Source organism: Ambystoma mexicanum, chromosome 10 (assembly GCF_040938575.1).
Source record: "Ambystoma mexicanum isolate Mex_15411 chromosome 10, UKY_AmexF1_1, whole genome shotgun sequence".
In the NCBI taxonomy this organism is placed as follows: domain Eukaryota; kingdom Metazoa; phylum Chordata; class Amphibia; order Caudata; family Ambystomatidae; genus Ambystoma; species Ambystoma mexicanum.
In genome coordinates this window covers 1,428,316,911-1,428,461,089 of record NC_090932.1, presented here as the reverse complement: position 1 = coordinate 1,428,461,089, position 144,179 = coordinate 1,428,316,911, and the positions used below count along the sequence as shown (strand labels likewise).

General features: G+C 43.5%; 1 long non-coding RNA gene across 2 annotated transcripts; it reads right to left on the bottom strand.

Annotated features, from left to right (window-relative positions):
• Positions 1–34,164: 34,164 nt before the first annotated feature.
• Positions 34,165–104,070, bottom strand: LOC138492381 (uncharacterized). 2 transcript variants are annotated; one of them, XR_011276194.1, is made up of 4 exons: positions 103,940–104,070; positions 99,631–99,719; positions 39,748–39,802; positions 34,165–35,500 (listed from the first exon to the last, which is right to left on the bottom strand). It is a non-coding gene; the product is annotated as an uncharacterized lncRNA (long non-coding RNA). The 2 variants fall into 2 exon arrangements; XR_011276193.1 differs by lacking the exon at positions 34,165–35,500 and having other exon boundaries at positions 39,290–39,802.
• Between the last annotated feature and the right edge of the window lie 40,109 nt (positions 104,071–144,179).

The following is a 144,179-nucleotide window of genomic DNA, read 5'->3' as shown; positions in this document are numbered from 1 at the left end:
CCAGTAAGACTGAGATCCTTCTCATTGGAACCCCTGCTCCGCTTTCCCTCTCTCACTTTGGCCGCCCTCCTAGGGCCCTCTACCTGCACCTTCCTGCAAGGCAAAAAACTTTGGTGTCATCTTCAACTTCACCCTCTCCTTCTTTCTTCACACCACAGACGTCTCTAAGAGGTCCCACTACCAGCTGCACCTCCCAAGAGGTATTCTTCATTTTCTCTCTTTCCCTCAGATGCTCGCTGTCTCCAGACCCCTGGTTCTCTCTAGGCTGGACTAGTGCAACAGCCACTTTCTAAATCCTCCTGCCTCTACTCTTCGCCCCTGAAACTAATCCAGAACAGGACTGCAAGACTTGTCTCTTAGCCTCAAGCCCAGGGATCGTATCTCTCCAATTCCGAAATCTCTCTCGCTTCTGGGGGCTGCAAGAAAATTCAAGACCTTCTGCATTGTCCACAAGGCTTTCTGGGACCCAGGACCACACTCATCCAACTCTCTCTTCCTAAGCACTTTCCTTCTCGAGCCCTCCGCTCATCCACCTTCAACACTCTGCGGGTCAGACGCTTCTCTGGGCAGAGGGTAAGGGGTAGATCTCTCCCCTAGGCTGGTGCCTCCCACTGGAACAGTCTCCCTGCCTCTCTCAAACTTGAGCAGGACCACCTCAGGTTCCGGAAGCAACTCAAGACCTTCCTTTTTGCTTCCGCTTTTTCTCTCTCTCCCCTGCTGATGTTCTTGTCTGCTAAACTAACTGGTTACCTGGCCACCCTCTGAACCTTATGGGGTCCGGGCTCCTTCAGGAACAGTAGCCCCATGCACTGGCTCCGGGCCTACCATGCACCAAGGACTGTATTTGCAACCCTACAGTCCCCTGCCTCCTTGCACTTAATTGAACCGGGCCCCTCAGAGGCACTTACTTGGGCTTTGTTTATTGCACTCTGTTTTCCTCCCCCTTGCACTTCTCCTCCCCCTGGCACTTCTCCTCTCCCTTGCACTTGCACGATCTGAAAGACAATAGGCCTAAGGTTGTTTGTTTTGTCCCATTAACTTACCCTTCCTTGTCTTGACACGCCTAGAAACACTTGTGTACAGGAACGTTATAAATTAATTATAGCAATAGTACTTGATTAGCTATCCAATTTGACGGCAGAGGGATGAGGTGAGGGTGGTTTGATTGAGGAATTAGTGTGGCACAAGTAGAATGGTAGGTCCAGGAGCAGGCTTCAAATGTAGTGAAGATAACTGAGAACAAGGGAAGAAATCAAGCTTTGGTGGAGTGGGAGGTAAGGTATGGATGGATTTTCCAGATGTTGAAGAGGTTCAACATAGCAACTGTGGCCGTGTGGATGGGTTGCTGGAGCCTGGGGTCCCTGTCAAAGAGGACAGCTGGCTTGCCATCCTGGGGGCAGAGGCAGAAGGCAGTTATGCAATGCAAAGTGGATACACACCTTGTTGCTTTAATTAGACTTGCTAAGTGTACAACCCAATGTGGAAACCAGAATGGGTGGCAAGGGCGACATCAGGATCTGGGTCTACATGTGTTTGTCTCAGTCCCAGCTCAGCAGGGTCCCGTTCGCCTTATGGTCGAGATCAACATGCGATTGACCTTTCCCCATCCCGCCCTTCTTTTCAGAGGCACAGGCTTGCTAAGAAATCAGCCTAGGAAAAAAAAGAAAACCATGAGCCACTGGGCAATTAAATAACTACTGCTAAGGGCACCTTTGTCACCGAGTCCGAGTCAGTGAAATTGGAATTCTTATCACCTTCCGCAATATTGAACAGACAAAGCAATGACGTCCTCATTTGGGCTGCAATGCTGTCCATTTACACATCCAAGCATTGCACGGGAACAAAATAAAGGCCTGGAATACCTGCGCAGAATAAGGAAACCCATTACGCAGGAACCCTTGAAGTGCGGCACACTGAATGCTGTCCATTATTTCAGCCGAGCTGGAAAGAAGACGTTTTGCCTACACTGACAGGTTATGGGGCGCTCTCCGCTAAGAACAATAACCTCCATTATAGGCCTGTTGATGAAAAGGGCTGCGGGGATTATTTCAGATAAAGCACAGCTGTAGAGGCTGATCGGGAACAACAGCCTGCGGATAGTCCGGTCTTAAATTAGCTGCCCACAATTTCAGAAGTACTGGAACAAAACCGTATTGCTTCCTTCCAAGGGCTTAGGCCGTGATGTCCCTTGCGCTTCTGAACTGGGGAAGAAGAGGACGGCTCTCCTGCACTATGACACAGCTTCAGAATGTTTATAAGCTGCTGGCCTTGAAAACCTGAAACATGAAGTCTAAAGATGTGCCTTCCAATGTCCCAGATTAAGCAGGGTGAAACATGCACAAGTTTGGTATAGAACAACACAATGAAATCTGCCCGAGGAGTGCATTTTAGTTTTGTGTAACCATCAAGGATAAATGATTTTCCCTATTGTGTTTATCACCTCTCCTTGCCTGATAACCATCCCTCCCATCCGTGGCCTCGCTATACACTTTGTAGCGTGTGTAATGCCCTGGACTTAACCATATGTGTGCCTGAAATTAAGGCGAAAGCGGCGGCACCTGAAATTCAAGGCAAAGCCAAGTATTCGGCAGCACAGACATTTTTTTCTCCTTCCAGCCCTCACCACTGATCCCTTCTTGCTGTGCGCTTTGCCCTGACTCTACTATCCACGAAAAACATTGCAAAACTCCAACAAGCAAATACAAAAATGATGTCCTTTTTCTCTCAAAGACGCTCCATATTCCAATGTACTGTTCTTGAAGCCAACCCTCTATGCGGGTCTTAGCTGAAGGAGAAAAAGGCTCACCTGTTATTGAAGCCAAAGCCTGGTTTCCTTCAGTACAGCACACCCCCTGGCTTCAGCATTATAGACAAAAATACGAAACCATGAAGCAGGGACTTTACAAAGCCTCGCCTCTCGCTGCCAGGAATATGTAACCTAATCTGCTACCCAGGTATCCTTGCGTCTGGCTAATCCTTCCATCTTGCTCCAAGAGCACTGCTCCAAAACAGGTCACTGAGATTATAATAGAAAATTACTTCCCAAAAAGCCTGGCTCGTGACATGGTCCTTTCTAGCACCTGATCTCGCCACACACAGGCAGAGACATGGGCACATCACTGCGTCGGAATGGCTGGGCTCGCTGACCGACAAAGTGGCAAAATGTAGTCTGATGTTTAGAATGACAAAATAAATATGCATTTAATAGCCTCTGAAAGTCATTATATAACTGTTTCACTCGTGCACATCAATTCCTGATACAAATATGATTAGAAATTGCTATTTGTTGTGTCCTGCAGTCCAAGCCTAGAATCCTTTTTTGGATGTCAGTAGTAAGCCTGGACATCTGCTGGCGCCGCAAATCTTTTACCGCAAGTGTCCGACAGATGTTTTGATACAGCCGAATCCCAGGTCCGACTTCCATTGGGTTACCGGGTTAGGCACGGCGATTTATCATCCAATCAAAGGCCTTGGTTCTCAGGTCTAATCATAGGCTGGTTTTCAAGTTTGTTTAGCCAATCATAGCCCTTGAATGTCCTAATGAAAGTGTGACCCTCTATTAAAGTCCCAACTCATTTCCTCCTGTGAGTTTTTCTAAGCTTAGAGGGGAGGTGACAAAGAGGAAAATCACAATTGGAGTGTGTTTGTATTAGTTTTGGAGTGATTGGAGTGGAGTTTTGAGGAGTTTCAGGTGTTGGGTGTTCGGTTTTTTTGTAGTTTGTTGGTCTCAGGAGTGTTTTTGCTGTAAAATGTTGAGCTCCATTATCTTAATTTTTGTTCATTGTTTTCCTAGTCTCCCCATTTAAACAAGAAACATGTTCCACGTTGTTCTTGTCATTTTTCTCTTTTCTTTTCCCTAATCAAACTATTAAAAAAAGTTAAAACACACAGCTCCCAATTCCAAAATAAATCACAAAAAACAAACAAAACATGTTTACACTCTGGTAATTTCACATGTGGATGTTTGTTGTTGTTGCCTTGTCTCCCCACGTGGTTGGTGTTCTGTTGGTTGTTTTGGTTTCTCATAGCATCATTTTGTGTAGTGTGGTTTGTCATCTACTGAGTTGACTTGTTCTCTGGATGTTTTCACTGCAAAGGGTTGTCGGATTTTCACTGGTTGGTGTTTTCGGTGTGTTTTGGTTTTCTCTTTGTTGGAAGTTCGTTGGCTAGTTCTTTCATAAAATGCTGGGAGAGGAACTAGTAGGAAGGAGAGGAGTTGCATTTCTGCTTCCAGTGGGAGGATTCCCCGATGATGATGAATGGGGAGGGGAAGAAGCTTGCCCTGTTCATATGGTGGTGGTTCATTCAGCATCACTGGTCCTCTAAATCGATGGGGAAGCCTGCAGAAGCATTGGGGTGGCAGTTGGAGAAGGAGTGGCAGTGGGAGTGTAGCCTCGTGGGTTTACTCGCCTTTGGAGGTGCCACATGAGGTAGTGGCCGTTCTAAAAGGGAGGACGCAGGGGGTGTAGAAAAAGCCTTGCCCTGCACCTGCCATTACAGAGGAGGCAAGGAAGGCACAGGATGAGGCACAGGTAGTGTTAACCTATATCCCAACACAGCCCACATATTCCTGGGTGTGGGAGTATTTTACCTGCCACTTGTAAAATCCTTCCAGGGCAATTCTTCTGCAGGGTGGGCGGCTGCAGGGAAAAGGTTACGTGGAGGTCAAAAGGCAAGCACAAGAACTGGCCCTGGGATGAACACATTTGTAAGTCATGAAGGAAATATACCAGGCAAATGAGTCCCCAGCCGCAGCTGAGACCGCCAGTGACACAGTTGACACCACCAGCCCTTCCAGAATTGGTGAGGAAGTGAGCCCTAGTACATCCCAGAGTGCTGCATTATGATGTCATCAGAGCACCGTGTGCCAAAACCCCTGCACCCACCGAGGTTGACCAATCAGCACAAGTGGCAGTGGCAACTGCATCCATCACCAGGCACCTGTTGCTGGCATCATCCCAACACCTAGTTTGCATTGACAAACCACTGGGTGTGTCTGCGCCCTGTGAAAGAGTTTGAGAACTTTAGTGGGTGGCTATGCCCTAAGAGAGACATCCCAAGAACTTTAAGGGTTAACTGTGTTCTGTGGGGAAGTCTAAGCACTTTAGTCGGTGACAGCGCCTTGCTTAAGATACTAAGAGCAATTGTGTGTGACAAAAGTAGGTTTCCAAAGCAGTACTGGTACAGTAGGCAATGGCATGTACAAGTCAACAACTGATAGGCCTTCTCAATCAATACTACATCTATCGGTCTCCAAACCATTTGCACCATGACACAAGCTTGCTCCACCTTTTGGTGTCTGGCAAGAACCGGGTAAAGCAGTCAGTGCCATTATCCAATCAGGTTTGTCATTCCAGGCCATTAATTTTTTTTTTATGAATGCCAATTAGTCAACACGTGGAATTGCGAGTCGTACTTGCATTTCAGGACAAATGCTCTGGCTGCACTAAAAACCATCTCAGATGTACTCGGGGAGGGACAGCTTAGCAATTCAACCACAATTCACAAAAGTGCTACTGACGTTGATGGACCCTGTGCTGTACCAAAACTGTACTGGGTCATCATTCCTTCTGACGGGTGAAGTGTCCAATAGTAAAGAAGCATCTGCTGTGTGATTGGTCCTCACTCTGTTCCTCCCTACGATTTGTCAATGGGAAGGGTATCCCACAGCATCTTCTCATTGTAGGAAGCTCCTGCACTGCTCAGAAACATTTCAAAAGGGGTCAGCGATGCACTGCCCATGTGTTGCCGTCAATCTTGAGCTAGACATTCTCATTGCAGTTGGCAGCATTTTGGCTGGTAGATGTTCCCCCTGCTGCTTGTGTACTTTCTCCAGTTAATGTTGCAAGTGATGAAGCAAAGCATCCTCGCACATTTGCACGGAATCTCCTTGTTGTGGTGTTTACCCTAGCCTAACGTATGCAGATGGAAAGCACCCACTCTTACCTTGAAATTAGGATCCCTAATGGGATGCAGCAGATCCTAAATGTTGCTTTCATATCTAACTACTCGTGGATCACCATGCACGTTAGAAAGTAGGTCTTTCACCAGCAGTGCCTTATGAGCATCACCTGACAAGTTACTAGTCTTTTTCATGTTGGCCAGGTTCAGCTCAAAACATAATCTCTCTGAAACATGCATTGTGATGGCTAACCTGCTTAGTGGCTATACTGGCATTACGCTGATCATGTAATGTATTGGATATGTAACAAGTAGAGTTCTAACAGGTGGCCACTGGGTTCTTCAGGTTGTGCACTGGTAACTTGTGGCTCACCTGCAATTGGCACAATGTATTTTGGCATTGTGTGCCTGGCCGAAATGGTAGATTTTCTCCAGGGCGGCATTGCCCATTTTTTTTCATATGCTGGCAATTTCACATACAGTGTGTGACCACAAGATCAAGGACATGGGCAAGCAGGGGATGCTCATGTTGGCAATGTGTAAGGCAGCAAGGATATTTAATGCATCGTCTGGTGAAAAAAAGTCCAGTTGCAGATTATGAAGCCATAGCACTGTTCCTCCACCTCCTATAAGAAGTAAACTCCCTTAAGACTTCAGTCCTGAAACCGTTGTATGTACAACGTTGCTTGGTGCTTAATGTCTGTTCCCTGGCAGTACTCCGGGACCTGGCATGGCTGGTAGAGGAAGGAAAGGGCATCCAGTATGCTGTGATGCCATGTAGTCAATGAGCTGACCTTTTGTCCACATGTCCATGGAGAAGAGGAATGTTGGCCCATGAACTGAAGTAGCATCTAGCCCACTGTTACAATAACCTCACTGTATAATTTCAGGACTGCCTTTTGAGAGAAAGATGAATGGCTGTGAACTTTCCATCGATGGTCTCCCTTTCCCATACATGGCTGGAATCCAGAAATGTCCAAAAAAAGAGTAGGGCAGTAAGTTTATCGCTAACATTGTGGCCAGGTCAGCATAAGCAGGTGCCGTGTGTCATGTGACTTATGCTATGTTTGGCTTTGCTACAATACTTCCACAAAGCTAGACTGATGCAGAACTAGATCATGGACATGCTCGCTAGTGTACAGGGGTAGAGATGGTTGTCCATCTTCCATGCAATGACACTGCAGCATTATTTGCAGGAGTAGTTTTGCCTACTGGTGGATTCATGATAATTGTGTAATGGTATGGGGAGGGATACACTTCAGACCTTTTGACTTCCTCCCGTGTCTTTGGCTGGTGCAGCAGAATACAGCACCTCATAGGTGTGGCTACCAAGTCAGCCCCAGAAACACCCTTTTTAGGCAGTGTGCAAGTGGCTAGATTCAGTTGCTGTTTGATCATTGTGAAGTACTGCCACATTTAGAACTTTGTAGTGGGATAGCATCGCATTGGTTGGGCTTATCTGGGCGAGATAGGACTGGTTGTTGTCTGGATTACACTTAATGATGTGATATGCTTTCTGATCTGAGACGGGAAGGCTGTTTCTTCAGGAGAATGTACACAGGTGGGATGAGCTTCTATTATTGCGGTAGCCTATGCAGCTGTGGTGTCATACTCCTCATACTCCTACTCAGTATCACTGCTTTCCGGCAGCAATGTAGGTTCCCCTGTTGGATCATAATCTTTGATATCATCAGCACCGTTTTTCTCTGATGTATCAGTGAATGGGGTGGTGGAGATAAAGATGTAGTATTTTGAACTTCCTCTCGCTGTTTATCTACACCAAGGTTCTCACTGATCTTCTGTAGATAAGATGTTTACTGCTCCCCTTTCTGCCCCTGTGATGGGGGAATTAATTGAAATTGCTGTCTCCTGTGTCGCTCTCAATGGTTGTTCATCTCCGTGGTGCATGTACCGGTGCATGTAGTCCTGTGCAAGCTTTGACAGGGTTGTAGAATGTTAGTTGAATGGCACCTTCTATTGACTGTGTGCAATTCCGACATGGCCAGTGCAGACAGCAAGTTCTATTTCAGATGTAAACAGACTACAAGCAGCATGCTTCACCCTCCCTCTGGCTTGTCTGGATGTGGACATCTTGTTCCAAAGTGTTCTACACACTCTGACTGAACTATAACCCACCTCCCCGAATCACTGCTACTTCCTCTCTCAAAAAGGAAATGAGCATGACCATTGGACTAGCTGTCCATGGGACTCTCTACTGCCTCTCACCCAGGTGTCACCAGATGGTACGTGTCCCATCCACACAATGCAACAGATAAACACTGAATGGTGCATCAGAAAACTTGCTGAGTCTCTGATGCTTCCTCCCCTAGTCCAGTCTACCGCTGCAATTGGTGTCCTCTGACCCCGCCAACCTGCACTTGCCCTCTGGGCCTCTTGCTGCACAAGCCTGGCTGAGCCTGTAGCCCTCCAACCCCTTACCTCGCACTCAGCTCATGGACCTTAATTCCTCTGCACTCTCTGCTTTCCCCTGGCTCTGTCCACCTGGCCTCCCCTGTTACTTGCTTATTCTCACGGGCCCTTCCACCCTGACTGCCACTTCCCTCCCTGCCCCATCCCCTGCACTTCTTGTTACTTCACTTGCATGATCTGAATGTCACAAGGCCCAGTAGGACCTTTGTTTTTGTCCTCCCTGTTCCTCCCCTCTTGTCTTGGTGCGCCTCAAAAGACATTGTGTATAGGCACATTATAAATAAAAATGAAAATAACACAAATTGGAAAACAAAAGTCTTAATTCCCGGTTTATGCTGACCACCTGCAGACCACTGCTTCACACAGCAAACGCCTCTTTCCAGGTAACGGGCAGAGTCAGCTGGAGAAAGGCACCGCCTCCAATAGAAATGGTCACAGGACTGCAGGCAAAGTTACACTGCTGACCACTTCACTGCTCCACTTGTCAGCGTCTTCTTTATACAGCTCTGGATGATGACTGCTTTTGAGCAGCAGTTCACTTTTTTATTTATTCCTCAATTTACCTGCCAATTCGTATGGGGAGTCCCTCATTTGCTTCAGTGTTAGGACTACTACGAGGTACTGCAGCTCATTCTTTCTTAACATCATTATCTCTTATTAGGAACCCATCACATGATATGGGTCAAACAGGTTCGGAAGGCAAAGGGGATTTTGGAATTCTCATTGTCATGTTCTTTTATACTCACTTATAAAGTGCACATCCACCGGAGGGCATCTTGGCGCAAGGATCACCACAAGTATAACTGAAAAAAGAAAACCCTAACATCAAAATAACAGTTTCCAATGCCCATCTCAATTCATAATGATTATCATTACTTCTAAGAGACAGTGGCAAAGCATTCCACAGATTTGATGTTGCAACCAAAAAAGGGCATCCTCCGGTCCTAGATAGCCGAATTCGAGGAATGGCAATCAAATATGCATTGCACAAACAAAGGATCTGCCCCGGGGTATAAGGAGCACAGTAGAATGTTCGATGCACCAGACATAGAGACTTAAATTCAATCCTTTTTGCGACGGGAAGGCAGTGCAGAGAATGAAGCACCTGGGAGATATAAGCCCCATAGTCGTGCCAGTTTCAATACGAGCTGCCAGATTTCGAAGTGGCTACAGCCGGTAAATGTGTCGGCCCCTTTACAGGCCATGCAGCCAAACCTTCTGTAAAAGTTCATCCTTGATTCAGCGTTTTTAGATGATTGTTTAAGTACATTTTGTTATTTCGAGGTTCTAGCAAATATGTGCATCCAGGTCTAATCAAGAGGGAAACTGTAAGGATGGACATTTAGCTTGTAATAATCTTGAACAATATCTGTATTCATTCAAAGGCACCCAATATGAAGCATTTCTTCTTATCAACAGAACTGTGAATGTGATTTTTTTTCAGAAAGAGGAATCAATGGATTGTGCATATTTTCAAGGCTAATCTCTCTGCACCCCCATTCAGAATGCCTGTTAATGCATAAATACGAAGAGATGCTGTTTAGTGTCTCAGTTGAATACATTCGAGATCTATCTCAGCTTCTCCACTTGAACAAATGATGTGATCCTGGGGAAATGTATGTTTCTGCTTGTTGCTTAGAAGCCTAATCTAGCATCATCGGGATCCTCTTGAAAGTAACTGAAAATAGGTTCAAGTGCTATGAATATGTTTACAATGCAGGCATTTTGTTAAGTATTGATTGAAATCATGCACACTTCCAATCAGTCACAGACACGCTCTGTTACAGCAAGAACTACAAATACTGGTTAATTGCTTGCAATTCTTAAACATTTAGACGCAGCAGTTCCAAGCAGGTGCTTGCTGGTCAAGTGTTCTCATTTTAATCCTTTGAATCCTTGCCAATGCAATCAGTACATTCTTTGTTGCCTTCAAACCTGGGGAAAGAATGTGTAGGGATAGTAGCTGATTCTCCGGAGAGGCGAGAATCTATTGAATATGTATGAGCGCCATCTTTCCCAAATGGAGCATTCTTCATTTTTCATTTCTTGCTACTCTATTTTTGTAAATGTCCAGACGTTCTGCAGAGTGGAAGATCAGGTCTAACTAACCCAGCTGAGCGTCCAGACATGTTTCATTGTGACACTATACTTCTGAAACAAAGCAAAATGTAGTCAAATAGTGGTCCTCATTACAAGTTTGCCAGTCCGGAAACAAAAGGTGCCGGTAAGCGGCACCGTTGTTTCCGGACCGGCAAACTAAGAGTCTGCTGGGGTGTGCCGTTCCACCCACCAGGTCTGACGATGGCAGGCGGAACGACACCCGCCAGCAGACTTTCACAGAAGCACCGGCACCTTTAACACCGGTGCTGGTGCTTCCGTGGACCTCATTCCCGTGGAGTGCAACTCCACAGGAATGGGGAACAACATTTTACCGGCACCTGACTTACCGGACCGCTGGGGCTGTACTGCCCCGCTCATTCCGGCAAGTCAGGCGCCGGTAAATCATTACGGGTCTGGCAGCTACCTGCCAGTTTTTCCAGCACGGTTTCCGCCAGACTCATAATGAGGGCCAGTGTCTCTTAAAGAGGTATTGGAAAACACTCCAATAAAGCATGGTTTGTCAATGCACAATGCGGTATGAAATAGTAAATTAATTCAGTAGTTCAATCGAAAGAGGCAGATGATACGTCACACTTTTCGGTTACATTGAACTCCGCTCCTTGCACTAATTCATACGCCACTAACAGATCCTTCAAATACATGTCTGTATATGCCTCTGTTATTTAAACATGCCTCGCCTGATCTGCTCTACTTAACCAGCATGCCCTTTTTACTTACATTTCTTAGGTCCTCATGTTGAATTGGACAGATCTTTAGCTGCGATTACCACATGTGCTAATTACCATTACTGCATGGATTAGTAGCACCCGGCAAAGGGAAGGCATCAGGGGGCTTCCCAGCCAGTCAAGAAACTCTAAATGCATACTATACCTCAGGGTATTGCCCGTGCCGTGAACCACCTCAAAAGCCAGAGGCTGCCATCTTCCTTGCAGAGGAGTGAATGCTCGGTGTCCCAGTACCCCAAGCCCCCACCTCAATTTCACCCCACTCCCCACCCCCACTTACTTGCGGCAACCTTGTGCCTGACTGGTCCCATAACACTTGCAGTTCCAGTGCTTTCCCTTGATGCCAATGGCCGCCATGGAAAGGCAGAAGGGACTACCTGTAGCTGCCTTCTCCCTATGTCCATGGTGGGCATTTTGTTTTGTAGTTTTTTTAAGTGACGAAAAGGCAACCACACCTTTTCTCCACTTAACAAAATCACAATAAACACCCCAGAAAGCATGCTGGGTGCTAACAGCAATAGTCCCTTATGTGGAAGGACGTTACATGTCAGCTAATGACCTGGGGCACACGTTAATATGTGAGTGAACTGACCGGTAATACTTTCCCACGTAAGGGTATTGCCTAAATCTAAGGGGTTCAACACAATTAAGGCTTTACCACTGCATGCAATTATGCCACATGACTATTACCAGATGTGACATCATTTTGCTATATGTATATAAAGTGGAAAGATGGGCAGCAATCATCTTGGAAATCTTCCTGCTGCCATCTATCCTGAATGGCTATGGTACACTACCCAATTCAGGTGATAGGGAATATGACAGAGGAGGTGCTGGGCAGCTGCAGGATGTGTAATTCCCCTAGCTGAAGCTCACTGTTAGCATGAGGTCATGAGGGTGGACATCTGACGGTTTGAGAAGCACATGCCCCAAGCTTCCACCAAACGACAGGGCCAGCTATGGAACAGAATCCCAAACAAGATTGTGTCAGTATCCTCCCTTTCCCAAAGCACTGACGACATACAACTTGGATGAAATGACCTCAGGCGAAGAAGTGCAGTATCATGAAGCAGAACATGACTGGGAATCCAACTGCGCTGGAGAGAGCAGTGCCCCACCACTGGCACTTTACCTCTGGGAGGAGAAAGTTGCAGCCATCCTGGAACCAGCTGGCTTGGATGGCATTGGGAGCAGGAGCCAAGCAAATCATGTAGGTTGTCCTCTAACAATGGTATAGTTCAATGGGAAGCACTCCGCGAGTAAGCTGCAGGAGGAAAATATTTCAAAATGATCGCGCTGTCCTGAACTCTCATAGTTAGAACCAGCATTATCACATGTACATCACCCACTCGTGGACTCACAAGGGTTCTAGGTCAGAACTCAAAAGGGTTTTAGGTCAGAACTCAAAAGGGTTTTAGGTCAGAACTCAAAAGGGTTCTAGGTCAGATTGAGGGCATTAGAGTGCTGCAGGCAATCATGCTATGCTCTCTGTTTAACACATAGCTCCCCATGCACTCTCCTAATTCCTCCTAATCTATATTCGTTTCCCCTCCCCACCTGTAAAAACGTAACAACAGAATGATCGTATATGCTTTTATATTTCTGATAAGTAATGTAATGAAATATCTGATGAAATATCTGATGGGTGCGTAGTAATGATTTAATTTGAACTGATACGACTTGATTTGAATTGAAATGTAACGAAATTATAAACAATGTTTTTAGTCTTTCATTTTTTGCAAAGGTTTGTATTGAACCAAATGCAAATAAATAAGGGAGTCCCGCAACATTGTTTTTACTAGAGGCCTTCTGTTGCTTGTGATTTGACTTAACCGAATTTTCTGGCTGTCGACTCATTGGGATATTGTTTCTGCTAAATGTTATTTTCCAATTAGTCAATATTATCAGCCTCAAAGTCTACCGAAAACTCATATGTATTTAATGTGACTTCCTGGACTAAGCAGATCTTCTTCCTCCAACCACTAATTTCAGTGTGTCCCTTCTTCAGTAAGTGATGCATAGCAATAGGCTCCACCATTCAAACTTCCAAATGCCTTGCCACAGCAGATCACACTCTCACCAGGTGTTCACTACCTGTGAACAGCCATTTTCCACTGATAGCTCAGTGTGGGATGTTCCTGTGGAGCCCTTATTTATTGTACATCCTCTCTCTCCCAGCATCATGAAGTCAGGAATGCACCCAAGTGCAGGATCTCCTCAACACCAATTCTTCACCATGCTGCTCTCACCTTTGACAGCCAATTGAAAGGAATACAAGTTAAAACACAAACATGGAGCCCATGTTGTGCCCTTATTTATATGCTTACATGTACCCTTTACTTCAAGAGGGGGGTGGGGGGGTGGTCATTCTTAAATGACAAAAATATCTCAATGAGAGAACATGTGCTTCTCTCGCGTGTACATCGACTGGACATTTCCAGGCAACTGCTTGAAGAAAAGCATTGAAGTTGTTTCGAAATTGAAAACAAGTATGACACATTGTTTTCATTCATTTGAAAATAATGAAGTAATTATAAGGACGTTTGGTTGTTACGAGTTCCCATATGGTTCAATTTGGTTAGTTGTCATGTCATTCCTCTGCAACACTAAAGAAAACAAAAAATCATTGAGCGGAAAAAAAACAATTTCCAAACTACATTGCTGTTTTTAGAAAAAGTTAGCATGATCTAATAACAATAAATACTTGCAACCATGTGTGATGAGTTGCTTCAATGACTGTCCATCACTGTGCTCCCAGAATTGAGACTCTGATATAGAAATTAAAATGTATATGTGTTAGTAACAAAAATACTTAAAGCAAGGTAAGGTGCTGGGTGCTTGCAAACACAACAAAACATTGGATCAGGATAATAGCTCCAAAGATCCCGATATACGTTGAACAAGGGGGGCCAGTAGTGTTCTCAAATTTCCAAAAAGAACAGGGATTTCTCCACTCGCTTCAAAGGGGTTCTTCATCCAGTTACTCAGTGTTTCAAAGTCCAATACAAATCAAATTCTGTTGCTACCAAGACACATTTCTACACGCGTCATCCTGTGTCTCAAACCTAAAAGCAGTGTTGCTCACAGTCCTTCCTCAAGCAGGGTATCTGTTTCCATCTTAGTGTTTCTGGGAAACAGTTTATTGGAGCCCTGGATTGCCCCTTGAGATGCAGGTTTCCCCATGTGCCAGATCTAGAGTTGCCGATGGATAGATGTTTCAGAGGTCCACTTGACACTGCCTCCTAGGCCTGTTTCTGCGAGTCCTATCCTGAAAGCGTGGTAACAACTTCTCTTCAGATGTGGGTTAGGCACTGCATGCTAGGTGATTTGATATGATTTGTTGAGGGTTGATATAGAAGCATTCCCATCCTAATGTGACTTGGCATACATGATCCATGCATACCACCTGGTTGGGCGCCCTGGTAGGGTTTGGAAGTGATTCATGGCCTTACCCTGGACTTCCACCCACCTCCCATTTCAGTGCTCTTTCTAGATGTCTTCTCACTCCCATCTGAGCCTATGCTGGCACCCCTGCTCCCATGCTAGCATGGCCACCTTGTTCCTCCACCCACATCGCTGAACCCCCTAGTACAACATGGTTCTCAACAATCTCTCTTTGCTCGGCTGCATCTAGGTATTTAGCGAGCAGATAAGTGACATACCAGACTTTTTTATTCCCTAAAAAAATACAAATGCTCCCAATGTACAAAATTGTACAATGTAAAAGGTTCTCTCCCCAAGAGAGAACATATCTCCAACATTAGGAGAGCCCATAACTGGCTCAACACAACAGATAAAATCCTGCTCAAAGTAGCCTCACCAACATACAAATGCCTCAACAATGCTGCCCCCCGCTACCTAGTCGATAGAATAAGTAAACACACCTCCAACAGACATACCAGAACCTCCAACGCTAAGTTCCCAGATTCAAACGCACCAAAATGGTTTGAAACAGCTTCCAGGTGAAAGCAGCCCAACACTGGAACTCCCTACCACCTTCTCTAAGGACACCCCAAACCTACACACACTTTAGACGCAACTACATACACTGGATAAAGAACAATGACCGCTAACTCCATCCATCCCACCTCACCGCTATCCACCTTGTAAATATGTATATTTGTAAATCTGTAAAGCTTTGCCTTTTGCATGACTGCTTCAACCATCTATTATCGATTGTATTTACTGTATTGTATCTATAAAACCACTGTAATTACTGTACTGCACTATAGCATGTAACCAAGCTACGAATAACCTTGTTGCTCCTGCGGCCTCATACCCTCGGGTCCGGTGCACAATACAAATGAATAAACTAAACTAGACAGTAAAATGTCCCCAACAAAAACTTATAAGACAATGGGCTCAAAAATTGTGCTGACCCTGTTTCACAGATATGTGTGGATCAGTTGTACCAGCAACTCTTCCTAAATATCTTCCTTCTCGAGCTCTTCGCTCATGCACCTCCAACTACCTCAGGGTCAGCCGCTTCTCCAAGCAACGAGTTGGGGGTAGATCTCTCTCCGCAGCACGGGCCTCCCTCTGGAACAGCCTTCCTGCCTCCCTGAAACTTGAGGAGAACCATCTCCGGTTCCGGAAGCACCTCAAAACCTTCCTCTTTGCCTCCGCTTTCTCTCCCTATCTCCCCCGCTAAAATCACTGAACATGCACTGAATCTGCAACTGGGCCACTCACCGATCTCGGTCCTTGGCCCAGCCACTCTTCCCTGCACTACGGGACTGTCTCTGTTTCCTACAGCCCCTTCTCCCGGCACTTACCTTGCACTTGCCACCAGCTGGCCCTATTATTTATCTTGTATTCTACTAACCATGTACTGCACTTTCCCCTCTCCCCTTCCCCATGCACTTTTCCCATTCCCCTCTACCCTTGAACTTGCGCAATCTGAATGACACCTGGCCTAGTAGGATCGTTATCTATCTCCCCTTGTCCCCCCCCCCCTGCCTCGTCGCGCCTTGAAACACTTGTGTATAGGGGCGTTACAAATGCCATATCATAGCATAGGGTTGCCATAAGGAGATCTAATATTACTTTTAGTTTTCATGAACTACCAGGTCCATGGAAGTCTATATCCCAAAAAGATAACATTTTTAAAGTTAAAGCTAACTTTAACTCCTATGAAAAATAGATCCATTGTAATTTGAAAGTACCTTTTAAACCCAAATCAAAATCATTTTATGTCGAACATCAGAATTAGAGATTTAAATACTTCTGCTTTCTAGTCTTATCTTGGGTAAATGGTCGATCTTTCTCCCCCCTGCCTGCTGAAATGGGCCAGCTCTATCTCAACCCTAGAAGCCCAACTTCTCCCACTCTTTACATAGGGTGTTTTTCATCAGGGTCAACCTCCTGCCCAGTATCTTGATCCTCAGTTTGCTTCTAAATATACACTCCTGCTTGTCTCTCCCAACCAGTGTCTCTCGTGTCCTTCCTCTAGATGGAATTTCATCCCTTCCTGTCTCTAGCTGTATCCCTATGCTTAATCTCTAGTTGGGTATCTCCCTCGCCCTCCTTTAATACCACAATATTCTGTCGCTTTCCCTCTCTATACTGTTGCTCTCATGCACCAGCGTACCCAACCCCTTTCAGATGAAACCTCCTCCCTTAATGTTCCAAGGAGATAGCCCCCTTTCTACCACATCATTGTACTTCTCTGTCTACACCCAAACAGGACATCCTTCCTGGTCGGCATCCCTACTGCTCCCCACGTGGAATGTTTCATGCTCCACCTTAAAAATAATCTCCCCCTCATCGTTGTACCACTGCTCTGCTTCCTTACCATACACCAGACTCTTTTTCCAAAGGCTCCTCACACTCTGCTCACTCAGGCCCCAAGGCAGGGTCTCCAAAGATCAGCCAGCGCTTCAGAGGATGCTGCCTGGTCTCCTATGGTCTTCTGCTCTCCTCCGACAAGTTCGCTTGAGGTGCGACCTCATCATATGCTTTTATTCGACATAGTCATTAGCCACAATACATAAACAATACAGAGTATTACATACATAATTCATAGGTATACATAAGATAAAATATTTAGGATTGATGCAAGTTTAAAACTCGTGATTATAATAAATTAGTCAGTATAGGCATTGATGGCCAAGGCATATTATAAACAATGCATCCCTGCAGGGACATCATTTTTCCTCTTGAATACTTTGTATATTGGCATGGGCACAATCCTCAGTGCAGGTCGAATTATGTAAACACATTCTTGTGCAAACCAGCATAAAGTACATGTGTGCAGATCAGTATGTGTCTTATGTTCTCTCTAAAACAAACTTGGGTATATTACTATCAGAATATGGCAAACATTTAAATGGGCTATAAACAAGGCACTTAAATAAATAAATAATAGATGGCCAGCTAAGCCATCACTAGATTGGCAGTGGTTCATTGCCTGGCTCCATCACCATTCAGAAACCTGGATCTCACACGCCATGCATGAGAAAGGTAAAACACCACAAAGTATACAATGTTGATATTCTAGGAGTGACAAAACAATAACAGCGCATCCTTTGTTCGACGGATGTCACAGTTATTGCAGATTATTTTTAGATACTTGTTCCTGAAGCCGGGATATCTCTCACAAAAGAACAGGAAATGGCATAAGGTCTCTTTAGCTTGGCCTCAGGTCTGGCAAATGTCATTTTTCTCTATATCCCATTTGCATGTGCGGTAGGTCAGATTTAATTAGCCCAGCCTAAACTTTGTATACAGGATTTTAGTAAATGGGGTTGTGCCACATCCAGATAGGTTTCAAACCCAAGACACAGTTAGCATTCCAGATAGTAATCCCCCATGGTCAAATTGCCAGAAGCACAAATCATATCTACTGTTGTGGCCTCCGGCATCAGACTCTTCAATCTATTAGCAGCACCTGCTGGTATGCCTGATGGGATTCCAAATGGAAACTAGTCAAATACCCTTCGACATATGTAAACCAGGGCAAGAAACGACCACCCTCTAAGTCCAGCATGTGTAATGTGACCTCACGGTACACCCCGAGTTCCGGTGTGGTCTATACCCTAATCTAATACAGGACAGGCCTAAGGGCAACATCAGCACCTATTGAATACAGCCCCAGTTCTAAGTAGGTTGGCGTACCAGGGCAAAGGGGTGGCAAACCGAACAAGTACCTAAGGAAGCCTGTCTCCTCCGTTCAAGCTTTTTGACTGGAGCGTGGCCCCAGATCTTAACATTATACAGTTCTGCAGCCTTAGCTTGTGCACTGTATATAGTGAGGGCAGGTGTGGGAGACCCTCGTCCATGAGTGAGAACAAACCTCCAAACTGCACCACTGTATTTGTCTAAGGCTGCACATGTCCAGCCACCCCTATCCTGCAATCTTACAAGATAATCAAATCAACATACTTGCTCCAGGGCGGGTGCCATTGATTTGGAGTTGAATTTTAGTTATTTTTTAAATCTTGGCAGAAGACCATGGCCTTAGTTTTCCCAATACTGACTTCCATTTGTAAATCAATAAACCTTACAACAAATGCTCCCAGGGTGACTTCCAGTCCTTTAACGGATGTATATAATAGAACAGCATCATCCACAAAAAGGAGAATGGTGATGCTTTCTACCCCTGATTTGGGGTGATCAAGGCTCCTCCGCCTAACATGGCGCACAAACTCAATGTACAAGAGAAATAAGAGTAGGGCGAGGCCACACCCCTTCCTCACCTTCTTGTTACGGTGAAGTATTCGGCCAATTCACCACCTAAGCCCCACATGACCCTTGCTGTATTGTTTGAGTATAAATGTGCGATAATCTGAAGGTTTTCCAATATCCCACTTTTGGCCATAATGGACCATAGCTTATCTCTTGACACGCAGTCAAACGCTTTGCCGAGGTCCACGAACACTGAATACAGATTCAAGTGCCTCAGGGTCGTGTATTTCTGCATGATCAAGCTCAGATGAAATATCTGGTCTGTGGTACTTATCTAAGGGCAACATCCTGCCTGTAGGTGGTCAATGAGGCCCTCTTGGACAACCTATGCCTGAAGATGTTCCCACCCCATCTAAAAGGGATATGGGTCTAAAATTAGATGGGTCCTCCCTTCCCCCTTTTTTGTATATTGGCATTATTGTGACTTCCTGCCAGGACAGAGGTACTTTATTAGCTCTAAGGATCACATCAAACAGGTGCCACAGTGCAGGTGCCAATATGCCGTGTTCGCCCTTGACCAGATCGGTGGGCAAGAAATCTGGACCTGGCCTTGCCCCAGCGTTGCAATGTGATCGCCACACAGACCTCCTTAAGCTCTATCTGCAGGGGGCTTTTAATGCCCTTTCTACTTTCTCTCCTTACTTTTAGGGCCTGAGGCACAGAAGGACCTACTGCTCCTTACAATTTACGAAAATGTTCGCTCCATACCGATGGGGCGATATTGTCAGCCAAACCATTACCATTGGCCTCTTTGCTGCCACTGACAATCCCCCAGAACAATTTAGAGTCCCTCTGGTTCGCTGCATCCTGAAGATCCTCTCACTCCTGCCAAATTGACTTATCCTTTTTAGTTTTTATAGTTTGTTTATAGAGCACTCTACAATACTTTAACTCATCCTGATCCACACACAGACCACTCCTAAAACAAGCCAAGAGGCCTTGCTCGACTGCCCTACACTCACCGTCGTACCACCGAGGCCCCTTTAATGAAGTTTTTTTTATCTTTTTGCACGGTTTGGTTAAGAAGGGCATTATACTCAGGGTTAATCTATCATACGCATGGAGCACTTCAACATCTGGGGTATCTAGAGATAACAAGTGTTCAAGGTCAATGAGAATGTATTCATTAATCTCTGGTTTGAGGGCTGGTAAGTCAAGATCAGTACCTGGCCTTGGATTTGTATCAGATTACTGGGCCTGTGCTGGGGGGATTTCTCACGCATGCCCATGTACATCAAAGGTAGGGACAGGGGCATGTGATAATTACCCTAGATATTAACAGTTTTAAAGGTTACGGCAAATGGCGACAACCTCGCAGATAAAAGGACATAATGCTAGACGCGTGGCTCTGTCAATTCCTACATAGATGCGTCTGACCGGCTGATGCTCCACAAACCACACATTACAAGCCCTCAACCCCATTCCTATAAGCATCGTTGCAGAACCCATGACCTGGGATGCTCCCTCCTTGTCCTGTGGGATTCCAGATCGGGAATGTCCAATGCCTCATCAAAATCGTCCCATAGTCCCTCCATGTCCTTTAATGGTTCTATTTGTAAATTCAGATCCCCCCCCACCACCATGATCCTTGGGATCGTGCCCACCCTGAACTGCCGAGATTCTATAAATCTTCTTATCTCATCAATCTTATTACATGATTGTTTATTAGAGGCCCGATTGTATACATTGACCAGGCTTAGCGATTTGACAGCCGTGAGCGACACTCCAAAATCTGTAGATCAGGGGAACTAGATTCCAATTGTAGCGTTTTCCAGTCAAGATTGGTTTTAATCCATGTCGACAGCCCATCCGAAGGCCTACCTTTTTTGCCTTTAACTGCAGGAATTTCATGTATATTATATCCCTGGAATGAAAGTGTTTGTATTTCCCAGGTTTCCTGGAAACATATCACATCATAGCCCCGTATCAGGCTACACCAAGTCAGGTCTATGAGATGTTTCTTTAGACCGGCTATGTTCCAGGAAATTATGTTAAGAACATTCTCACTCAGTTGAAGCTCAGCTATGAGACTAGTACAATGTTATTCCACCCCGTCCAAGTCGGAGCTAGCCAGACTATTTCTGGTTAGTTGTCTAGGAGCCGCAGGGCCTCTAATGTCCAAGATTTGTGGTTGATTATTCCTTGTGGTTCTCTCTAGTTTTTTTGTTTATAGGTGGCCCGATTTGTATACCTGACCCTAGTGGGGGATATGACGAATACTCAATGTTCCTCCTCCTCTCCTCCTCCTCCTGTAAGAGTAGCTTTGGCACATATAAATGTATACATTATATCCCTCACAGCACTTGCTAGGGCAGGAAAACAATGTGTGTTTGGTTTTACTTGTGCCTGAGGGAAGAACATTTGTTTTTCATTCTTTAATCTCTTCTAGATTCCAAGCAATGCGTTCATGGGTACCTCGTGAACCATGCAGGACCTGCAAACTGTAACATAATCGTTATTTGGCATCATTGCCAGAGGGATACATTTAGCAGTCCATTGTCATTGTTCTCAGAATTGTGCTCCTTTGTTCCCTTAAAGGGAACAGGTTTTTATATTTCCTGGTGCCGTTTTGCATTTGCCGGAAGGTGCTTCTAGCTCTCTCCATCCGATGCAGTTTCTTGTCATGGCTACTCCTGAATCCAGTGGCTTTTGGGGTCCCCAAAGAAGACCCTAGGGCCACACTGTGACTATACCCAGCCCACAGACAGGTGGCTTGAATTTGGATGGATTTTCTGCATCCGAAATGACTAAGGAAGAAAACACAAAGTTATTTGTTCAAAAATAACATTTGTTTTTTCTTCCTGCGGCCATGTCGGACACCCCTGTCCCACGCATCACCTTACTTAGCCTTTGGTGGCACAGTCCACTGTGTGACGCTGACTCGCCGTGTTCCTGCGAAACTAGTTACTAATCACAGAAGTGATTTGGAACAGGCGTTGCGTTGCAGGGTGCCTTTTCTTTTGTGAACAGGTGTGGGGGACACCCCTGTTTACATTATGGTGAACAATGGTGCGGGGGACACCCCCACTCCCATTGTTCACCAGAATGCCACTGAATGGGGCATTTGATCGAATTTTTTCGGCCGTTCGAACATTTGGTTCGGCCGAAATTCTATCAAATGTCCCATGCAGACTTTTATATGCTGTATTTTTGGGTGTTTCCGGTGGCTTCACCACAACAACAATTCTATCTTTATAAGCTACACATAGGCTGGCAAGGTTTCACGTTGAAACAGGTGAATGATGCAAAGCATTTAAAATAAAATATTTACTTTCGCAACTTAAGTAATTTTTTCATGCGATTCCTCTCTGCATCACAAAAATGTCACTTCCCACAGAAAAGGAAAGCTCAACAGTGTGGTTAGTGATGTATAACTTGCAAACAGGATACGTGGACTGTACGTGCGGTGAGGCAGTGTGCTGAAGTCAGATTGACACATGGTAAATGCCTTGGAAGCAGAGGTTTGGGTCAAGGTAAGGGGCTGGCGTACCAGACCCTGCTGTTCCAGTATGTGTCATTCTGGCTGCAGTAGTAATGCAAGTTTATCAACCTGAAACTGGACCCGGTCTTTAAAGTGTTAAGTGTTGCGAGGAGACAGGTCAGCCTGCATATGCCCACGTGCATACACAAACACACATTGAAAACTCCTAACGCCTGCCACTATGAAACCTACAACTAACGGCAAACAAAGCGTCTATCAGGGACGTCATTTAACCAACATGCCTGGGGTAGCGGAAGTGATATCACATGACCCTTGACCTCTGATGATTTGCCCCCATCCCAAAGTGACATCACTGGAAGTGATGGAACACCGTTCACCCCTTGACAAAACAGGAAGTGTCATCACATAGCATTGTTCCTAACTACACCATGAAAAGAACTAGTTACTCTTACCTTGTAACGTTCTTTCGATGGGATGTTCCTCCGACGTATTCCTTATCTTAGATAGAAATCCTTCAGCTTTGCTGGCCTCGGAAAATTTTTTCGCCAGAGGGCGCTGCGCGTCGATGATCGCCGAGTCGATGACCCTCGACGGCCTCCGTGCCGACGTCGACGTCATCCTGCCTATAAAGGCCGCGCGCAGCGTCCGTTGCTCAGTTCCGTTTTGTAGTCCCCAGTAATGTTTTTGGATTAGACTAATCACCTTGAAGGAGCATAGGCTGCAAACCCACAGGAAGTCATACTGCGGGGATGGATGGGAGGGTCGATAAGGAATACGTCGGAGGAACATCCCATCGAAAGAACGTTACAAGGTAAGAGTAACTAGTTCTTCGAAGGGATTGTGTCCTCCGACGTATTCCTTATCTTAGATAGACTCCCATAGCAGTGGTATTGTGACTGGAGGCGGGAGTAATAAAAGTTATGTTACCCTTCCAGAATGGACAGAGTGTAACACAGCCTTGCCGAATCTAGTTTCTTGACTAGAGGAGGAATCCAGGCTATAGAATTTGGTAAATGTATGTGCGGACGACCATGTGGCAGCCGCACATATATCTCGAATTGGCACCCCTCTTTGAAGGGCTGAGGATGTTGCGATACCCCTGGTAGAATGAGCCCTTAGATTTTGAGGAGGCTCCTTTCCTGCCAATTTGTAGCACTCCAGAATGGCTAAAATAATCCATCTGGAGATGGTTTGTTTTGTTATTGGAAGGCCCAACTTATGTCCTGCATAACCTACAAAGAGTTGGTCTGCTTGTCTGATCTTAGCCAATCTGCTGATATAGAAGCTCAAGGCTCGCTTAGGGTCCAGCCTGTGCAGTCTCTCTTCCTCCTTCCCCGGATGAGGAGGAGGGTAGAAAGAAGGTAATATAATCTTCTGAGTGATGTGAAACTCCGAGACTACCTTCGGGAGGAAGTTAGGCTTCACCTGAAGAACAACTTTGTCCTTGTAAAAGATTGTATGTGGAGGTTTACACGATAAGGCTTGCAACTCGCTAACCCTTCTAGCAGATGTCAATGCTATTAGCAAAACAGTTTTGAGGGTGAGAAGCTTCAATGAACAAGAGTGTAGTGGTTCAAAAGGGGCACCCTTTAGGAAGTTTAAAATTAGGTTTAAATCCCATAAGGGAACTTGAAAAGGTTTCGGGGGATAAACATTAGTTAATCCTTTTAGGTATTGTATTACCAATGGAATTTTGAAGTATGAAGGCTCCTCTGCAGTGCGCTTAAAGATTGATAGCGCTGCGAGATAGCCCTTAATTGTGCCAACCTGTAGGCCTGAATTAGCCAGGTAAAGTAAGAATGACAACACCATAGGTGTACCACAAGAAAAGGGTTCAATATTCTTTTCTCTGCACCAGCTGCAAAATTTGTTCCAACGGCAGCGGTATAGAGTTTTAGTTGCCGGCCTTCTGGCCGAAAGCAACACCTCCATAACATCATCCGGAAGGTCCCAATCCTTGTACCTCAACCTTTCAGACACCAAGCGTGAAGGTTGAGGGTCTTGATGGCTGGATGGAGAACCTGACCTTCCTTCTGCGAGAGAAGATCCTCTCTGTATGGCAGTCGAATTGGAGGGCAGATGGACATGTCTAGAAGGTCCGGGTACCACGTTCTCCTGGCCCAATCCGGGGCAATTAGGATCATGGTCTTCCGAAATCTTCTCAACCTCCTGATCATTTGAGGAATGACAGGGACCGGAGGGAACGCGTACAGAAGTGGGAACTCCCAGTCCACTACGAACGCATCTCCTAGAGCTCCTCTCGGGGGAAATTCCCTTGAGCAAAATCTGTCGCACTTCCTGTTGATACTGGTGGCGAACAGATCCACTTGAGGGGTTCCCCAAAGGGCGAAGATCTCTTGAAGGACTTCCTGAGCTATCTCCCACTCGTGAGAGACTGTGCTCTGCCTGCTCAGAGCGTCCGCTGTCAAGTTCTTCTCTCCGGCTAGGTGAATTGCCGATAGAGAGATTCCTTCCTGAATTGCCCAAAACCAGAGCTGCATCGCCTCTCTGCACAGTGGTAGTGAGCCTACGCCTCCTCTTTTGTTGAGGTAGTGCATGGCCACTGTATTGTCCGTCATTATTAGGACGTTTCTTCCCCGTACAGACGGCAGAAAAGCCTTCAGCGCTAGTCTGATGGCTCTCAGCTCCAACAGGTTGATATGTAGTCTGGACTCCGATGGAGACCAACGACCGCTGATGGTCAAGTCGTTGGCGTGAGCTCCCCACCCCGTGAGTGAGGCATCCGTGACTACTGTTATCTCCGGCCATGGTTGCCAAAACATTTCTCCTTTCAGGATGTTCTCCCGACAGGCCCACCACTGAAGGTCTCGGGCTACTTTGACCGGGATCCGAAGGAGATCTGTCATCCTTCCTGAGAACTGTGACCACTGAGTTCTCAGTGCCCACTGGAGGGATCTCATTCTCAGGCGAGCCTCCGGCACGAGGAATATGCAGGATGCCATGAGGCCTAGCAACCTCAGAAAGTCGTAGGCTGGGAGATATTGGGCATTCTGAAATCTGATGACCATCTGCAGAATATCTCGAGCCCTCACCTCTGGTGGCAAGGCTTTTCCCAGGGAAGTGTCCAGGACTGCTCCAATGAATTGGAGTCTCTGTGATGGTATCATCTGTGACTTCTTTAAATTGAGGGAGAAGCCCAGCTTGTGAAGGAAGTGGCAAACATAATCTAGTTGTCTCTGAGCCTGTTCCGAAGATACAGCTCTGATCAACCAATCGTCTAGGTAAGGGTAGACATGAATCCCTTCCCTCCTTAGACTTGCAGCCACAACCGACATTAGCTTGGTAAAGACCCTCGGGGCGGAGGTTAGCCCAAATGGCAGAACTCGAAATTGATAATGAGAGCTGCCAATTGCGAACCTCAGGTATCTCCTGTGCCTGGGATGGATCGGCACATGGAAATAAGCGTCCTGGAGGTCTAGAGATACCAACCAGTCCTGAAGCTGGAGGGCCTGAAGGATCTGAGAGAGAGTCACCATCTTGAACTTGTCCTTTCGGAGGAATTTGTTCAATTCCCGTAAGTCTAAGATGGGTCTCAGTCCTCCGTCCTTCTTCGGTATTATGAAGTAGGGGGAGTACCAACCCTTGTTCCTTTCCGCTACAGGTACCAGTTCTATGGCACCTTTCTCTAGCAGGTCTAAAACCTCCTGCAAGAGGAGCGGATCTGGAAGCTTCAAAGGGTTGTTCCCCGGTGGATGACTCTGAGGGATATGTAGGAAGGGCAGGCAGTAACCTTGGGCTACTGTCTCCAGAGCCCAAGCATCTGACGTAATAGCCTGCCATTCCGTCAGATGGTGAGTTAACCTGCCCCCTACTGGTGTTCTGTGAGGGGAGACCTCAGAGTGGTTTTGAAGCGGCTGATGCAGTTGCCGAAGGTAAAGTGGCTCCTGCTCCTGCGGGTGCGGCTTTCTTTCCCCTACCCCGTCCACCACGGGTAAATCTTCCTTGGCCTCTTTGAGCCGGTCGTCCCCTGCCCCTTCCATATGAGGAATAGTAACGAAAGGACCGTCCTCTCCACGATGATCCCGAAGGACGAAAGGTATTCTGACGGATAGCAGCTCCCAATGACTTGGCTGCTGCCTTGGACGTTTGCAGTTTCTCCAAACTGTCATCCGCCTTCTTTCCAAAGAGGGTAGAACCGTCAAAGGGCATATTCAAAAGCCTGGTCTGCACGTCAGAGGCAAAACCAGACTTCCTCAACCACGCATGCCTGCGGATTGTGGTACTTGCCGCCATGGCCCTGCTGATACTGTCAGCAGAATCTAGGCCAGTTTGTAGGGTCTCGCACATCGCATCTTTACCATCCCTGATGATGTTTAAAAATGCGTCCCTTTCCTCTCCTTCTTGGAGGCAGTCAGCCGCTGATGAAGCGCACTCCCAAAGGGTGTGGCTGAACCTAGCGAGCGTACAGGTCGCGTTAATAGACTTTAACGCCATGCTACAGGCAGAAAAAACCTTCTTAGCCATGGCATCATATTTTTTGTCATCCCTATCCTGCGGAGCAGTGGGGTATGCAGATGTGCTGCCTGATGAGGTTGCAGCCTGTACAACCAAGCTCTCAGGAGTAGGGTGTTTTGACAAATATTCAGGGTCAGAACTAGCCACCCTGTATTTTGTTGACAGTTTTTTATTTACTGCCGGGATAATTTCTGGCGTTTCCCAGTTTGTCAAAATCCTTCTCTGTAGAGCAGAGTGAAATGGAACCACAGGATCCTCCTGTGGGCCCTTGTCCAGTATGTCAGTGAGGTCATCCTGCTGAAAGGCAGGAGAAGGTGCAGACCAACCCATAAATTCTATGATTCTAGACATCAGAGCTCTATATGGAGTCTCCGCATGTTCTCCTGGGTCTGGTTTGATAAATTCTGCTTCAGGAGAAGTGTCCAAGCCACTAGCTTCCTGAAGTGCATCCTGAAGATTTTTTAATCTTCCTTCCTCAGAGGCGAAAGTCTCTGGCTCTGGTGATGTGGTCCTCTGTAAATCAATATCTTGGTCTGAATCCTCCCTTTCCTCAAAAATCGAGGTTAAAGGGGGATACATTGGTTTTTGGAATGGTATAAACCCCATTTCCAATGCAGAAGGAGCCATCATCACAGGCCTTGAAAACGTCGATGTCGTCGACACCGACGTGAAAGTACTCGAAGGCGCCGTGAAAAGCGTCGAGAAATGTGTACTAGGCCTCGAAGAACTCGAAAGGATCGGAGTCTTGCTCGAGAACGACGTCGACGTTCTCGGCGTCGAGTCGGAGGTCTTTTGTCTAACCGTTGGCTGTGGAGTAGCCGTGGTTCTTTCCTTCACCGGCGTCGATATCGGCGTCGACGTCGGCGTCGACTCGATCGACTGATGCGCCGATGAATCCTTCGACAACGGCGTCGATGGCGCCGACCTCTGTTTCGAAGGAGTTTTCGACGATGGCGTCGATGATGCTTTATCTCCCGATGGCTCGAGGCGCTTTCGGGTTGACTTTTCCGCCGGGTACTGCGACTCGCGGCGTTTAGATTTTTTGGGTTTTTTACCCGGGGTATCACCCTCAGCTGTCTTCGAGGGGGACGAGGCCGCTTTCTCGAAGACGCTTAGCATCTTTTTCCTGAATTCCTCCCACTCAGCTTGCGAGCTGCGTTTTGTGGGGCAATGAACTCTCTCAGGAGAACTCGACGAAGATGACGAAGGGGATCTCCTACGTCTCTTCTTCGAGTGTCTCGATGTCGACGAGTGGTGGGAGCCACTTCGTGATCTAGATCGAGAGTGTTTTTTATGGTGAGGAGACGAACGTCTCGACTCTACCGAAGAAGCTTTCGAGGAAGTTAAAGTTGACCTACCTCTCTCGAGCTTCCCCCTACGCTCCTTCAAGGCTTTCGCCGTCATGGAAAGGCATTCCTCACACTCCGAACTCTGGTGCGTGATTCCCAGACACCACAAACAGACCCTGTGAGGGTCCGTCAACGACATTTTCTTCCCGCAGTCTCGGCACTTTTTGAAACCGGACCGAGGGGTCGTCGGGTCGGAGGAGGATGCCATCGATATCGAGGTAAATAGTAGTTATTATATACGTTATCTTGACGAGAACTGAGCAACGGTGTTCCGAGGCACAACGAAGCGCGGAAAAACGGAACTGAGCAACGGACGCTGCGCGCGGCCTTTATAGGCAGGATGACGTCGACGTCGGCACGGAGGCCGTCGAGGGTCATCGACTCGGCGATCATCGACGCGCAGCGCCCTCTGGCGAAAAAATTTTCCGAGGCCAGCAAAGCTGAAGGATTTCTATCTAAGATAAGGAATACGTCGGAGGACACAATCCCTTCGAAATATGGTTACGATATCACTATAATGTGATATACATTTGATACAAAAATGGATAAGCATATTTATTGTTAACATCAGTGTGTATATGCACATATTACCAAATTACTTTGATTGCAAGCAGACGTCTAAGGCCAAATGATAATGATGTGTTATTATATAGAACTTGCGCTTAAGTGCTTTATACAGAACAAATATACCTACACCTCAGAAGGATGAAAGGTTGAGTTGAGGGGTTTGAGAAGAGACTAAATCAGTGACTCACCCCCTGAAGTGTGCCTTAAATAAAATGTTCATGAGTCTAGCAGTTATTGTATACAATTCCAGAAAGACAAATTATTTGCTATTTCTATTCTTTATAAAGTGTTACATTGTGGAACCCCCTAGCCACAGCCATGAACATTTTTTTTTTTTTTTAAACACATTTTTTTTTAGGGCTACCAAGGGAGACCACAGGGGTAGCAAGGGAGACCTCAGGGATCGCGACCCCCCAAATGACATCCCTGCCGTCTATTGCATTCCATTCTATATCATTGCCTACTGGAAAGCACACTTTGTCTCTGGGGATCGTGTTCAGAGAGAGGGTGAGAGTAACCATCTGAATGCTTTGGTATAAGAGTGAAGAGGCCGGAACTAAACAACAAAAGGAGTGCCTCATTTTATGGGCATAGTTACATCTGGGAACATCCATTCATCACAAATGGGAATGTGTGGAGGCTTCTATCTGTGAAGCAAACTATAATCTGTTTCGAAATAAAGTGAGGGGCAGCATTAGACACACAGGATTGGGCAGGACACTGCATTCTGGACTGCACCCTGTGCTTAAACATCAGCCCATGCAGACCAACGAGAACACTGGTGATCTAAGTCGAGCAATAAAGGCCTCAAACAAGATGAGTTTAGTTGTAAATTCAGAGCCCCAATTTTGGGTTGAGGGTTTGGGCATTTTTTGGGGTTCCACTCGGTCTGGTCTATTACAGAGGGAAGGGATCATTGATTGCTTCTCAGGTAGGGGGAAAAAGTGTTCCCAAATATATGTATGTCAACAGTGAGAGTCAGAAAGCGATCTAGGGTCATGAGAGATATCAGGAACAAGGAAATAGGTTATGAACCAATGTGAACCAAACACTATGAGCAAGGTAGCTACAAAAACATATGAAACCTGTCAGGGGACACCTAGGCAACGGGTTTCTGGGTTTATGTAATTGAGGGTTATGATGTTCGCTACAGCCTCCTCGTTGTAGCCTGCATTGTTCCAAGGAGCAAGCACTCTTTGCGCATGGACATGATCATAAAGGCATGCTGGGCATTGTAGTGCTTGTGTCTCAGAGCACCGAAATAACAGACTACATTATTATCCCACCGAGTGGTACTCAATTTAGCAACATCGGAATGATGAAAGGCTCAGTTGACCTTGCTGGGATTCGAACCTGCCACAGAAGGCTGGCACAGATATCAGGGGCAAGCTCTGAAAGTTAAAATAGAACTTTTACAAAAAGTTAAAAAACAAGTATAAACAAAAAACCTCTGATACAGTATATTGGTGGAAATACTTTTTCCCTGACTATGGATGTCGCCAATTACCAGACAATCCACTTCCTCCCACTCTGACGCCAATCCAAGTTCAAAATCCTGCGAGGCCCCCGAAATCCTCCCTTACCATATTCTGCCAGGATTTACAGGAGGGCCTATTGAACCCTTTCCAGAGATCAATGTTTGTGTTTTGTTTTTTTCTTTCCTTTTTTGGACATACCAGGAATTGCACGCAGACCGGGCTCAACACACACACCCTTAATTCCTCGAACCCCACTCCCTGTTCCACACTGGTTTTTAAAGAATCCTGATTTCCAGTATTTCTTGTGACTGGGGTATTTTCCTTAGAATCTCTGGAAACATCCAAATGGTCCTCCCGTGTTATTCCATCATCAGTCCTGTTCTCAATATTTTTTTTTATTGCAGGGGCACCGGCAAGGTCTCCCACCCCCTGCGTTCTGAAAATTCATCAAGAGTATGATAATTGCTCTTAAACGGTTTGTTTGCTCAGTTATTCATTCCAAATTGAATCATGTAATCACCCGCCCCCCTAACATCCTCTTCCTCCTCCTCCTCCCTCTGTCCCTGAGATTGTTCAAACAAGGCCATTAGGGACACCTCTCCTGCCAAAAAGATGGGATGTGTATCCAAGAAGGAGGTGTCAATCTTTGTAACCCGCTGTTCGGGTGGTGGGACACTGTCAGTATTACCACTACTGGCTCGTCTCGGCTCGAGCGGTGAACTTCCAGACCCAATAAGAAACAGGAGGTGCTCACCTCTCCCCAACTCCAGCATGGGTATGTCGGTAACTGGGGGGTGGGGGAGAGAGGTAAAGCCGTAGCCATTCTCGTGTTTTTAACTAGAGTGAACACGAGTGGTGCAGACAGAGTGTCCTCGTACATCCGCGGCCCGATGGATTTCCCTTTCCTTGTCCAGGGATATGGTTTCATGCTCACTTCCAATCTGCAATGCTATGCTACTCAATGAGAGCACAAAGAACAGATCAAAGCAATGAGGGGCGAGACCAAAAAGCCAGGGCTTGCCGCTCCCTTTATGCCCACCAGTCGGCGAAAAAAAGGCACCCAGAAGGCACTTGTGGTTGCGCGTGTCCCTGTGTCTTTGTAGAGGGAGGAACACCAAAGTGGGTGTGGCTTTGTGCTGATACAGTAAATTCAAAGCTATCTATAAAAATATAGAAAGAACATGTCAATTACACAGAAACTAAGGAGACAGATCTTCAGTATGGGTAGATGTAAAAGTCCACATACTTATAATTTCACAATAAAGTATGTTCTGTTTATGGTCCACAGGCAACCCGAGCAGCATGTCTAGGCTAACAGGCACTCAGGAGGCACTCTGGGTTGCGTGCGCGCAGTAGCGTGCAGCCCTGTGCCTTTGTAGAGGAAGGAACTCCAAAGTGGCCGTGGCTTCATGCAGATAAAGTAAATTCAAAGATATTTATAAGTCCACAATAAAGTATGTTCTGTATACGGTCCACAGGCTGTGGGATGTTTTACCCATGCAACCGAGCCCTACCACAAAAAAACTGTGCATTACTGGCATTGAAAACATCATGATGGCCAGATCTCCCCAGAAAATGCACAGGGAAAGCATGAAGAATACCACCCATGTTTGCCTATGTTGTGAGCATAGGAGGGCACTGCCTAAAACCACCATTGGGCTACACACACAGTAGCCTGAAATCATTGGGAATGGCAAGGCCGATTGCCAAAAGCAACCCAGAGCTGTTGGGAATTCATTTTCTTGATGTCAAAAAGTTGCTAAAATCATGGGGCTTCAGTACCAGCTTTGTCCACAAGCCGGCGCTAGCGGTCTAAACTCTGACAGGAGAACTGCTACTTCAGAAGCTAATCAGCCTTCTGAGACAGCTGGAAACTTCAAAGGCCTGCTGGTTAATTAAAACTCTTAACCACCTGCTGTTCCCAGAGACAATCTGATTGCATTAACAGGCCAAGAGGCTGGGAAACCTTATCACCTCAGAGACCCACACAACAGCCCAGGAAATCACAGGTTTCTATTAATCAAATGCAGAGTGGCCCCCTGGTCTGTTGACCTCAGCCTGCTGGACCCAACACAACAGACCCTTGCAATTGAATGGGGTATGTTGATTTTCAGTGTGGACTGTAAACAGAGCCCTGCCTGGAAGGAGAGACATGTGTTTCCTGACTCCCAAGTTTCTGGGGGCGGACCCAGACACTTTTGTGGAATCATATTGCAGCAAATATATATTTAAGTTAAATGCTTCTAAAATATTGTATTAGGCTCACAAAAAGGTGCAATTTGGAGAACCTTAATCTAAGAAATGTACCCACAATTCAAGCCTTGATTCAACTTTGTACCATGTTCTGAGGCAAAACCCCGCTATTTATTGTTATTACAGACACTGGGTTTATGCTAGAGACCTAGTAAATTACTGGAATGTGTGTAGAAGGAGGGTGTACATGTGTGCCATTTTTACTAAAAATCCGATATTGGTAAATCAACTAAAAACGAAAATAAGTTGTCATTTTTGAATGCAAGCCCCCAGGAAGATCCGAGTTGGGCCAGAATGTACCTTAAGTAATCTGTAATATGTACATGTAATGTCAAACAACTGTGTATCTGGAAAATATGTGTAGTTATGAAAAAATATTTCTAAAGCAAAAGTAAAGGGGCGTTCTTCAATAGATCATAAATGGCTGACATCACTCTGACACTCCATTTCCTTCCCCCAATCAAGGAAGAGAGGAGGAACTGGCCAATGATAAGTTGAGAGGGTTGGGCATGCAGAATTAGCCGACCCACCCACTTTCCAAACACATAAAAAGAGCCACTGGAAGCCAGATAGGACTTTCTTTTTCACTTTCTGTGGAGCATTTTGACAGACAACTCCACATCCTGATTTCAGACTTCACATCCAGAAACTCCAAGAACTCTAGAACCCAACAGCTGAACTCCTATCAGCAGGCCTTCAAAACCTAGCAACCAAACCAGACTATTCAGACAGCCGGGCTGAGCTGTCTGATTCTGGCTAAAACCCTGTGCCAGAAACACCCAGAAAGCAGAGCTGTACCCGGAACCAGAGACCAGACCGCCGTGCAGTGCCAAGAACTTTTGTCAGAACCAGAGATCCAGACCGATGTGCAGTGCTGCTAGCAGAGCTGACCCAGATCGCTGTGAGCAGAACCAGGCAGAGATCGTCTGTGGCGAGGGAACCGCCAGGATTCCAGTCCAACCGGTTGACCCGATCCGTGACGAAGTCGCATTCCTGTCCAAAATCTAGTGTGAGTACCCAGCTAGCACTGTGCCAAAACCAATCTCTTAGTTTAAAATATTCTAATCCAAACTATTTTAACCTATCAGAACTGCCTCCTAGAATCGTGTCATTCTGTCATCTTTAAAACTGAAAACTGTCATCTGTCATTCTGAAACTGTGTTTTCATTTCTGAAAAACGACCTTCACAAAATCGTCCCTATCTCCGGAACCGTTTGTGCTATGAGCGAGTTTTAACTGTCATCTTAAAGCTAAGATTCTAAGCTTTCCAAAGAACCGCGATTTGGCTAAATTTCTTCACGTGTCAAAATAGCAGCTCCTTGCTTTCCTTTGCTGAAATTTGTTTGCCATCTGACAATCATTCCTAGAGCATTGCTAAAGTGATCCTGAACTCATACAAAGTAGCTGTCACCCACCCTGAACCTCCTATAGGGAATTAAAAGCAATTTTAGCACATTTCCCACTTCATTGTCATCACATTCAAAGCATTTTGGGCCTGTGTTTAAAACGTCTACCCGTTTTCCTCTAAGCTTGCTAGGGGGGAAGTGAATTATAATTGATTGCATTCCTGAGAACTGTGTGCTTTCCTTCCATCTCTGTACATTGCATAGAAGGGGGGGGGGTGAATTGCTACCAGGGGGAAAAGTGATTACATTGTTTTGTTGAAATCATATCAAGTTTATTTTCTGTACTGCATTTCATTCATCATTGCATTGTCTTTGAAGCCATATGAGCATTCTCAGCTACTGTATCCTCTCTATATCAACTTCTAAGCCATTAAAAAGAGTGTACCACTATAACATTATCCATTGTTGATCAACATCATATTCTCAAGTGTGATATCAAATATTAATTTATTATAAAAGTGTGATATATATATATTGTTTAATTTTCAAATAAACCTTTTAATTTGCAAAACAAACCTACTTCTTGGCTCAGTGGGGTCAGGGGGATTCTAAGAGAGGGGTGTTATATAAGGGTTGTCATCCAGAGTACACGAACTGGACATAAAAATATATAAATAAGGGCTTCCCTTGAGCAATCCCAGACAAGGCACTGACTTAGTGGGACTGCTTGATTGGAGTCTTTAACAAGGCAATCAGAGAAGCATGTCCAGGCTAAAAGGCACACAGGAGGAATAACCTCGCTAGGACGCAATAGAGCACTGTACATGTCTTTGATGAGTACATATGAGGTAAAGAGAGGGGGTGCATTATATGAATGGACAGTTACGGTCATTGGATGGGATGCGAGACTGCAAGACACCTAGGTGCCACCTAGGTATTGACTGAAGAGTAAACTCCAAGATTATTGGCATAAGATTTGATTTCCCTTGTATGGTGTTCCAGAAGGCAGGGTCACAGCTAGAAAAGGCCTGTCGTTTTCCTTGCACACCCTCATCACCTTGAGCATAGCATAGCACGGATACTGGAGGAGCACAACTACCATAGCTACATAATTGTGCAGCTAGATAGGCAGGTGTGCAAGTGGTGGTTTTCGTATAGGTTATCAACAAAAGAATATGCTGATTGGCATAGGATGCCAGTGCAGCTCTCCAAGGATGGGCAAAATGAGCTTGAATGTCATTTTTTCTATTACGAGTCATGCTCGGACATGTTGGGATGCACTAAGTAGGGCCAGTTTAATCACCTAGTTGAAGATTAGCTGGTATAGGAGGTATGTGTCTTCTTTTTACTATATTGTGGAACGGAGAGAGTGCGGTCTACAGTGCACTCGAGTGGTTTGGCTGTCGGGACTAGGTGAGGTGTGAAGCCAATAAGGTACATGTAATTTAGCTGCTTTTAAATGGTATCCAGTTTAGATGCACAACCAACTAAAATGAATTACATCTTTGTACGATTGACCTTCATGTATGTGCTTGTCATCCAAGCTTGGATGGAGCCGAGGTAATTACTGGAATGAGATATTCTGGGTTACACTGACAGCCGGTCAAAGCGCTCGCTTTGACATCCGTGCAGAGCCTGCTAACGCAGGTTCGAATCCCGGCGGGGCCAAACTCAGCCTTTCATTCTTCCAAGGTCGATAAATGAAGCTGCTTTGACAGCACATTCTCTGGAAAAAAATAGGTAAAAAGCCATATTGTTTACAATCAATATTGTAACACAAACAAGTCCAATAGATGTCAAGTCACTAACAGTGTAAAGGATCATAATCCAATGCATTTTCTTCATGATGACCTCATGATGCCTTTCCTAACTGTATATGCCCTTTTTCTGCAAATGTATACAACATTGTCATGATTGTTGCTGTGCCCATACATTTCCATACTGGTTGCACCAATATATGCCAGCATTCCCACATAAGAACATGTTTGCTTTGCCAATAAAACCATTCAAAATGAAATGCCACTTAAGAAAACATGTCCGCCCTGGCTACATTAATGTAGGCCACTCTATTGTTACGTACAAATACGTATTGTTTTGATTTTGCCCATAAAGCCAGTAAAGAATGCCATGCCACTGTAAGAAGTCATACCATGTCAGTCCCCCATGTAGCCCCACTTATGTGGGGTAGTGTCATATTCTGGGCCGGGACATGCTCAGCTCTCTTATTGAATGTGTGCATACTAAACAATTTCACAGTAAAAAGACAGTTGCAAGAGAAAGAGCATGAATGGTCATAAGCTACGAAGCAATACAGGCATGTGCAGTGTTTTGGGTGCATAGATGGGAGGAAGATCAAAGGAGAGGGGGTGTTCTAAAACTGTGAAAGGGCACTGAAAGGGCAAGCACAGTGTGGATTGAAGAGTGCTTGTATTGATGGTCAAAGCTGAAAAGATTGAAAACAGGTCTGTGTTGTGGATTATTGTCTCCCTTGAATGCCATATTGCAATGGTTTACAGAGGCAATTGGCATCCATGTATCTGGCAGTAAGGTTAAAGACCACCCATTCAAAGACAAAGAAGATGGGATGATCATTTGAAGGGTTGTCAGGGTTCATGGATGTTTTTTTGAGGATGTGTGGCACTTCTATTTTAAAGAAACCAGGAGCGGACCGATCCCCGTTTCCAGAGAGAGGTTATAGAAATAGGAGACTTAGAAGCAGCTGAGGTGGCATTAGTACCTTGATTGTTTCAGGGTTAAAATGATCCCCGAGGCCCAGTACGGGATGGCAATTGGGAGCTAGGGGTTTGAAGAGAAGGATGCGAGGTGTAGAGGTGAAGGTTGGAGAGGGAGGACTTTGCTAACGTTATCCTATGCAGTTTGGTTGAGAGGGAGAGGCAGCCTCCAATAGCAGGTGGATGGAATAGGGGAATATGACGATTAGGAAGCCTGGCCTAAAGAGTAGTGGAGAGTTTGCAGGTCGTGGGATCAGAGTGAGGAATAAGGTTGGTGAAGTAGCTGGACTTCAAAGCATTTCCAGAGTGATCTTGCAAGAGAGCAGAAGTGTGGGGGGCAGTCTTTGCAACAACACCAAATATGCATCAAAATATTGAGACAGTGAATATGCAAGGATAGCAAAAGCTGGAGAGCAGAGTTTCTTAAGAAGTCGATAAAAGGATAAGAGGGGAAAATAACCTGCATACTTATTGTGCACCAGTAATACCCATCTCGAGACATTATAAAACAAACATGATCAAAAAGCTATTTACATGGACTCTTGGTTCAGATCTAGGCATTGCTAGAAATTAAGGTGCTTTTGTTGATAGGGTAACTGACTACTTTCACATTCATTTGTAGGAGCCACATTGAAGTTAAGGAGTTTACAATATAATGTTGCTGAAATATTTGCCATGAGCCTGCCACCATTTTTCAAACCAAACTCTGCACATCCTAAACCACATTCACTCTACTCTTGCTCACTCAGATGCTGCGCATCCTCAGCCACACACCCAACACTCTCCATCAGGCACTGCATATTCACAATGGTATACCTTGCATTTCATTTTCAGTTTTAAGAAACACAAACATGGCATAAAAACATTGCAGCATTCTACAAAAAAAGCAAGTAGACAGAACTATATAATGGTGTCCTGGGATAGAGTTTTAGAAATCTTGTTCAAGAAGGTCCGGAAATTGAGGGTTATTCCCGAGTCATGGAGAAGAGCAATTTTAATGGAGAAGAGCAATTTTAATTTCAATGTGTAAAAAGGGTAAGCGTTGCGAGCCAAGGAACTGCAGGTTATTGCCCATGCTGGACATCACAGGGAAGGCATTTGCTATGTTTCTGTTAGATGAACTTCGTAAGCGGTCTGAAGCAAATCACATTTTTGATAATGATCAAAATGGGCTTCATAGCAGGCTCTTGCACTACGCATAATTTAAGACTGGGGGGCTTGATGATAGAAAGAGCTAGGACTAAAAATGCCCCTGGACAATATGCTCCTTTTGTGGACTTCCAGGCCATTTTTTAAACTTGAGGCATATGGAGTTTTTGATGACATTTTGTGAGGTTACTTCATAGGGAAACTAGTTTACAGATCGGGTTGGATAGTGGTGGAGCCTTAACTGACCCTATTCTTACCTTTAGAGGGGTGAAGCAGGTATGCGTTTTGCCACTCTGCTTTTTAATCTACGATTTGCCCTATTGTTTGAGTAGGATTTCTAACTGCCCCCTAAGGTTCATTCCTTCCATGTAGTATGTCTGTCTTATGCAGATAACCTGGTGGTACTCAACCATATTTTCTCTGGTCTTGCGAGATCTGCTAGGGAAATGTGAATGTATGCCAAGGAGAACCACAATGTCATCAATGGAAGTAAGACACAGATTAGGCTATTTTCCCATGTGTGTGTTAATAGACCCCAATGTGTGCTTCCGACTGCAGTAATCAAATACACTAGCTTCCTATAAATGTTTTGGAATAGAAATGAGTGTTCATCCTGGACATGTTGATTGCATTGCATCTCGTAAGTGTAAGGCTGATCAATTAAGGATACTGATCATCAGATTCACAAAACGGACGGTAGGTTTCAATTTGGAGGGTACCATCCGGTTATATAAATAATGCATTTGCCCAGTAATCCTCTATGACTTTGAGAGCCTGACTATGTACGATCGTACTCGGCTACGGGCCACTGAGGGTCGCTTTTGGAGGAGGATGTTAGGATCACCTCAATGTGTTTGAATGCAGATAATAAGACTAGAACTTCGTTGTATTTCTCTGGAAGCCAATGTATTGTTGAAGCAGGGCTACTTTATATTAAAACATTAAGTGCCCCGAGCTGCCCCCTGTGGTCACGTTTGGGTCTTGAAATGAAAGCACATGGATGTGATACACACGCCGAATCTGTTAAGAGTCTTTCATTTGATAGATTGAGTCCCTGGCTGGGATGTGGGCTTTTATGACCTTAAGGGATCACTAGTCCTGAAAACAGAAAAGTGGGATTGATGCCGGAATGTTGATCATCTGGTGAAATTGAACAATATACCCATGTTCATTATATGCATTACAATGTAAAAAAGAGTTCAACCCTATTTTTCATTATGGCCTTCTCCGCTATGGTGCAGATTTGTAATTTGATTGCGTATTGTCTCACTGTACTCTCAGTAATTGGTCCGGCACTCAATCTGCCATTGGAAAAGAGAGTCTGTTGTATTTGAAGTGCAAATATTTTGGAGACAGCCAAACATGTGCTGAGTGAGTGTAACCAATTGGGGACGATGTATAGGTGACATTTGGGATATTTAGTACATAATCTGGACTCCATGAAAGAACAAGCATTTCGGCACTATTATCTCTATTCTTATAGCGCTGCCACACATATTGCAATCTATAGAATGTGGTTCCCGGTGTGCAAAGTTGCCACAGTCAAAGACAACATGCAATTGATTTTTGGTAGAAGGTTTCTAGTAAATAATTGTACTAGTACTGTACTTGAACTGTATTCTATGACATCTGTGTACGTTTTAATATATTTATTGCCATTAACATGTGGCAAGTTCGTTTGAACTATATCACATTATATTGAATTATACGAACTATATAACAGACCGACATTTATTATAACAGCAGATACACACAAATATATATAGCAAAATAAACAAACACACACTCTACCATACATCTGAAATCACCCGTACATCTATGTTCGGCGCTTCTCGGCATAGCCCGAGTGGTACCCAAAAATCCATGCCCTTAGTTAACCAGATTCTGCACACCTCAGCCAGTCAGCCTACCCTAGCAATGCGATGTGCGCAAAGAGGTCACATGGAGAAGAAATCCAAAGCTTCTACTAAGCTGCTTTCGGCCAGTCTAAGTGGGCAGCTGCAGAATGCAGACTGCGTGATCCCCAGTGCGTCGTACCCTGCACACTGAAAGGGGGATACTAAAAGGATGGGTGCAGCATTCAAATCTTCACCTTCTGTCAGCCTTAGTTTTGCAACAAGCCCGTCTGGCCATCTGCAGAGGGACACCTGGAAGACAATAACATGGGAACAAGCTTAAAGAATAGATACGCAGAAGTAATGAAACACGTTTACTTGTTAGAAATCTTGGGCTAAGGTCTCAGTGGGAACATTCTGTACTACATTTCGAAAGATGAGGTTTCAAAGCGTTGTGCGACAGAGGTTAGACTTGCCATTATGTTCTGAATCTTTTTTGATGAGCAAAGTTCTTCCTTCTGAATGGTGATCGGTGCAACAGATATTTGGCGCTGTGGCTAAATCAGGTGTTATTGCCATGTCTCCGATTGAGTTCAAAGAAACAAAGCTTTATTTTTGGTTTTGGCAAATTGTTGTGGCGCTTGTGCCACAAAATGTCAGAATCCAATGTTACAGACGTGAGAGAGGGAATGGGAGGTCTGAATTTAGACGATCTGGCTGGCATGGCAACAGGCAAGGACACGGAATGAAACTGCCAAATCACTCAAATCTCTTTTTCCAAGCTCCTCTGATGCACTACCTAAGGAGAAGTTGCCTAACGCTATTTGCTCCAATCAGCAACTCTGTAAGAAGCAATATCGTGCCTGGCTTTCATTTACTAGATGCACAGTGATTTCATACTGGGCTCTTTTGAGCTATTTCATAACCAAGTGGGGTATTCTGGGCTACTTCTGATGGCAGATCTGTTATTTGTCCTCCTAAGGCTGCCTTTTTACATCAAGCCCCCACCCCAATCCCACTCTCTCTACCACCACCCACCCACCAAGGAGCGTATTTTCCCACAACACAAAATCAATGAAAAAATGGCAATAGCACAATTGCCTTAGCTCTCTCTATTAACTACAGAATATATCACCAAGGTTGAAGCTTGCAGCAGGTAGATAGCCCAATACACACTTGGGCCAACCTTTGTTTCGATTAAAGATAATTATTTAAAAACATCACAACTTGCTTCCAAAGTATGTTTATAAAAAAGTTATGATTGCATTGTTTAATTATATTATGATTCCAAACTGAATTTGCTATACATTTATTTTCCCGCCACCTGGTGATATATGAGAAAAATCGCTCCTGGTGATATATGAGACAAATCGCTCTTATCAACTTTGGCAATGAAACGCAAACCAGTGCTTACATGTGTCAATCCTAGTTATTCTATTAAACAAAGAGATACGTGGTGTCTGACCTGTATGTACTATCAATCATGTTTGCTCATGAATCTTTCTGATGTATTGCAATGCTGCTGTCTAACTTCTGTAGATTATCAAGGAAATCCTATTTGTAGCTATCATTTCTCCTAATGTGTTCACATTATCTATGTTTGGTGTCATTTACACATGGATTGTTTTCAATGGTTTATGAATAACACATGGCGAGTGCAGAATGCTCATTCTTGTAAAGTAAGTTAGACTTGAAGGAAGCCATTAATAGCTCTCTGACCTTGTTTTTCCATTCACACATTGATTTTGCTTTAAATTATTTAAATGAAATTATGTAAACATTTATTTCTGAAATTCAGTCCACCTGGAACACATCCATTTGTGTTTTCTAGTTCTCGTGTGAGTAGGGATCGCACACCTTCATGTGTTGATAATTCTGGCAGCGTTTTCACACACAATGAGAAATCTGCTTGGGGGCGGGCAGAGAAGAGAGAGAGAGAAAGAGAGAAAGGGAAATAGATAGGAAGAGAAAGAGAGAAAGAGAGAAAGAGAGGAAGAGAGAGAGAAAGAGAGAAAGAGAGAAAGAGAGAAAGAGAGAAAGAGAGAAAGAGAGAAAGAGAGAAAGAGAGAAAGAGAGAAAGAGAGAAAGAGAGAAAGAGAGAAAGAGAGAAAGAGAGAAAGAGAGAAAGAGAGAAAGAGAGAAAGAGAGAAAGAGAGAAAGAGAGAAAGAGAGAGAGAGAGAGAGAGAGAGAGAGAGAGAGAGAGAGAGAGAGAGAGAGAGAGACTCTGTAAATGGGCCGACATTTACCGGCTGTAGCCACTTCGAAATCTGGCAGCTCGTATTGAAACTGACACGACTATGGGGCTCATATCTCCCAGGTGCTTCATTCTCTGCACTGCCTTCCCGTCGCAAAAAGGATTGAATTTAAGTCTCTATGTCTGGTGCATCGAACATTCTACTGTGCTCCTTATACCCCGGGACAGATCCTTTGTTTGTGCAATGCATATTTGATTGCCATTCCTCGAATTCGGCTATCTAGGACCGGAGGATGCCCTTTTTTGGTTGCAACATCAAATCTGTGGAATGCTTTGCCACTGTCTCTTAGAAGTAATGATAATCATTATGAATTGAGATGGGCATTGGAAACTGTTATTTTGATGTTAGGGTTTTCTTTTTTCAGTTATACTTGTGGTGATCCTTGCGCCAAGATGCCCTCCGGTGGATGTGCACTTTATAAGTGAGTATAAAAGAACATGACAATGAGAATTCCAAAATCCCCTTTGCCTTCCGAACCTGTGTGACCCATATCATGTGATGGGTTCCTAATAAGAGAGAATGATGTTAAGAAAGAATGAGCTGCAGTACCTCGTAGTAGTCCTAACACTGAAGCAAATGAGGGACTCTCCATACGAATTGGCAGGTAAATTGAGGAATAAATAAAAAAAAGTGAACTGCTGCTCAAAAGCAGTCATCATCCAGAGCTGTATAAAGAAGGCGCTGACAAGTGGAGCAGTGAAGTGGTCAGCAGTGTAACTTTGCCTGCAGTCCTGTGACCATTTCTATTGGAGGCGGTGCCTTTCTCCAGCTGACTCTGCCTGTTACCTGGAAAGAGGCGTTTGCTGTGTGAAGCGCGGTGCAGACAAGTGGAGTGGTGAAGTGGTCAGCAGTGGTCTGCAGGTGGTCAGCATAAACCGGGAAGTAGGACTTTTGTTTTCCAATTTGTGTTATTTTCATTTTTATTCATTGGGTATTTATAATGTGCCTATACACAATGTGTTTTGAGGCGCACCAAGACAAGAGGGGAGGAACAGGGAGGACAAAAACAAAGGTCCTACTAGGCCTTGTGACATTCAGATCATGCAAGTGAAGTAACAAGAAGTGCAGGGGATGGGGCAGGGAGGGAAGTGGCAGTCAGGGTGGAAGGGCCCGTGAGAATAAGCAAGTAACAGGGGAGGCCAGGTGGACAGAGCCAGGGGAAAGCAGAGAGTGCAGAGGAAGGAAGGTCCATGAGCTAAGTGCGAGGTAAGGGGTTGGAGGGCTACAGGCTCAGCCAGGCTTGTGCAGCAAGAGGCCCAGAGGGCAAGTGCAGGTTGGCGGGGTCAGAGGACACCAATTGCAGCGGTAGACTGGACTAGGGGGGGCCTGGTGCCCTGTAGAGTCTGAAGGAATCAAGCAGCCAGTCATGAGGCAAATGTGAATATTAGCAGGGGAGGGGGAGAGGGAAGGAAGAAGAGAAAAGTAAGGTCTTGAGAAGCTTCTGGAACTTAAGGTAGTCCGGCTCAAGTGTGAGAGGGGCAGGGAGGCCATTCCAGAGGGAGGTACCTGCAGAGGAGATAGATCTACCCCCACTCTGCTTGACAAAACTTCTAATCTGCAGAGAGTTGGAGCTAGAAGACCGAAGGGCTCTAGCAGGAAGGTATTAGAGCGATAGAGTTAGATGTAGTGGAGTCCCAGGTGCCAGAAAGCCTTGTGGATGATGCAGAGGGTCTTGAAGTTGATCCTTGCAGCAGCCAGGAGCCAGTGAAGATATTTTAGGGCTGGAGAGATGCAGTACCATTGCTGGAGTCCAATGATTAGTCTTGAGGTCCTGTTCTGGATTAGTTGAAGGGTGCAAAGGGAGGAGTTGGGCAGATTGTGGAAGAGGCTGTTGCAGTAGTCCAGCCTAGAGAGGACCAAAGCTCTGGAGACATTGAGTTTCTGGGGGATGGTGAGCAAAGGGAGAATTCCCCTGAGGAGGGGCAGATGAAAGCGGGCCTTCTTGGCAAGGTCTTTAATGTGAGGAGAGAAGGAGAGAGAGGAGTCAAAGATGATACCAAGTGTTTTTGCCTCAAAGGATAGTAAGAGGAGGGGGTCTATGGAGGGCGGCCAGAGTGTGGAAGAGAAAGAGGAAGCAGGGGTCCCAATGAGAAGGATCTCCGTTTTACTGGCATTAAGACAGATATTGTTAGCATTGCACCATGCCTGAATAGCAGACAGGCAGTCAGGAATGAAAGAGGAAGAGGAAGATGCAGAGGAGGAAAGCTTAAAGGAGAGTTGTCTGCCATTGGAAGTTAGGAGGGAAGGTGGAGATCAAATGCACTAGGAGGGGTCAGGTAGATACTGAAAAGCCAAGGCAAGAGGATAGAGCCCTGAGGGACACCACAGGTGGAGATTGAGATAGAGGAAAGAACTTGGGAGGGTCCGTCCGAGAGGAAGGAGGTCAACCAGTCCAGAGCCAGGTCTGTGATGCCAAAGGTATCACTGAGCCGATTTATAAGGTTGGCATGATTGACCATATCAAAGGCAGAGGAGAGGTCAAGAAGGATGAGAATGGAAGGAGAGCCGGAATAAAAATTAAAGAGCAAGACTTCATGGGTTTTCAGGAGAACAGTTTCTGTGCCTCTGGCAGCTCTGAAGCCAGACTGTTGGGCATTGAGACACCCAACCAATTCTGTGTGGTGGATAAGCTGGAAGATGGCCAGCTTCTCCACGAATTTGCCCAGGAAGGGGGTAATGGAGATAGGGCTGTAGTTAGCCTGCAGGAAGGGTTGGCAGAAGGCTTTTCAAGGAGAGGCGGCACAAAGGTAAGCTTGAGGAGAGAGGGGAAGGATCCAGTGGCAAAGGAGTGATTTCAGAAATTGGCCAAGGCTGGAGCAAGGGACACAATGATGTCCTTGATAGTTCTGGAGGAGCAGGGGAGCCCCTATTTGGATGAGACTTTCATAGAGTGAACTTGTCTAGAAACCTCAGCAGGTGTTATGGAAGAGAACGAGGGGAGAAGGAGAGGAGAGGAAAGTGGGGTGTAGAGGAGCAAGTGGACACATTTTCCCTAGCTCCCACCCCTTCATCGCCATCATAATGGAAGAGCAGGAGAAGGGCCCTGTGTGAGACCCCATATGTCATGCATATACCTCATTGAGTGTATGAGAGACTACAACCGTATCAAATGTACCCTTGCACTAAAAGTGTGAAAGGATGTGTCAGGTGTCTTGACCCACGTTTGAATCATTATGCTACAACATTTGGTGCCGTGGGCTTAGAAAATCCAAGATGTCCGAAAAGCCCAAATTTGCACCAGAATCCAGGAAAACTGTTCAGTATTTGCGCACACCAAAATGGTTGCCTGACCTGCCACCCACCAGTGCGAGCGTGAGGGGCCAGAAGCGCCATGAGTGAAACGTGGTGCCAAAGGAAAAAGAGCAGTGCCAGTTAGCTCAAAAAGCGCTTTGAAATCACCTTTGTTTCTCTGAATGAAAGCTCAAAATGCCTATTTCAAACATCGCAAGCTAGTCAAAAATCTTACTGAACACCAGCAGACATCTGGCAGAATGAAGTCTTGTGTGCATACAAAATCTGGAAAGATGAAGAGCCTAAAATAATGTTCATAACAAAACTGGCTGAGCTGTGGATGTCAGCAGCTTAAGTGAAATTGGACTTAAAGCCACTAAAATCGAAATGTTTAAAATAAATGAGTGATTTACTTTGGAGTGTCACATAGGTTGCAACTGTTTAAATGTCATAGTTTTGAACTTAGAATCAGCGTTCTAGCTGCATGTGCCAAAATTGTAAGTTTGATTTGAATGAAGAAAAATGGGAACAAAAGTGACATTTGGCTGAAGCCTGGCTTAAGGAGATTGAATTCTGCCCGGCAACTACCCCCGACAGGAGTTGAAACTTGCCTAGCAACTGTATTCACAGGCCTGGCCTCTCTTCTGCTGCCCCACCAAAAGGAGATCACACCTCTCTGATTGAATCAGGGGAGGGGCACCTGGGAGTGCAGGAAAACAGAACAACGAACTTTCCTTGGCTCAGGCAAATGTTAAATCAGGGGGTCGTAAATGGCTTCCTCTCGGAAGGAACTGGGAGGAGCACTGCCTCTGTGAGCCAGCTGAGCTTGGAGGCGGGGAGAGACAGAAATCCCCCCATGTGCTTTGGAACCTAAACCACACCCATCTGGGCCAGAGCATAATTTTAAAAAGATGGTTAATTCATAGTACATAATTGTCAAAATTATATCAATAATATCATGATTCCTGTGATTTTTCTGTGCACATTTTAAGAGGTGTTAGGACTCTATGGTATGTTCTGGGGGGTAGTAGCGGAAAATAGGGTATTACTCCAAATGTATGTATGTTAAAAATCTGACACTTCATCATCTGATGCCCATATTCCTTGCGCACATTTGTGTAAATTCTGGAAAAGTTTAGAGGTTGTGTTCTGGAGGAAAAGGGCAGAATTCTGTCAGAAGTGGACACGACATCTTACAAAGACAGGGATCGGATGGTTTGGTGCTACAGAAAATATGTTAACTGGACATATAATATTAGAAAAATTGTACATAGATAAATATGCATTTAAGTCAAAAATAGATTTGTGTGCAAAGTGACAAGGGGAGTTTTCTTTCTGTTTGCCATAAAAAGGATGCCGTATGACTCACAATTCAGTTCCCCAGTCAGGCGACAGAGAATCCTATAGCCTATCAGGATCCTCAGAGGGTTGGGCAGAGAAAGTCAGCCTTCCCACCCACTTTCAAAAGACATAAAAAGACCCACTGAAACCCAAGTAGGGACTGCTCTTTCCACTTTCTTGCGAAGCACTTTGTCGGAGGACTTCAAATCCAGACAATATTCAGAGACCAGAACTTAGAAAACCAGACTCCAGAACCAGAACTTAGAATCCAGACTTTAGAACTTGTAGCAGAGAGGCCTAGTCCACAAGCTGAATCCTTCAGAGGCCTCAGAATCCAGCAACCTAACCAAACTATTCAACAGCCGGGCGAGCTGTTTGATTCTCCCCTGATTCACTCTCCCCTGCACTGCCTTCCCGGCAACCCCTGCACTGCGGGACTGTCTCTGTATCCCTACAGCCCCTCTTCCCAGCACTTGTCTGCACTTATCTTGCACTTGCCACTAGCTGGCCCTTGTTATTTATCTTGTCCGTTACTAACCGTGTACTGCACTTTCCCCTCTCCCTTTCCCCCTTGCACTTTTTCCCATCACCTTAACCTTGCACTTGCGCAATCTGAATGACACCTGGCCTAGTAGGATCGTTGTCTGTCTGCCTTGTCCCTCCCTCCCTGCCTCGTCGCGCCTTAGAACACTTGTGTATAGGCGCTTTACAAATGCCATATCATATCATTCTGGCTAGAACCCTCTGCCAGAACCCAGAAAGCAGAGCTGTATCCAGACCGCCATGCAGTGCCGATAGAAGACCAGACCCAGACCAGACCGCTGTGCAGTGCCAGAACTTTTGCCAGAACCAGAGATCCAGACCAGCAGAGCAGAGAGAACTGCAGCTAAACCTGTTGACCAGATCTGTGACAAGGCCCATTCCTTCCAAAATTAGGAGTGAGTATCCAGCCAGAACTGTGCAAACCAATCTCTTAGTTTAAAATAATCTAATTCAAACCATTTCCATCTATTTAGAACTGCATAGAAATTGTGTGTCCATTCTGTGATTTCAAACCTGTGAAAGTGTCAATTGCCATTCTGAATCATTATTTCATTTCTGAAATCTACCTCCACAAAATCGTCCGTATCTTTTGAACCATATGTGCTAGATTTAACTTTCATTTTAAAGCGAAGATCCTCAGCTTTCCAACAAGCCTTAAACCAACTTTCTACTCCTTATAGTTTTTCCGTAATCGCGCTCGACGCACTCGGAAAAAGTGCAGCGAATTGCAATTTGAATCAAATTTCTCCACCTGTCAAAATCACTGTCTTTTGCTTGCAACTGCTGAAATCCGTTTTCAACCTGATAATCCCTCATGAATCACTGATAGTGTTGACCTGAACCAATCTTAAGTAGCTATCACCTACCCTGAATCTCCTATAGGGAATTAAAATCATTTTTAGCATATTTTCACTTCTTTGCAAATCACATTTAAATTATTTTTGCCTGTGTTTTAAAATCATCCCTGTTGCTCTAAGCTTGCTAGGGGGGAACTGAATTGGTATTGCATTTGATTGTATTCCTGAAAATTGTGTGCTCCCCTTCCATCTCCTTATATTGCATAGGGGGGGAGTGAATTGTCAAAAGAAAAAGTGATCATATTATCTCTTGTGGAAACCATATCAGTTATTTCTGTGCTGCATTCTTTTCCATCATTGCATTTTCTTGAACCCATAAAGGCATTCTCAGCTACTTTATCCTCTCTACACCAACTCCTAAGTAATTAAAAAAGTGTGCTAGTGTAATATTTTCCATTGTTGATCACTGTCATATTCATAAGTTTGCTATCAAATATTAATTTATTTATAAAAGTGTGATATATATCTTGTTTAATTTTTCAGTTAAATCTTTTAATTTGCAAAACCAACCTACTTCTTGGCTCAGTGAGGTCAGGGCTCAGTGAGGTCAGGGGGATTCAAAGTGAGGGGCGTTATACAAGGGGTTATCATCCAGATCTATGAACTTGTCATAAAAATATATAATTAAGGGCTTCCCTTGGGCATCCCAGACTCGGCATTGACTTAGTTGGAGTGCTGAATTGAAGTCACATAACAGATGCCATATAGAAGGATGTCAGCACACACCATTGGACATCAGGGAGTGTTAAGTTAAATCTGACGAGGGCAGAGTGATGTCATGGAGGTGATGTACACAGCCATGCTGAAACGATATGAAAATACTTAAGAGTGATGATGTAACTGAAGCGATGGGAGTAACATTTACGAAAAGATAAAGTAATCATGAATGTAAATGAAGACAAAGTAACTTGTTGTCCAATAAGTGTAAATACGCAGTAACGCATGGTACAAAAGATACATAGAAGCTTGCTATATAGGAATATATAATGTGGCAAGGATGGCCATGGTTGGAAAATAGATGCCGAATTGTGTAAATATTCAATTCAACTACCTCAGAAGCTGATCACTGTTGCAGAGTCATGAGACGCTGGAAGAACAGCTTTGTGTGCAAAACAAAGAGGATTCAATGCTGGCTTGGGATCAAACATGCTATTTTTAAGGAATAGCTGCAAAGTACGAAGGGAGGCAGACGGGTAAGCCATGGATGGAACATATTTCTCTCAGATTGAAAGAGAAGAAAACATTTGCAAGAGCCGAGTAGTGGACAAGTTTTTATTTTTTTAATTTTGTTTTTATTTGAATCTCTACTCAGTTAAAACTAAGTTTTATCAAATGTTTTCACCACAGCTGATCACGATAAAAAGAAAACCTTCTCTGTCTACAAAACCTCCCAACAACTGGTGCGTTACGCTGGCTACTAATAGAAGGGATGCCTGAACTTGCCTCCTAAATCTACGCCCTAGGGAGAGCCACCCTCGGACGATTGGCGATTCATCTGTTCAAATGCAAGTTCAATTAGTTTGACCAGCGCTATAGGCCATCTCGTTTTCTCGCCGGAAATCAGTCTATTCCACAGATCATCGGGTTGAAAGATCCATGGGTTTACAACCAGCGGTGGTAGGTAGATGTTTCTGTTTGCGTTGATTTTTGAACAGTCAATCATAAGGTGCATTAGTGTTTAAGCAGATGATTCCTCTTTGCATAAGCAACATCTCTTGTCGGTTGTAGCTCCTCGAATTGTTATAATCTCTCGGGTTAGCAGTAGGTTTAGTCTCGCTTTCATGAAGCAAATTCTCATTTTTTTGTCCGGAAATTTTTGGCAGTAGTTCTGCGTTTTTTTCAGTTTGTTGAATGTTGGTGGCAGGTGGCTTAGGAGTGTGTTCCCCACCGCTTTCTCTATTGTCAAAATCCAGTCCATCTCTTCCATTTTTCTTTTGATTCGAACTGGATTTTCCTTCAGCTCTTTTTCTGTACATGCTATTTGTGCTAGATCGTCCTTTCTGGCCTTTACCCATTTTTTCAGAGCCTCACATTTGCCTGTTTCAATTTCTTCCCTCATGGTGTTAAAGATGGGTAGTGTATCTGACATAATTATTCTCCTGTACAGTCTCATTGCACTTTGGTCTACCATTGACGCTAATGATACTAGCCCCAGCTCTCTCCTGACGGCCGGCGTGGCAGTCGATTTCGGTAGACCTAACAGTGTTTTCCAAACATGGCCCTCTAGTTTGCTCCAGAGATGGCGTGAGATATATAACAAAGCTTCCATACCATATGCCAGCGCTGGTATAACTTTGGCCTTGTAGAAGGTTATCGCTGGTATTAAGGAAAACTTTCTAAACTTAGAGTCAACCGCTCTTGTTTGAGAGGTTAGACGTTTCACTTTTTCCCACAGTTGATTTTGCACACTCTTTATCTATTCTTGAACTGTCAATGGACAATTAAAAGTGTATAAAGTCTATACAATGTAGAGTAAGCAAGTCTCTAGAGGCCAAGAGGAGCAATGACACCCAGTATAATAAAATCAAATAGCAGTAAATAGGAAGCTGAAATTGACAAATTCATGGCCTCTTCACATGTGACTCAGAAGTCGAAAAACAAGGTCTAATCATTAAGCAATGCATGAAGATAGCGATGTGCTTTCACTCCATTGAATGTCCTATAACAGAGAACAGGCTACATGGTCAACTACATATAGGTTGGCGAGTTCCTTGCAGATTTTGTAAAACTCAGCCATGTTATTAGAGACTTCAGAGATGCAGGCTTGGATATAGGCCCACTTCTTCGAGCATTTGGAGAGTCTGTACTGCCTTTGGAGCAGGCGGCAGGCCAGTTTGTCAGAGGGTGTGCTTGAAGCCTGCCACTTCCGCTCTGCATCTTTGCAGCTCTGCACTGGCGTTTCAGAGCGGCCAGGTCTAAGTCATACCAGGAATTGTACTTGGAGGCAGGTTTCATGTGGATCCTCATGACTGGGGCATGGATGTCCAGAGTGTTGGAGATGTAGATTTGAAGGTTAGTGAGTCAGTTGCAGCAGTAGGAGGGGGAGTGTAGGTGGCAGAAAAAATGCCAACTGACGCTCGCTTCATAGGTCAAATAACGTTGGAGGCTGGCTGTGGTTCTTAGCCGGGGGACCCAAGAGGTCCAGGTGAGAGGACAGGCGAGCAGGATGAGACGAGGAAAGAGCAGTAATGAAAAGATTGTAGATGGGGAGGACTGAGGTGATGGTGGGAGTTAGAGAGAGAGCAGAAGAGACACCAAGCCTGCAGAAAAAGCATTAGAAAGAGGAGTAGGCTTGAGCAGGTATGATAATAGCAGGGACCCACCAGAAGATGATTTCCCTGGCCTATGAGTAAGTAACTAATGGTAATCCATGTCTTAATCGCTATTGCTTTTGCATATTATTGGAAACAAGAAAGTGGTACTTGCCTTTTAAATTAGAGTGCTTATTTCTCACAGTACCAGGTGGTGCCTCTGAATATACCAACAACTTCTAAGAACTATCAACTGCAGAGCACCATTCGAGCAGCTTGCAATCACGCCTTGGTGGCTAACAAACCTCTCAAGAAAAACAAAAAGCTTAATTTGCAATGCAAAGTCATAGTGTTTGCGAAAAGAGAGGCAATACGGAGGCAGTGCAGGGTAAAATCAGAGAGTTTAAGCCCCCTCCTCAAAAACATATGAATAGAAAGAATATTATGGTAGCCACTGATATAATTGTGGTCGAAACACAAACAAGGCTGAGATATCAGGGCTGGACGCTATTGAAATCAACTCTCATCTTAACCTTTGCCTTAGACTACAATGTGAGGCTGCAAAGGTGCCTCTGCTAAATTTGGCAGTGGTGACACAGACTATGGACAATAACGTTGAAGCTAAACCAAGTTCATCTACTAATTTATTTAAATCAATGGATTTGCCTCAAATTGTGGCAAGTGTTTATGCGTTCTCGCCGGTATCATCGAATTCTTTGGATGAGGAAGAACAGATGGACCGGGAATTTCTTATTATTTTCAAAGTTCTTTTTTCTTTGTATAATAATATGTTTGAAGAAATAGCAAGTTTTAGAGGAAGGCAATATTAAATGATTGAATATTGCCCTTTCAAATGGATTGACGTCCCATGATTTGATAGTAACCCATGAAAAACAAAAATGCTATTCCACTGAGCGGAGTGCATCTTCTGCTATTTTTATATTATATTCACCTTGTATTGTAAATAAAGACCCAGTCTCTCCTCTTTTATCTAATAATGGGAATCAACAACTATCGAATCAATCAAGAAAGTCTATATTCAAGAAGGACACAAGGATGAAACGTCTCAGAAATAAAAGAAACTGTGTAGAGAATGCTAGGCTCGGGAACAAGGATATCAAGCCTATTAATAAAAGCCCTCCTGTGTCAAATCATCCTTAGCAGTAATATTTCCCAAGAACTTGGTATTTCAAGAAACGCAGATTGGATTCCAACGGGTTCCTGTATGCCATTCTGAGGAACTGGATAAAGACAGGGCAGACAAAATGCAACCCAGCTCATTGGATTTACGGCAAAATAAAAAAAGCTTTATTTTCTTCAGGAGACAATGACACCAATGTATTTTTTTCTCAGCAATTGGTTCCTTGTTTTGACCAAGGCAAACCATTGATATGACCTATATTGCTGCATCACAGTCAGATAACTGACCCTGGTGTCCGTGAGCCTGTTCAAACTCTGGATTATTTAGTTGAAAACTTGAAAAACACTAAACATATATCGGGAAAAAAAATCCCCAATATGTATGCATTTATGATAGTCATGCAACATCATGTAGTCCTTTTCTAAACCCTAGTAATGTATTGGAGTTAATCCATTGCTTACCACAATTGAAAATGATTACATCTAATGACATTAATGTTGGGACCTGTGTTTTATATATGTGTAAGTGCTTCCCTTTTGATGTTGAAGTTCTGTGAAATAAAAAAAAAACATGGGAAGTCTACTTTATAATATTTAGGATGGGTTGCGTTTGAGCATCAGATGTTCACTTAACAGAAGTTCTTTCTATGTTTCTTTGTTTAGTAGTGCTTCTGTGTTGGGTGAGCAATTGTTGCAATCTCTCTCTATATATATATATATATATATATATATATATATATATATATATATATATATATATAAATATTTTCTCACTTAAAAAAAACATTGTTAAAAGGGACGTTATGGTTAAGTTGCCCTACTAAAAACCCATAAAATTTACTATAAAAAATGTGTTAAGGGGACGTTATGGTTAAGTTGCACAACTAAAAACCTGTGAAATTCACACAAAAAAAACTTTATAAATGTGACATTATGGTTGAAATTAAAACCGAAAAACCCCTGAAATTCGCCAGTTTTGGTAGGCTAAGCAACCATAACTGCCCGCACCACTGTGCACTTCTAACACGAACACCCAGGACAAAGATGACATCACAAATGTCATTGATGACATCACTGATGACATCACATGTGCATTTACTTTTCAGACGAGGGGTTGTGAATGTAATTGTAGCAAAAAAGTATCAGGGATTATCGGGACATGGGTAATAAAGTACATACTTCATCACACAATGTAGTGTTCTAAAGAACATTCCAATGCAGTGTTCTTTCTAGTACAGGAACCTACTCATACAGAAATGTAGGTATTGGCTGCAGCATACACCACAGAGGTGCTATGTTTGTACTTTCCAAAGTTGTATAATAAAAAGGTGAATGTTTCTATATCACAATTTTGTGGTCTGTGAAACATGTACTAAGTTGCTAATAATGCATCACTTACTACATATTTCTAGTAATACACACAAAACATAAATAGACTACAATGCATACAAAGATGGGGCCTATATATGGAGAGTAAAGTAAGCATACAATAGGCAGTATCATTAGCAACTGTGTATAATCTACATGATTGTATTCATGCACAAAAATGATTCCTTTGTTTCAGGCCTGCTTCTTCCCCTATATATGTTCATCATACAATGCGATTAAATTCTATGGAAAGTATTGTAAGAACATGTGAGAATAGCAATATCTATAAATGTAATACCTTTTGAAAAAAGTCAGTAAATAAACCCACCTGGCCTAGATGTGGCAGTGAACAAAAACGAAGGAGCTACACATGTGATGTCATCCGTGATGTCATCAATAACATTTGTGATGTCATCTTTGATGTCCTGGGTGTTAGTGTTAGCAGTGCACAGTGGTGCGGGCAGTTATGGTTGCTTAGCCTACCATAACTGGCGAATTTCAGGGGTTTTTCAGATTTACTTTCAACCATAATGTCACATTTATAAAGTTTTTTTTGTGAATTTTATGGGTTTTTAGTAGGGCAACTTAATCATAACGCCCCTTTAACGTTTTTTTACTGAATGTACACTTTCATCATGTGAATTTGGGAGATATGTACTATAATTCCCTTACTTTATATACATGTAACATAGAACATACTAAACCCCCTCGCTAATGATATTTGAAAGGCACGGACTGAGCGCCTGTCTGCGGACGAGCGCGGACGAGATCAACACTACCCAAACAGTCAGGGGGTATCTGAAATTGTACTATTGTGCCATATGAGAAATGCACAAGTTTAAAAAAGAACACAAACACATTGTAAGTACTAATAACTAACCAATTGAACCTACATGTCTCACACATTACCCATGCATTTAATTACCATGTAGAATGAAATGGATTATATAATAACAAAATAAGATATGCCTCCAGCGTAATTACCTCACAGAAACTGTGCAGCCAGAAGCGACAGTAGACGCACACAGCACAACGAAGACAATTTACAAGAATATAGTAAGTGAACTTCATTTTTCTTATATGTGTGTGTACTTTTTTGTATGAGGTGCAGGAAAAATAATGTATTTCTGTTGTTTTGATAAAGAAATGTGCAGTACTTTGGAGTGGTTGGAGGAGAACTTTCCACATGGGTAAATGTCTGAAGATAGCGATAAGAATGGTACACACTGCTCTGCATAAGTGAAATAATGGTCAGTATTGCAAGGGCATTTAACATATGTATCTTTTTTTAACAGACGAGGGAAAAAAAGATGAAAGGCCAACAAACGACACAGGAAGACAGGCTGAAAACGATAGAACTGAAAATGGACACATTAATTTATAATTTTAAAAGTTTAAAGGGAATTTGTGGAGGAGTTTGTGAGAGGAAAAGTACGTTATCACTGTCCCACCTGTACCTGCCCCCCTTCTCCATTCCCTAGTGAACCATCCCCAAACCTTCAGGAGGAAAATAGACATTTTGATGAAACATCCATCCCTTCTTCCCCGCACAAATCTTCCCCTCACAACTAGCCCGTATTGAACCCTAATTCCCCTATATTCGTGTCAGTATCTGCTTCCCACTGTTTTTCTGTTGATTGAAGTGTGTGTGTATTTTGAAAGTTTTTGTATATTAGTTGTTCATGAAGAGTTTGAGGGAAACATTTTATTTAAAAAGATGTACAATGTCTGCGAACAGCGCGCCTGTTCGAGCTATCCGCAAGCAATAGAGTATGGATGTTCTAAGGGCAATACACCTACCCGTAGCAATGGCAACCAAGATGGAACTGATCTTAGAACGCACCATCTGTGCAAGTTGTGCGTAAATAAACAGAATGAGGCGTCCTAAGGACATTACAGCTCTCTGTACCGCTCATAAACGAGATAAAACATGTTCTTAGAACACACCAGGTGTCTGGGATGTCGGTAAATGAGCAAAATGGGAGTGTGTTAAGGACACTATACCTGTCCGTATCGTCCGCATCCAAGATGGAAACGTCCGTAGAACAGGGGCGGTGGCCGGCATGTTCGTAGCCAAAGAAAATGGAGGTGTCCTAAGGACACTGGACCTGTTTGTACAGTCATGAGATAATGCTTGCACATGCGCAGTACACTCATAAGTACAGCGAACATTGCGCCTGTCCCTAACTGTCCGTCTCACTTGTGTCGCACTTTAAATTAGTTGCAAGACCCAAACACTTTCTGTAGGACATTTGCACCCATGCGTACATATGTAACTCGGTATTTGCTGTCCAGCGGGCTCTCATTTCCCTCGTGCATGTGTTCAGGATGTCATCATGTGACCACACCCACGCTGAGCGTGTGGACTAATTTGCGCAGTTTGTGTGCTTCCGCAACATTACAAAAGAAGTTATATACAGAAAGGGAAATTATTTCACAGTATAAAATCATTTCTTTTTTTTCTTTCTTTTTTTTTATTGATTTAGTTGAATTTTTACAACTTTTCAATAAACAAGATAAAACAAGGCATCAATAAAAATACTATACATAAATGATCTAAGTAAAAACAATCATAAAATCATTAAACATACGCTATCAAATCCAGGCAATATCATCACACTGATTATATCATTAAAGTTGTAACATGTACGATAGCAATGCACACATAAGGTTCAGTTACAGTTTGAAAGTAGAGCTTGTGGATTATTTGGTTTATCGAATTTTAACGAGGACAAGAAATTTATAGTGGCTATTTGGATGCCCAACAAAGTAGAACCAAAGATGTAATTCCAACAAACGTTGGGTTCAAACATGGCAAAACTTGAACAATACTTATGAAAGTGTAGATGTCTAAGCGAGTTTAGCTGAGTACATTGTGTGATTAAATGAGCCAAAGTTTCAGGACATTCGACCGAGTGACAAAACCGACAATTGTTATGAGTGGAGGAAATCAGTTTACGCGTGCATAAGAGATCTCTGGTTTCCCAGATATGCAAGCGAAAGCGCAGAATTAAGGATCTGTATTTTAGTGATGGTGCTTTTACAAGATATTTTTGTGGAGTTCCTCTTTTATGAGGCGGAAAGCGATGGGTAGTGGCATGCTTATATGACAAGCATTTTTGATGATTCATAATCCATGAGGACTGCAATAGTTTTAATTTGGCTTTATTAGGATCGTGTAGTAAAATATCAATACTGATTTCAGCTTCAATCAGGATCCTATAAACCGATAGCAGCCAATTTCGAACAAAAGAGTGGTCTGTAGAGAATATATAAGCAGAGATTGTCTTGAGTAGGTTATCAGACTGCGAAGAAAGCAAGCACTTCCTGAGGAAGGAGCATTGCTTCCAAGCAAGTACAGAAGCCAAAGACGTGTCCTAATTCATAGCGAAGCCACGAGATGGGTACATATGTTGGTACGTGTAAGACACTCTTCCAGAATTTGGCCTCCCATTTGTCAAGAGTAATTATAGGCAAGGGAGAACCTGCTTCAAGACCATAGAGGATAGTAGGAATTACTAATTTGCCAAAATTTGATAGCCGGGACTATGGAAAATTTACCGAATTTAGCAATGAGGATGCGTGTCTGGGAAATTGCACTGTGGAGTTTAGCATCGATCATAGTCATATGTTTTATGGGTTTTAAGGAAGATTCGAAAATGACACCCAAATATGTATATGATGGAACCATAGACAGTTTGACGTTGTTACCGATGAACCAGTGTTTTAATGTGTGGACCCCTTGATGGGGGTTAAACATTAACACTTGAGTCTTGGTAGTGTTGACTCTGAGTTCATTCTCTGCCACATAACAGTCGAGGGCTACCAGCAGTTTCTGAAGGCCACGAGGAGTTTTTGAGATTAAAACTATATCATCAGCGTAAAACAGCGCTTTGATTGCAGAGCCATTAATTTTCGGTGAGTCAGAATCGATCAGTTCAAAAGCAAATTTAATATCATGGATATAATAATTAAAAATAGCAGCAGCCAGTAAGCAGCCTTGCTTAAGACCACGTGATGTTGAAATAGGTTGCGAAAGTAATCCATTTAAAGTTAGTCTAACCTGAACAAAGGTGAAAGAGTGAAAGTGATAAATGAGGTCACAGATGGTGGGGGGACAATGGTCATGTATGAGTTTTTGCATTAATCTGACTCTTGAGACTGAATCAAAGGCAGCGTGCAGATCTACAAATGCAAAGTAGACCTGCTGTTTTAAGGCAAGGGACTGGGTTTTAATGGCGTTTAACAAAAACATGTTGACAACAGTACCCATCCCCGCAACAAACTCTGTCTGAAATGGGTTACGATGGAAATGAGAAAGTGTCCAGGCAGAAAATTCAAGTAATAGAAATTTTGCAAAGATTTTGCTAGGTGAATCAAGGAGCGCGATGGGCCGATAATTCTCAGGTACGGCACGATCCCCTTTTTTGTAAATGGGGACCAGGATGGACGAATGCCAAGATGATGGAAGTTTTTTAACATGAAGAATGTGTTGGAACAAAAGAAATAATATACGCGTCCAATGGAGTAGATTGTTTTTTAACGTTATATTACTTATACCATCGGGCCCCGCGGCTCTGGAATTTTTTGCCGATTTGATATAATGGATGATAGAATCCAGATCACATTTGAGAGTCCATTTGGAAGTAGATTGCATTTGATAGTCGAACTGGTCAAAAGCTGGATCATGATAAAGACTAGAGAAGTGCCGGACCCATTGCGCTTCTTGTACCCCATTTGCTTGTGCATCCAGCTGATGATTACAATTTTTGAAATTTAACAATTTCCAAATAGCTGCTGAGTTTTTGGTAGCCAGAGTATTAAGCATAAGATCACTATATGTTTGAAATAGGTGAGCATGATGGGCGCAAATCCAATTAGTATAACGAGTTTTTGCTAGTTTGACTGCATCAAACCGAGACGAAGAGGAGGAGGCAAGTAGAAATTTACGCTCTTTCCTATAGGAGAGCCTTCTATTATGTAAATCTTTGTCAAACGAATGTAAATGAGTCAATGGCTTCCGTTTAGCAATTATGATATTATTATGAAACGGATATAACATATCAGTATAATCAATGCTGGGATTGCCATGAGCGAGAGTTCAAGTGACTGTAATTTACCAGCGGACCATGATATACGAGTACCAGAACAGTTGATATATAGTTGAGAGAGCATCCTGGTAGAATAGGGAGGAGCAGTGACGTGTGGTCTTGAAATATGTAACGTAAGGAACTTATGGTCACTATATGCCTGAGACGTAATTGTCAAGGAGGTGATATTCTGAAATAGAAGTGTGTCTGCATAAATGAAGTCAAACGTACTGACACTTAAGTCACGTCGCCAAGTAGTGGCGGCGGGCAAGTCACCTGGAACTGCACCGTTAACTTGTTATTGTGAAATTGTTGTCAGACATAAAGGTGGACCACATGAAAACTTCATGTGTTGCAAACTCAGATTTAGGGTGAAGACAATCGAGGTTAAGGTCACCAAGTAACACAGTGGCAGTAATGTCAGATGCTTGAGAGACAACTTCGAGCAAGAATGACATCTCTTTAAGAAACAAGTTCATCGGGAGTTTTATTGGATTTCGATATATATTGAAGATGGCCATATTACCGCTAGAACCATCTATTGTATAAAAATGTCATAGGTACACCATGGCTGAATATATAGGTGTGCTGACTGCCTGGCGGCTACCAAGAGCCCAGACATTGGACGACCTTTTTCGCCTTTTGTGGCGGGAAGAAGGGCAATCGAATAATTGTCCCAGACAGGTGGTGTTAAGATCCACGTTTCTTGAAAAGCTAGGATGTCATACGAGCTATTGAGGGCACCGATTGAGTGTTGCAGATGGGTGTGCCCTCGAGTATTCCAACAACCCAAAAGAAATGATTGCCGCACAAGCTCGTCTGATGGTTATGACTGATGGAACGTCATTTTGTTGGATTGATAAACCCGTGTGGTAGCGATAGCTTGGCCAATAGTGCCAACAGCTGCGTTTGTCGGAGTGGATAGGGGTTGAGTGCGCTCGGGATCCTGCGTAATGAGAAAACCCATGTCAAACAGGGTAAGTTTGGCATTCCATAACGTTTTTGCAACACTGGCCGATGGTATCCATAGGCGCACAATGGTAAAGTCGGTGTCTCCAATGAATTCAACCAAATCGATGTCAATGGAAGAGACATGTTCAAGAGAGGCTACATCATTTAAGATGTTTAGGACGCACTGTCTATTTAAATCATAGAGTTGGTGTTTACCACCTCTGCATTTCATAATCAGTGAGTGTCCTGACGGGGGACGATATTTAACAAACTGGGGAGGTGGTTTGATAGAGAATTTGTTAGATTTCAAATTTTGTTTGGGCAAGACTGGCAGAGAATCCGAATCCAATTGATTATTAGACCTAGACAGAGCAGAGGAGGGCCAGATCTGTGAAGTAGTTGAAAGATGCTGAGGGGCTTGAGAAAGTGCAAATCATCATTTCACATTTGCCATACAAAAGCTGTACCTGTGCACGTATTGTTCAAAGTTTTTGGAACGCTTTTGAGTGATGAAGGTGGTCGTGAGCCGCACCCCTCCACCCCTATAAATGGCCAAAACCCTGAGTGCATCTTCATTGTGCCTCTGGCTATAGCACATTGAGTTGTGTTGCCTTTACTGCTGTAGTGACCAATAGGAAAGTAATCGTTATGGCATCCATGGGTACTGTTGCTTCATTAGCCTCAGCACCACCCCCAAACCCTCCACCGCCACCACCTCCCCAAGGGCCTGCACAGGGATATACAGGTGAGGATGTAGAGATCGAGGAGGAAGAAGAAGAAGAGAATGAGGTGGACAAACTCTGCACTACAAGCACTCGCCGGGAGTCGTGGGTGTGGTGGTTGTTTTCCGTTTATGGGAACGTATCAAAAGCACGCGCGACCTGGTGCGTACAGCTTTGCTACGACAACCATGAAGCGACATCTAACTTTGTCCCATAGTGCAGACATTCGCAAGGTGGTGCCATGTGAAGAACGTAGTAGGTCGAGTTCCTCCACAGCATCCTCCGTGTCCGATCCTCTCAACAAGAGACACTCCTGTGGGGGAGCGCATCCCTCAAGCTGCCTCACAAGCCATTCGCCATGCTGTTGACCCTTACCTTTCGAAGGTGACCATATTGTGTGTGAATTGTGATGCAGTACTCTGCAGGGGGAGAGTTTTTGAAGTGCTTTTGAGGCTACCGTCACGGAGCACCAGAAGAAGTGCCTCCTACCCAAGTAAAGCTCACCCTATATCTTTCTCCACCTGCCCCTTCTTATCCCCGTGGTTGGTGTCCCTTCCTTACCCTCCTTTGCCCTCCTCTCCTAGTGTGTCGTGTGCCCAAAAGCAGTGAAGTGGGAAACTACAATAAAAAATTAAAAAGGGCTCTTTTCAGAGCCACCTTTCTTAGTTAAACAATAGAACTATCAAGTGACGATTGTAGGCCTCTGCGCATTTTTGAAAAAGTCAGCGGACAGTCGTAGGACACACAAAAACGGAGGGTGCAAGTGGGGCAAAACATGGACTGTATGCTGGGAGTAAGTGGTGGCTCTGAAAAGAGCCTTTTGGTGTTTTTTTGTGTGCGTCAAAAATTGTACATTTGAAAAAACGGATTATCAAATAGGTTACAGTGAATCCAAAAAAGGTTGCAATGCGGATTGTACATTGCGAAGAAAAATCTGATTGCCAGCATATGTGAGATGGACTCCATCTCTGCGAAAAATGAAAGTGCTGTGAAACAAAATGTTTCCAATGTGGAATGAGGACATGGCAACATCTCTTAGAAAGGCACAAACAGCCTTATTTACATTGTGCCTCGCTTTCTCCATTTGTGGTCCACATGCAGAAGAACGCAGCCATATTTGTCTTTGTGCAATACGGGAAAGAAGTATTTGGCAATTTGGAAACATGTCCATGACCTTCGCAAGTCCTTCCTTCATTACAAATTGCAAAGAAATTCCAGAGACATGGCCTAAACTGTTTCCTCCACAATGAATGATAATTATATCAGGATGACACTCTTTCTGTAAAGTAGCGCAGAGAGTTATCAAGTTGAGCCACCTCATTCCACGCACACCATGCCAGTGCACTTCCACATGAGGAAATCCAGGATCTGCAGATAGACCGCAACTTTCTGCATGCACCTTCAACCAGTGTATCCAGGAGTCTCCCAAAATACAGATAATCTGTTTGCACGCACACAGAGCCATGGCTGTCTGGTCTCCTGTCAGGGAGAAGACGGTGTCATTAAATCTCTCTGTTCAGAACACACCCACTGAACTTTACTGACCAATCCCTATCTCCGCTCATTCTCATTTGCATGTGTCTCCACCCCAGAATTTCCCATGTTAACATGCGCCGCCTGCAAACCACCGCCATGTCCGCGGACACGTACAGGATCAGAGCGTGACGACTGTACATTTAAGTATTATTCCCCTTTTCCCCTTTAAGGTGGGCTCTGAAAAGAGCCTTTTTTTTGTTTTTGGGCAGATGCCTTACAGACACCGGTTGTTTTGTGTTTTTTAAAAAAAATGTTTTCTTGCTTTACTCCTACAACCATTATAGAACCTTCTCTAAAGCAAGCCTTACATTCCAAAAGAACATGTCATTTTCCAAAGAAGATAACGCAACACCATCTGCTTCAAAATAATCTGCATTACTGGGAACAATGTTATTGTGGCTGCAGAAAAACATAAGAGCTCATAACATGAATGCACGCATGCCGCGATTGATGTTACACCTCCCAAAATTTTTATTAGGACAGAAAACAGAACTGTTGTCCCATTTTCTTATAAGGAGTAAACCAGAAAAAATTGCTTTCGTAGCGGAAAGATGTTCATGACAGCTTGAACCAACTGTTCCAAATATTTCAACAAAGTACGAGATGTCATGTAGCCCAAATGGCAAGCACCGTGGTGCAAAAGTACTACATGCGGAGTGGTCATCGTACGCATGTGTCGGCAAACTTCCACAATTGCCTCAACATTGCGATTACTCTCAGCGCTCCACACCACCTCCACTCCTCTCACATAGAAATGGTGTGCCATATGCCTACTCTCGGCATAGTGCTGTAAACCATGGACAAAATTTTCTCCAAGCACCAAAACCCAGACCCTCTGCACCTCTGCCATCTTCAGTATACGCACCATCTTTCGACACAAAAGAGCAATGTGAGCATCTGATTGGCTGATGCATACAGTCCCCTTTCCATGGTGGATTTGCTGTAGAAACCCGTATGTGACACGCCCTACCCGCGGACAAGCAATGTCTACGTGCGCCACGTAACTCTTACCCAGTCCTTCTACCCTTTCCACATCAGTCGCGAATCCATTCCCCCATTGGACAGAACTAAGCAGTCACACAGCCATCCAACAATCACAATCGACATCGCTAAATCTAACTCCGTCATCAACAGTTCGCACTTCAAATGTACTATCGATGACTCTGAAGGGAAGTCGCATATCATTGCAAAGCACCTACTTCAAAAACTACTGTGCAAGTGTCGCAGATTTCTACATACCTCTCCATGCATAGGTATAAAGTACAGGTATGCATATTTTAAGCAGAGAACATGTGCAACCCTTATGATTTCATTTAAACAAATTAATGCCAATAAATCTGCATAGGCAATACATGCCAACGCTCCCCCTTTATGTGCAAGATATCCAATTTTTCATTGACAAACCGCACTACTTTTTACTGTCTCCCGCATAACCTGTACATACGTCACAACTATTCCTATTGAGCGTGAAACTCTATTGTCCATTAGAAAATGTCTGAATTTTGTAACTTGTACCGCCTACATTAATGCTACTTGCAATGCGATCGTATGAGAAAAATAAATGCTCCCGATTGCTGTGCTGACACCTCCCGCTGAGGGTCTCCCGATTTTTCAGAATCGTACTTATAATATGAAAGTAGAGGAATTTTTCCCATCTACTATAAGGTCCTATCGCTTACAAACCTCTTTGCTATAGACAATACAGCTTTAAAAAAACAAGGCATTTTCATAACCTAAAAATTGTACTCATTTCTGAAGCACGTGCAACCAAGATACTGCAAATAACATACATAGGTAGCACATAGTGAAGTGAAATGTGCACATGCACTGTGTTGAAATATGAAAGGAGAATACTCCAATAAAAGATGCAAAAGTAACGTGTATAGTAACATCACTGCTTTAAGCACATAAAGTTAAAACATTTTTTTTTTTTTTTTACAATCACAGTGAAAACTACTCTCCTGAAAATCAACAGCATCTACACTGCAAACGACATATCTGAAGAAACCTGGTCATTCCGCAAAAAAAAGTAAATACAGTACTACCTTATATTCTAACTATTACTCAAAGTGACTGTGTGGGTTATTTATTTAATTTGTGCACCAAAGCGCACATTGATTTCTGAACCATTCTACCCACAAATCTCCATTTATTAAATTAAGAATAACAGGCAGAATGGCTCACAAATCCCTGTGTGTTTGGAACGCAAATAACATACAAAATCCTTAGAATGTTAGTAGTAGAAAACAAATAGCTGTTTTAATTTTATGCCATTACGTTTACTGTTAGTGCCTCTCCTCACCACTAAGCCACTTTGTATACTACTACAATGTGCTTCAGATGAGAGTACAAACAGAGAAATAGCCTTCCCAAATCATTGTAAGTGGCCAATGCACATTGACACACGACCACAAAGAGTTTCCGATTCAAACGCATGCATGCACACATACATTGTACAACAGACCAAACCATGCCTTCTTTTTTTCAACAGACCCCAAAGAATGCCTACCAAAAAGCAAGTCCGTAAAAAGGAACGCCAGAGCAAATAAAAAGTGTCCAACCTAAGCATCCATCTGTAGCAGAGTTTGTAGAGAACGTTGGAACAAAACAGCTAATACAGTCGTTTCGGAAAACAAAGGAAGCTTCAACTACCGAAACTTTACCTCCCCCATCAAAATGTAGCATGAAACACAAAACTCTTCACAAAAAATCAGCTACCAGTACTGCTAACAATTCTCTTATTAATCCTAATATAGTAAGAAGAACCCATAGTAAAAAAAGTATTTTAGCAAAAATGTTTTGCCACAGAGTCCTTCAGAATCTATTAAGAACAGGACCGAAATCATCCTCAACCCTTAAAACCTACCGTAGAAAATTAATCCTACAAGCTCTCGTGGACAGTGTAATCCTTCTCAAAAGGAAGCTTTTCATATTAGTGTTAAATAGGATGAAACTAACAAAACTAAGTACCAAACTACAAAAGAAACTTCTCAATAAACGGAATGTGAACAAAAATAACTTCTTACATATTTGTGGAGGTGAATGGAGTCACACGACAACCACAGAACCATATTTTAATGAAGAAGCATACAAACAAAATCAAACAAACACAATTGCCATCCATAGCAGTGCACGAGGGTATGAAAAAATCAAAAATACCATCATCGAACAAAAAACAGTGCTTAGAAAAGTATCCCCTGAATACTCAGAATTACCTCTTGATTTGACTGAACCAGACCGCCAGTATACAAATGCACATCAATGTGTGCCATTCCTAACAAATCTTTCAAATTCGCACAATCCCTGATTTAGACAAAATGTGGAGTACACATTCCACCTACTCTTTAAAAGTGAACAAGCAATGCTATGTTATGGAGTTGCACACATTTTGAAATCTGGAACCCACTTTCAAAATATGTCAGCTACACAATTAATACAAAAAGTACAGGAAAAAGAGGTTTTACAATCAAGTATAAAGAAAATTTGTTTGCAAACATGCGTGGTACAAAACAGTACTGGTTTAGATGGCACGGAGATGTGCGTTGCATGATCAGAAACCTTGGACCACCAACTTGGTTTGTGACACTAAGTCATGCAGAATATGCATGGGAAGATTTACATGAGTTCCTACGCATAGCAAACAACAACAAAACCAACATAGATAGGTTAACACCTGGAGAACTTTGCTCTCTAGATCCAGTTAATGTGTCCAGATATTTCCATCATCATTTCATTGCATTGCTACAATTTATTTGCAATAAAACTGTTCCTCCCCTCGGAGAAGTGCAACACTTCTTTTGGAGAAAAGAATATCAAGCGAGAGGAGCACCACATATTCACATGCTTTTATAGATCAAAGGTGCACCTAAATTTGGTCACAACAGTGATGCCACTGTTTTGCAGTTCATCCAAAACTATGTCACTTGTGAAATCCCGTCACAACAGACACATAGTGACTTGCATGGCAGATTTTACAATTTCAAAGACACAAATGTGGCAAATATTATTGACGCAAATACAAAAACAAAGGTAAATACAACACCAAATGCCGCTTTGGTTTCCCTAGACCAGTTACAGAAACAGGTGAAGTGAATAACTTCATGTCTTCAGTTCGACATAGTGTTAAAGGTAAATCACCTAAGAACACGTATTACATAAAAAGAACAGAAGAATCAAAATAGATCAATGATTACAATGCAATCATTGCCCTCTTATGGAATGCAAACAAAGATGTGCAGTACATTGCAGACAATTCTACTGCTGTTGCACGATATGTTACAGCCTACTTAACAAAAGCAGAAAAAAAGAGAGCTTCAAGACCTCTGGGATGACCTAGCATCAGACAAAACAGAAATTGTACAGCCTAGCCATAAAAATGCTCTGTCATAGAGAATGTGGCACCTATGAAGCAGCAGATCGTTTAGCCGGTACTTCTTTGTATGGAAAATCAGACAACATAGTATGGCGAAGTCTTGGTCCTGCTAAAGCTAGAAGAAGGGTTCTGAAATCACAATTGCCAGAAATGATCCCAACAGCCAAGACATTTTTAAAAAACAATGTACTGGACACATACTATCCGAACAGGAGTAGCACTTTGGAAAGCATGTGTCTATACCACATAGCTCAAAACTTTGCATACAAAAATAGTGTAAAACCCGATGAAAGCAAAGGTAGATATGGAGTAACTGATTGTGAAGGCAGCTTAGTGAAACTTACCAAATGGAGCTTAATTAATCACGTTAAATTGTCATTAAAACTCCTCAACAAAAAGAACTATATGACATGTCTCTGCTACAACTTTTTAAACCGTGGAGAAAAGAGGAAGAGATACTAGATAACTATGACTGCTATGAAGATGCTTTCAAAGCAAATGAAAGCGCCATCACCGATGTGAACTTTACGCAGTACAAACCAATGTTACACAATGAGCAGCAACGCGAAGAAGAACATCAGGCCCAACTAGATAAGGACTCTTCCGACAGTAGTCAACCTTCTGTAACAGGAAGCCAAGAACCACTGGGACAGCCACTAATAGCAAATGAGGCAGAATTAGCTATAGCAGAAGTGGAAAACACCATGTGTCACTATCAAGAAGATACAAAAGACGTACAACAAGCAAAACTTAAAGATCAGTGCACCATTTTTGAAGACGTAACAAAACAAATTGTACATGGTGTGCAACACGAAAATAAAGAATGTACCTGCCAAAATTGCAAACCTATACTGCTGTACGTCAGTGGTGAAGCTGGGTTAGGAAAAACATTCTTAATCAAAATCATCAGCAAGATACTTCAACAATTGACAAACAACAACTATCAGCTGTTGTAACTGCCCCCATGTCACGCTCACCTGGTCTCCACGGGGGCATAGCACGTAGCCGTATGAATGATGTCTGCACTGGCGTAGCTCTGGTGGTATGATGTCTTCTCCCCTGTTATCACCGCAGGAGGCGTTTGTCTGCAATGTTGAAACAAGATATTAGCTTTTGAGTGGGGACTGGATTGGTCCCACCGCCTTCAACCTCCTGATGTCCAACTCCTCTTCTGGCTCACCTTTGAGTTTTGTGTGGTTGGCGCTCCGTCCTGCTTGACTTTCAGCAGGGGCGCAGTAAGCTCAGTCTTTCCCCAGACACAGTTACTTCACTGATCCAGAGTGGCTGTTGCTGTGTCTGGAATATCTGGATTACGCAGGTAAGTCTTTATGCCAATGGATGCTTGGTATAGATGCTCAATGTCTTTATTTCCCAAGGTTTAAACGTGTTTTGTCTTTCTTGCAGGTGCAGATTCGTACGGAGGATTGGATGAAGATTTGACTCTCCTAGGATGCTGGGCAGGTTATCTCCAGGTGAGTATTAGCGTGGGTGAAGGGCGCTGGATGGCTGAATAATTGTTCGTTTTTGTTTTGTGCGCGACTAACCTGCTGTTTTCTGTTCTTTCTATGCAGGCGCGGCGCGGCCCCAGGATGATGGATGGAAGAACCGCTCCAACGTATTCCGGAGGAATGCAGATGCGCGGGTGAGTATTGGAGGCCTGTGCGGATGCCCTGTTCCCAACAAGGACGGCGATCCGAAGATCAGCTGAAGGCGAGACCGGTGGATGAGAATTGCAGGTAAGGCCTTTGTCGCTGTAACAACACCTGCTCTTCTTTCTTTTTTCTTTCAGGCACCGATGGATGGAAATCTCAGAATGGGCGTGGCTGTAGAAGCTTGAGGACAGAGCAGACACAGTGAGCATTACGCTGCAGGAGTGCAGAATAACACGAAGCGTGTTCTGCCTGCAGGGTGTGGCTTAAATAGACTTGCAAATAGTTCCAGGCAAATAGTCCTTTTACCACACCCTGCCTTTCAGGTAAAATAGTCCCTCGGTCACGCCCTGGATATGCAGAAAGGCTCAGGCTCATTAGGCTGAGTAAGTAGTCCATATGGTTGAAACCATCTTATGAGCCAAGCGACAACGGCTCCAGGACTGAGTCCAGGAGGTTCTGGGACGCTCCTTTGGGGCTTGATAAGCCCTATTTGGTGTCAATGAATGGGGTGGGCCCATCAGTTCCAGGGGCTTTGGAGCACGCACCATGACACCCCACAGGTTTAGCTGCCTACAACATAGGCGGTGTCACTTTAAACCGATTAATACTCCTTCCAGTAAAGCACCAAAACAAATTAGACAAACTTTCTGCAGAAGCTGCAATGGAACTAAGCAGAGTATTAAAACAAATGAAAATGCTACTGATAGATGAAGTGAGTATGGTCTCCAACCTAATGTTGGCCTCGATTCACCTCAGATTGCAAAAAGTACTTAAAACAAACTACGAAGAACTCTTTGCAGGAAACCACATCATTGTTTTCAGAGATCTTATACAATTGACACCAGTGAAAGGTGAACCTATTTTTAAAACCTTAGGACACAAACTTTGCCATAAAACTGTGAGCAGCATAGGAAATGTCAACCTTTGGCAACATTTCCAATACAGAGAATTAAAAGAAAACATGCGGCAATCTGTAGATCTCACTTATGCCAACATCTTAAAAAGTATGTGAGTTGGTGTACTATCGCAAGAAGCACAAGCCATATTGATAAAACGGCACATTCATGCAATTTATGGCGATAATGGATGTGCTGCTGATGTTATGGAACAATTAGCGCCCAAAAATGTCAATTGTATGGCCTTAGTGCAAACTCTTGCAAGCGGTTTCAAATTCAATGAAACAATGATAAATAAAGAAATGCAACCAATTATAGAAATTAGCGCCACAGGCAAACTAGACGTACATGGTATGACACTACCCATGTGTGAGCAAGCTACAACAATACTACATAGCTTAGAAAAATCATTCTCCAACACAGCTGGGTTGGAAAAAATATTAAATTTATCCTTAAATTGTAGAGTAATGCTTAAACGTAACCTTGACGTGGAGCAAGGGATAGTTAATGGGGCACTGGGTACAGTTGTTGGCTTTCGATCATACCCACGTGACAATATTCGCTTTGACAAACTTTCAGAAGTGAAAAGGATAGGGCGCTCAACTGCTCCATTCCTTCTGTTCAAAGACATGTATGTACGTAGAGAACAATTTTCTCTAACTCTTGCATATGCAGTTACCATTCATAAATCCCAAGGTCTTACCCTAGACAAAGCATTGATAGATATAGGAAACACATTCTTTAAAGAAGGCATGAGCTACGTAGCGCTATCACGCTTACGTACACTTAACGGTCTATTTCTAATGAACTTTGATGCAAGTAAAATGAAAGCTGATATTCCTTGCATTTTAGAATACAATAGACTGCGTTCAATGTACACCCCACATCTGAAACAATATCCTGTTCCAGAAATAGTAAAACATGGTAAAAGAAAACTAAATCAAACAGAAATGCAAAAGAATCTGACAGCAAATCCTTCAAAGAAAACAAAAGAAGCTAAAGCTTCATCAATTACCACAAGCAAAGAAGAACCTATTAGGGAAAGTAAACCAGGTACTTCTTCAAACAAGGAACAGAAAGGCAGAAAAGAGCACTCAGATACAGAGCTAGCTGGTCCATTCAAATTTTCAAATGAAACTGGTGTAAGTTGCTATGCAAATGTAGCAATGAATATTCTATTTCAATTACCACCAATTGTTAACAATATTTACCTACACAGTACAGACCAATTGTGTTTGCAAATGTTAGTCCTGCATAGAAACGCAACAAACAACCCTGACAACATGGAATAAGACAAGAATTGGACTACTGTGCTGGAATGGTGAGATTCACTATAAACACACAAGAAGATCCACAAGAATTTCTAATGTACTTACAACAAGTACTGGAAAACAAAAGCATACCTATAAATGAAATCTTCCAGATTTCATACACGTGGAAACATACATGCACTCTATGTAGCAATGTGATACAGGAACAAATCCCAAATGAGTGATTTGTGTACATATCCATACCTAATTGTGAATCCATTCCATTTCAGCAACTTGTTCAGAATGTAAACCATGGCAGATTATGTACTAGGTGCAATTCAGACAATCGCTCCACCTTACTGATACAAAACACATAGTAACTACATAATACTTATGCTTCTACGTTATAATGCAGATGGTACCAAAACCAACTGCAAGCTGAGTGGATTCACACACGGTCAAGTGTCACTTGGAAAGAAAATCTTTACAACAATAGGTATAATCTACCATGCAGGAGCTACAACCAATGCAGGTCACTACACTGCATACATAAAAAGAAATGTGGATGGTTGGAATGTAATTATAGCACCATTACTGTAAAGCCGAGATTGCCAGCTAATCTTACAAATGCGTATTTAATCTTCTTAAACCAAAAATGAATAAATAATGTGTACTTTACATTACCAAAAAATGAAGTGAAAGACTACAAACAGTTAGAATACGCCAACAGGTATCTAACTGCCCAAGAGTGTATTACAACAACACAGATAAACGAATATCACAGATCCGTAACCACAAATGCACAGTTATAATATGCCAACAGGTATCTAACGGCTATTAAAAATCGGCAGCAAGGCAACAAAGATAACATTAATCAGAAAGAAGGAAACAGTCAAAGAAAAAAAAAAATAGTGTGTAGCATAGCAAATAAAGGTTTTTTTTAATCCGACAAGGATTTTTTTTTCCCCCAGACCCAAGGATTTGAAAAACACAGAAACTAGGCAAAATGCACTGTACACTGGTTTGTAAACTAAATATGAGGGTAAAGAAAAGCTAAACTGTCATTTATACAGTGTAATAAATCTTCTTAAAATGCAAACACTAACATGCTTTTTTCTTTTATCACAGAAATTCAGTATCGTTCCACCAAGGGCTAAAGACATGTAAGACATATATGGATTCTGAACAAAGTAAACAGTAAGTATAATTACAGTAATCTCATACATATGCAAATCTACACGTCTAATCTATGCCACTAATATGCTGCAGTGGCTGTAGGCTGGCCCTAGCATCTTCATTGTATAACCTACCACCTACGGCCAAGCAACCAAGACGATAGGTCATACCCGCAACCATCGCTGCATATCAAAACCATGGTGCTTGCAATTTGAGTACTTATAAGTTTACTCTTGGGTGCATAGTCTGCAGCCATGCACCCAAGATGCTATAACGTGCACACAATCACTGCACCACACCACACCCATGTTCACTAATAACCTCACTGCTTATGACTTCAGTCTTGGGTGCATGGCCCTTGGAAGAACCACCACAGCATAGCGCACCCATTGTAGCTTCTAACTTCACTACGTATAAAGTTGGGTTTGGGAGAATGGCCTTCGGCCATGCACCCAAAACGCTGGGCCCTCCCCACAACCACCTGAATAATGTTTCATAGTACAAGTGTACCTAAACCTGTGATATGCTGCAGTAGTTGTGGCCATAGGCTACAAACTTGGGTGTGAGAGCATAGATTTTTCAATGTATGGGTATGCAGTATATAAAATCCATAGTGGCGTACAATTGCAGTGCTTACAACTTTGTTCTCCGGTGCATGGCCTTCAGCAATGCTCCAAAAACTGTACATCCTGGCCACAACTACCACACCATATGACACCCATTGGGGCGTGTAATTACACTACGTACAAATGTGCTGTTGGGTGCATGGCCTTCGGTCATGCACTCATGACTGCAGCCCCTCCCCACAGCCACCTGAGTAATGTACCACCACACCATATCACACCCATTGTAGCTTGTAAGTACAGTACGTGCTGTTGGGTGCATGGCCGTCGGTCATGCACCCATGACTGCTGCCCCTCCCCACAGCCAGTAGAGTGATGTAGTGCCACACCATATCACACCCATTGGGGCGTGTAACTAAACTACATACAAATGTGCTGTTGGGTGCATGGCCTTTTGCCATGCACCCATAACTGCACGCCCTCCTCACAGCCACCTGAGTGATGGGCGATACTACGGGTCTATCTATAGTTGTCGTATGCTACAGTGGATGAGGCCTTAGTATAGAGTCTTATTTGTTTGTCCATAGATATTGCTATGCATGGGTGTCCAGTAGCTTATAAGTTTAGTGCTTACAGATTTGTTGTTGTGTGCATGGCCTTTGGACATTCTCCCAACTCTCTACACACTCTCCACAACCACCTGATCCATAAGCAATACTACAGGTGTAGCCATTGCTGCGACATGCAGCAGTGGTTGTGGCCAGAGCCTAGAGTCTTGGAAGTATGGCCTACGGCCATGCACCCAAGACTCTAGGCCCTGGCCACAAGCAGCAGAGCATATTACATCCATGGCCGCTTATACATCATTAACACACCCATACAATGAAACATTGTAAATGGACCATGCATCAATTCGTACTCAGGACTCTAGGCCCTGTTCACACCTACCAGATACCTAATCGAATGTATGGCTGTGATGTATGAAAGTGATGTCCTGCAGTGCTTGTGGGCAGGGTCTACACTCTTCAGTGTGTGGCCTACAGCCTTCAGCCATGCACCCAAAAGGGTATGTCCTGCCCACAAGCACTGCACTATATAAAATCCATGTTGGCTTATAACGTTATAGCTTATAACTTTGTTGTTGGGTGCATGGCCTTTGGCCATGCACCAAAGACTTCAGGTCGTCCCCACAACCACCTCAGTGATGTGACGGAGATACAGGTGTATCTATAGGTGTGGTATGCTTCAGTACTTCTGGCCAGAGGCTGGACTCCTAGCTGTATGTGCATAGATAATGCAAATGTTATGGCTGTGCAGTGGCTTAGACCTCCAGTGCTTTTAACTGTGGCCATGCACCCAAGACCGTACAAACTTCCCACAACGAGCTAATCCATAATCAATACTACACGTGTAGCCATGGGTGTGACATGCTGCGGTGGTTGTGGCCAGGGCCTAGAGTCTTGGAAGTATGGCCGTTGGCCTACAGCCATGCAACCAAGAATCTAGGCTCTGGCCATATCCACCGCAGCATGTCACACCCATGGCGGCGTTTGTATGAATAGCGTACGCATAGGAGAAAGTAATGTAAATATGGCATGTACTCAATTTCAATGTTCGCTAACAGCACGCGTGTCCTTAGAACAGTTTAAAGTTTCCTGTACACAGCACGGACTGAAATACTACCCTTATTAGACCCCTCAATCTCTGTACGTACAAACATCCCGAACAAGACGTCCATAGAAAGTACATCAGGAACACATACCGCCAGAACATAAGCAGTTTTTCACCCATCTCTTACTGTCTAAAACTCCCCAAGCACTTTGACACAGCAAAATAGGTTTCGAAATAGCTTGTTGCCGCTGGTACCCGCTCCGCGGTCGGCGGATCCAAGATGTCGGGCGCATCCAAACAATCTGACGCTGAACACGTCTTGGTGCAGTCAATCGGCAGAGACGTTGCATGTCTGCGGTCATGACGCCAGCCCCTTAGCCAATCGGTGTCTTGTCCGTGGAGCGAACAGGGAAGTGTGACCGCGGAGCGGACATAGACATCACTAATTTTTTAATACCTAGTTTTTAGTCATTTTTTTAAAAAGTACTACACGGAAAGTCACCAAATTTTGCCACAAATTTCGTCCAGTGGGTTGGCCTGTAGCCGTGCGCAAAGTTTTTCCTCCATTCAGTCTACGGGAAAAACAGAAGTTTTGGGACCCCCCCTATAACTTTGCCCTCCCCGGACGAATCCTCACCAAACTTTGCAAAAGCATTCAGAGTGGCCCATATACGTTTTTTTGCAAAGTTTGGTGAGGATTCGTCCAGGGCGAGCGAAGTTATAAGCCACTCAAAAAGTGCTCTTCCTATGGAAACAGCAACTTAACCATAACTACACGGCCACTACTGTGGCCGTGTAATATATATATCGTTTTATTCTCCGTTTTCTCCTCCTTTCCCTTCTCCCCTCTCTTCCCACCCTCTGTTACTTTTTCAATGCACCTACTCAATCAGAATTGTCCCTGGATCTAGTATGACAGCAACACATTTTTGTCTCCTCCCCCCTCCCTTTACTTGTTCCCCCCCACAGCACTATCTGAAATGTCGTCTACCCTATTTATTTATTTTATTTTTACATTTGTATAGCACACAAACAGCCCTTGGGCATCCAGGCACTGTTACTTGCGGAGAATTTAGTTACAGGGGGTACAGGTACAGGTAGGTAATGCAATTACATGTTATACAATAATACAATAGGGTACAGTTTATATAACATTTTGCAGATGAACATGAGATGGATTCAGCAATTACAGGTGATGAGTGAGGTGCACATCAGGCGGAAAGTGCTGTTTTCATGGCTAGTACGATAGTCGCTTGTTTTTGTCCTCTCCCTCCTTTTTCCTCCCCCCTTCCTCACCTCTTGTTAATCTCCAGCACTACCAGAAATGTCTTCAGGCCCAGTACGGTAGTCGCCTGTCCGTTTCCCATTTCCTTCCTATCTGAGTTTTATTTAGCTCTTGCACTATCTGAAATGTCGTCAGGCTGAGTACGATAGTTAATTTCACATTCTTGTTGTTCACAGCCTGTAAGAATGTCATTGTATTTTCCCTTGTTTCCTCCCTTGCCGGGAAGCGCTTTGAAAAACATTGTGTATAGGCGCTATATAAATAAACTAAACTATCATATGATGTCATATCATATCATAGCCCTGGTGGAAATTCCCAGTACTGCACCAGAAGATAATTGGGGGAAGGTTCACTTTGTTTCCCCCCATTATCACTGATATGGTTATTTCTTATTCTTGTAGGCTTTTTGAACTGTGTTATGATTTTACGAGACTAGTGGAGCCAGTATTGCAAAGTATTGCAAAGGACAAACTCACAGAGAAGAGCTATTAAAGAAAAAGACTAACTTACCCTCTTTGGAAATAGATGTTTTTGTTAAGAATATTGTTATGTCTCTAAATACTAATAACTGGTATTCATCTCCTGGAATAGTATAGGTTTTTTTTTTTACTTTATTTATTGATTGTGGTATACAACATTGCAACAACATGACAATCCATATTCATGCTTAATCATAAACGTTTAGTTCAGGTATATTGTATAAGGTACAATACTACAGGGTAGCTATATCACTAGGCCGCATCGGGCTGCTGCTGTCCGAGCCTTCCCCGCACAGATATACTCTGAACGGAGCACAGATATCCTTGGGTTTACAGGAATTCGGGCGTGACATTACATGGTGTTCTTCGCATTCGTTTACATACATTAGTTCTTTAACAAAGTGGCTCACCTGTGGAGCCTGTGCACTTTCCATTTTTGCAGAATGCATTTTTTGGCCACCGCGCATGCGACATTAAACAGCCTTCTAGTTTTTTCTGACTGTTTACCTATATCCCCAAATAGGTATTTTTGTGGTGTGAGGTCTGCTGGTGTCTGAGTCACTTCCTCTAGGATTCTTGCCACCTCCCCCAAAGATACACAGATGTGTGGGCAGCTCCAGTACATGTGCAGTGAGTCTGCCTGATCCGCCCCACACTTCTGACAGTTACATGCACTGCTATTTGTGAATTTCGCAATCTTCAGGGGTGTATAATGCAACTTGTTTAGCACTTTGAATTGGATCAATCGGAGGCCTGCATCATCATTGACTGTGTGGTTAATCTCATTTAAGGCTCCAAAAAGGTTCACAGGTTTTTAACTTTGTTTGCAAAGGTGGACTGGAGACCAAACAATATGGGAGATGGAGGATGAAATAAGGAATCTTTAAGTAAGTGTTTGGGACTCAGAGGCATTAGTTTGGTCTTTGTTGTTGGTCAAATTTGTTTTTGCCTATGCCAAAAAATCTGCAGCTGTTCAAACATGTTCTGGAGACCAGATACCTTTAAACACACTTGTGTGTCATTGGCACAGGGATGCATATATATATATTACATGGCCACAGTAGTGGCCATGTAGTTATGGTTAGGTTGGTGTTTCCATTGGAAGAGCACTTTTTGGGTGGCTTATAACTTCGCTCCCCCTGGACGAATCCTCACCAAACTTTGCAAAAAAAGTATATGGCCCACTCTGAATTTTTTTGCAAAGTTTGGTGAGGATTCGTCCAGGGGGGGAAAGGTTTTTCCATAGACTGAATGGGAAAAAAACTTTGTGCACGGCTACAGCCCGAACCGCTGGAAGGATTTACACCAAATTTGCGGCAGGAGCGGCGGCCTGGTCCCAAAAGCGTGCTTTTGCAAATTTGGTGTAAATCCGTCCAGTAGTTTTTTAAAAAATGACCAAAATGTAAGGCGAAAAAATTAGTGATATCTGTGTTCGCTTTGCGGACGGACTTCCCTGTTCGCTCCGCGGACAGCACCCCGATTGGCCCATGGCCTTGCGTCATGTCCGCGGACATGTGACGTGTTCGCTGATTGAACGGCGAGGGGCGTGGAGCGCGTCAGATTTTCTGTGGCGCCCGGCAACTTGTATTCGCCGTCGACCGCGTACAGCGCGGTGAAATGTGGATAAAAAACTGTATTTAGTGCCCTGTGTTGGTGTGTAAGAGTGTTTGGGGAGGGTGGGGGAGTATGAGATAGGTTCAATGTTTTTTTTTTTTTTATGTGCTAGACGTTTTTGTAGCGTTCGATTTGTCCGCGGAGAACACGGCTGTTCTGACATTTTGTAAATAAACTAAATGGTGGGGTGTTTAGAGGACGGAGTATGTGTCATTTTTGTTCGCAAAACTGGGGGTGTCCTCAGGACGCTGTCCGTATTGTAATCTGTCTAGTTGAATGTGTTCTAAGAACACTCGCGGTATCCCGAAATGGTTGCAATTACACAAAATGGGGGTGTTCTGAGAACGTTGTTTGTATTGTTCGTTGTCAGGGTGAAAGTGTTTTAAGACCACTCCTTTTGTCTGCTAATAGTACAATTTCCTATGGGCGTCAACCGACTTTTTGTCCACTAAAGAAACGATAAATCTGGCTGGTGTGCGCCGACATTATGTGATAATCCTATGACTGGCGCCATTGACCTGGCTGACTTGCTTTTGCGACACTAAATCATATCTCCCGCCCCTAAGCCTGATATTATCAAAGCATTCATATTCCCCGCCTCTCTCTGTGACGTTACAGGGTGCGTCATCAAACGCGCCCAGTCCTCTCCAGTCCTAAGTGACTTTACACAGAACCCGGAAGACAACACATATTATGTCACAACACAGCGCGCCACAATTCGGAATATGAAACAGTGATTTAAAAGCAAACAGCAAGATTGTAAATTTTGTAAAGTACATTTATTTGACATCAAATGTTTAGTGAATATTCAGCAATTTGCATTTGTCTTTGTTGTCGATCCGCAAAAGTTCATGTTGAGGCACGCGATGTTCCTTTGCGGTACAGATGGTGTTAGATCAGCTTACAACTCAGTGCGCCACAATTCGGAATATGAAACTGTGGTTTAAAAGTAAACAGCAGGATTGTACATTTGGTAAAGTACATTTATTTCACATGAAATGTTTAGTGAATATTCAGCGATTTGCTATTGTCTCTGCTGTCGATCAGCAAAAGTTTATTTGGAGCCACGCGTTGTTCCTTTGCGGTAGATAGGCTGTTGGTTTATGATAAAAGCAGTAAATGGTCGCTCTGATAATCGGAAGGTTGCTTCAAACACGAGCCATTAGACCACCCTATTGGTTGGTATGTTGTTTGTAGCCGCTAGTACTGCGTAAGGGCATATTGGTCCTTGGCGATTGTCCCATAAAATGGTGATGGTCATGAAGTTGCATATTTGGACCTGCACCTGGCAGTTGAAGACCCCATCCGCTGGAGTCTGTAAATCGTGACATAGGCAAAATGGGGCCACATACCTGTTTTAAAAAACATAAATTAGTCTCACCAGCCGATCTTCATTAAAAATCATCATTTTATTTATTAGGGCGTGAAACTATTTGCTATCGAAGATAGTGCAACGGAGTATGTTAATAATAAAATAATAATATTTTCCCATTCATATAGCGCTAAGAACTCTGAGGTATCTAAGCAGTGCTTATTATTAACCACGGTGTGTGGTGCTCATTTATCGACCACGGAAGGATGAAAGGCTGAGTTTGGCCTTGCCGGGATTCGAACTTGCGTTAGCAAGCTGTGCACGGATGTCAAAGCGAGCGTTGTACTCGCTGTGCCACTTGACAGGCTACAGTGAAGTGGCACAGCGAGTAGAGCGGTTGACCGCCTATAGACCAGTTAAATTATTTATATTAACCCACCCTGTGTCGTCTGCCTTTTTCAGAGCCCTATAAACAACAGGGGATCAATTCGGCGGTGATAGTGCGCGGTAGAAAACATTATGCCACTTTCAACGAACAAGTTCAACTTGAGCGGTCTTTAATGCTACGCTATTGTAATTATATTTGGTATAAAAATAATCTAGAGGGTTACTTACAGTACAATTGCAATTTCCATTGTCTACGAGTGGTGCAGTCCCAAAATACGACTCCGCGTGTGCCAACGATCTTTCGCATAGTGATATAATGTATAAAAGTGGTTTCGTTTCAGAAATGTCATCTTTATCTTCTCTTACGTTTTAGCAACACTCCTTCAAGAGAAGTCTTTCATCACAATCTCTGTCTGTCAAGGTCAAAACACAATACAACCTTATCGTCCGCTTCGTAAGCCTCTCCAGGGCCCGAGAAAAAAATGGAAGCAGCTGACCTTCACTGTGAACGAGCATAAATTCTTACTTTGCAACATTCTGTGTAAAGCCATCTGTGAGAAGTTGGTTTTTGCATGCCATGTTTGTATATTGTTTGCGTGATATTAAAAAAAAAGTTTGTTTAAGGGACGTTATGGTTCTAAGTACAGCCGAAAGACCCCTGAAAATCGCAAGTTATGGTAAGTTATGAAAAATAACTTGCGCCACCACAGTGCACTGCTAAGACTAACACCCAGGACATCAAAGATGACATCGCAAATGTCATTGATGAAATCACTGATGACATCACATGTGTATGTACTTTTCATGGAATTTGTGTACTAGGGATTATTATTATAATGTTGCGAAAAAAGTGTCAAGGATATTGCAATAAATATCATACCGTTATTAGTGCTTTGAACAATGCATTGATATAAATAGCATTGTATTATGGGATTCTATCTAGTATACTTAGCTACTAATGGAGAAACATAGCATTGTGTGCAGAGTACAAGATGAAAGTATAATATTTGTATTGTTAATATGTTGAATAATGAAATGATAATTGTCCTGAAATGTTCGAAAATTCAGAAAATGGGGGTGTTCTGAGGACGTTATTCGTATTGTGTGATTGCTTAGCTGTATGCAATGAGGGAATGGCACAGAGTAAAGTGGACGCCGTCCGCTGTTCGTGGACAGGGCGTGCTACATCCGGGTTTTTCCAGGAAATCCAACATGGAAAGAAGACTGTACGGATCAGCCAATCAGATGTCGAGGTTGTGGATTTGTGTTGAAAGAGACTGTGTGTGGTGAAGATGGCAGAAGTGGAGAAAGTCAGGGTGTTGGTGCTCGGAGATATGTTTGTGCATGGTTTACAGCAGTACGCTGAATGCAGGCATGTTGCAAACAACTTTGATGTGAAAGGAGTGGAGGTGGTGTGGAGCACTGTGCCTGATTGCAATGTACAGGGAATTGTACAAGTTTGTGAAGATATGGCCACAATCAACAGTCCGCATGTGGTAGTTTTGCACTATTGTGCTTTCCATTTGGGCAATGTCAGTGCCCCTACTTGGTTGGCTGATTTGGAACGCTTGGTTCAAGCCGTAATGAAGATCCTTCCAAATGCGAAAGTAATTTTTTCTGGATTACTACCTAGGGCAATATGGGACAATAGTTCAGTTTTTTGTCCTCAGCAAAACATTGCTAGGTGTGTCATCAACCGAGGCATGTGTGCCTTCATGCTTAGAGCTGGTATGTTCTTCTGTAACAATGAGAATATTGATGCCAGTAATGCTGTTAATTTGAAAGAAGATGGCATTTCTTTATCTTTTACGGGAAATGCCTTTCTATTTTGGAATGTAAGGGTTGCTTTGGAGAAGGTTATGTAAAGATTTTAGGGGGTAAAGTAAGGAAAAAAAAACAAGAAAAAAAATACAAAATAACAGGTGTCACCAGAGCCAACTTCAAAGGGGAAATGGGGCACACTATTTAAATATACATTCACCACGCTCAGATTTTCGATGTGTGCGCGGACATGGCAGTAGTCCGCGGACATGAAAATCACTACGAGGGGGTTAGTATGTTCTATGTTTACATGTATATGAAGTCAGGGATATTATGGTTAAGTTGTGCTACTAAAAACCTATGAAATTCAGTGAAAAAACCTTGTTAAAGGGACGTTATGGTTCAAAGTAAAACCGAAAAACCCCTGAAATTCGGCAGTTATGGTAAGATAAGCAACCATAACTCGTGCCGCCACCGTGCACTGCTAACACTAACACCCAGGACATCAAAGATGACATCACAAATGTCATTGATGACATCACTGATGACATTACGTGGCTGGCTCTCCCTTTTTTACTTTCCTGACATATCTAGGCCACATGATTTTCTTCAGTAACAGTCAGGAACTAAAAATTGTAAATTACTATATTCGTAGACTTATCCTTCAAGTATGTTCTTAGACTAATTCCCTTATGGTCCAGTCATATCATATGAAACATATACATAGGAGAAGTCACAACCTTGAAAGACAGCAATCCTTTTTGTGCATTAAAATTATCAGTAGATTTATCAGCACTTTCTGATACTTTTGATGTATTTTTATTACTGTACTTTCCCTGTATATGCTCATATTTGTATATGTTGTACTCACTATTTTCCGTAGGGTCCAGACACATCATGTGATATATATAGATAGGGTAAGTAACAGCTTTGAAACAGAGCAATCATTTCTCTCCATAAAGGTAATCAGTTAGGTTATGAACACTTTCTGCTACTATTGCTGTTTCTTTTTCCTACTTCAATTCCCTTGTATACATTCATATTTGTATGTGGTGTTGTCTCTTTGTGATTTGTGTATAATAATGCAATTATATAGTAAGTTGGTTTTATTACCTACTTATCACAAGTTTCACTGTACGCAAAACCCTAATATGGAAACAGTTATTTCAATATTCAACATGGCAAGCTTATGAATATTGCACCTCCATCATGTATGCTGCACACAATGCCTATGTTTCTACATGAGTACCTTAGTATACTGGATTGAAGTTAATAATAAAATGCTATTTATATCAATGGATGGCTTAATGCACTGATTAGCACTTGATATGTATTCCAATAATCTTTGACACTTTTTTTATTAACATTACACTAAGAATCCCTTGTACAGACTTTTCATGAAAGGTAAATGCACATGTGATGTCATCAGTGATGTCATCAATGACATTTGTGATGTCATCTTTGATGTCCTGGGTGTTAGTGTTAGCAGTGCACGGTGGCGGCGCAAGTTATGGTTGCTTATCTTACCATAACTGCCGAATTTCAGGGGTTTTTTGGTTTTACTTTGAACCATAACGTCCCTTTAACAAAGTTTTTTCACTGAATATATATATATATATATATATATATATATATATATATATATATATATATATATAAAAAAAGGAGAGGACCCTGTGGAATGATGCAGGTTGCAGGTGACCATAGAAGGGACTTAAGTAACATGGCCGATCTTCACCATTTGAGTTATTCCAGTTTGAAAGCACCAAAACGACTCCAGGGATAAGTCGTAGAGTCTGACAGCATCTGCGAGCCTAGACAAAAGTATAGCATGTTCCACCATATCCAATGCTGCAGACAATTCCAGCAAGACCAACAGAGAATGATGACCCTGGTCAGAATGCGGAATAAGGTTATCCCAAACGGATTTAGTTCTGAAGCCAGACTGCAATTAATCTGAGATTGAATTACGCTCCACAAAGTCCATGAGTTGTAATAGTGCTGCTTTTTCAATCATCTTGGACACCTAAATTCCATCTAAGGGCAATCTGATGCCTGCGGCGCTACAGAAATAAATAAATAAAAAATAAATGTGGTCATTTATAGGTCAATAATTGCCCTGTACCATGGGAACAAGAAAAGGTTTCTTAATCAAGGGCATAATGACAATGGTCTTCAGTCCCTTGGGAGCAACCCCTTGAGTGAGGGATACATTGACAAAGTGTGTGATGCGTTGGGGCAAAGCCACAAAATGTGCTTGGGAAAAGAAGGCCTGTAACACATCAACAGTCAAGTGGGTGGGTTTAAACTTACTGAAAAGCGAGGAAACTAATGAATGCAAAACTTCTGTAAACATACATGATTACTGCATGCAGAAATCAATTGAGGTTCTGAAAAGGGAGATGAGGTGTTTGTGGGTTGAAGACCTAAAGAGAATATTTTAAAATTAAAATTAAAAAAAGTGTTATATTGGTTAGAAAAGGCCAATGAAGGTTCTAAAGCTTGGTGACGGCAGGAAGGGTTGTTAGAACTGTTCAGTATTTAACATAGCATTGCCAGCACCTGAGGCCCATGGCCGTCTCTATTGTACATTTCTGTTTGCCAAAGCCAAAAGGCTAAATGTACGCCTCTTAAAACTGGTTAAGGCACCGATAGAGCCAAGAAGTGAGCTGTGCCTCTGAGAACTGCTGACGAAGCCAAAGGACTTGCTGTGTGCCCAAGACAAATGTTCAAACTGCTCACACAACCAAAAAGCTAGGTATGCTTCTGAAAACCATTTTAGCTGCTGAAAACGCCAAGAGCCCCCCAGAACTGTTCAAGCCATGAATACAGCCAAGAAGAAAGATAGTACCTCTGAGAACTTTGCAAGCCTCTGATGAAGTCATTAGGCAGGGGGGGCCTCTAAAAATTATGTCAGCTACTGATAAAGTCAAGGGGATAGCAGTGTCTCTGAAAACTTTTAAAGCTATGGATATAGACAATAGACTGTGATTCAGGCTAAGGCTGTGAGAAGTCCACGGCAAGTCTTTAAGAGACTTACTTCATTTTAAAGATACCAGTGGCCGAAGGTTAGCCTGCAAATGTATGTGCTGCATTCTATGGAACATGAGGTTGATGGCAATACTTTGAAAGACGGTGGTCCAATCTCACCCCACAAGACGTGCTTCATTCTAATGCAACATGTGGTTGATGGTGAACCTCTGAGAAAAAACCCTAAGAGAAACAGTTCCCCGATAAATAATGTAAATAAAGTATGAAACATGTCTAGTTTCCCGCAGAGATTGGATTCATCACATATATTAGAAATCAGGTGCAATTGTGGTAAGCACCCGTTTAAACAGGGTTTGTAGTTCAAGTTTATTTTTCTCCAGGTTTGAAGGAAAAGGGTCATCAATATGGCAGGGCAGGGCTGCTAAATCTCAATTTTTTGCTACATTAGACTGGTCAGAAGGGTAAAATGACTCACAGAAAAGTATCAAATTCTAGAGGTCAGAAAATGACCGCTAAATCGACTACATACATAGGAGTAGAGGTGCTAGTCCTGTCATCTATCTATATTGGGCTACAACCCCCAAAATGGATCATGTAGCAGACTGCAGAAGACACTAATTTCATGTGAGACAAAGTACTATACTGGCCAGAAGAAAGTCAAGGGGTACAAAGTCTTCTAGCTGCTATGCGCCAACTTGAACCACAACTTGTTTCGCATATATACATGCAATTCTGTATTCGCCTTAGATAAAAGTGATTGAGTGCAGGTTACATTATACAAAGATGTTGTTCAGCAGAAGATGCAGCCAAAAACCAAGAGTGCAGTACATTCAAAATCACCTAAATATCCAAATAGGACTCTTTCCTATATTAAGTACACCCTAAAACACTAACCACCCACTACAAGGACGATTAACGCATAGATATACTAGGCATCTAGAATAGGCTGTGTACAGAGAGACATGGAAGTGCTGGAAGTTGTCAAAAGCAAGCATTAAATTTGAAAAAAAAGGACTTAAACCCAAACATTGTCTTTCAGAAAGCTGTCTAGGGCCTGAGGTAAGTTCTGGTTGTTAGTTTGTTTTCTGTCCCTGGATATGGCACCTAACACTCTAGTTTATCTGCTTAAGTCTTTCAGATCTAGACAGCGCTAATTCAGTCTTTTTGGAGCTTTAAAGGAGTAAACACATGATGTGTTTTGGTCTGTTTAAAGCTATTCAGCTAATGCGACAGTGTTCCTTGGGGCAGCCGGCACATTGAGCACATGGGCACTTGGTTAAGTTGAAAGTCTCTTTCATACCATTTGCTCAATGTGTTTGATCAGTAGCTCATGGTGTAAAGTGGGATTTAATGAAGTTTCTCTATGGGCATCCTTACAAGTTTGATGACATTCCTGTTGGAAATCCAGTGTAATACCGCCAAATGGATTTACCGTTAATTCCTCCGGATCACAAGTGGTGATATGGTGGCGTTTGTCTCCATTTATGGATAGAACAACCACTGGTAGTAATTCCGCCTATTGGGCAATTTTTGGCAGTAAGGTGTTGGAATTAACTCCAGCATTTCCTGGTGTTTTTTCCTCCACCTCACTGCCAAACCTATAGTATGGGAGTGCGGTAATGTGGCAGTAACAGAGTTACATCCGTTTTACTGCCCTTTTTTACTGCACTGCCCTACTCATAATGAGTCTCCAAGTCTTTATTTTGGCTTGCTTGTGCTCTGTATCACTGACGATGTCCCCAAAGCAGCTGGTTGAACTTACTTGTCAGTGTTTCACTGGTGTGAAGGGGTGCTTGATGGTGGTGAATGTGGATGCGCTGGTTCAACTGGCAGCTTGAGAGTAGCTTAATATAACAATGCTGGCTCCAATGTCTATAAGGATCTGCTGCGCAGCAGTCAGAACAAATGCATCTTATTTATTTTACTTTTTAAAAGAGTGCCACATGCCCATAGCCCTCAGAGCGCACAGAAAACAAGACATAACAGACAACAAAATAGCACGTCCGAGATGAGTCAGGTCAAGAGGAGGGCTGAGAGGTCAGATCTTGAGAGATGCTTAGAATGCTGAATTAAAGAGGCAGGTTGTTATGGCCTTTTTGAAGTCCGCCAGCGATGGAGATATTGTTATGCAGAGGGGGAGATTATTACAATCTCGGGATGCATGAGTTTCAAAGCTTGTAGCGCCAAATTTGGCGAGTTTAAAGCAAGGTTGATTGAGTGTGTGATCATCTGGTTCCCCAATATCGTGAAGTTGGCAAAAAGGGGATCTAGTTTCTTCAACCATGGTCCTGTAGCGACAATACAGAGTTCTGTTTTCTCGCTATTGAGAGTTTGCAAGTTTGATGGTATCCGTAGTTGTATTGCCGTGTTTACCCTGTTCAGGACTTCGTTTCTTCGACGTGATTCACTGACAGTTCCAAGAGTACCTGGGAGTCATCGGCATTGTTAGCATATCAGACTCCCAGGATATCAAGGGGGACAAGGAAAGGCCTCATATAGATGTTGAAGAGGGCAGGGGCAGGCATGAAGTTTGTGGCATGCCACATGTGGTGGTAATGAGTGGTGCCTGGGCATCATCTACTGCTACTCTTGATGTTCTTGGACCTAAGAATGACATGATCCATTGAGTGGTCTACTCGCAGCTGTTGACAATTTCTTCTAATCTCTTTTGCAGCATCCTATGATCTATGAGAACAATGGCTGCAAATTGGTGCAACAACATCAGGAGTGCTCGGTAGCCCTTCTACACAATCTCAATGATGTTACATTTGAGATTCAGTAGAGCAGTCTCAGTTCCATGTGGGGTTCTAAAGCCTGATTGGTCGGACCCTAATATTCTTTTGCTCTCTATGAATTTTTGCAACTGCAAATAGGCCACTCTGTCCAGTATCTTAAGATGATATTGCACGTTGGTAATTGGTCAATAATTCTTCGTAGATGCTTGGTTTTAGATATGGTATGATGGAGGATCATCCTCAAAGAACCACTGGAACCTGGAGCTTTCTTCTGCTATTCCCCATTTGGATGAAGTCTTCTGAGACATGTACAGGGTCACTGTCTTTCTGTGGGTTTCTGGGTATCAGGACTCTCTGGTCCTTAGCTGCAAGCAACCTCTGTGCTCTCCCAGCAAGCATCCCATCTGTTCCTCTGGGACGTTAATGATAAGAGTGTTTTCACCTTCATGAATCTCCTGTCTTTACTCCTAAGGACGGTGTCTTGGAGTCCTTAGACCTCAATGTGTAAGATAATATTTTATTCACTCCCTTCTTTATTTTTTAACTCATCTTAGAATGCAATTGGTGGTTTCCAAGACCCCATCTTGGATCCAATGGCGACATCCTGCTCAGAGGGTATCCTCTGTGAGTTGGCAGAGGCTTGGCATTGTCAATAACCCAAAATGGTGGATTTGATCTCCACTGTCCCTGTGATCACAGTCTTCCTTAGGTCTACATATTTGCTGCCTCCTCGAAAACAATGAGACATGTTTCGAAATGCTTATCCACTGTCCTAATCACCCCTGTTTTACACGCTCAAGGGTTTGTTATAGATTAAGTCCAACGTTTCAACCCCCCACCTTCACACCAAATGTAAGTCTTAATGTGTGTTTTGGGTCAACAACAGGCTTTCTTGGGTTGGGCTCAACTCGGCTAGCGTCCAGTTTCAGACTGGGATGGCTATTTCAGCCCTTGCTCCCTATATGAAGACCAATAAGTGAAGGGAAAGTTCAGCGTGTTTATTTTTTTTGTTTTATTTCATGTGTTGGTTTACAAAAACCTTTACATGAACAAATAATACAAGTTATAGTAGTAGCAGTAGTAATATCCTTATTTCGGCACATGACCATAAAAGCGGTCAAAATACACACATTAAAACACTAATAAACACATTTCATTGAAAGCAAATCAATTACAGAATATATTTCTTCCTCTGACGCCACACACTTTTCAGATAATACAAATGAATTTGGAGCTCAATGCTGATTTAGGTGCATAGAAAAAATTCCAGCGCATCATTAGTTCCCTTTAAATTATACTTTTTATAAATAGGGTCAAGCCACTTGTGGCTCAATCTCCTATATGTGGGGTATATAAACAGGAAGTGAATAAGATCTTTTACTCATTTCACTCTGACTTTACACATAGAGGGATCACCTCTACCACAGGTGATTACAACTACTGCAAGCATAAGTATCCCAAACCTCACTTTTAAAAACAAGTTTCGTGCCTCTTTATCATCAATAAAGGATAGGTATCTCTCTTGACCAAAAGAATGTTTCAGCTCGGAATATTTTGCTTTTATACCTACCGAGCCAATCTCTAAAAATGTAACCATACCAATCCTTGTACTTCTGTTTAATGCAGTCTTTCGTTACCATGTATTCTTGGGTTCAGGGGCATACATTGAAGGAAGACCAAGTTGTCCACTTAGATTAAATACATAACTAAGTTATGGAAGTGCTCTATCCCCTTCTTGCACAAACACATTCAAGAGAGCTTCTTTGTAAGTTCCAAGGGTGTGTGAGGTACATTTGTGACAATACAATAAGGGGCACAGTTTAGAATCAAAGACAAGACCAACCACTCCTAACTCGAGGTAGGAATGGGGCCCTCCTTGGGAGAGAAAGGAGTTGTTTCAACATAGCCAATTCCTTCTGCTCCATCCTTCCAAGGCCAGGGTCATCCCAAATCTCTGCACCATACAGAGCAGACAAATGAGCACATGCTCTCAAAAACTCCAGTGCTTGAAGAACTGCGTTCCCACCTGTAAGATTATTTAGCAATTTTTTTTCATGCAGCACCACTGCATGGGTTGATGCATTGCTATAATGCAGTACAGCAAGGAATGTGTTGCCATTGTGACATGGACATGTAAATGAATTTCAGTCAAAAACGATTTCTACATCTAAAATGCAAATAATTTTTTTTTCACAGTTAAAAGCATAAAAATTCCTCTGTTGCAGGAGACACATTTGAGGATTAATGAACTAACCTCATTAACAATACTAACGATTCTAACTCTTTAATAATATAATGTGTTCTACAGTGCAAAATGAGATGGAAAATGACAGGCTCTGAAAGCCATTTTAAACGCGCATCCAGATTTTTTTTTCTTTGCTTCTATCTGTGCTCTGTCCACAGTATTTGCAGGAAGCAAAGACTCGAATAAGCAGGAAATCAGTTTGGTTACAGTTGCAACTGTATAAGCCAAGCCATTGTTCAAGAGAAGGAGGGTAGGACATGATTGAATTTCATTGGTTGAACTCATTTGGTAGGCTGTAACAGAGCTTTTCTAATGAACCTCGGGGAAGAAGAGTGGGAGAAGACATTTTACACAGCTGGGAGAAAGACCTGGCTGGTGGCTGGGGAGTTTCCTGATTGAAAAAGCAGATCCCAGTGCACTGCTGCAGAGACTGGGAATTCCAGTCAATAAGCCCGGTTTGAGTGACGGCAGATGCTCATTCTTGCTGGGGTGATTTAAGAGGGACTTCCAGAAGGCGACCAGCCGAAGAATTTCACATGCTGGACAGGCTTGGTAATTATATTGCAGAGTGTGGGGGCAGTGTGTATGTATGCGAAACTATTCAGTCAGAGTAGAAGAGGGAATTCCAGTGTTTTATCAACATGTTTAATGTTGCAAATTGAATATGTTCTCGCCACTCTCTTCTCATTTTGTTACAGATAATGTTGTTACTGTGCAATTTCCATTTATTTCTGTAAAAAGAGTAAGATCGTGTTGAAATGCAATTTTTTATAATACACAAAAATATCTGAAAGCAGACGGATAGTGCGTTTTATTTTTCTCTTATTTGTGCATCTACCATTACAGTACTGATAATATGGGGAGAGGTTTAGACAGTGCAATTGTCATTTTTAAGGTAGCTAAAAATAAGACTTGGCGGTAGCTGTGTGCATGATTCCATTCAGTATATAAGTGTGTGTTTTCTGAACGGAACATAATAATAACATAATGAAATAGCCTGCTGCTGGAGGTACATGAGTCAGCAGAAAGAGGCCCTGGACATAGTTCACCGATGTAGATAAGTTGGTGATGAATACCACATGTTAGCTCGCTGCCGTAGATAAGTCAGTGAGGACAGCCCATGGTGGCACTCCAATTGAAAATGTGGTGTTCCTGAAATGTAAACCTGAGGCCTCTCTAGTGATCACATAAACAAACTAAGCAAAAATAAGGGGTTCTGGATATTGGGGCCACATATAAAACAAAGGAATTATGCTCACCAGAAATACCACCAATAACGCATACCAACATAATGTATACCACTAAATGTATCTGTGTGCTGAAATAATGTATGTATACTGTAGTACTATATACCAAATCTAATCTGAATGCAAAGAGTGATTATTACTGAATTATTTTCATTTTGGCGGTAAGAAAATACCGCTAGGCCCCAAATCTATACAAAATACCCTACACACCATACTAATGTTAAATGTTAAAGGCATTTGTACCATGCACCGTCACCAATGGAGTTGGTCCCCAGGCACTCTGTAATGCATAACACTTTGAACTGCTACCCCTTGCCTTGTGTAATTAAAAAGGGACTTTTCAACATTTATCCCACAATGACCTCTTTCATCAAGGCAAGCTCCCAAATAATCATAGAACTCAACCCTCTTGAGCTCACCGACCCCTAAGCGAATTGGGGCGGAGGGGGAAGGCTTCCCACGCCACTTTGACCAAAGCAATGGTTTTAGATAGGTTGATTTTGAGGCACAGCCTTATTGATATTGAATCAAACAAATGCAACCAAACAAATGCAACACCTTCTGGATACCCACTCTTGTTTTACTGATCAGAACCATATCATCAGCATACAAAAGGCTTCCCATTTTCATTCCTTCCAGCATAGGGGCATCCATGTCACATTGTTCAATCTCCTCAGCAATGTGATTTATGTATAGGCTGAAGAGTGTAGGGGTGGTGATACAGACCCGTTTGATACCCTTAGAGACCTGGAATGGTTTGGACAGGCCTTCACCTATCGAAGTTTGAATCCAAGCATAACTGCCCACATGTAGATTATGAATGGCTGCTAAAAGCTTAATAGGGACCCCCAACTGTAACAAATACAATAATAACCAAGTTTTGGGAATTGAATCAAAAGCTGCTCACAGGTCAATACTAAAAAGAGATTTTGATTTCTGAGGCTCATGTATTTATCACAAAGTAAGGATAACCTAAAAACTTGATCCAACGAACCAATGGCTGGATTAAATAATGTCTCCAAATCAGAAAGTACATTATTTTGAGACTTTCAAACATCCAACCTTTTTTGTAGGATTTTCCTATAGATTTTAGAGGCTACATCAATTAAAGAGATAGGTCTATAGTTTTGAGGGTCTCGCTTGTCCCCTTTCTTAAAGACAGGGACGATGATTGCACCTCGCCAAGACTCATGGAGAAGATGGGGACTTGTAATATTTAAAAACACTTGCTGTAAAACTGGGCCCCATATTCCTACTTCCGGACTAAAAAGCTCTGTGTATGTTGCATTTAACCCTGGCACTTTAACCTTGCTTCTTCCACCTCCTTGAGGTAGATACCCAACACATAATGTGACATCAAAGCCTCCCATCCCTTGGGTTCAATGTTACTCAATAGTTGTAAACCAGAACACTGGTAGAGTACTGACATGGGAAAGCCACATTTCCTCTGGAATATCTGATAGAACAGGGCTATTCAGCCGCTTAGTATGCACAGAGATCAACTTCCAAAAGGCGGAAACATTTTACCTTCTAGTTGCTAATTGAAGCTCCTCCCATTTCGGTTTGCGGAACATCTCCCTCTTTTCCACCAAAGTCTTAATTCCTCAACACTCCTACACTCTTTCGATTTCACAACTGACAATGATGGCACTCCCGATCAAATCATCTGGTTTGAGATGAACTCACCACCCCTGTTGCTCCTGTTTTAGTCAAAATGGGATTTAACACACATACCAGCTGCTGCCAGAAATCACTAGGGGGTGATCCAGTCTTTTCTGTAAGTGAGTCAAGGTGCAGCACTAACAACGTATACAGTGTACTGAAATGGCTGCTTTAACCAACATTCGTCAGGGAATTCTTCACCTATATAACCATTCTTCATTGCTCGAGAGGGTTTCCCAAACAGGCTAAGAGATTGAGAAAGGTGGTCATGGTCACTTTCAATACGTTTGATGACTTGAAAGTCAGCTACTAGCCCCCAACTTCCTGAATGTAATAAAATACAGTATACATCTGTCCTATGGTTCCCCAAGATATATGTAGGTTTCAGCGGAAAATCGTGGGAGAACCTGGCATTGCAGGCCCTATACCCATTAATCATAATCTCCCGAAAATATTTATCAGAGAAAGCCATCCGAGAGAAGCATGGTCGGCTGTTCAAAAGGGGAAACCCCCATAACTCATCGTAGTCCTTAAATAAAAAACATGTACTCTTCGACTATTTCTAGCTGCATATTAAAAATGCCCTCTAGCACAATATGTAACTGTTGAGCAGAACGTAAATACGTCATCTTTTCTAGCTCTTCCAGATGAATTAATAGATTGCTTAAAGCTTCTTCCGAAGGTCTTAAATAAATATTAACAATAACAAGAGCATTTTGAGTGGCTACATCCCATTTCACAGTTAAAATGTCAGGTGATGCTGATTGAGCGAAAGTTGTAACTCCAATTAAAACATATCAGCAAGCCCCCCCTTGGCAAACCATGTGTCGAATTCCTTGCAAGTGAGTTGAATGCATTATAGCCTTATAGCTCTTCCGGTTGCAAAAGCCATGTCTCTTGGAGGCAAATATTACCAAAATATTTCAAAAGTTGCTGTCTATATCATCTTTCTTACTCTTAAATCCGGTCACACACCAAGATAAAAGATTTATGAGTTTTGAGGGCATTAAATAAATGTCACCAAGGGATGGGCCCACAGAATGGGCCAATTTACTTTGCCGAGGTTCCCCTTGCAGCATCACACATGCACCCACCCCCAGGGTAAGTGAACTCCATTTTGGGCCAAAGGTGTTCAGCCCACTCAAAGCCCCGAAGGGGGAACACGTGTCATGCATCTGTAGACCGCTTCCCCACAGAACAGTCAGATAAAATCCTTGTCAGTGTAAAAACCTTAAAAGATATATTCGTCACACCAAAAATGTTACCCAGGGCCTTAAAGTTCTCTTAGATTAATTCTTGTTCCCATGGAACAGTCCTTTAAAACAACAGATGATATTATGTTTTCTCCACAAGGCTAGAATATCTGTTCAATCATTTTCCAAGTCACCTGACCTCTTCTCCTCTTTGGCCATCAGTGGGTCAACAGAAGTAGAACATAAAAAAGGCATAGAGGGTTTACAGGGCAGACCTGAGCTGACTGTCCTATCATTGGCAGCCCGAGTTTCACAGAATGAGCTGGGTTTACTCAAGGCCAGCTTCATCCTATCCTGGGAACCATATGCTTTCAAGCCCACAATAGGTCCCACCACTGCTGTAGGATTTGAAAGCAATTGGGAGGGATCATTCAGCCGAGTTATTGTTTCTGAGATTTCAGGGAGTAAACCCACTGAACAGATGGCTCACCTCATGTGAGTTTTGCAGCCGATATGAACCCTTTTCATCTTTGTGGCAGCTGGAGTTGGAGAACTATGACTACTTTTAGCTATATGTTAATGTTAATGTTAAAGGATATTTATACCGCGCACTATCACCACCGGAGTGGTCTCCTGGCGCTCTGGTGGCTCTGAAAGAGGGAGAGGGGGGTGAGTTAGTGGGAATAAGCTGGAAAAGTGCAAGAGAGCAGTGATTTGCTGTTGGCAGCCTCAGCCCGGTGGGTCCGTTGGTTGGGCTTGGGGTGTTTGCGGTCCATAGTCGTCGTGTGCTGTTGTGCAAGTCTATATGCGGTTTGTTTTGTTGTTGCAGTGTAGTGAAGTTTGTGCAGATTGCTGCGTATTAGAGTTGTGGTTGTGTTTGGTTAGAGTTTGAGCGGTATATGCAAAGAGAAGAGATTCTTAATGGATTGGTTAGTTGGCATTTCAGTCCCCGCAATTTTGTCTAGGTGTGATGTTTGCTATCATTCACTATTCCTTCAGAGTGTGTGGCCCTTGCTAATTTCAGAATTCTGTCTAGATGTGAGGAAGGCACGTGATCATGATTGTCATCATTCACAGGTTCATCTAAGTGTGGCGCATGCTAGCATTCATAGTCCTGTCTAGATGCGGCGCAGACTAAATTCAAGGATTTCCATCTAAGTGTGATACATGCTAACATTAACAATCCTGTCTAGATGTGACGCAAGCTAAAATTGAGAATTCCATCTGAGTGTGGTACATGCTAACATTAACAATCCTGTCTAGATGTGACGCAAGCTAAAACTGAGAATTCCATCTGAGTGTGGTACATGCTAACATTAACAATCCTGTCTAGATGTGACGCAAGCTAGAATTGAGAATTCCATCTAAGTGTGGTACATGCTAACATTAACAATCCTGTCTAGATGCGACACAGGCTTAAGTCATGAGTTCCATCTAAGTGTGAATTATTACATTAAAAAATCTATTGAGTCACTGCTAATTTTGCTGCTCAAACTAATTCTTCTCCAATAGATTTTAAAGTATTGATATTTTATATTGATATTTTATTTGCATCATGCTCATACACGTGTTTCAGAGCGTGACGAGGCAAGGGAAGGGAACAAGGGAGAACAAAACCATGATCTTACAAGGCCCAGAAGTAGACATTATTTGGCTGAGACAAACTTTCAACCGTTACCTTTCTTCTGGGTTTCGAATGTTGGAACTTCTACTTTATATCTGTTCAATAGAGACCTCAGATACATGTGAAGATAGGGGAAGAGTTGAGTCACTGAGCTTGTGATTTCGAGGTAATATTGACTATTCCATATAGGGTCTTCACTGTCCTATCCTATCCTATCCTATCTCATCTCGAACTTGAGCTTGAGCACCTTGTCGAGCTCCTAAAGAACTACCTTCTCTTCGTAGATCACACAAGTGACTCTGATCCCAAAGCAGGTCCTCCTCGATTGCCCCTGCCAAGTTAACAGGGGATACCACAGTCTGTCCCCTTGGATCTAACAAGGCCTTACAAAACTGGAGTTCGGATGATGTAGTTGACCCAGGCAGCACAGGAGTCGTAGTTACTAATAAAGCACTTAGAGAGTTAATAATAACATTACTTATTATTGGAATAGCTTTAAAAGGAGCGTTAACGGATGTCACCTGTTGTGGGTGAAGTCCCGTAGTTTTAGTCAGCAGGGAGACTCCACCCTCACTCCCCAGTAGTACAGATTAATTACCTCACATTCTCACACAAAAACCCTCCTTTACCCCCAATTTATTTAATAGGGCTTTCGCCAATACCACATGCATGACCAACTTCAAAAGATGAAAGACAATTCTCCATGTAAAGGTGGTCTATCGAGCATTCCAAGGCTTCAACTTTCATTTTATCAGAGGGGGCTAGATCACCCAAGAGAGGTGTGTGAGCACTTACAGCATGTGTATTGGAAGGAAAAGGGTTGGTACAAACGCCACTTGACTCGTCCAATAAGGGGACTCCTTGAACACTTGGATAGTTTGTCATTTGCTCTGTCTGAATCATCAGAGCCTCAACATCAGAGGTCCCACGGAGGGCAGCATGTTCAATACCGGTGTCGACATTACCAAAACCTAAACAATTAGAGGGCACCGTGGCATGTTGACCCTGATGACTTCTGAGAGCCGACATAATAGTGGAGTAAGTCATGTGGGACGAAGTTGTCCCCTTAATAGCAGTGAGTGATAATGTAGAGATACTCAATCCTGGCCTCCTTTTCTGCCCTTTGGTGTGCTTTTGCCAAGAGGGGGAGCAGTTTTTGGGGCCATTCTCCAAAACCCCTCCAAATAAAAATAAAAAGACAGCTGGTGTATGGCCAAGGTAAAAGGTAGCAACACTGCCAGAGCACCACGGCCTTAGCTCTCAGTGCATCTGCCGGCTGCTCGGCAAAAACACTCTAAACCCCCTCTCGTCCATGCTCATGCCTCACTGCGGAATAACGGGGCTTTAGAAATATTAGGGAACTTTAGGGAACTTTGGGACATTAAATTGACCCAAAAAAACCTTTGAAACCTAGAAGCGTAGCCCAGATCACAACAGTGGCCAAACAAAGTAATACAAGTTCACCATGCTACAGACAACATCTACGGTACCTCACCATGCCTCACCGTGCCGCAATCAGCAGAGTAGCATTAAAACTACAGTCCCGCAGCTGCTTGCCACTGCCACAATCACTTGGAAAACAGACCACTGAAGGAGCTCCATAGAGCCTCTGCATAGGATCAGGAGGGCTGGCTGCTGTCACCCTGCGGCTCCTGTCTCCAATCAAACCAAGCCAAGAGGAAAGGACTGTACACCGCACGGCAAGCAGAGTGTGAAGCCGCCCCTCAGATGCACCTCACAGTGACCCTACAATCAGAGGCCACTTCCGACACCATGTAACATAGTCATGTTATAATATAATTTGTTTCCTAATTTACACAGATAATACCACATATTCAATAACAATAAACATTTAGACATGTCACGTGCAGTTAATTGATAAACTAATATGTCATCTTAATAGCCTAGCTGAAATTCACTTGTAAAAAATACCAATATGCAACAACATTAAAACGTTAAAACATATAACGTATAGACACAGGGATCGAAACTGAGATCGTACAAGCAAGCGCTAAAAGAAACTGGGTATGCAGCATTAATCAGTAACCAGGAGCTAACACGTGGGAACAAGGTGCTAGTACATAGTGTTCTGTAAATCTACTTCTACATAAGATGCATACATATAATTGTGATTGTTACTTGTGACCCCTTAAGCTTAAATGCCATATAGATGTGTCCTAATGTTTATTTATATATTGGCCCAAACACACGCAGTTAAATACACATAGGTGTGTTTGTTCGGCATCAGATGGCCTGGGGAGCGTAAGGTAGCCCCTGGTAGCTGTTGGTGTCAAGCTAACCAGGCTCTTCTAGGCTACAAGCAGGAGCTAAATAGCTCCCAGCTCCCCTGAAACCTGTAACCATATCACTAATAAACATGGCTAATACACAATCTTAATAAAGTCACAAACATTCATCCCACATGTAAGAATGACGCTAAAGACTATTGTAATAAACCTGTTCTGGCCACTTTTCGCCCAAAAGTTTATAGCATGCATTATAAAATGGACAGAGGATAACAACGATTTTGTGGTGCTTACCACTGAGAAATCTGCACCATAGTGCCTCCTCATCACTATTCAAAAGTCTGAATACAATTGGATGAAAAATTGATTACACGCGCCCAATGTGCTTTAAAAAATATAAATAAATGTTTCCAGTTTTCAGTTGTATCCAGGGACTTACATATGCGACACACCCTTTTGTTCCTTGACATTCCCGTTCTGGGCCACCTCACTTCCAAGGTATACAGCTTATTCAGACGAAATCGCATGAACTGCTATCTGCAAAACTTTAGGAGAACACTTTAGATGTCCTGGAAGGAAATCATAATGCCTAATCGTTCTCCTATACTCCTTCAGGGAACTGTATTGGTTCAATTTGTCCCACTGTTTAGCCCAGGTGAACTCTTTGACTCTTTTTTTAACTCGCTGGGATTATATTTTAATTGTTCTTGGTTGCTACCTACAACTTGTAAAAAAAAAAAAAAAAAAAAAGTTCTTTACAAAGAATTGTTGCAAGGGTTTAAAATCTCATGAAAGATCATAAGTGTTTTTAAAGTAACGAGTTAAAAGATTGGAGTCTCAGTTCTGCCATAATTGCCCCAATTGGTACACAATTCAATAAGCTTAGGATGTTTTTCCAAATGATCCACTCCATTTGATCTGCATCCCTTTCTTTAGGGAGATCTGAGACATCTCGCCCATATAGGAAAGCTGGCATGATGTTTTGTTTGTAAAAGTTGATAAGAGAAATTACAGTATGCCTACAATACTTGGTCTTGATTTTATTAGGTTGTGCAACCAGAACTGGCAGTTTAGTTTTCTTAAAAAGCCTAGTAGTTGTATATACTAAATTGATATTGTTATTTATAATAAATTTGAGGTATATGGTTGATTTACATGCTTGGTTCCCTCATCACATATCTATCCACTTTCCACCCATCATCATCCTGGCATTTGCTAAAGTCATAACTGCCATTTTTTTGGTCGGCCAATTCTGCTTCAATCAAAGATCACAACATAATCTGCAAATGTCAAGCATCTTAAATGCAGGGACCAATTTTGGTTGGAAAAGATCTGGTATGTTCCAGCTCCCTGCCCAGATCACTTAAATACAAGTAAAAAAAACAGGAAGCCAGAATGCGAGCCAACTCTGATTGTGATATCTTCGGTTAAAGAACTTCCGAGATTGGTTCCAATCTGGATGGTACCAGTCAAATGCAGCAACATTAGAATTCTGAGCAAACCACCTGTCAATCCCATTGAATGGCATGTTGAGGTCCAAAAAGGCAACACACAGTATTTGACCCTTATCATTTAAGAATTGCCCTCTCAATAATGTCATCAGCAACCCATTCATGTCAGTCCCTACCCCTTTCTGAATCTGGTCTGAAACATAGACAAGATGTTTGACTCCCTGCCCCAACTGACCAACAAGTTCAGAATCAGGGAGGGCAAGAACTTGCTTGTGGAATCCATTAGGTAGATGGAACTATAATTCCCAGGCAGATTCCGGTCACCCTTTTATGGATGGGCACAATATAACTTCTGCACCAAGGTTGCGGCAATATATTGGTCTCCAATATTTGAGAAAATATGGGTTGGAGCCACAATGACCATAATCACAGATGTTTTTAGCATAGCATTGCTCAACCCATCAGAGCCAACAGCCCTTGAGGCTTTAGACCATAGGATTGTTCCTTCAACCTCCGCCTGTAAGAACCCTCTCAAGAAGGCAATAGCACCTCCCTAGTAAGTAACTGAGTAGGCAGTGCTTTGGAAAAGACGTTAACATACAAATGTACACAGATGCTATCCCTTCTGTGCTTGATTTGCATTGTCCTAGTTTTACCATCAAGATTAACATAGTCCCAGAAGGTTTTTGTATTTTTCAAACCTATTGCAGCCATTAAATTGGCACCATCCCTCAAATTCATGACCAACTTTAAGTTTTTCATCCAGTTCTTGTATTTTTATTTGAGCTTCCCAATAATTTACCAAGCCCCTTCTGGTGGTGTGATCTTGTTTTTTTTAAACGACATGCACCAATTTCTTGAGTTGGAGTTTACTCCTAGCCACTTTGTGGTTGGCGCTGTGGATAACAAGGACGGTTTGCGAAATAGCCAAATTTAGGTACAACTATAACTGGAAATAAAAAAAATGTCCAATGACCTACCCCCTTCTTTTTTCTTTATCATACGTTGCAACCATTCTGTCCTCACCACGCTTGTGATGTAATGTGTGGAAATCCTGCTACCCTGACAGTTAACACCAAGGGTGAAAAGTGTTGCAACATGGGGAGCTGCTTCCAGTGGTAACATCATTTGCATAACTGGTTGAGAACGATCAATGTTTATATAATCGTGCTTATATAAGTTACAACTGATATATCCCCAACTTTCTTATACTAAAACTACAACATATTTGGCAATATGGTGATTTACATTTACAAACACATGCTATGCGGTGTGTGAGTTGGTGGTGCATTCCACCTGGTATAACAACATAGGATTTGCAATAAAACCTTGCTGCTACTAGTGAAAGCTTTGCACCTTGCAGTCTTCAAGATCAACTGCCAGCTGTAAATGATTCAGGCTGTCTACTATGCAATGCAGAATTAGAAGAACTTATGTATTTTCTTTTTTGGCCATGATATACCTTAATTAGAGGAAGTACAATAAAGTTGGTACTGCACAATTGACAATTTAGACAGTGTAGGCAGGCTTTGGTCTTTATTTTTCGCTGCTAACTCACCTTTAGTAGCTTGGAGTTTGCTTCAGTACTTATACTCAGACTGAGGCCCAGAAAGCATTAATGAACTCTGGTCGCGCTTTGTCATTTAATTGGTTTCTATAATTTAAAAAACGGTCCACCTTGTAGATGTCACCCTGGGTGACCAGACAACAGCATGCATGTTGCTGTGCATTATGTTTGATGACGGATGTGAAATGACGTGTCGTATGACAGCCTATGTATTTATTTGGTGTTTTATAATATCGCTACTTATACAAAATAAATCAGAGAGCAAAGTAATACGGTTTGGAAGGTGGGATAAGGTCAAGTAGAGTATAAGGGGAGTGGATATGGCCTGGGGCAGTGGGCAGGCAAAGAAACCGTAATATAAAATCAAGGCATTCACAGTGCTCTGTGGACAACATATTTGTAACATAATTTAGACATTTATGATGCAACATCAGTGCAAAAAATGCTGAGTGGAGCGGACCATGCCAAAATGCTTGATCATATCAGAATGAGTCAGATAACTACTTCCAGAAAAAAAGAGTTTGTATCGATTTACCTGAATTCAATAGTCTCAGCTCCACCAGGTGGGTGGTCCAAAGATCTGGGGCCTGCTGCAGATAGGCTTCTTTTCCCTCCTTGATTCACCTATAAGCAGACAGAGGCATCTTGTTGGTGATGATGGACTTTAGTTCTATATATAATTATACATGGGACCAGAGTGCCATAGAGCTCCTCTTGAGATGCCTATAATGTAATTGTTTTGCTACCCCAGTGACATGATCATATGTAGTCAGGCTAAACGTGAGCTGTGCTTCCTGATTTTGGATTGCTTGGAGACGGTTAATCTATTTGATCAGGAAACCCAACAGTAGACAATTGCAATAATCTAGTCTAGACATGATCAGAGTCTGTGTTAGATGGATTTTGTGGTTCATTTTTTAAAGCAGGCAGGAATTACAGAGAATATTAAAGGTCTAGTGTTGAGAAGAGTGCCAAAAGTGTGATTCTATTTAAAAATAAATGCATGTTTTTTTTAATGGACTGGCAGTTGGTTGAGTTCGCTATGGTACAGTCTTGGGATGATTGCATCCACGGTGATGCGATGTAGAAGAATGCATGTCTTTCCTGGCTTTGGGTGGAATTGGTCATCAGAAACCCAGGCTTGGATGATGACAGCCAATATATTTATTTGGTGTTTTATAATATCCCAACTTGTATACACAATACATCAGAGAGCAAGGTAATAGGGTTGGGTTGGATGGTAGGGTGATTAGCATCAAAATTGTCTCATAATTGTATATTGTCCACATAAATGTTGAAGACTGTGTTGCGCTGGTCTACAATATCTGTTAACAGACACAAGTATATATTTAAGTGCCATAGGATAAGTGTGGATCCTGTGCCATTCTACACTGGAGGGTCGTTGATTAGAATAAATAATTGGCCACACGGCATACTCTCAGCTCTTCCTCTTCACTCAATCCAATTGCCTATGGACCCTGCCCGGTACGGATTTAGACCCCTACGAGGAACTGAAACTTCCTCGTCTCCATCTGGGATGACATGAAAAGAACGGCAGACTCAGAAGGCTGTGCTGCACTTATCTTCCTTGACCTTTCAGCACCCTTTAACACTATCAACCACGCCATCTTCACGGACAGACTCCACTCTCTAGGCATCAGGGACTCTGCCTTAAAATGGATCTCCTCTTTCCTCTGCAACCGCTCACAAATCACCCTCCTCCCACCGCTTCTTCTGTCCCACTCGCCTGTCTCTAACAGGGTCCCAGAGGGGGTCTACCTTTCCCCCTTCCTCTGCAACCTCTACCTAAGCCCCCTACCTGCACTCATCCGCTCACATGACCTAACCTGCTACAACTATGCTGAGGACACACAGATCATTTTCAAAATTCTGAAAATCGGAGCCTCTCCCCATCCTGACCTAGTCTCCAGCCTCACAGAAATCGACCATTGGGTGATGTCTAACCACCTCCTCCTTAATCTTAGTAAAACTGAAATCCTGATTTGCGGTAAAATGGTGCTCTTCCCCAGCCCCTGGGTATCCTCCCTTGGCCCCCCACCTGCAGTATTCAGCACAGTAAAGAACTTCACACTCTCTCACTGCATCAACGCCATATATAGATCATGTCACTTTCACCTACGCATCCTCAGACAAATCTTCCCTTATCTCTCCCACCCGCACAGAGTCACAGCAATCTTGGCTATCATCCTCTCCCGCCTAGACCACGCCAATTCCCTCTATCTGGACGCCTTTGCCTATCAGTTCAGAAAGCTCCAACAGATCCTAAACTCTGCAGCTCGACTTCTCCTCGCCCTCTCACTCAGAGAACACACCGTTCCTGCTCTGAGGGTGCACCACTGGCATCCTATCAAACGACGGCTGACCACCAAGGCTATGTGCATTACCCATGTGCCCTCCACAAGACAAGCTCTGAATCACTCCAATACAAACATACATGCTACCAACCTATCAGAAACATTCAATCTGTCTCTCCACTCCTCCTGCTGGTCCCCCCCTTTCAACTGCACCAGAATAGGAGGATCCTTTTTTCTTTGTACAAGCTCCCACTCTCTGGAACTCCCTTCAACTCAGCATCCACCATGTACAAGACCACCTTTCCTTCAGGAAGGATCTCAAAACCTGGCTCTTCCCTTTCGCAACCAGACGAACCCTGCCCACTTCAAGCTCACTTTCATGACACCTACGCAGTGACACTGTTTGCCTACCCAGGACATCTCCAGAGCAAGGTAAAGTATAGCTCAGGGCAGACCGTACGATCAGATTGCATGGCCACATCAGAAGCATAGTTCCAACTGGAGTCAAGGGTATTTTTTGCACCACTTCGGTGGACTCTGGTCACAGGCACGGCCGCCACACAACCACCTCCATACACCAGTCTAAAACACAATGCACAACATCTCTGAAATCAGAATGCAGCTAAGTCCCATGGCAAACATTCAGTCTAGCTGGACATATAACAAGTCTCCTGCACTCACGTACCCTCCTGACCCCCTCACAGCACCCATCCACATGCCTGATCGACATGAGTAGTTAACTGCTGCCCGGCCATCCCACCCAACTTCCTTTTGGCCGAATGCACAAAAATGCATTATTACCTCTCTGACAAATTTCCCATACCTTCAACTTCGGTCCCCGAGGGCATTCCACCAACAAGCGCTTTGAGGCCATACTAATGGGATAAAGGCACTTTATAAATAACAAACTACTACTAATACTACCACATCTCACTCTCACAGACCAGTGTTTGAAGGTGGATGGTGCTCTGCTACAAGGCCTGTGTCCATTTGTACATGCATTTGTGTTATTTCGAGGTCAGTGCATGGCACATACTTGTTTTCGGGTGCGTTTCATTTGAGTGAAACACTGGGATGTTTTTTATTATCATTTTGCAGCATACGTCTTTAGAAGGAGGTCTGATGATTGCACTTTGCCTTTGCATTCACACACACACACACACGTGCATGCAGGAGTACTCCAATATACACGTTCCTATGTAGTTTGATGCTTATTGCACCACACACACACCAAAACACCCACGCACACAACAGCACGTTGTGTATGTAGCACACCCTTTTAGAGTTACATACCTATATCACATGCATCTCCATTTGGTTTCAACAGTCTTTTTACAGCAGTCTTCTGTCTGCAACTCTTACTGTATACAAGTCACACAGCGGTCACCATACATGTCGGACGCATAGCACTAGCATGCTATGTCATGTACAGAACACACTTCAGGCGCCACCCCTTCCATGCACAACTTGCAGATACACCTAAATCTGGGTAAGTCAAACAGTAACACCAACACTTAGGCGAGACCCGGTTGGACCGGAATAGGCCACAGCACATGGAGTAAGTGTGGAACCCAATATTGAAATCTGAACCTGCACAACAGTGAGCGGTGAACAGACTCTATCACCTTAGATTGTGGTGCAATCTAGCCACAACACGCTGGCAGAGCCAGTTCACAGCACCCATCGGACCTCCCTTACACCTCCTAGTTACAACATGTAGGCAATGCGCATCCAACTCCTCATTAATCAGGACATCAGACTCTGATCTGTTTCTTGAGGGGGGCAGGTACAAAGATAGAATGCTGTGAAATCCTGATAATGATAGCTGTGAGCAATACAAAACACCCTGGAATTGATAAACTATGCACAAAAAACGCAAGCATCGGCATGCAAAACCATAAACACCACCAAAGCACATATATCGACTGATCTATACACATGCACGCTTTACACATTCCCTCGCACAGACACTTATTTTTTGGAAACGAGTGCTTCAGTCTCTGTTCAACACAATGTTAGCAATTTGTGTATAATTTCTGTCCGCATTTTTCAAACCTGCTAATGATCTGATACCGACTGGGTGGTGATTGACGGTGGGTGACATAGGATCTTGTTTTTTTTTTAAGAATCAGCAGCAATTCACCGCGTCTGCACAATTGACACAAGCATCGAAGCGGCACTTTACGACCGTATTTGATTTCTAGTCACGATCAAAAATGCCGTTTACATGTAAATACAATATTAACAAAACCATCTGTCTACATTATTTGCATGACCAGACACCATAGTAACGCTTCCCTAAAATAACACACCATTTGAGCATAGTTCATTTTTAAATTCATCCGTTTTAGGGGAACTCACAGCTTATTGTAATTCAGTATATATGGCATTGTGCAAACGTGTGGAACTTAATTTGTACTCCCCCTTTGATCTTTTTTGGGGGGAGGGGAGCTGGGAGGGGGCTACAGTTCCCCGGGGCATTTGCATCCCGAAGAGCTGCTATGATAAATTAAATCGAATTTGGCCAACCTTGTTACTGTGTCGGCTCCATACTGCTGAGCCTGGGCTATGAGCCTCGCTGACGCGTCCCCTGGGTGCCGTAAAGCGCGCGCATACTGCTGAGGCATGTAAAAGCTACACTGCCACCTGACGAGGATTGGGGCGAGAGCTTCAACGTTAATTAGATTGAGTTCAGAGTTCAGGCGGCTGCGCTGACCAGCGCACTCAGGAACGCTCTTTAATTGGGCAGCAGCAAAACGTAATCCGTTTCGAACGGTTGATCCTGATCCACATGGAAAGACGAGTGTCCCTAGAGGGGGGGCAGCTTCTCAAATATGAAAATAAATGAGACTGGTGTCCAATCATGACACAAGCGTCACCTTGGGGTGTTTTAAAACTTGTTAGAACAGGCATCAATGACCCCATTCGTCGAGTATTGTAAAAAAAAAAAAAAAAGCGCATAGCAGCAGACACAGCCATATCTGTATCGCTTTACATAACCAACATTGTCAAAGCCACCCGTTTTGGCATTTGTGTGGGAATGGGATATGCATTTGCGGGGCACAGCCATGGTACTACCTGGTCATAGGATGGAAACAGCCGGTAAATTGTATGATTACCTGGGCATGTGAAAAAGGCCTTCGCAAATGCTCACCTAACAACTACAGACAAGCCACATCTCTGGGCTTTGTCAATTATCGTTTTCATCTGGACTTCAATGCAAGGGGCAGATATACATGGAGTGGTAAAAGGCACACTTGGTTAACACATTGGCATTACACCAGTAGCGCATTTACAGCTGCAATGAAGCCATTTACTTTTGGTAGATTGCTTAGAAATAACATTGGCTGGCCAAAGTTTAATGCTATTGTTTGATAAAGCTAGCTTAAAGAAATGGTGTGTTTTTGGTGGGGAGTGGCAAGTAATGGGTGGGAATGGCCATAGTGATTTGTATGGACATGCGCCGTCAATCGGTGGGTAAATAACCAAACAACACCCCCATGCTGTGTGACCGCCCCCTCCTAGTTACGTGTCAAGGCATCAAGGCAACAGCTTTGGGTTATGTTATTGGGATTTATAAGGTGCCAAAGCCCGCAGGCATCCATGCGCCGAAAGACAGGAGAAGGTGCAGATACTAGAACAGTCCTAGCTAAACAGTATGGTCTTTAACTGTTTACGAAAAAGAAGATGATCATCAATTTTGCGTAATCTGGTTGGCAGGGTATTCCAGGCTTGGGCGCCCTGAACATAAAATGCCCGCCCCAGTCCGCAGGCCCTTTGGGTATGCGGTGTTAATAACAGAGACCCATCCATTGATCTTAAGGATCTATTTGGTTGGTAGATATTAATCCATACAGGCAGCCATCGGGAGCCAATAGAGTCTCCTTCTGGCAGTGCTGGTAGGTTCAGAATTTTTCATCGGAAAGATGATTCTTACCGCTGTATTTTGTATTTTCTGCAACTGCTGAACATTTGCCTTACTGGCTCCTCCTAGTAGGGCGTTACAGTAATCAAGACGTGGCAGAATCACTGCTCTTACTAGTTTTATGTGGTTTTCCACCGATATTAATGGAGCTACTTGTCTCAATACCTTGAGATGGTAGTTAGTATTGGTGGAGACAGCGGTGACATGTGCCACACTGTCAAGACTTTCCTCCATGTAGGTGCTCAAGGTCTTAACTTTCTGCATAATTTTAATTTGATTGCCTTCAATAGAAAAGCAATTATATTTTTGGTTCAATTTTGATTGAGCATGTTGAGAACCAAAGAGCATCAACTCTGTTTTTGCAGCATTTAGACAAATCCAATTCCTTGACATCCATTGTTTGATAACAAGGTAAGCTGCAGTCAATGTTTGTTGATCTACTTCATAATCCCCTGTTATATTTAATACTAATTGGAAGTCATCTGCATAATTGCAGAAAAAGATTCCCAGGGCTTCCAGCTCAACACATAATGGTAGGATATAAATGTTGAACAATAAAGGTGAAAGGCAAGCCCCTTGGGGAACACCACAAGTTATAGTGTGTGGCTCGGAAACCTGATCACCCCAGTAAACACAGGATTGGCGGCCCTCCAGGAAGGACTTAAGCCAAATGATGGCGTTGCTGGATAAACCTCCAGCCGTCGCCATCCTATTGAGCAAGATTTTATGATCCAGCAAATCGAAGGCTGCTGAGAGATCTAATAACATCAGCAGTCCCGACTTGCTGTGTTCTAATTTACCAAGCATGTGTGATTGTAGGTCCAGGAGCGCGGACTCAGTTCCATGAAGGCTCCTGAAACCTGATTGCTTTACGTGTAGCTTGCCAGTATTAAATACATAAGACTGGAGCTGTGTGGCAGCTACCTTGTCAATTAGTTTTAGAAAAAACAGAGTGTTTGTGATTGGTCTCAGATTTGCTGCATCCAGCGGGTCCAGGCCGGGTTTTTTTAACAGAGGGGTAACTGCCACATTTTTTATAGATTGAGGGATGGAGCCAGTACGGAAGGATGAACTGACAAACTAACTGAGGAACGGAGTAAACAATTCTCGATGTTCCAATATGTATTTGGACGGGAAAATTTCCCTTGGGCAGTTAGTGGGGTGCATATTTTTTAATATCTCCAGGATTTCAACTGGGTTGAGTTCAGTGAAGTTAAAGCAACCTGGAGAATTGAACAAATTGTCCTTTTTTAAAGATTTCGATATAGGCGAAATCAGTGCTTCCTGTTCTATTTTCTTCTGGGCTTTCAACAGTTTATCTGCAAAAGCCTTCTGAACTCGATTACAATCTTCAATAGAAGGTTTAATGTCAGGATTATAGGCCAAAAGTCATTTAGTAAACACATAGTGATAGGTTCTACTTGATGTAAATGAACACATGTACCTGGGGAGAACAATGGCTAATCCCCCTCACTATCATGAGCGGGGCTTTATATTCTATTAAAAACACAGAGGTTTGTATTATGCATTATCTTCTTTATATACTCGCCCAGCAGCAAAGAAAAATGACATTGTAAGAAAAAAATATTTAAAAAATAAATAAACGATTTATGAGAACATGAAATAGAGCTCCATAATCAGCTGGGTCCATGACCGCAGTACCAACATATCACAGCCAGACCCACTCAATAATAGACCCTCTTCCTTCTTCTTTAGCACTCGGAACAAACACATGTACTTGATTTAGTCTCTACTGCAAAACTCCAAGCGAAGATGTAACCAGTCACCACTGCCCGCTTCACGTCACCCTTTGTTGCACACTGTTGTGAATGAAGATGAAGACCTCTTACCTTTTGTCACCTCGTTCACCCCTGATAGGCCAAGAGAAGCTTTTAAATACATGACGTGTGTATGTATACTCGCACCCGAGCAAAGAAAAAAGTCAGTGGGTGGCAGGCTCAGGTGACACCACAAACAGTATTCTCCTGACATCCAAGTTACAGCAGGTAACTAATGCAACTATACATTAAATGTTGCACCCTCAGGTACCCTAAAATGAAGGCAATAGTAATAATATCAGGGCCCACTGGCAAGGGAAATTTACAATGACATGTATGGAACAGTAACAATTGCACTACTTAAACACAAACAATACTACAGGAAGTTTAATTCCCTGGAGGCCTTGGAGTTCCCGGTGGGAACTTTACAGAACCACAGACACAGATATGATCGACCATAACCTTGAAAAGTCTCCTTGTTAAGACCCCCATCTTAGCAAGAACAAAGTGAGCCTCCCCCAATTACTATTCTATAGTTATTCATGGAACTTGTAACTATTATGGTACCACTCAAATCCACTTGTAATTACCAAGATGAGAAGGCACAACAAATAGATTCTAGATGGATAAGCAAAGGAAAGCAGGTGGTAAAGGACACGCTTCCCCACCCTGTAAGGCCACCTGGACCTATGGAGATCCTTTACAAGAATTTTGAGCTAAACAGAATCAAACCAATTATTGTTGAAAGAAGCAAAAGGAAAGATGAAAAGGAGGGCTGGACCTAAATAGCCCCTAATGCGATGGATGAAACTGAAACCCTGCATGAACATTGTTTCCAAAAGGAGGGTCTTCTGATCTAGGATAATGATCATTCCTGGTAGAACAGGCCATTGCAAAACATTACCAACATGAGTATACCTTCCAACATTCTAGAAGGCTACATACACTAACCCTTAAGAGAGTAATACATATTTTTCTAAACTCCAAAAATAACGCAATGAGTTAAGCTGAGCCATGTTACTAGGACGATATAGAAATATTCATCCCACCCATACGAATTCATACCACCATACTAATGATTACACCATCCTTAGAGCTGATTGATGTGAAGCTCGAGGCATTGGACTAGCTATCATAGCCAAAGCAAATCTCTCCATGAGAATATCACCCGTGCCTACAATCAAATCATGCAAAGCTATATCAATAAACATCTCTACAGCTAATTTGCAAACACTAAATATACACCTCATATATAGACCCCTTGGCCCTATCACTACTTTCATTGAAGACCTCTCAATGATCCTATTGGAAAACCTGAAGGATACATCCCAAATTCTATTGCTAGGAAACCTTAATATAGGCTTTAACGATACTAACGACCGGCATGCCACTGCCACATCTAACATCCTGACAGAACTTGGCTTCACCCAGAGTGTGAACCAACCTACTCACAACAAAGGGAGAACTCTCGACTGGGTTGCAGATCATAATTGCAATGCTTCCATCACTTCCATCTCACCCCAATTCTGGATGGACCACCACCTGATATCCTTTACATTAGCAACTAAAAGATCCACCCTTCAGTCACCCCTAACCCCTCCTACACTTACTAGAAATAAAAAAATATTACAGTAGACAATATACTACCTTGTATCTTGCCCACCCTCAATTCCCTACCTGATAACATGGATCCTAGCCTTCTAATTGAAGAATATAACAAAGTTATGAACACAACTCTGTATACTATTGCCCCACAAAAACCTAGAAACAGCAAACCTAAAAGTCATTTGAATAATTGGTTTACTCCTCAGCTAAAAAACCTAAGACTAGATAAAAGGAAATGTGAAACCGCTTGGAAACTTCACCCCACCACGGAAAATAAACTAAAGCTAATCAATATCTGATCCCAATACAAGAAGGACATTCTCCTGGCCAAACAAGGAACTTACAACAATAGAATCACACAAGCGATTTCTAGCACGAAAGAGCTTTTCACTATTCTAAGAGAGTTAGAAACTCCTATCATATCCCAAGATAACTGTGTAAAGATAAAACATGGTGAGCTGATATCTAGCAAGCACTTGGAAACAAAGTTTCCAACCTACAAAGCAAAATAGCAATGAAGAAAGCATCACTAACCCCTTTGATACCTTCCAACGAAACGGTATTGCCAAAAATGAAACACGCCACCCAATTTCACTTTACTAAAGTCTCTATTATAGAGGTCGAGAAAGTTATATTGGGTCTCAAACCATCTAACTGTAAGGGTGATCAATGCACTGAACAACTTATTAAGGACGCCGCTAGATATCTAGCACCCTCCATTACCAAACTTATCAATAGTTCCTTTACAACCGGCACGATACCTAGTAACCTTAAGGAATCTTGGGTACCCGCACTCCTTAAGAAGCAAACATTAGATCCCTCTATCCCGACAAACTACAGGCCTATCACCACTGTACCATTCTTGTTGAAAATCCAAGACAAGGTCGCCTATATCCAAATCCAGAACTTCCTAGAACTTAACCAATTACTAGGCTCCCGTCAATCTAGTTTCCGGCCATTACATGACACAGAAACAGCTCTCATCGATCTTAAAGCTCAAATAGACAAACTAAGAGACAATGGCAAACTTTCACTACTCCTGCTCCTAGACCTGTCGGCGGATTTCAATCTAGTGGATCATAATATTTTATGTAGCCACCTGGATTCAGCTGTCCACTTCTCCAGCGAGGCAATAGAGTGGATACAATCTTTCCTCAGTGACCAAACTATGAGGGTTTTTTCGCCATCTGCAGCTGCTGACCCCATCACCATCACTTGCTGGGTGCCCTAGGGCTCCTGTGTCTCTCCAATCCTGTATAATATCTGCACCAAGCCCCTGTATGATGACCTGGACCATCTGGGTATCACCTACACAAATGATGCATATGATACCCAGATCCTCCTTCCACTTACAAGGGACTATAGCTCGGATTTATCATTGGTGAACAGAATGTTCAGCATCGTTCAGGCATGGATGGCCACGCACGGCCTTTGTCTGAACGATGACAAAACTGAACTTCTCATCTTGGGTTCCACATCACTTCTTACTGGACATAGCACTGTGGGATGTATTGACCCACTCCGCTATGCTATGCAGCATTACTCTGATAGTATGCTGCAAGGAACTGCAACAATGGCGGCAAGACTCTTGTGCGTGCCAAAAACCTACAAAAACCACGTTCTCAAGCACACAAAAAGATGGATGCAGAACCTGCCACCCAGGGTGCATTTGGTGGAATAGAGCACACACTGCAGAAAATGTGCCAGTGGGCTCCATGACCAGCAAACAGAGGGCAGAGGGAGAAGCAGCGCTTTGCAAATGAAACTCCAAAATGTGCCTATAAATGACATTTGCTTTGTTGCTAAAAACTCCAAAATGCCTATAACACAACACTTCTCAACATCCAAAACCTTGCTTGGTGCTAAAATTCATGTAATCTAATGAAGCATTGGGAACATACAAAGTCCTAATGTGAAGAGCAAAACATTTCTACAGAAAAACTGAATTATCTGTGAACTGACAGCCCCTATCAAAATATGGGTGCAGTACCTTGGGCTACCTGAATGACAGCTGTCAGATCAGTTACTGTTGAAACTTCAAAGTGATCTAAACTAAAAAGTCTGCCAGATTAGCAAACATAAAAAAGATTGTGGCTAAAAAGAATACAGATCTCAGTTGCTTTTTATCCCACAGAGTTAAAGCTAAGAAAGTAATGTATTTATGTTTGATGTAACAAGTTTGGTTTTTCCTGGATCTTTAATTAAGAATAAATTAGCTTGGCTGAGCTGCAAGCCTTTGGAAGTGGGCAAACAGGTTTCTCCCAGGCGGAGGGAAATTCTCTCAGCTGAAACTCATGGGGAGATGATAATTGTGGGTTAACCCAGACTTCTGTCTACAGAAAGAGAATGAACAATAGTAGACCCTTCAGCTCTGGAAATGGAAGTGTGAGAGGGTTGTAAATGGCTCCTGGAAGGAACTTCCCCAAGGAGGGGGATGCTCCTGGAATCCAGGGAGAGAAAAAGGGGCGTACCATTTGCTGTTAAACATGAACAATGAACAATTTTCAGAGACTCATAACTTGTGATTCAAAGTGGTGAAAAATATAAAAAGGACAGAGTTGTTAATCTAGTATCTGGCTGCACGTTTTAAGAGGTGGCAGAACTGTCTGACATGTTCTGGACAGGAATGGCAGTATATGTGGTTTTATGTGAAATGTATTAATACTAGAATTGTGAAAAGTTACACACACATTCTGATGTTAAACACACACATTTGTGGGACTTGCATACAGTTTGGAAATTGTGTTCATAGCAAAAAAGAACACATTTCTGTAGAAAGTTGAAAAAAGATCGCACAACTGCAGGATTTTGAGGAACATATGCTACATAAAATAAAATCTTTGTGTGTGATTTGGGTAGAAGTGACCGATGTAGAAATATGTATTTAGGATGAAATCCGATTTTGAGACCAGTGGCTAAAGGGAGGTTTCTAAGAACTGTAAAGCAAACCATAAAATGTGACATCGTCCGGCCTTGATCCAATCACAAAAATGCAAGACGGAGTTGAAGTTTTGACCCAATCCCAGTTTACAGGGTTGAGCTTAGCTAAGCCAGCCCATACACCCATTTTGTTATGTCATTTGAAAGGATAAATAGAGACAGCTGACAACACATAGGGACTCATTTATCCACTCACTTTCCTGATTCCGGTGAAGCACTCTGATTCAGCATTTTACATCCAGCCTTTAGCATCCTTCCAGATCCAGATGCCAAGACTCTTGCCAGCAGTAGAGAACTATTGATTTCAGCAAGGTCCAAATCCTCAAACTTATTCTCACCACCCAGTGACGCGCTGTGGGGTGAGAAGTACGTTTGAACTAGTATCCTGAAACTCTCGGGCTGGCTACCACAAGGCTTGCCTGAGGAACTCGCTATCCAGCTGATTGAAATACCCACACACAAGAAGGGCAGATCCTGTGCAAATCCGGTGATTGGTCTAGCTGATCCAGTCCTGCGCCTGACGTGCTGTTTTTCCTAGGCCAGACCCATTCCAATGACCCGAACTGACGGTCCCATTTAATTACAAAGGACTTTAAGTATTAATAGGAAGAGCAGTACCCATAGTATATTTGCATTCTCTTATCCCAATCTCAACCAATTCTATCCGTAAATTCAGAATCATAGTATTGTCAGAACCTTTCTTGCGCTGATTTCCTCTCATTTGTTTTATAAAATCATAAGTCATTAGTGGTTTTGAGTAACTAAAGTGAATCCCAGAAAGAAATTGAGTATTCACCACGTGAAGGGTTACGCCGGCCATGTAACTGTGGAGATTCATGTGTGGCATCCTCTTTTTCATAGTCATAATCTAGTGTAAGCAACCCATCTTTTATTTTCAAAGTGCATTTCTGTTTTCCATTCTCGTGCCTATTTTGCAAAAACCACTACCACTAAAACCTCTATAACTCCCTCAGTTTTTTATGATAGAAACGTAATTTCAACTCTTACTTGTGCCTAACATCCATAGCTATCCAAAGAACACAAAACAATGCGATTCACCCGTTAAAGCGAATATCGCGCAAGGAAAAGTTTGCCGCAAATTTAAATTCTGAAAGGCTTTACATGTGTGAAATAGCTTTCAAATGTTTCCGACTTGGACTTTGAGATTTCCAATGTTTTCTTTTTTACTAAACCATTGCTCGTGATTGTGTGCAACTGTTCAAAGCGGCTTCCATAAGAATTTATAACAATTTAAGTATTTTTGATCACATTTCGTGTTTTTGCTCAGTCCATTCCAAAGACAATTTCAAAGCCATCCTGACATCTTAAAAGTAATTTCCGTTTTTCTCTTGTGTTTGAAGGGGGAAGGTGGGACTGATATTCTGTTTGATTTGTGCTATTCCTGAATACCTTCTCTCTACTCCCATCTCTTTACATTGCCTATTGGTGGGTTGAGGGGTGTTGCAGGGGGAACCTCTAACCATAGTGCTATCTGTTCCAAACCAAACCAAAAGTATTCTTTTCTGTGCTGCATTTGTTTTTGTGCTCATTGCTGATTCCTAGTGCATTAAAGATACGATTCAGTGTTCTGTTACACCATTGGTGATTGTTTTTACCTATTAAAATATATTGTGATTTGCATTTTAAATACATAAATAAATATTCACCTTTGCACACTAGCCTGATTCCTGGTTCAGTGTGACTGGGGGGTGGAGGGGGGGGGTTCCAGGAGAAGGGTCTGATATGAGTGGTATATTGTTCAGAATATTGAACTTATAGATACAAATAAATAAGAGTTTCAATTGCACACTACACGCTGGGTGGGACTTGGGTGAATGCCGGATTGAAGTCACTTACAGCATGGAATACTCATCCTTTATCATAGACGGGAACCTTATTAAGGTTACCAAGGAAGTAAAAACTTTAGGTTTTTACTTAGATTCCACCCTAACCTTTACTAAACAGGCAAACTATCTAGCCTCCTCCACAGCATACACATGCAAATTAATTAGAGTCGGTAAACAATTCCTTTCATCCAACAGTTGCATGATGTTAGTGAGAGCTCTCATTATTTCTAAACTAGATTATTGCAACACACTATACATTGGAGCCAATAAATACATTACTAATAAAATACAGATACTCCAAAACAACACCCTGAGAGCTGCACTCAGTATCTCTAAGAAAGAACACATTTCTGACACTAGAAGAAAGCACAAATGGCTATCCACTCAGGAGAAAATTAGACTAAAAACAGCATCCCTAACCTATAAATGCCTCAATAATAAAGCACCACGATATCTAATAAAAGATTATCTAGAAAATCTTCCACTAGACCTTTGAGATCCGCGAACTCCAACTGCCTTCAGGTGCCTAGCTTCAAACTATCCACAATGGGGGGTACCAGTTTCCCAGTTAATGCTGCTCAACTGTGGAACTCACGACCTAACACACTTAGGATGGACCAAACCTTCGCTAAATTTAGGCAAAATCTGATTATATGGCTCCTAGAGAACGAGTCTAAATAAATATGGTCACAGGTATGGTCATGACCTGACCATACCTGTGATCATCTGTACATTTGCTATATATAAGATTATATTTTCTGCCACTGTTATTGCCTGTACATATATTGTATAACTGTAAGTTCAAATGTCTTTCTACTACCTCTGTAACTATTGTAACTAATGTAACCTTGTACTAAGCTGTATGACTTCTTAATGCCTGCGCCCTGATACCCTTGGGTGTGGAGCGCCTAATACATTTTAAACAAACAAACAAACAAAGTATGTACATTCTTGTTAATATAGATCCTCTGAAAGATATATGTATTTCATCATCATCACTATAAGCTGTAGTCGACAAATTGTCTTTAGCTATAGCACAGCAATACACACAGTTATAACAGAAGAAAAGTGTTAAGAATAACAAATACAAACAAGTAGTAAAACCTTAAAACACATTATATACAGTTAAAAGTAAAGGTGGGGAATTCCCCTTCTTGTAAAAACCATCATCCTAAGTCCACAATTCGCATAAAGTGCTGAGTGCCGAAGCAACTGGCTTACTACCACCCTAAGACAAGCACCCCTTGCTAGGTCATAACAATTTATCACTAATTTACAGGCATCATTTGTATTCTTCGAGTCCGTTTTATCCATGCTTGATGATGGCAACATGGTAGATCATTTTCTGATCACTTGAAATTTTGCAGAGAACAGAGCATCTGCGGCTCTTCGGATATGTTGCGCCTAAATTCAATGTAAACAGCCTGTGCATAGCTAGGTCGGATCAAATCAAGTTACTCTTCGCAAACTGGCAGTAGTTTATATGGTAAATACCCCATACCAGTACTCAGCTTGGTACACTCGTTCATAAACCCTTCCTGGGAAAGGGATCTAATTTCCATTTTAAGTACATATTTCTGACCTCTAGTCAGTGCCTGAGGATGGTTCCAAACTGAAGTCATGTGTAGAGTGGCTGCATTGCTCTTTGCATGGCAAGGTGCAATCACTTGCTGTATTTAAAACATGTTCTAAGACTTCCCTGTATTTTTCTAGCTTGGGTGCTGTTCAGCATCTAACCCAATAATGGGTTGGTGCAATGCTAGCTCCTTGATTGGTGTGATATTGCATTCCATGAGCAAAGAGGCACCCAGGATACTCTTCTGTAGTCTTAGCAGACTTTTTAAAAATGTATTCTCCGCAAAGGCCAAAGATCCCATTGGACTCAAATGGGAATGGGGAGATTGGATGCACCGGCACCATTCATGAATGGTGTCAGTGCATATGTCGAGGTCTGTGCCAGTCCGCCCACCAGGTCAGACCTGGTAGCTTACCGGCACCGTTGTTACCGGACCGGAAAACTTGTAATGAGCCCAATAGATCATCTAAGCTGTACCAAGGGCAGGCTTGTGAGCTTTAGTGGGAAAATCGGCCACTAGTGCTGGATTATCCCAGACCTGGATGTAAGTGATTTCAATGCGGCATACACCCAAGTCAAAGCCCAGTATGTAGTGCACAACTGAAACCCTTATTTATGTTTGTCTATAAGTTCAATATTCCGAACGATATACCACTCATATCACACCCTTCTCCTGAGACCCCCCAGGACACACTGAACCAGGATTCAGGCTGGTTTGCAAAGGTAAATATGTATTTATGTATTTAAAATTTTAATCACAATATGTTTTAATAGATAAACACAATCACCAATGGGGTGACAGAACACATAATACTATCTTTAATACACTAGGAATAAGTAATGAGCAAAACAAATGCAGCACAGAAAATAATACTTTTGTGTTGGTTCAGATCAGATAGCATTATGGTTATACGTTCCCCCTGGAACACTCCTCAACCCCCAATAGGCAATGTAAAGAGATGGGAGGAGAGAGCAGGTATTCAGGAATAGCACAAATCAAATAGAATATCAGTCCCACCTTCCCCCAGCAAACACAAGAGAAAAACGGAATTGACTTTTCAGCTATGAGACTGGCTTTCACAATTGTCTGTAGAATTGACTGGGTAAAAACACCAAATGTGGTCAAAAATATTTAAATTGTTATAAATTCGTATGGGAGCTGCTTTGAACAGTTGCACACAAGCACAAGCAATGATTTAGTCAGCAGAAAACAATTGAAATCTTAATGTCCAAGTCGGAAACAAATTAAAGCTATTTCACATGTGTAAAAACCTTTCGGAATTGCAATTCGTGGCAAACCTTTCCTTGCACAATATTTGCGATAGCGGGAGAATCACACTGTTTTGCAATGGGTTGGGTTCTATGGATAGCTACGGATGTCAGGTACAAGTAGGAGTTGAAATTTCGTTTCTATCATAAAAACTGAGGAAGTTATAGAGGTTTTAGCAAGAGTTGTTTTTTGTAAAATAGGCGCGAGAATGGAAAACAGAAATGCACTTTTAAAATGAAAAATGGGTTTGCTTACACTAGAGGATGACTATGAAAAAGCGAATACCACAGGGGGATCTTACAGTTACGTGATCAGTGTGACCCGCCTGCTGAGGAAACTCAACTTCTTCAGGTGTTAAAAGAGTCAGCGCAAAGATAGTTCTAACAATACTTGTTCTGAATGAAATATAGGATGGGTTTGAGATAGGGATAAGACAATGCAAATATACTATGGGCCACAGTTCTTCCTATTAATACTCACAGGATACGTTTTTAAATGGGACCGTCAGCTCTGGTCATTGGATTGGCTCTGATCTAGGAAAGACAGTACATCAGGCAGGGGTACTGGATCAGCTAGGCCGTTCACCGGATTTGCACAGGATCTGCCCTCCTAGATTGTGGGTATTTTAATCAGCTGGATGCAATTTCCTCAGGCAAGCCTAGTGGTGGCAAGCCATAGAATTTCAGGATACTGGTTGAAAGGTCTTCTCACACCACACAGCGCTTCACTGGGTGGAGATAATACATTTGAGGATTTGGGCCTTGCTGGAAATCAATAGTTCTCTATTGCTGGGAAGAGTTTTGGCCTCTGGATCTGGAAGAATATTAAAGCTGGATTTAGATTGCTGGATCAAAGTGCTTCGCCGGGATCAGGAAAGTGAGTGGATCTGTGAGTCCCTATGTGCTGTCAGCTGTCTCTATTTATGCTTTAAAATGACATAATAAAGTGGGTGTATGGGCCAGCTTAGCTAAGATTGCTCCTGTGAGCTGGGATAGGATCAAAATTCATCTCTGCCTTGCAATTTGAGTGATTGGATCAAGGCCGGATGATGTCTCATTTTATGGTTTGCTTTACAGTCCTCAGAGACCTCCCTTGAGCCACTGGTCTCAAAATCGGATTTGATACTAAATGTACATTTCTACTTTGGTCAACTTTATACAAATCACACACAAAGATGCCTTATTTTATGTAGCAGCTATTCCTCACAACCCCGCAGCGGTGGGGTCTTGTCTCAACTTTCTACAGAATTTTGTCCTTTTCGCAATGAACACAATTTTCACATTTTCTGCAACTTTACACAAATGTGTGTGTTTAAAATAGGGATGTGCGTGTGAATTTTCACAATTCTAACATTAATACATTTCGCATAAAACCACATATATTGCCATTCCTGTCCAGAACATGTCACACAGTTCTACCGCCTCTTCACACGTGCACCCAAAAATTAGATTAACAACTCTGTCCTTTTTATATTTTTCACCACTTTGAATAACAAGTTATGAGTCTTTTAAAAATTGTTCATTGTTCATTCTTAACAGCAGATGGTCGCTTGACTCCACCCCTTTGTCTCTCCTGGGCGTCCAGTGCATCCCCCTAGTAGGGGGAAGCTCCTTCCAGAAGAGTTTATGACCACCTTCACACCTCCGCTTCCTTGGCTGAAAGGCTTGTCATTGTTCCTTCTCTTTCTGTAGACAAGAGTCTGTTTTAACCCACAATTAGAATCTCCCAGTTAGTTTCTGCTGAGAGGAAGGCCCTCCTTCTGGGAGAAACCTGCTTTTCCAGTTCTTGTAGCTCAGCCAGGCTAATTAACTTTTGAAATCCAGCAAAAACCAAATTTTTTGCATCGAACATGAATAAATTACTTTCTTAGCCTTAAAATCTGTGGGATATAAAACACAACTAAAATCTGTATTCCTTTTTGGCAACAATCCATTTTATGTTTTGCTAATACAGCAGACTTTTAGTTTTAGCTCACTTTAAAGTTTCATCAGTAACTCATCTGACAGCTGTCATTCAGGTAGCCCAGGGTACTGCACCCATATTTTGGCATGGGCTGTCAGTTTACAGACAATCCAGTATGTCTGAAGAATGTTTTGCTCTTCACATTAGGACTTTGTATGTTCACAATACTTCATTAGATACATGAATTTTAGCACCAGGCAAGATTGTGAATGTTGAGGAGTGCTGTGTCATAGGCATTTTGGGTTTTTTAGCAACAAAGCAAATGTCATTTATAGGCACATTTTGGAGTTTCATTTGCAAAGTGCTGCTTCTCTCTCTGCGCTCTGTTTGCTGGTCATGGAGCCCACTGGCACATCTTCTGCAGGGTGTGCTCTATTCCACCACAAATGCACCATGGGTGGCAGGTTGTGCATCCATCTTTTTGTGTGCTTGAGAACGTTTTTTGTAGGTTTTTGGTGCGCACAAGAGTCTTGCCGCCATTGTTGCAGTTCCATGTACCAGACTATCAGAGTGATATGATATGATATGATATGGCATTTATAATGTGCCTATACACAAGTGTTTCAAGGCACAACGAGGCAAGGGGGGAACAAAGGGAGGACAGACAATGATCCTACTAGGCCAAGTGTCATTCAGATTGCGCAAGTGCATGGGAAGGGGGGAAAAGGAAAAGTGCGCGGGGAAGGGAGAGGGGAAAGTGCAGTACATGGGAAAAAGTGGAATAAATAAGAAAATAAATAAACGGCCAGCTGGTGGCAAGTGCAAGGAAGTGCAGACAAAGTGCTGGTAGGGGACTGTAGGGATACAGAACAATGGTCCCCAGGTGCAGGGGTTGCCAGGGAGGCAGCGCAAGTGGGCAATTGACGGGGCCTGGGCCAGCGATCAGAAAGGGTGGACAGGTAAACCGGGCAGTTTCAGTCAGGAAATCAGCAGTGGAGAGGGGAAGAGAAAGCAGTGGCAAAGAGGAAGGTATTGAGGTGCTTCCGGAACTGGCGATGCTTCTCCTCGAGTTTCAGGGAGGCAGGAAGGCTGTTCCAGAGGGAAGCCCCAGCCGAAGAGAGTAATCTGCCACCAATTCATTGCTTGGAGAAGCGACTGACACTGAGGGAGTTGGAGGCGGATGAGCGAAGTGCTTGAGAAGGAAGATATTTAGGAAGAGAGTGTTGAAGATATTCGACCCCAGAAGGCCTTGTGTACAATGCAGAGGGTTTTTAACTTAATCCTCGCAGCCACTGGGAGCCAGTGCAGGGATTTCAGTCCTGTAGAGATATGATCCCTGGGCTTGAGGCCAAGGACAAGTCTCGCAGTCCTGTTCTGGATAAGTTGCAGAGGGTGGCGAGTAGAGGCAGGCAGATTTAGATAGAGGCTGTTACAATAGTCCAGACTAGAGAGGACCAGGGCTCTGGAGACAATGAGCTTCTGGGGGAAGGAGAGGAAAGGGAGAATACCTCTAAGGAGGTGCAGCTGGTAGTGTGACTTCTTAGAGACGTCAGAGATGTGAGGGGAGAAGGAGAGAGCAGAGTCGAAGATGACCCCAAGGTTTTTAGCCTTGCAGGTGGGAGTAGGAAGAGGGCCACGAGAGGCCAGCCAGAGAGCTGCAGGGAAGGAGGGAGTGGGTGTGCCGATGAGTAGAATCTCAGACTTACTGGCATTAAGGCAGAGGTCATTGGCGGCACACCACTCCTGGATGGCAGACAGACAGTCCGAGATGAGGGAAGGAGAGGAGGAGGCCGAGGGTAGCCTGAAAATGAGCTGGGTATCATCCGCATAGCACTGAAAGTTGGGACAGGGAGCGGCGATGCGTTGGGCAAGGAGTGCCAGGTATTGGTTGAACAGCCAGGGAGAGAAGTTAGATCCCTGGGGGACGCCACAGGTAGAGAAAAAGATGTCGGAGAGGAAGGACCCCAGTTGGACCTGGGAGGGTCGATTGGAGAGGAAAGAAGTCAGCCACGCCAGAGCCACACAGCATAGCGGAGTGGGTCAATACATCCCACAACTGCTAGTACAATTTCAAAGTAGGAGTCATTTTCCTGGAGACAGAGAAGGAGTGTCGATGTCAAGGCTGGTTTTAAAACTATATGGCTGATTGGCAATAGTTGGCTCTTTTTGTTAGTGATTTTTTTGTGAGAAACTAAATATTAACATGGTCCTGGGTTTGAATGGTTTTAGAATTAAATGGTTTGGATTGTGGGGAATGCAATGGTCCCAAGTGTTTCCTAAATTGTTGAGTCTAAGAAGCAAAGGACAACCAGATCTGATACTCATTGATTGTGGTAGCAATGATGTGGGTAATGTGCGAGGCATGTCTCTTGCTTTAATGATGATACAATACTTGAAAAAGTTGATGGAAATTTTTCCTGACAACACCTTCATCTTTTCCAAATGGACTCAGAAGGAATGAGATGAGTTACTGATGAAATTTCAAAGTGATCAATACCAAAAAGTCTGCTGGATTAGCATACATAAAAAGGATTGTGGCTAAAAAGAATACAGATCTCAGTTGCTTTTTATCCCACAGAGTTAAAGCTAAGAAAGTAATGTATTTATGTTTGATGCAACAAGTTTGGTTTTTCCTGGATCTTTAATTAAGAATAAATTAGCATGGCTGAGCTGCAACCCTTTGGAACTGGACAAACAGGTTTCTTCCAGGGGGAGGGAAATTCTCTCAGCTGAAACTCACAGGGAGATGATAATTATGGGTTAACCCAGACTTTTGTCTACAGAAAGAGAATGAACAATAGCAGTCCCTTCAGCCCAGGAAACGGAGGTGTGAGAGGGCCATAAATGGCTCCTGAAAGGAACTTCCCCAAGGAGGGGAATGCTGCTGGACTCCAGGGAGAGAAAAAGGGGCATACCATTTGCTGTTAAGCATGAACAATGAACAATTTTCAGAGACTCATAACTTGTGATTCAAAGTGGTGAAAAATAAAAAAAGGACAGAGTTGTTAATCTAGTATCTGGCTGCACGTTTTAAGAGGCGCCAGAACTGTGTGACATGTTCTGGACAGGAATGGCAATATATGTTGTTTTATGGGAAAATGTATTAATCCTAGAATTATGAAACGTCACACACAGATCCCTATCTTAAACACACACATTTGTGGAAATTTGCATAAAGTTTGGAAACTGTGTTCATAGCGAAATGGACACAATTCTGTAGAAAGTTGAAACAAAATCCCCCAGCTGCGGGGTTTTGAGGAACAGATGCTACATAAAATATGGAATCTTTGTGTGTGATTTGTGCAGACATGACCAATGAGAAATATGTATTTAGTATAAAATCCTATTTTGAGACCAGTGGCTAAAGGGAGGTTTCTAAGAACTGTAAAGAAAACCATAAAATGTGACATCATCCGGCCTTGATTCAATCACAAAAATGCAAGGCGGAGATGAAGTTTTGATCCAATCCCAGCTCACAGGGGCAAGCTTAGCTAAGCCGGCCCATACACCCACTTTGTGATGTCATTTGAAAGGATAACTAGAAACAGCTGACAACACATAGTGACTGGCTGATCCACTCACTTTCCTGATTCTGCCAAAGCACTCTGATCCAGCATTCTACATCCAGCCTTTAACATCATTCCAGATCCAGATGCAAAGACTCTTGTCAGCAGTAGAGAACTATTGATTTTCAGCAAGGTCCAAATCCTCAAACTTATTCTCACCTCCCAGTGAAGCACTGTGGGGTGTGGAAAGGCCTTTAGAACTAGTATCCTGAAACTCCCTGGCTTGCTACCACAAGACTTACCTGAGGAACTCGCTATCCAGCTGATTGAACTACTCACAAAAAAGAAGGGCAGATCCTGTGCAAAACCGGTGACCGGCGTAGCTGATCCAGTCCCGTGCCTGATGTGCTGTATTTCCTAGACCAGACTCAATCCCCAATGGCCAGAAATGACGGTCCCATTTAATTACAGAGGACTGTAAGTATTAAATGGGAGAACAGTGACCCATAGTATATTTGCATTGTCTTATCCTAATCTCCACCTATCCTACCTTTAAATTCAGAATCATAGTATTGTCAGAACCTTGCTTGTGCTGATTGTCTCTCATTTGTTTTATAAAATCATAAGTCATAAGTGATTTTGAGCAACTAAAGTGAATCCCAGAAGAAATTGAGTATCCACCACGTGAAGGGTTACGCTGGCCACGTAACTGTGGAGATTCATGTGTCGCATCCTCTTTTTCATAGTCATAATCTAGTGTAAGCAACCCATCTGTCATTTTCAAAATGCATTTCTGTTTTCCATTCTCGTGCCTATTTTGCAAAAACGACTCTCCCTAAAACCTCTATAACTCCCACAGTTTTTGTGGTAGAAAAGACAGTGTGATTCTCCCGTAATAGCGAATATCGCGCAAGGAAAAGTTTGCTGCGATTTTACATTCTGAGAAATCTTACACGTGTGAAATAGCTTTAATTTATTTCCCACTTGGACTTTGAGATTTCAAAAGTATTCTTCTGGCTAAATCATTGCTTGTGATGGTTTGCAACTGTTCAAAGTGGCTCCCATAGGAATTTATCATGATTTAAGTATTTCTGACCAAATTTGGTGTTTCTGCTCAGTAAATTCCAATGACAATTTTAACCCTTTAAGTGCCACGGGTATTTCCCCCCCAGTGCCAGTGCCTTTTTTGGTGATTTCATTATGTGGCCATTCAAAGCCTTGTAACATTTTTATTACATGAGATATCTCGGCCAAATTTGGCTCATTTTCTCCCCACATGTAGGTGGTCATAATGCCTCCCAGGAATCCTAGGTTGCTGTAGGGGGGTGAGAGAAAATAAGCAAAAAGTGCGAAAATGTTGGGTTTTTTCAAAAAATCCAAGAAAAAGATGTACAAAGAAGCCTGTGGTTTTTTCCTTGTAAGAGCTAGGAACCAATGGTTTGCTGTGCTGAATTCCCCAATTTCCTGGCTTTCAAGAACAGGTTGAGTGGAAACGAAGAAAAATAATTTTGATGTGGTTATCAACTGTTTTGTGAGAGGGTGGAGATTTTGGCCATTTTTGCCAATTGGACATGCATGGATGGAATGGAAGAAAAGGGTAGGAAAGCCGAATTGGAGGACAGAAAGGCATATATTTCTGAAAAGTAGACAAAATTCCAAGCTAAGGAAGGGGTGATTTGCGTAGGTCAGGCAACAACTAGATTGGGGAAAATGCCATAGATTGGGAGAAAAGCGGGAAAATGACCAAAAAAAAGGTATGTGTTGGACATGGTTGGCTTGGTATGGCAATGGCTTCTATGAATTTTGAGAAAAGCAATTCTCTGCTACATTCCCCCGACCCTTGCAGTTAGGAAAGCACACATTTTTTCGAGTGTTTTACAAAACAAGCAAAACCACAAGCCAAACACTGAGCCATTGTAATGTCCCACAGGAGACGGTGGTCTTTGTGGCGCCGTTGGTCCTGTGTGCAGGTGGCATCCATCTTTCCTCCAAGATGGAGCGCACGAATGCCTGCTGTGCTCTAGTCTTGCACGATGTAGTCTGCTGTGTGGCTCTGCCCCCTCTCCAAGGTTCAGCTTTTGTTCCTTCCGGGACAGTGCCCGAATGCGTTGCTACTGTTAGCCAACAACGCTTCGTAAGTTCGCTCCTAGGGTTTCTTGATACTTGTTCCTCTAAACCTTTCTTGTACACCTAATCATATCCCGCTCTTACCTTACAGCCTTTTGCGTCTTCTATCAAAACGACATCTAACTCTTTTCAAGCCACTCCGGTGAACGCAAACTGCTGCCCCTTTCAAGTCGCGTTCGCTTTCTTTCAGGCTGCCGTGCCGACGCATATTACTGTTCCAGAATCCTTTCAGATCATTACATGCAACAGGACAATTCAAGCGCGAGTACATGAAAACCCTTATTTGTCCTTACTGTATAACTTCGAAACCTTACCATGAATTGACTCCATCTTCGTTTTCCTTTCTCAGCTGTTTGTGTTTGACAGCAGAATAGCGGTTAATCTTGCCTTTCCTCAGCAGCAAGAGACGACACGGCATCAGGTGCACTTTCTGCTTTCTAACATTCGACAAGAGTTCCTTAAGACTACAAGTATTTCCTCCGAACTTTGATTCTACTATCTTTCTTATAGACTTCACTACCAGATTATCTGAATAAGAACTCTGATACATTTCTACTGGGTCTGCCATACAATGGGTACTTTCCTAAGCCTTATCTCAAATTAGATCTGATTCAAATTGCACATTGCCCTCATTTACTAATTTCCCTCTGTTTTGTCACATTCAACGTAGAAGACACATTTCGTGAATAATGAAGATTAATCATGAAGCAGTTTGAAGACCCTTCTGGACCTGACAAGGCGTGACAGCCCTGAAGACTATTCCGGAACTGACAGGGTTTTTTTCCCCCAGAGGGTTTGCCTGTAACGCTTCTTTCCTTCTGGCCCTTTCTTTGCTTCAGAAGAGAAAGGAGTGTATCAGGGGAATTCCACTATCTGCTCAAAGTGGGCATCGGAACAGGTCGGTGATACTATTGGTGTATGCATTGTTTTACATGCTTAGTAATATCAGATATTAGCGTTTATTACAGCCATGGTACACAGGAGTTTTACGCTCACGGCCTGAACAAACCCACTAAGCATGTGTAAATTGGGAAAACCAATGTGGTGAGGAACGGCAAGTATACATTTTTTGAAAGAGCACAGGCAGACCTTTTCAAGGGTAGGTGACTTGTGCAGGTTACAAAAGTGTATAGTGTCTAAAGCAGCGACTAAATGTAGGTCACATTTGGGAAATGAAAGAGTTGTGTGACAAAGGGCACCAGCAAATGGGTCAAAACGTTATGAAAACCACGCAAACATAACAAATGTTATACCTTCCCGCATTCCCACAGGTGTCCCGATGAAAACGGTACCTCACATGTGTGGGTGCACCTGGGCGCCAAGGGGAAAGCCTAAAACACAAGTAACCCCTACTCTGTTTTGACACCTGAATTTCAGACTCTCTGCCGACCGGCACACCATACAGATATGGGCCTCGGGTGTGCAAGCCACCAAGGAAAACAGGGAATCCCATGCATTTCCGAAAAGAGGACACCTGTGGGAATCCGCAGATGTATGATTTGCGTAAATCGGCCCAGAATGTATTACCCAGACGGCCCCGGAAAGTCCGAAATGTGGGAAAAAAACACATTTTATACACATTTCGCTCTTCTCACACATCGAAACACACCCCCAACAACACATGGCCTACCGTCCCGCATTCCCACAGGTGTCCTGATGAAAACGGTACCTAACATGTGTGGGTGCACCTACCTGGGCGCCAAGGGGAAAGCCTAAAACACAAGTAACGCCTAGTCTGTTTTTACACCTGAATTTCATACTCTCAGCTGACCGGCACACCATACAGATATGGGCCTCGGGTGTCCAAGCCACCAAGGAAAACAGGGAACCCCATGCATTTCCGAAAAGAGGACACCTGTGGAAATCGGCAGAGGTATGATTTGCGCAAATCGGCCCAGAATTTATTACCAAGACAACCCTGCAAATTCCAAAATGTGGGGAAAAAAAACGCATTTTCCGCACATTTTGCTCGGCTCACCCATCGAAACACGACCCCAACAACACATGGTCTACTGTCCTGCGTTCCCACAGGTGTCCCGATGAAAACGGTACCTCACATGCGTGGGTGCACCTACCTGGGGCCCAAGGGGAAAGCCTAAAACACAAGTAACCCCAAGTCTGTTTTGACACCTGAATTTCAGACTCTCTGCCGACCGGCACACCATACAGATATGGGCCTCGTGTGTCCAAGCCACAAAGGAAAACAGAGAAACCCCATGCATTTCCGATAAGAGGACACCTGTGGGAATCCGCAGAGGTATGATTTGCGTAAATCAGCCCAGAATTTATTACCCAGACACCCCCGCAAAGTCTGAAATGTGGGAAAAGAAATGCATTTTCCGCACATTTCACTCGGCTCACCCATCAAAACACGCCACCAACAACACATGGCTTACTGTACCATGTTCCCACAGGTGTCCCGATGAAAACGGTACCTTACATGTGTGGGTGCACCTACCTGGGCGCCAAGGGGAAAGCCTAAAACACAAGTAACCCCAAGTCTGTTTTGACACCTGAATTTCAGACTCTCTGCCGACCGGCACACCATACAGATATGGGCCTCGGGTGTGCAAGCCACCAAGGAAAACAGGGAATCCCATGCATTTCCGAAAAGAGGACACCCGTGGGAATCCGCAGAGGTATGATTTGCGTAAATCGGCCCAGAATTTATTACCCAGATCCAAAAGTTAGTCTCAAAATGTACCAGCTCTTCATACATAGGACTTTCCTGCAGGACTGTTGACAATGAAAGGCAGTTTAGAATGTTCTGACAATACCTTTTCTGAACTTCTGACCAATCAGGAATGTTGCTTGAAATCACCATCTTGGCTTGGGAATTTCTCCACACTCTGTACTTTAAGGTTAAGGCCCAAACGATTTAACATCTTAAACACATATATATATTCCCACAATCTACCATATCTCCTGAAACCTGACAGTACCAAGGGGGAATCCTAAAACACAAGTAACCCCAAGTCTGTTTTGACACTTGAATTTCAGACTCTCTGCCAACTGGCACACCATACAGATATGTCCAAGCCACCAAGGAAAACAGGGAACCCCATGCATTTGCGAAAAGAGGACACCCGTGGGAATCGGCAGAGGTATGATTTGGCAAATCGGCCCAGAATGTATTACCCAGACAACCCTGCAAAGTCCGAAATGTGGGGAAAGATGCATTTTCGGCACATTTCGCTCAGCTCGCCCACCGGAACACGCCCCCAACAACACATGGCCTACTGTACCACGTTCCCACAGGTGTCCTGATCAAATCGGTAACTCACATGTGAGGGTGTACCTACCTGGGCGCCAAGAGGAAAGCCTAAAACAAAAGTAACCCCAAGTCTGTTTTGACACCTGAATTTCAGACTCTCTGCCGACCGGCACACCATACAGATATGGGCCTCGGGTATCCAAGCCACCAAGGAAAACAGGGAACCCCATGCATGTCTGAAAAGAGGACACCCGTGGGAATCCGCAGAGGTATGATTTATGCAAATCGGCACAGAATTTATTACCCAGACACCCCCGCAACATCCGAAATGTGGGGAAAAAAACGCATTTTCCGCACATTTCGCTCAGCTCACCCATCAAAACACGCCCCCAACAACACATGGCCTACCGTCCCCCGTTCCCACAGGTGTCCCGATGAAAACGGTACCTCACATGTGTGGGTGTACCTACCTGGGCATCTGTCAGGTTTCTCCTTCCAAAAACGTTTGTTTGTCCATGGAAGCTGCTGAACCCCCACAGTCCCCTATGAATGCTGACCTCTCTACTGATTGCTAACAGTGTAGCTGTTAGCATTCCTGAGGGAAAGGTGGAAAATGGGACAAAATAACAAACTCCAGGTCTCGTTCTGCTTCTTGTAGCCACTCAACCTATTTAGGAAAAAACAACATAAAATGACATTTTGTTTACTAACCTTTAGTTGTTTCTAAATTTTTTTCCTCTTCAAAGTTACATCCCAGATTAATAGAATAAAATCTTCACCATACCTGATATCCTCTTCACAATACCTAGAAGACTAGTTTTTTCTTACGGTGGACCTTTTTTCAGAATGTCACAAAAAGTGTCTCTCCTGATATAAAAACCCCTTGCTGGAAGACTGCTGAACCAAATTCTTGAAATAGATTAGTCTCAACTCCTTCCGAGTCACCATTCACTTGCAGTTCGATTTCAATGGGACAAATAAATAAACACTATTTCTTTTTACTCCACTATTGAGTGAAAATCTCTTCTGCGCATGTATATTACTAGTTCCTTTCCCGTAAGAAGTTTGCTCATGCGTTTACAATGAACCTCGCAGAGAGGCGTCTTAAGTTTAAAATGCATGCGTGGGAAAGTACTGTTTCAGTATAACGATATTCCTCCTTCAGTCTTAACGCTTGCGTTTAAATTGTCTTGTCGGGAAAACTGTGCAGACTCGAAGGAATATTGTTTTCCAATGTTCAGCTGTGTTCCGTTTGTGTTAGCGCCTGCGTAGATAATCAACCAAGTAGGAAGTGTCTTAGTTGAACCACGCATGCGTGAATAGAAACACTGAACTCCGACTGCTGACTTCTCCTTGAGAGAGAAACACGCGCTAGGATTAATATTGTTAGTATTATGTTACGAAAAACTAACGAATAGTCAAATGATGAAACTCCAACTCGATCACCCTAACACGCTGTCCCTTGCGCAGACAGCGTAATAAGACTAAACCGAAAACCGAATGAAAGAGCACTGAATAAGCACAGCGCTCTCAATAACAACGTAAGGTTAAGCTACACGCTCCCACGCTATGAAATAAAAAGAAAACAAACGTACGCATTAACGGGTCCAGTACTTAACGCAATGCAGTCAAATAAAGGAAAAAGGTAAAATCCAAATGGTGAACGCTCCAAAATACTTTACTCCTCTAAAATCAGATGTTAAATATTAAACACTTAAAACCTCATTTTTTCAACAAAACACCAGAGTTTATAACATTTTCAATGAAAATTGCAGATGAAATCAAATAAAGTCACTTAGCTTGTTTTTTTCTTCATAAGATGATCTCTGGATAGATTCCAAGACTCTCCAATCTAACTCCCAAAAACTTTGATGATTCTTTTAAAATAAGATCCAGAAGTTAGTCTCAAAATGTACCAGCTCTTCATACATAGGACTTTCCTGCAGGACTGCTGACAATGAAAGGCAGTTTAGAATGTTCTGACAATGCCTTTTCTGAACTTCTGACCAATCAGGAATGTTGCTTGAAATCACCATCTTGGCTTGGGAATTTCTCCACACTCTTTACTTTAAGGTTAAGACCCAAACCTTTTAGCACCTTAAACACATATATATATTCCCACAATCTACCATATCTCCTGACAGTACCAAAGGGAAAGCCTAAAACACAAGTAACCCCAAGTCTGTTTTGACACCTGAATTTCAGACTCTCTGCCAACCGGCACACCATACAGATATGGGCCCCGGGCGTCCAAGACACCAAGGAAAACAGGGAACCCCATGCATTTGCGAAAAGAGGACACCCGTGGGAATCGGCAGAGGTATGATTTGTGCAAATCGGCCCAGAATTTATTACCCAGACAACCCTGCAAAGTCCGAAATGTGGGGAAAAATGCATTTTCCGCACATTTCGCTCGGCTCGCCCACCGGAACACGCCCCCAACAACACATGGCTGACCGTACCACGTTCCCACAGGTGTCCTGATCAAAACGGTACCTCACATGTGAGGGTGCACCTACCTGGGCGCCAAGGGGAAAGCCTAAAACACAAGTAAGTTCCAAGTCTGTTTTGACACTTGAATTTCAGTCTCTCTGCCGACCAGCACACCATACAGATATGGGCCTCGGGTATCCAAGCCACCAAGGAAAACAGGGAACCCCATGCATGTCAGAAAAGAAGTCACCCGTGGGAATCCGCAGAGGTATGATTTATGCAAATCAGCCCGGAATTTATTACCCAGACACACCCGCAACATCCGAAATGTGGGGAAAAAAACGCATTTTCCGCACATTTCGCTCGGCTCACCCATCAAAACACGCCCCCAACAACACATGGCCTACCGGCTTGCGTTCCCACAGGTGTCCCGATGAAAACAGTACCTCACATGTGCGGGTGCGCATACCTGGGCGCCAAGGGGAAAGCCTAAAACACAAGTAACCCCAAGTCTGTTTTGACACCTGAATTTCAGACTCTCTGCCGACCGGCACACCATACAGATATGGGCCTCGGGTGTGCAAGCCACCAAGGAAAACAGGGAACCCCATGCATTTCCAAAAAGAGGACACCTGTTGGAATCTGCAGAGGTATGATTTGTGCAAATCGGCCCAGAATTTATTACCCAGACGCCCCGCAAACTCCGAAATGTGGGAAGAAAATGCATTTTCTGCATATTTTGCTCATCTTACCCATCGAAACACGCCCCCAACAACACATGGCCTACTGTCCCGTGTTCCCACAGGTGTCCCGATGAAAATGGTACCTCACATGTGTGGGTGCACCTTCCTGGGCGCCAAGGGGAAAGCCTAAAACACAAGTAACCCCAAGTCTGTTTTGACACCTGAATTTCAGACTCTCTGGCGACCGGCACACAATACAGATATGGGCCTCGGGCATCCAAGCCACCAAGGAAAACAGGGAACCCCATGCATTTCTGAAAAGAGGACACTCATGGGAATCTGCAGAGTTATGATTTGCGCAAATCGGCCCAGAATTTATTACCCAGACACCACCGCAAAGTCTGAAATGTGGGAAAAAATATGCATTTTCCGCACATTTCGCTCGGTTCACCCATCGAAACACCCGCCCAACAACACATGGCCTACCGCCCCGCGTTCCCATAGGTGTCCTGATGAAAACAGTACCTCACATGTGTGGGTGCACCTACCTGGGCACCAAGGGGAAAGGCTAAAACACAAGTAACCCCAATTCGGTTTTGACACCTGAATTTCAGACTCTCTGCCGACCGGCACACCATACAGATATGGGACTCGGGTGTCCAAGCCACCAAGGAAAACAGGGAACATCATGCATTTCCAAAAAGAGGACACCCGTGGGAATACGCAGAGGTATGATTTGCACAAATCGTCCCAGGATTTATTACCCAGACACCCCCGCAAAGTGCGAAATGTGGGGGAAAATAATGCATTTTCAGCACATTTCGCTCGGCTCACCCATCAAAACACGCCCCCAACAACACATGGCCTACCGTCCCGCGTTCCCACAGGTGTCCCGATGAAAACTGTACCTCACATGTGTGGGTGCACCTACCTGGGCGCCAAAGGGAAAACCTAAAGCACAAGTAACCCCAAGTCTGTTTTGACACCTGAATTTCAGATTCTCTGCCGACCGGCACACCATACAGATATGGGCCTTGGCTGTCCAAGCCACCAAAGAAAACAGGGAACCCCATGCATTTCCTAAAAGAGGACAACCATGGGAATCCGTAGAGGTATGATTTGTGCAAATCGGCCCAGAATTTATTACCAAGACACCCCCGCAAAATCCGAAATGTGGGAAAAAAAACTCATTTCCGGCACATTTTGTTTGGCTCACCCATCGAAACACGCCCTCAACAACACATGGCCTACTGTCCCACGTTCCCACATGTGGCCCGATGATAACGGTACCTCACAGGTGTGGGTGCACCTATCTGAGCGCCAAGGGGAAAGCCTAAAACACAAGTTACCCCAAGTCTGTTTTGACACCTGAATTTCAGACTCTCTGCCGACTGGGAAACCATACAGATATGGGCCTCGGATGTCCAAGCCACCAAGGAAAACAGGGAACCCCATGCATTTTCCGAAAAGAGGACACCCATGGGAATCTGCAGAGGTATGATTTGCGCAAATCGGCCCCGAATTTATTACCCAGACACCCCAGCAAAGTCAGAAATGTGGAAAAAAGAACGCATTTTCCGCAAATTTTGCTCAGCTCACCCATCAAAACACGCCCCCAACAACACATGGCCTACCGTCCCGCGTTCCCACAGGTGTCCCGATAAAAATGGTACCTCACATGTGTGGGTCCACCTACCTGGAAGCCAAGGGGAAAGCCTAAAACACAAGTAACCCCAAGTCTGTTTTGACACCTGAATTTCAGACTCGCTGCCGACCGGCACACCATACAGATATGGGCCTCGGATGTCCAAGCCACCAAGGAAAACAGGGAACCCCATGCATTTCCGAAAAGAGGACACCCGTGGGAATCGGCAGAGGTATGATTTGGCAAATCGGCCCAGAATGTATTACCCAGACAACCCTGCAAAGTCCGAAATGTGGGGAAAGACGCATTTTCGGCACATTTCGCTCAGCTCGCCCACCGGAACACGCCCCCAACAACACATGGCCTACTGTACCACGTTCCCACAGGTGTCCTGATCAAATCGGTAACTCACATGTGAGGGTGTACCTACCTGGGCGCCAAGAGGAAAGCCTAAAACAAAAGTAACCCCAAGTCTGTTTTGACACCTGAATTTCAGACTCTCTGCCGACCGGCACACCATACAGATATGGGCCTCGGGTATCCAAGCCACCAAGGAAAACAGGGAACCCCATGCATGTCTGAAAAGAGGACACCCGTGGGAATCCGCAGAGGTATGATTTATGCAAATCGGCACAGAATTTATTACCCAGACACCCCCGCAACATCCGAAATGTGGGGAAAAAAACGCATTTTCCGCACATTTCGCTCAGCTCACCCATCAAAACACGCCCCCAACAACACATGGCCTACCGTCCCCCGTTCCCACAGGTGTCCCGATGAAAACGGTACCTCACATGTGTGGGTGTACCTACCTGGGCATCTGTCAGGTTTCTCCTTCCAAAAACCTTTGTTTGTCCATGGAAGCTGCTGAACCCCCACAGTCCCCTATGAATGCTGACCTCTCTACTGATTGCTAACAGTGTAGCTGTTAGCATTCCTGAGGGAAAGGTGGAAAATGGGACAAAATAACAAACTCCAGGTCTCGTTCTGCTTCTTGTAGCCACTCAACCTATTTAGGAAAAAACAACATAAAATGACATTTTGTTTACTAACCTTTAGTTGTTTCTAAATTTTTTTCCTCTTCAAAGTTACATCCCAGATTAATAGAATAAAATCTTCACCATACCTGATATCCTCTTCACAATACCTAGAAGACTAGTTTTTTCTTACGGTGGACCTTTTTTCAGAATGTCACAAAAAGTGTCTCTCCTGATATAAAAACCCCTTGCTGGAAGACTGCTGAACCAAATTCTTGAAATAGATTAGTCTCAACTCCTTCCGAGTCACCATTCACTTGCAGTTCGATTTCAATGGGACAAATAAATAAACACTATTTCTTTTCACTCCACTATTGAGTGAAAATCTCTTCTGCGCATGTATATTACTAGTTCCTTTCCCGTAAGAAGTTTGCTCATGCGTTTACAATGAACCTCGCAGAGAGGCGTCTTAAGTTTAAAATGCATGCGTGGGAAAGTACTGTTTCAGTATAACGATATTCCTCCTTCAGTCTTAAAGCTTGCGTTTAAATTGTCTTGTCGGGAAAACTGTGCAGACTCGAAGGAATATTGTTTTCCAATGTTCAGCTGTGTTCCGTTTGTGTTAGCGCCTGCGTAGATAATCAACCAAGTAGGAAGTGTCTTAGTTGAACCACGCATGCGTGAATAGAAACACTGAACTCCGACTGCTGACTTCTCCTTGAGAGAGAAACACGCGCTAGGATTAATATTGTTAGTATTATGTTACGAAAAACTAACGAATAGTCAAATGATGAAACTCCAACTCGATCACCCTAACACGCTGTCCCTTGCGCAGACAGCGTAATAAGACTAAACCGAAAACCGAATGAAAGAGCACTGAATAAGCACAGCGCTCTCAATAACAACGTAAGGTTAAGCTACACGCTCACACGCTATGAAATAAAAAGAAAACAAACGTACGCATTAACGGGTCCAGTACTTAACGCAATGCAGTCAAATAAAGGAAAAAGGTAAAATCCAAATGGTGAACGCTCCAAAATACTTTACTCCTCTAAGATCAGATGTTAAATATTAAACACTTAAAACCTCATTTTTTCAACAAAACACCAGAGTTTATAACATTTTCAATGAAAATTGCAGATGAAATCAAATAAAGTCACTTAGCTTGTTTTTTTCTTCATAAGATGATCTCTGGATAGATTCCAAGACTCTCCAATCTAACTCCCAAAAACTTTGATGATTCTTTTAAAATAAGATCCAGAAGTTAGTCTCAAAATGTACCAGCTCTTCATACATAGGACTTTCCTGCAGGACTGCTGACAATGAAAGGCAGTTTAGAATGTTCTGACAATGCCTTTTCTGAACTTCTGACCAATCAGGAATGTTGCTTGAAATCACCATCTTGGCTTGGGAATTTCTCCACACTCTGTACTTTAAGGTTAAGACCCAAACCATTTAGCACCTTAAACACATATATATATTCCCACAATCTACCATATCTCCTGACAGTACCAAAGGGAAAGCCTAAAACACAAGTAACCCCAAGTCTGTTTTGACACCTGAATTTCAGACTCTCTGCCAACCGGCACACCATACAGATATGGGCCCCGGGCGTCCAAGACACCAAGGAAAACAGGGAACCCCATGCATTTGCGAAAAGAGGACACCCGTGGGAATCGGCAGAGGTATGATTTGTGCAAATCGGCCCAGAATTTATTACCCAGACAACCCTGCAAAGTCCGAAATGTGGGGAAAAATGCATTTTCCGCACATTTCGCTCGGCTCGCCCACCGGAACACGCCCCCAACAACACATGGCTGACCGTACCACGTTCCCACAGGTGTCCTGATCAAAACGGTACCTCACATGTGAGGGTGCACCTACCTGGGCGCCAAGGGGAAAGCCTAAAACACAAGTAAGTTCCAAGTCTGTTTTGACACTTGAATTTCAGTCTCTCTGCCGACCAGCACACCATACAGATATGGGCCTCGGGTATCCAAGCCACCAAGGAAAACAGGGAACCCCATGCATGTCAGAAAAGAAGTCACCCGTGGGAATCCGCAGAGGTATGATTTATGCAAATCAGCCCGGAATTTATTACCCAGACACACCCGCAACATCCGAAATGTGGGGAAAAAAACGCATTTTCCGCACATTTCGCTCGGCTCACCCATCAAAACACGCCCCCAACAACACATGGCCTACCGGCTTGCGTTCCCACAGGTGTCCCGATGAAAACAGTACCTCACATGTGCGGGTGCGCATACCTGGGCGCCAAGGGGAAAGCCTAAAACACAAGTAACCCCAAGTCTGTTTTGACACCTGAATTTCAGACTCTCTGCCGACCGGCACACCATACAGATATGGGCCTCGGGTGTGCAAGCCACCAAGGAAAACAGGGAACCCCATGCATTTCCAAAAAGAGGACACCTGTTGGAATCTGCAGAGGTATGATTTGTGCAAATCGGCCCAGAATTTATTACCCAGACGCCCCGCAAACTCCGAAATGTGGGAAGAAAATGCATTTTCTGCATATTTTGCTCATCTTACCCATCGAAACACGCCCCCAACAACACATGGCCTACTGTCCCGTGTTCCCACAGGTGTCCCGATGAAAATGGTACCTCACATGTGTGGGTGCACCTTCCTGGGCGCCAAGGGGAAAGCCTAAAACACAAGTAACCCCAAGTCTGTTTTGACACCTGAATTTCAGACTCTCTGGCGACCGGCACACAATACAGATATGGGCCTCGGGCATCCAAGCCACCAAGGAAAACAGGGAACCCCATGCATTTCTGAAAAGAGGACACTCATGGGAATCTGCAGAGTTATGATTTGCGCAAATCGGCCCAGAATTTATTACCCAGACACCCCCGCAAAGTCTGAAATGTGGGAAAAAATATGCATTTTCCGCACATTTCGCTCGGTTCACCCATCGAAACACCCGCCCAACAACACATGGCCTACCGCCCCGCGTTCCCATAGGTGTCCTGATGAAAACGGTACCTCACATGTGTGGGTGCACCTACCTGGGCACCAAGGGGAAAGGCTAAAACACAAGTAACCCCAATTCGGTTTTGACACCTGAATTTCAGACTCTCTGCCGACCGGCACACCATACAGATATGGGACTCGGGTGTCCAAGCCACCAAGGAAAACAGGGAACATCATGCATTTCCAAAAAGAGGACACCCGTGGGAATACGCAGAGGTATGATTTGCACAAATCGTCCCAGGATTTATTACCCAGACACCCCCGCAAAGTGCGAAATGTGGGGGAAAATAATGCATTTTCAGCACATTTCGCTCGGCTCACCCATCAAAACACGCCCCCAACAACACATGGCCTACCGTCCCGCGTTCCCACAGGTGTCCCGATGAAAACTGTACCTCACATGTGTGGGTGCACCTACCTGGGCGCCAAAGGGAAAACCTAAAGCACAAGTAACCCCAAGTCTGTTTTGACACCTGAATTTCAGATTCTCTGCCGACCGGCACACCATACAGATATGGGCCTCGGCTGTCCAAGCCACCAAAGAAAACAGGGAACCCCATGCATTTCCTAAAAGAGGACAACCATGGGAATCCGTAGAGGTATGATTTGTGCAAATCGGCCCAGAATTTATTACCCAGACACCCCCGCAAAATCCGAAATGTGGGAAAAAATACTCATTTTCGGCACATTTTGTTTGGCTCACCCATCGAAACACGCCCTCAACAACACATGGCCTACTGTCCCACGTTCCCACATGTGGCCCGATGATAACGGTACCTCACAGGTGTGGGTGCACCTATCTGAGCGCCAAGGGGAAAGCCTAAAACACAAGTTACCCCAAGTCTGTTTTGACACCTGAATTTCAGACTCTCTGCCGACTGGGAAACCATACAGATATGGGCCTCGGATGTCCAAGCCACCAAGGAAAACAGGGAACCCCATGCATTTTCCGAAAAGAGGACACCCGTGGGAATCTGCAGAGGTATGATTTGCGCAAATCGGCCCCGAATTTATTACCCAGACACCCCAGCAAAGTCAGAAATGGGGAAAAAAGAACGCATTTTCCGCAAATTTTGCTCAGCTCACCCATCAAAACACGCCCCCAACAACACATGGCCTACCGTCCCGCGTTCCCACAGGTGTCCCGATAAAAATGGTACCTCACATGTGTGGGTCCACCTACCTGGAAGCCAAGGGGAAAGCCTAAAACACAAGTAACCCCAAGTCTGTTTTGACACCTGAATTTCAGACTCGCTGCCGACCGGCACACCATACAGATATGGGCCTCGGATGTCCAAGCCACCAAGGAAAACAGGGAACCCCATGCATTTCCGAAAAGAGGACACCCGTGGGAATCTGCAGAGGTATGATTTGCGCAAATCGGCCCAGAATTTATTACCCAGACACCCCAGCAAAGTCTGAAATGTGGGGAAAAAAACACATTTTCCGCACATTTCGCTCGGCTCACCCATCGAAACACGCCCCCAACAATACACGGCCTACCGTCCCGCGTTCCCAGAGGTGTCCCGATGAAAATGGTACCTCACATGTGTGGGTGCACCTGGGCACCAAGGGGAAAGCCTAAAACACAAGTAACGCCAAGTCTGTTTTGACACCTAAATTTCAGACTCTCTGCCGACCGGCACACCATACAGATATGGGCCTCGGATGTCCAAGCCACCAAGGAAAACAGGGAACCCCATGCATTTCCGAAAAGAGGACACCCGTGGGAATCTGCAGAGGTATGATTTGCGCAAATCGGCCCAGAATTTATTACCCAGACACCCCAGCAAAGTCAGAAATGTGGAAAAAAGAACGCATTTTCCGCAAATTTTGCTCAGCTCACCCATCAAAACACGCCCCCAACAACACATGGCCTACCGTCCCGCGTTCCCACAGGTGTCCCGATAAAAATGGTACCTCACATGTGTGGGTCCACCTACCTGGAAGCCAAGGGGAAAGCCTAAAACACAAGTAACCCCAAGTCTGTTTTGACACCTGAATTTCAGACTCGCTGCCGACCGGCACACCATACAGATATGGGCCTCGGATGTCCAAGCCACCAAGGAAAACAGGGAACCCCATGCATTTCCGAAAAGAGGACACCCGTGGGAATCCGCAGAGGTATGATTTATGCAAATCGGCACAGAATTTATTACCCAGACACCCCCGCAACATCCGAAATGTGGGGAAAAAAACGCATTTTCCGCACATTTCGCTCAGCTCACCCATCGAAACACGCCCCCAACAACACATGGCCTACCGTGCCCCGTTCCCACAGGTGTCCCGATGAAAACGGTACCTCACATGTTTGGGTGTACCTACCTGGGCATCTGTCAGGTTTCTCCTTCCAAAAACGTTTGTTTGTCCATGGAAGCTGCTGAACCCCCACAGTCCCCTATGAATGCTGACCTCTCTACTGATTGTTAACAGTGTAGCTGTTAGCATTCCTGAGGGAAAGGTGGAAAATGGGACAAAATAACAAACTCCAGGTCTCGTTCTGCTTCTTGTAACCACTCAACCTATTTAGGAAAAAACAACATAAAATTACATTTTTTTTACTAACCTTTAGTTGTTCCTAATTTTTTTTCCTCTTCAAAGTTACATCCCAGATTAATAGAATAAAATCTTCACCATACCTGATATCCTCTTCACAATACCTAGAAGACTAGTTTTTTCTTACGGTGGACCTTTTTTCAGAATGTCACAAAAAGTGTCTCTCCTGATATAAAAACCCCTTGCTGGAAGACTGCTGAACCAAATTCTTGAAATAGATTAGTCTCAACTCCTTCCGAGTCACCATTCACTTGCAGTTCGATTTCAATGGGACAAATAAATAAACACTATTTCTTTTTACTCCACTATTGAGTGAAAATCTCTTCTGCGCATGTATATTACTAGTTCCTTTCCCGTAAGAAGTTTGCTCATGCGTTTACAATGAACCTCGCAGAGAGGCGTCTTAAGTTTAAAATGCATGCGTGGGAAAGTACTGTTTCAGTATAACGATATTCCTCCTTCAGTCTTAACGCTTGCGTTTAAATTGTCTTGTCGGGAAAACTGCGCAGACTCGAAGGAATATTGTTTTCCAATGTTCAGCTGTGTTCCGTTTGTGTTAGCGCCTGCGTAGATAATCAACCAAGTAGGAAGTGTCTTAGTTGAACCACGCATGCGTGAATAGAAACACTGAACTCCGACTGCTGACTTCTCCTTGAGAGAGAAACACGCGCTAGGATTAATATTGTTAGTATTATGTTACGAAAAACTAACGAATAGTCAAATGATGAAACTCCAACTCGATCACCCTAACACGCTGTCCCTTGCGCAGACAGCGTAATAAGACTAAACCGAAAACCGAATGAAAGAGCACTAAATAAGCACAGCGCTCTCAATAACAACGTAAGGTTAAGCTACAAGCTCACACGCTATGAAATAAAAAGAAAACAAACGTACGCATTAACGGGTCCAGTACTTAACGCAATGCAGTCAAATAAAGGAAAAAGGTAAAATCCAAATGGTGAACGCTCCAAAATACTTTACTCCTCTAAGATCAGATGTTAAATATTAAACACTTAAAACCTCATTTTTTCAACAAAACACCAGAGTTTATAACATTTTCAATGAAAATTGCAGATGAAATCAAATAAAGCCACTTAGCTTGTTTTCTTCTTCATAAGATGATCTCTGGATAGATTCCAAGACTCTCCAATCTAACTCCCAAAAACTTTGATGATTCTTTTAAAATAAGATCCAGAAGTTAGTCTCAAAATGTACCAGCTCTTCATACATAGGACTTTCCTGCAGGACTGCTGACAATGAAAGGCAGTTTAGAATGTTCTGACAATGCCTTTTCTGAACTTCTGACCAATCAGGAATGTTGCTTGAAATCACCATCTTGGCTTGGGAATTTCTCCACACTCTGTACTTTAAGGTTAAGGCCCAAACCATTTAGTACCTTAAACACATATATATATTCCCACAATCTACCATATCTCCTCACAGTACCAAAGGGAAAGCCTAAAACACAAGTAACCCCAAGTCTGTTTTGACACCTGAATTTCAGACTCTCTGCCAACCGGCACACCATACAGATATGGGCCCTGGGTGTCCAAGACACCAAGGAAAACAGGAAACCCCATGCATTTGCGAAAAGAGGACACCCGTGGGAATCGGCACAGGTATGATTTGTGCAAATCGGCCCAGAATTTATTACCCAGACAACCCTGCAAAGTCCGAAATGTGGGGAAAAATGCATTTTCCGCACATTTCGCTCGGCTCGCCCACCGGAACACGCCCCCAACAACACATGGCCGACCGTACCACGTTCCCACAGGTGTCCTTATCAAAACGGTACCTCACATGTGAGGGTGCACCTACCTGGGCGCCAAGGGGAAAGCCTAAAACACAAGTAAGTTCCAAGTCTGTTTTGACACTTGAATTTCAGTCTCTCTGCCGACCAGCACACCATACAGATATGGGCCTCGGGTATCCAAGCCACCAAGGAAAACAGGGAACCCCATGCATGTCAGAAAAGAAGACACCCGTGGGAATCCGCAGAGGTATGATTTATGCAAATCAGCCCGGAATTTATTACCCAGACACACCCGCAACATCCGAAATGTGGGGGAAAAAACGCATTTTCCGCACATTTCGCTCGGCTCACCCATCAAAACACGCCCCCAACAACACATGGCCTACCGGCTTGCGTTCCCACAGGTGTCCCGATGAAAACAGTACCTCACATGTGTGGGTGCGCATACCTGGGCGCCAAGGGGAAAGCCTAAAACACAAGTAACCCCAAGTCTGTTTTGACACCTGAATTTCAGACTCTCTGCCGACCGGCACACCATACAGATATGGGCCTCGGGTGTGCAAGCCACCAAGGAAAACAGGGAACCCCATGCATTTCCAAAAAGAGGACACCTGTTGGAATCCGCAGAGGTATGATTTGTGCAAATCGGCCCAGAATTTATTACCCAGACGCCCCGCAAAGTCCGAAATGTGGGAAAAAAACGCATTTTCTGCATATTTTGCTCATCTTACCCATCGAAACACGCCCCAACAACACATGGCCTACTGTCCCGTGTTCCCACAGGTGTCCCGATGAAAATGGTACCTCACATGTGTGGGTGCACCTTCCTGGGCGCCAAGGGGAAAGCCTAAAACACAAGTAACCCCAAGTCTGTTTTGACACCTGAATTTCAGACTCTCTGGCGACCGGCACACAATACAGATATGGGCCTCGGGCATCCAAGCCACCAAGGAAAACAGGGAACCCCATGCATTTCTGAAAAGAGGACACTCATGGGAATCTGCAGAGTTATGATTTGCGCAAATCGGCCCAGAATTTATTACCCAGACACCCCCGCAAAGTCTGAAATGTGGGAAAAAATATGCATTTTCCGCACATTTCGCTCGGTTCACCCATCGAAACACCCGCCCAACAACACATGGCCTACCGCCCCGCGTTCCCATAGGTGTCCTGATGAAAACGGTACCTCACATGTGTGGGTGCACCTACCTGGGCACCAAGGGAAAAGGCTAAAACACAAGTAACCCCAATTCGGTTTTGACACCTGAATTTCAGACTCTCTGCCGACCGGCACACCATACAGATATGGGACTCGGGTGTCCAAGCCACCAAGGAAAACAGGGAACATCATGCATTTCCAAAAAGAGGACACCCGTGGGAATACGCAGAGGTATGATTTGCACAAATCGTCCCAGGATTTATTACCCAGACACCACCGCAAAGTGCGAAATGTGGGGGAAAATAATGCATTTTCAGCACATTTTGCTCGGCTCACCCATCAAAACACGCCCCCAACAACACATGGCCTACCGTCCCGCGTTCCCACAGGTGTCCAGATGAAAACTGTACCTCACATGTGTGGGTGCACCTACCTGGGCGCCAAAGGGAAGCCTAAAACACAAGTAACCCCAAGTCTGTTTTGACACCTGAATTTCAGACTCGCTGCCGACCGGTACACCATACCGATACGGGCCTCGGATGTCCAAGCCACCAAGGAAAACAGTGAACCCCATGCATTTCTGAAAAGAGGACACCCGTGGGAATCTGCAGAGGTATTATTTGCGCAAATTGGCCCCGAGTTTATTACCCAGACACCCCTGCAAAGTCTGAAATGTGGGGAAAAAAACACATTTTTCTCACATTTCGCTCGGCTCACCCATCGAAACACGCCCCCAACAACAAATGGCCTACCGTCCCGCGTTCCCACAGGTGTCCCTATGAAAACTGTACCTCACCTGTATGGGTGCACCTACCTGGGCGCCAAAGGGAAAACCTAAAACACAAGTAACCCCAAGTCTGTTTTGACACCTGAATTTCAGACTCTCTGCCGACCGGCACACCATACAGATATGGGCCTCGGCTATCCAAGCCACCAAGGAAAACAGGGAATCCCATGCATTTCCGAAAAGAGGACAACCGTGGGAATCCGCAGAGGTATGATTTGTGGAAATCGGCCCAGAATTTATTACCCAGACAACCCCGCAAAATCAGAAATGTGGGAAAAAATATGCATTTTCGGCATATTTTGCTTGGCTCACCCATCGAAACACGCCCCCAACAACACATGGCCTACTGTCCTACGTTCCCACAGGTGTCCCGATGATAACGGTACCTCACATGTGTGGGTGCACCTATCTGAGCGCCAAGGGGAAAGCCTAAAACACAAGTAACCCCAAGTCTGTTTTGACACCTGAATTTCAGACTCTCTGCCGACTGGGAAACCATACAGATATGGGCCTCGGATGTCCAAGCCACCAAGGAAAACAGGGAACCCCATGCATTTTACGAAAAGAGGACACCCGTGGGAATATGCAGAGCTATGATTTGCGCAAATCGGCCCCGAATTTATTACCCAGACACCCCAGCAAAGTCAGAAATGTGGAAAAAAGAACGCATTTTCCGCAAATTTTGCTCAGCTCACCCATCAAAACACGCCCCCAACAACACATGGCCTACCGTCCCGCGTTCCCACAGGTGTCCCGATGAAAATGGTACCTCACATGTGTGGGTCCACCTACCTGGGAGCCAAGGGGAAAGCCTAAAACACAAGTAACCCCAAGTCTGTTTTGACACCTGAATTTCAGACTCGCTGCCGACCGGCACACCATACAGATATGGGCCCCGAATGTCCAAGCCCCCAAGGAAAACAGGGAACCCCATGCATTTCCAAAAAGAGGACACCCGTGGGAATCTGCAGAGGTATTATTTGCGCAAATTGGCCCCGAATTTATTACCCAGACACCCCTGCAAAGTCTGAAATGTGGGGAAAAAAACGAATTTTTCGCACATTTCGCTCGGCTCACCCATCGAAACACGCCCCCAACAACAAATGGCCTACCGTCCCGCGTTCCCACAGGTTTCCCGATGAAAACTGTACCTCACCTGTGTGGGTGCACCTACCTGGGCACCAAAGGGAAAACCTAAAACACAAGTAACCCCAAGTCTGTTTTGACACCTGAATTTCAGACTCCCTGCCGACCGGCACACCATACAGATATGGGCCTCGGCTATCCAAGCCACCAAGGAAAACAGGGAATCCCATGCATTTCCGAAAAGAGGACAACCGTGGGAATCCGCAGAGGTATGATTTGTGGAAATCGGCCCAGAATTTATTACCCAGACACCCCCGCAAAATCAGAAATGTGGGAAAAAATATGCATTTTTGGCACATTTTGCTTGGCTCACCCATCGAAACACGCCCCCAACAACACATGGCCTACTGTCCTACGTTCCCACAGGTGGCCCGATGATAACAGTACCTCACATGTGTGGGTGCACCTATCTGAGCGGCAAGGGGAAAGCCTAAAACACAAGTAACCCCAAGTCTGTTTTGACACCTGAATTTCAGACTCGCTGCCGACCGGCACACCATACAGATATGGGCCTTGGATGTCCAAGCCACCAAGGAAAAAAGGGAACCCCATGCATTTTCCGAAAAGAGGACACCCTTGGGAATCTGCAGAGGTATGATTTGCGCAAATCGGCCCCGAATTTATTACCCAGACACCCCAGCAAAGTCAGAAATGTGGAAAAAAGAACGCATTTTCCGCAAAATTTGCTCAGGTCACCCATTAAAACACGTCCCCAACAACACATGGCCTACCGTCCCACGTTCCCACAGGTGTCCCGATGAAAATGGTACCTCACATGTGTGGGTCCACCTACCTGGGAGCCAAGGGGAAAGCCTAAAACACAAGTAACCCCAAGTCTGTTTTGACACCTGAATTTCAGACTCGCTGCCGACCGGCACACCATACAGATATGGGCCTCGGATGTCCGAGCCACCAAGGAAAACAGGGAACCCCATGCATTTCCGAA